The sequence below is a fragment of the Megalops cyprinoides genome, chromosome 3, assembly GCF_013368585.1.
Source record: "Megalops cyprinoides isolate fMegCyp1 chromosome 3, fMegCyp1.pri, whole genome shotgun sequence".
NCBI classification, from domain to species: domain Eukaryota; kingdom Metazoa; phylum Chordata; class Actinopteri; order Elopiformes; family Megalopidae; genus Megalops; species Megalops cyprinoides.
The window spans coordinates 4,856,921-4,978,816 of NC_050585.1; the positions used below are offsets into that span (position 1 = coordinate 4,856,921).

Here is a 121,896-nt window from a genome sequence, read left to right on the forward strand (position 1 = left end):
CGAAGGCGGCAGATAGCTAAACATTGGCATTTGTGTGGTGTCAGAAAATCTCACCAGCTCTGTGAAGTCTCACAGAGCTGGTGCTAATGACTCATCTGCTGGACAGAAAAATGGGAATCATCCTTGGTCCTGTTCTTTTGTTCTTAAGCCCATTTTCTTTGTACTGTTCTCTCAGATGGAGTGGAGGACTATACTTAGCTCACTCCATGTCTTGGTCTCAAGGCTCAATACATAAGAATGACAGCCCAGCCTGGGTGTTAGTGTTCCCCCTGGAACCAATCGAATGCAGGGGTGGGGGTTGGGGGGGGGGGGGGTTTAATCCATGAGGCACCAATAACTAATCCAGGAAGTAATAGTGAATTCATGCTGACAGAAAATAGAGGACCTTTGAGAATTGTGTAGTTTACCTACTCCCTTTTGTTTAAGGTTCTCTGTAGGGTAGAGGAAGCTCTGGTTAGAATGGTGGATATGAAAGTCCTGCATCTATGCTACCAACAGATTACAGCTCTCACTCAATCACACATTGTTAATGGGGTTTTTTGTGGTCTGCTTAATTAATTGATGGTTCTCACCCTTTGAAGTGTCTTCACCATGGGGCCGTTGGACAGCCCACAGTTGTTTTAGGTCTTTTTTTGAGAGCAGTAAACCGCAAGAGTGCAATCTAGTCAATCCCTCCACCTAGTTCTACTGACTTACATACCTTGCTCAATAGTGTAGAAAAGCCAAAGACTGGCCTGCAGAAGTAAATCAATGGAGACTGTTTATAAAGGTGACAGTAGATTCTGTATGCAAAGCAGCTGATCTATTTCCAGATGTGAGTGCTGACTGTCAAACTGGTTTCACTGATATGCATCGTTATTTGAAGAATAAAGAATAAAGGGGCATTCAATCTAACCACTACGGAATGCTGCTATGATTCGCTTTCAATAATGACTTTAATTAAGAATGATTTTTTTTTTTATTCTTGCACAATATCACACACAGTATCTATTTCTTTAACTGGCTACCAAAATTCTTACTCAAACTTAGCGAAAGCACCAAAGTGCTTAGATTGAATCTGGCCCATGGAATGTGTGTGTGACTGTGTGCCTGTGTGTGTGTGTGTGTGTGTGTGTGTGTGTGTGCGTCCATGTGTTTGTGCTGTCCAGGGTGGCGCATGTGTGGCATAGTGTGACATGGTAGTTGGTTGGTAATGACTGGCATTGGGAGCTCCCATGTCTGTATCGGGGCTCGTTATATGAGCTCAGCCTCAGCTGTCAGGCACGATGGTGAGGGGGAACTCAGAAGATCTGGGAGACCATTTTTTAATCCTGGCACTGTGGGGGTCTAATCCCTTGTTCTCCCTAATTGGCAGTGTTGTTGTCAGGGGCAACGTGCCCACTGTGTGATGCACGTGCCGAGGGTCTAATCCCTCTGTGCTAATGTGGCTATTTGTCTCCTCATCAAGGTCAAGTGGGTCCCCTATGCTCTTTACCAGGGCTTTAGTCATGTGACCTGTACCTTGTTGGCTGTCCATTTAGGCCTGCGATTGGTACTGTTTTTATTATGGCTTTTTGAATCCACCTTGGAAATACTTCTTCTAGAGCAGTGTTTCTCAATCCTACACCTGGAGCCCCCCTGTCCTGCATATCTCCTATCTATCCTTGCTCCAAACACACCTGATTGAAATTAGTGATTAAATCAGGTGTGCTCAGCTAGTCAAAAGTGCCACTGGTGAGTTCAGTCAGGTAGGTAGAGCAGGGAAAGATGGAAAATGTGTGGAGCAGGGGGGGCCCAGGAGCAGGATTGAGAATCAGTGTTCTAGAAGTTCCTTGAACATTCCAACATGGTCCACGTGATTAGATTTGAGGACATGTTGCAGTTCTAACGCTGAGTAAATTGTTGTCCTGTTACTGTCCCTCTTCTGTGCAGTCCTGGGGAGAGACGGGCACAAGAATTGAGAGCCACTGTGTGTTTTCAGCACAGTCACCATTGTTCAAATGCTCCATTTTCCAGGACATGGCCACTCCCTATTTATTCACTCAAACCGTGAGGCTGGCCATGCATTATTAATGGCACAGTGGAGACTCCATCCAAAAACAGGATATGTTTATTCATACAGAGATGGGCAAACTGGGAGTGCCAGGAAATGCTGCATCCCCCAGCGCAGAACCTATAGGGAAAACCTGGCCGAGACCTGCCATCGGTCTACCAGCACCTCTCTCTCTCTCTCCCCCTCTCTCTCTCTCTCTCTCTCTCTCTCTCTCCCTGTCTCTAGTAGCACCAGCTAAACCTACAACGCCATCATCATTAAAACTGACCTTTTCCAGTATTCTGTTGCCAGCTTTTGCACTTGGCGAGACTTTGTAGTGCTTTAGAAAGGGAATCGCTGATCAATAGCGGGGCTGCCGTGTCTGGTGCACCCCAATGCAAGCAGCTCTATGTGGAGAGCTCTTTTGTCCTTCCGCCACCTGGTCGTAACTTGTCCCAAAAATGCAGCCGTCCTTCTGAGAAAGGGAACATCGTGTCACGCTGCTCTGCGTCCATCTCTGCTTCCCTCCTCTTCCCTGTTCTCATGCGATGGTGCTGTCTTACACCATGCAGTGTCCCGCGTCTGACCTGTGGAACAGAACTGCGCGGTGGTCAGGTGACCCGCCTTGACCAGAGGGCTGCAGGTTTGAATCCAGGATAGAGCACTGATGTTGTACCCTTAAGAAAGCTGCATAATCCAAATTGATTCAGTAAATGTCCAACTGCATAAGAAGGCATATATGACATGTACAAGAACAAAGCAAATAAATAATGTAATACAATGTTGTTTTTTGTTAATCTGGAACTGATTATCAAGGCCTGCTATTTCTCATCCAAGTACTTAAATTCAAGCGCACTGTCTGTGGGTTTTTGGCTACTCGATTTGTTTTGCCATACTTTAACTGAGTGGTAAAAGTTTACGTCAAAGAAGCCAGGCGTGCGCACAGGACTTTGTTGCGTCAGGGTGCACAAATGAACTGCATCAAATCACAGAAAGTCTGGCTATGTTTTTGCCTATCCTCTCGGCCCTATTCTCTGTCTTCTGTGTCGCTCAGACCCTCTCTCCGTCATGCTTTATCTCATGATTTCTTGGTTAAGTCGATTTCTGCCGGCCAGCGAGCTATGAATAACATTTTGAAAAGATATCTTTCGTGTAGCGGCAAATTACTGTCATTTATATTCCCGGGGGCGAGCCTTCTCCAGTTTAATCATACGGATTGTCTCCTTCCCGCATTCCCAAAGATCCGTCCAGCGCGCACCAACTAATCCCATTTTTTTAATATCCCTCTTTGTGTGATGATATGCAGAATTATGTACATAACAAAATGTGTATGGAAATCAGTATCAATCTGGATCTGCATGTATGACGGCGACTGTCACAAAGGTGAATCTGGGCAGGTGCTGGATCCGGCAATGACACATTAAGTGCATAAGCAGATGCACATTTTTCAATTTCTTCAATTTCTCCGAGGATTTTCCATGATATAAATTCTGGGGGATTTGAGCTAAGGTTATAGTTATTCATCTCAAATTGTGAAATCCGTTCATCACCCGGAGCCGGGGTAATTTTCATTCAATCCACATGGTATCCTAGATCTGAGGAGGAAAGACAGTCAAACGATCACCAGCGGGTTTTTAAAAGAATTTCTTTCGTGTTATTCATCATTTCACTTGGAGGAGGAATAATCTTATTTTATTTTTGTGTCAAACAGGTCTGGAATAAATGTAATGGAGTGCCGCTGTGTCCTTCATGTAACGCTAAATCGGGCACATGGGCGTGCGCTCTGCATGTGCATGAGACTTCTACGGGTGTGACTGTCCATTCCGCATGCGCTCCCGCTGCATGGCACAGAGAGAATAAGCAGATATGTAGGCCTGTCACCGTGTGTCAATTTGATTTTGTGCCTTGTGTGTCTTGACTTCATGCTTTATATCACCGCCTTCCAGTTATTTGTTGACCTGTCAATCACAGTGACATTGCGATGGTGATCAGGGAGGCAGGTGCGGTGATGGAAGTCTCTCCTTTTCGTGTACACATTCTCAACAGGACTCGAATACGCTATACGAACGCATGTGTTCATTAATCATCACGCTGCAGACGAATCTGATCATTCGTCGCGCAAAACAAAATCAAGTTCAGAGATATTAGTTTATTCTGAATCTGACCTCGTTTTTAATTTCGGATGGTCGCTAGTATTCGTCTGTGTGTTCGCTTGTGAATGTCTATCTCCGCGCAGTGGGTTAAATGTGTGTTAAATGAGTGTTGTTAAATGCGACATTAACGTATACAGCTTGGCTCGCGGGAATTGCTTTAATTAGCTTAATTTAAAATTGCTGCACGGTCCAAACTTCCACGCAACTCCTTATTTCCTGGCATCATTTTCGCGGGTCTCACAAGGGACATCTCGAAACGAGCGTGAAGTCAATGAAAGCGAGGGGTTAAGTGTGCTGATGACAGAGGGGTCATAAGGGGGGCGCTGACCCTTGGCCTGCCCCTCATCATGGTGGATGGTGGGGGCTTCATTTGTTTCTTGCTCGCTGACACGCGTCAGTGGACCCTTCGGTCCATCGTGCGAGAATGTGGAGTGCCCTCAGTGTTTTTTTTAAACAACTCTCCTCTTTTGTTCACTGCATCTGCTGCCAGCATTGTTATTTTAATCAGTGTGATTCCCCAACCAGCACTGAGCCTCCTCCCCAGCATGCAAACGCGCGCGCGCGCACTCACACACACACACACACACGAAAACAACATATACTCCTAAATCCTAGCCTTTCATTTTCTACCTCTTTCTCTCCGTCTTTCTCTTAGTGTCTATCATCTTTCAGACTCTTTTTTTTCCTTAAAAAAGTAGGTGTAATAACAGTTTGCCACGGCCACAGTTATATACCAGTCAGGTCATGTATATTCATGCGCACAGTTAAGCATACATGTCGAAAAACTGCTCATGGACCTCGGATTATTTGGATTTTTGTCGGCGCAGTTTAGGAAAATCTAGACAAATCTTAAATAAACGCAGCTCTGTCTAGTTGGGATTTTCCTATTCTTCCATTTTACCTTCTGAAACTCACTTAAGATAGTGTTGTATTAAACACGTTACCATTGTATAAAATTATTTTAATGGTTTGAAAGCTGCACGAAACTCTTGGTCTACTTCCTATGCTAAATTACAACAGCCTACACGGAGGTTTATTGAATTTTTATTGTTAGTATAGCAATGAAATATGAAGTTCTTGAACTGGTGGCTGTGGTGAAATATTGCTGGGACGCGCTAGCTTGATTTATTTAGATTTATTTCGGGAGATATATGATTGCTGCTCCAGCCGTACTGTGACGGTCACGGGGATGCAGCTGCATGAGGGTTATTGATTAATTATCCCGGACTATTAATGGTTTGAGGATGGGTTACGGCGGAGCTGCTGTGAGAACGGGGGCCGGAGGATGGTGCGAACATGATGAATCACTTTCGCCCCGCGTGCAAGTCTGAGCCCGTCGAGGAGAACTACATAGCCAATCAATAAGCTTTTCACAGTTAAACACTAATTAAGTCATTACAGTCCAGCACTGTCAGTCTTCGAAGGAGAGTAAACCCCCCCTCCTAGGGGAGCTGGGCGGTGGCAGGAAATCGCTCCACGAGAGCCAGCAAAGCAGCGCCTCTTTGCAACCCCCCCCCCCCCCCCCCCCCCCTCCATTAATGAGAACGATGCTCCACCATGCAGAGAAACATACGCTGTAATAATAATTTCAATCATAATCACGGTCGTAATTACCGCAGCGCGGAACAGCAACAACCATACACGCAGATCGCGGAACAATTCATTATCAATCCTCCAGCTGTTTATTGGAAGAATGTATTCAAACACCTGATGTTTGGCTACAGATCTTTGTAAAAGTGACCAGCATTTGAATTCAAGAAACAATCATCACATGTTTTTTCTGATTCCTCTCTGTGACAAAACATTACAGATGGCATATAGCCTATAGGATGGGTCTACTGAGGAAATATTCTACTGTCTTTTAATTCTCCCAGAAAAACCTTACAGCAAAGAAACACCTGGAGCCCGACCTCACATTAAATTTCATGTCCATAAATGTTGTTGAACGCCTGGTATGAGAAGTAGAAGATTCCATATATGCTGGTCTTTCAAAACACAATGTTCAAGTCCATGGTGTTTTGTCTCTCAACAGCATCCTAAATGCCATCTGCAAAGGAGCCATTATACTGTACATCCCTCAATTTCAAATATTGTCCCCTGGCAAAAGGCAAGAAGGCCACGATTCTATTTTATTTCAGATTTTCCTGTGACATTATATAAAGCCCTGTTGCACACCGATATCAGCTATCCACAATCATGCAAATATCAGGTCAGTGTTATGGTTTTGGAACAGCAAGGACTTAAATTTATGACCGCCTTTTTTCATGATCTTACCGTACTTAAAGTGTACAGAATCTTATATTATTTATATGCACCATGCCAAAGTGTATTGTGGGTGTAATTAAGATTACTGGTACCATGGACAGAGACCCAGGAGGAGTGTGCTTGGGGTTTAGGAAAAACTACAGTATGGGCCAAGGTGAAGTACACCTACGGCCACCAGGTGGCACTACAGAAAACAAGAAAAGTTATATAAATCATGATTCTGACAGTAATTTTTGAAAGTAGTTCTTACCTGTGCCTCAGTTACCAGGGAACTTATGAGAACACTATATTCACTTGTGAGGAGCAACCATATGAAGTGGCTCTTGATTGTTCATGACCTGTTGGGGCTGCATGCTCATACAGAGTCAGAGCTAGGGACCTCAAAGGTGACCGTGCTCAGGTGAAGAGGGTACCCTTCATGGAGCTGAAGCACCTCCAGCTTTTGCCAAATGTGAGGTCTGTTTAAACTGTTGTTAGAATGGTTTTCCATTGAGTGCCTCTTCATGCTAAGACAGAAAGAGTGAGCCATATGAGAAAGTCATCTTTTCTTCAGCCAATAGCTGTATGCAGTCCTTCACTGAAATATGATATTTACACCAATTCATGTTTTTCTGAAATGCCTATTCATATAAATTGGAAATATTGTATTTTTAAATAGAAAATTTTAAATATTTTAAATAGTATTTTTCCAATGCTCCCACATAGAGAAAACGTTCTGTTCTTTTCATTTAACACGTAATAGCGCATAGTAATATCTACAGAGCTGAAACAATTGAATAATTGTTCACAAATGCCCTAGCAGGTGTAAATGATGACATGGCTGGCATCTTGGGTGTAAATTGTGTCTCACAGAGATTACGTTAGTTATTTGCATTAACCTGCAGTACAGTACCCTACACTGTAGCGGAGCGACTGGGGGCGGGAGGTTGCGGCTGCCCCGGGCCCACGGTTCTTCCAGTTACAAAGGGGCCCATCTTGGGGCCAATCTGCCTGACTGAACATGCATTTTTGTTGTTTAGTTGAATATTTTGAATAAAGTTTGTTTGTGTGTCTTGATTGCGGCAAAAAGTCAGACTGAGGGCGTAAGTTAATGGTTTCGACCGACCCCTAGCTAAGTTTCTCGCCACGATATTTATTTCGAATAAGTAAAGACACAATAGAGTTACAGAAAACTTTATTCGCTGTCCAGTATCCTTGTGTAAGTGTACAAACAGAAAAGTTATGCCCTCAGTAGGAAGTCCCAAAGTAGGAAAAAGGCGATCGCCGGCTGTCTTATTTCCTATCGCCGTCACTGGTGACGGAGCCGCGGTATTTCAGAAAGGTCTCACGCAATGAGGTGGGCTGAAATAGCACACCTCATTGTAATCCGCATTTCTCTCCGTTCCGCCCTTCCGTCTCCGTAAGTTTCCCATTGGATCTGTCTTGCATTTCCATTCATCCTACAATAGGCTGCATCAGGGCCCATACATACTCTCCCCATCTGCATTGAGCCATCGGCTCCGCCCCTGACCCTACCCTATGCAAATTGAACTTATTAGTTTAATTGAATCCAACCCCACTTCTACCAATTCCGTTTTCTCCAGATGCAACTACCATTGACAACTACCATTTTATCGCCATTGTTGTAACATCTTGAATGATTTTGTTTATTTAATTAATTAATTAATTTATTTATTTTTTCCATTGTTATTTTTTACTTTGTATTATCCTATCATTTCCACACAGTTGTTTCATGTAATCTGAATGCAATATTCTTGCGTTATTAATTCGTAGGATACGTCATATTATCTTTCTAAAACTTTATTGTAGGCCTACTGTATTTTCGCTTTTGCTATGATTCACCTTCTTGATTTTGTCTGTTTATACACTTCGTCTGAGTTTTTTTTTTTTTAACTTTTAACTTATTAGTATTACCTGGTTTTTGGTTATTTTACATATTTGCTCATAAATTCATCAGTTTAGCTAAATTATATATAAGCGTATGCGTTTGGTCTTACCGCTATAACCAGACGGTATGTCCTCCTGGGAAAAACGTTGCAAATGACTGTATTCAATAACCATTGGCTTTAATGTGGGAAGTTTTTACGTTAAATCACTTAACCACCATAATACTCTGAAAGATGTGACTCAGGGAGATCTGTGTAATCTCCCTGGAGGAGAAAGCCCGACTCTCACGGTCGGGGGGCGCTCTCGGTGATTCTCTGCCCAATTTGTACGGAGTCAGGAGTCGTCAGGGCAGTAGGTGGTTGTCGAAATCCTAAATTGGAGAGACCAGCGGGTCCTGATTACTGCCTTGGCCGGACAGAGTGGAATTTATTCAGTATTTCAGTTTTCCCCGGAATTCAGACAGCAGAGCCGCCAATTCGGTGTGATTGCGCTGCGCGCACGGTGGGGGGGCGACAGAGCCGGGTGAGTGCTCTCTGTCTCTCTCCCTGATAGAAATTTAATAAGTGTATTAGGATTGGCAGCTACAGTCTCCGGTCGCCGGGGTTATTAGCATAAAGCTATTTATTAGTCTGATTTCCCAGGATGAGAGAGCCGCAGCGCATTCACAGGGGCTATAGCGCGTTGCCATGACAGTGTCGGAGGAAGCGGCGGCGGAGAGTCGGACGTGCTGTGGAATTTCCACTGTCCATTTGCAAGTGCAGGAGTCTCTATGACCGATAGCTATGTGTTGAAAACTGCAATTAAACTAGGAAAAGGACAAAGGCTTGGGGCTTAACCCAGCCAGTTTCCCCTTCCACTTTTGTGTGAGTTCAGGTGTTCTTTGCAGACCTTACTGCCTGGTATTATGCCTGTAATTATGCCAGTAAGACTATATTACTTGCATGAGATCTAAGGTCAGACAAAGTTGCCTGAAATGAATGCCGAACAAGGACGCGCCATGTTTTCCACTCATTTTATGTTGGAAAATGTCAGACATTATATCCATGGGTATTGGGCACAATGCTTTGCACGTCGGTGTCTTGAGTTGGCCTCTTCAATTAATTCGGATTAATTCGGTATTTCTAGACAGAAATCTTTACTTGCGATACATGCTATCTTATAAACATTCACTATCAGGATTTCTTCCGCCCTTAAAACCGATCTCTTTGTAGCATGTGTACAACCAAGCATGGAATGCACTGATATGTGCTCACTTACCACGTAACACGTTTAGTTTGAGCAACATGTTTAGTTCCTTAATTATGAAGTCTAAACTAAGGGGAGATGGTTACTCCAAACGGAACACCAAAGTTGCGTAGTTCTGCCAAGTGACTAACATAAAGATAATATGTTGTGAGAGAAAAATGTATGAACCCAACAGAATTCCTATTTAAGGCTTACAGGCTATGTGTCTTATTACAGTTACTGACAAATGTAATAATATTTTAAAGTACTAATGAAGTAACACATTACCACCAACACTGATTAAGAGCAAAATGGGCACATGTGTGCGTTTTGTTCTGCTGAATTCAGAGAAGTCTGCCATGCCTAGAGAACCTGTAACACTAGCATGCTCTAAGTCTTAAAAACGCTAAAAACGGAAATGATTCAATGATATGCAGAAAAGAAATCCAATTGATGATATCAAGTGCAAGTTGCCTTGATTGACAGGCCCTCCATTTCCTAGTTATTATTCCATTAATTTGAGAGGTCTCTCTCTCTCTCTCTCACACACACACACACACACACACGCACACACACATATACACACACACACCACGGTCTCGGGCAGCTCTTAATTAGTGCTCTGATTCCAGCATGGTGGCCCAGTGGCAGGTCAGGTGATGTGAGGAGTGGCCCTTCGGGGGCAGAGGAAGACTCCTGGGGTGTGTGTGGTAGTTGGCGTCGCCCCATGGTCAGACCCCCCCCTAAAGCGGGCGACCTGTCGGCACACACTGAGCTGTTTAATGGCTGGCACAGGATCAAGGGGAGCAGTGTGAGGGGGGCCTGGCTTATTGGACTCATCTGGAGGGCCAAGGGCAGGGGCGCTCGACAGGGGGATGGTGTTTGCTTCAGCACTATCTGCATTATATGACCTGTACACATCTTGCCCTTGTGCCTGTTTGCTCACTATATGCACTATTGTACATCACTTTGGATAAAAGCATCTGCTGAATGAATAAATGAAAATGTTTGGGGTATATGCACTTTACCCCAGTAGCAGAGGTGTGCGTATGTGTATCTGTATGTGTGTGTGAGTCTGTGGGTGTTTGTGTGCATGTGTATGTGTGTGTGTGTGTGTGTGTGTGTGCGTGCACATGTGTACGTGACTGCACTTGCGTTTGTGTATGTGTGCAATTGTGTGTGTGTTTGTGTGCATATGCACATGCATGTGTATGTGTGTGTGTGTGTGTTTGAGCAGTTTTAATGACCCCCATTCCCCTCTGTGGCTTTCTCTCCAGGGCGATCTGGAAGGTTCTTATACTTTGCAGCGGTAGCGGTCTGGTCACCAGTTGTCCTGCCACTGCATTGTGACTGCAGCACTGTGTAGCATGTTACTTGTCGGTTTGCTCGTGTCGCTATAAAGAAGCTACAGCTTCTGTCAGACACCAGTGCAGGAGAAGATAATAGCTTGTAGAAAGCACATCTCATCTACAGTATCCGGACACACTGGTGCACAGTGAGGTAAGTTCTCCCAGGTGCACCGCTGACGTACAGATAATGGTGTAAGTTCTTGAGTTGCCTGTGAGGAGGTGTCTGCCCTCCCTCCAGTCATTGGCATGCAGCACTCTTCCTCAGTTTACTCCCTCATGACTCTTTACTCCTCTCCGCCTCATAAGTTATTTATGACAATCAATAGCACCTGACCTTTCTCTCAAACGCCTCAGTGAGCAGGGGGAGCCTCTCCGGCAAGAGTTTCAGGGCCGTCTAAGCCCCTGTTAATGCAGACACCATGCGCAGAGCCTGCCTCTTCAGCCTTAGGCCAGACCGAGGTCTTCTGTCTCTCTGACCTCAGACCGGACTGAGCTTTTCTGTCTCTCTGACCTCGTGCTGGACCAAGCATTCCTGCCACTCTTCAGCCACTTTGTTGCCACCTGCAGACATGGTGTCATGGTTGGACATCCTGCTTTTGTGCCTGAAGACTCTAGTGATAAAAACCTGCACAGCAAAGAGCCAAATAGCGATCCATCTGAAAGCCGCGCGGGGCTCTTCCCTTTTAAAAACCATCAGTGGCTTACCTTTGTGATCACCCTTTTAATATGTATAAGTCACTGGGGCATGAAATTAATCTGAGGCTTTAAGCAAGAGGAAGAGTTTGAAAAAGAGCCACAGGTTAAGATAGTTCAGCGTACCTTGAATGCACAAAAAGCCAATGGAGCCTGTGGAGACAGATTTGTAAATGCTTGGCATGGTATGGTCAGCCAGGTGCTTTTTCATGCGTTTTGGTTGCTGGCAGAGTCACCCAACGTGTCTTTCAGCACCCTGAGAGGCCTCTGAGTAACATCTGGGGAAGAGGAATTACGACCACCGACTACATTCCAGTCACCTCCCTTTTAACCCTGTTTACCTTATTATATGGCCATAATGAAGTAATGAAATTTCAGGAAACATCTGGTCACTTAAACAGGCTGTTCTAGTGTAAAACACCCTTTGCTTCCCTGGTGCTTTGTGCTGATTTAGCACAGTGACAGTGGGAGTGTGAAGCAGTTGCAGTGAGAGGGATCCTAGCTGGACCCCAGCCAGCCTCAGTTTATTGAACTGCCCTTTGCGCTGACAGGGGAGAGACAAAATCTTCTCTTGGCAATCACACCAAGAAAGAGAGGATCCCCTTTCCTCAGGCAGCACTGTTTAACGGCCTGTCTCGTCCAACAACTTTGTGTTTACATTCATATCTGATGTGCACCAACATTGTCAAGGTAGAGGGACTTGATTTATCCACGCGGCTTCTTCCTGCAGTGTCATTGTTTGACCACACGGTGGCGACAATCGACCAGTTTTCACATATCCCATGTTTGTCCTCTTCAGTGTGTTTCCCTTGCCTGGTTTTTTCCTCAGTCCTTAAAGGCATATTATATTAAAAACAAATATTTTTCTGTCACATAAACCATATTTTAATTTTGGAAACAAACATTTGCTTTGATATTAATTCTATGATATTTGCAACGCATGATATAAAAGTTGCGATCATGTATCTGTATATCATAATGGAATGTACCTGCTGAAAGGATACTGGTAGTTTTATCTGCTTAAAATACAGTACATACCCAGCATGGATACTGTCATGATAGGCGGCAGCACTACTGACCTGTACTCTGTGTGTCCTAATCAAGATTGTGACACTGATAATTACTTGTAGCTTCTCATTTAATCACAGTGTTTTGAGGAGTACAAGGTGTAGGGAAAGGTTAATTGGGCAATTAGCATTTGGACCTGTTTATCTAGGATGATTTGACAGTTTCACAGCGACAATTAATGGAGCTCCGGCATATGTCTCATGCTGTGCACTGGACGGGGGGAGCTTCATTAAACTGCTGTGTAAATCCGGCCCGTTTGGGCATCTAGAGTGAGCTCACTGGAGGGTTAGTGTATAAAGAGGCAAGAACTCACAGATCTGTGTCTGGCCAGTTAGTGGGTCTCAAAAGAGCAGAGGACCCCGGCCAGATGGTTTGGGAATTGTCAGGAAAAGAACTAGGTGTGCTTTTTGCAGTCAGGTTTAGGAGGGATAAACGCACCTGGAGATTGAAGTCAGTTGGATTGCTGTTTATATTGGGTACAGAGCCCATAATGTGGATACACTTGAGTGGGACTAAGGTGGCACTTTGGTGCTCGGGCCTTCCTTTGAAGGGCAGGTGTGATGCTGGAGAGCAGGCGGCGAGAGACACGGACTCGGCCGCCTTTCTGTGGAGCTGTCCTCATCAGCCCGGCAGCACCCTCCGACAATTAGCTCATGAGGGGGGGAAAAAAAAGGTTTATCCTGCCAATTAGGGCCATGGCGAGAGGCGGAGCGGGGTGCTGGGAGGCCCGGGGGGGGGCGCCCCGCTCCCTTGGCCCCGCGCACCGCAGCTTTGTATTTGAAAGGCCGGCAGCGCGGCCCGCCACTTGAAAGGAAATGTCAGGGTGGAAGGTCGCCTCTGATAGCTGCTCATCAAAGCAGCCCATCGCTGGCTGGCATTTCAGAGATCCCGCTCCCTCCGATTGGACAGACGGTCGTGTGGCGGGGGGGGGGGGGGGGGGGGGGTGAGGATTAACCCCTTGCGGGGCGGCTCTGCAGTTCCCGCATCCCATGGAGGCGTGGGCCCTTGGAGCATGCTAACAGCGCCCCCTAGAGGTTTGTTGCAGGCAGTTAAGGGTGTGAAATCAGAGGTGTTCATTCATAAGTGATTGATATCATAAAAATGAATAGCAGTAAAATACAAAACATGCACACATCCTCTTTTTCCCCAGGCTGGACAAATATGTATCAGAACCAAATGGCTGCATATATGTCATTCCCACAACCAATTTTTTTGGAAGTGCATACAGGTCAACAATTCAGTCCAAGGTGGATCTGTCCTAATGACACAGCCAAAATAAATTTGTCTTGGAGCAAATTATGTGCAGACATTTGGTTCTTAGATACCATCACCAAAAGCATAGTCTAGTCTATAGGTGCCTGTCCTGCTCCCCCCTCTAATTCAATGTCCTTCAAAATGGAAATATGAAAACGTTTCTGTGTCCAAAATGGATCATCATTTTGTGGTTTCTGAACGTACTTCTATTGCTGAAGTATCATTTTGCTCTTTGACATGAGGTGTGAATATTTTTTAACCTATCGCTTCCTTCATAGTAGAGGAAAGATCACTGGTGTACATCGCAAGCAATACAGTTAAGCATTACTGAGTGCCAGAGCTGCATGCCTGACAACTTGCTGTCATTGATGATGCTATGCAAGTAATAACCAAAAAAACAAGGCCAGGACTCCCTCTAGTGGTTCATTTTGACATAATAACTAAAGCTTGTGGAGCACTGTTGAAGTCTTCCTCTCTTCAAGGGGAGTGCTGTGTTTATTGGGGAAGCATGATTATGGTGATGAATTGTACCTTGTTTTATATCTCATTAGAGAGGGGAAAAAAATCAACAGTCATTTTCATTGAATGTTACCAGCTTATGTGCTGTTTTAATTACCAGCTGATTTTCATACCTTTGAATATTGAGCAGTATGGTTTAAAGCACATAGTGATTTCACTTATTTGTATGTATTATTTAGTTTTTTAGCGTATGCCCTTATCCATGGCTACTTAAATAGCTCTTAAGGGAAGATACATCACATTCATCTCACAGAAGAAATAATCCCAAGGACACATGTACGGAACAGCCAGTGATAATAAGTAAAAATAAAAATGAAAAACAGTGCTAATATTGAGATGGAAAGTGTTCCATTTGTAAAGTTATACCCCCTATACAGTAAATAGCGCCAATGACCAAAGAGATCTGACTCTTTAAAAACATTTAGTTTTGTACCATCTGACCTCATTTATATACACAGTACAGAATTGTGACAACTTCATTGGGCCACATAATGAATCACTGAACTTGGACTATTTTGCAAATTTTTTCTTATCCACTTCTATTTCTACTTATTATCTACTCTTTCTACTTATTCCTGGTGCTTTACATCATTACAAATCATCCAGTAACCCTAATTTCAGTTTTTACCATGAATCTCTTCATAGTCAGTCACATTAATTTATTTCAGCCAACTGCAAGTAACAGCATTAACAGCTGGACTCCTTCTATTCCTAAGTGTACAAACATGAAGGATATGATGCTGTTTCAACAACAGAAGCCCTTTAAAAGCGCTAGATGTCAGCCATCTTTGTTACCCCATAAAATAGATAACTACATGAATATTATGTAGTTAACCAGGTATCTGATAGCCAGACTTTACAGATATTACTAATATGGAAATGGTATCTCACCTTCCTCCAAAAAATAAATTATAAGCCATTTTCACCAAATGCTTTGTGTGGTATGTGCAGCAACAGAAGCTCTCAAGCTAACAGCATAGGCCTCATCATCCCCTGTAATGACAGGACACATTCGTATGAATGACCACATTCTCTTCAGATAGTAATGTGGCAAAGGAATTTAGCACCAAAGAGTTAAACAAGAGTTGCATCGCTTTGAGATAGTGTTTGTTGGTTTTTAATGGCAGATGCATGTTTTTAGCGAATTTCTTTTTTTTTTGTACTTTTATACTCAGAGTGACTAGCTGATGATGATCTGAAACTCATTTAAAGTTAAAGCTGCATTAAACTTTTCTGATGATGAAGAATAACATACATGCTTAAATACCATGTCTGGGGCAGCAGTGTGATGTCATAGTAAAAAGCAGATATCATTTATTCACAGGTTGCTGGTTTGATCTTTTTTTCCTCAGGAAATGTCCAGCTGTACAGATCCATTTAAATACAGTTACTGATTAAGCTAAACCAGATTTTCTGTAAAATATACATTCTGTCTCTCTCCCTCATGCTCTCTCTGTCTCCTATAGCAGGTATCCCGAGTATGATGAGTGAAAAGTTAAAAATTAAAGTGTCGTGTATGAACTTGAAACTGTGTCCAGTGACTATATTGTTTCAGGACTTCTCAGGATAATATGTGTATTTAAAACATTCTGAGGCCAAAATGATTTTTTTTTTTTTTTGCTTCTGTGTAGCCGACTTTATTCAACGCCCCAGCAGTCTTTCTGTATATCCAGTGCGACTGTTTGGGTGAAATATATGCAATACTACTATATGGCCACACGAGGACGCCAACACCTTTCTTAAGGTATTACTGTAAATCATACGGGACAATCCGTATGGCACAGGCAATAATGACAACAAGAGTAATCACTATTTATTTATTTATTTATTTAAATTTATTTAAATTTATTTAAACGTACCAACTACAACAGCTGACCAAACTTCAATTTTGTGGAATTCTTGATGTGCTTTATTAATTGACTCCACTACAGAGAATACGCTAGACATACATACACTTTCAATAAATACTTTAATCCGTAACCAACCAACTTTCTTGTCAAATATACAAAATAAACAAATGACAGAATAAGCAAATGAATACAACTAATTGAACATAAGTGGAAATATTATTTTTCTTCCAGCATATTCACCACCCTACAGTAGCCTACTCTACTGCTATGAATTTCTTTGTTTGTAGACTGTTTCATATACCACCATCAAAACTTGACTCCTTGGAGTTTAGCCAATGAAATATTTAGTCTTCTGTGTAAATGATAATATACTAGATTGAAATATAAACATTTGGGTATTTTAAGCATTGCATAAATACAGTGTATGCGTCCATCCAGTGATCCTCACGAGACCTTTCCCTTAAACCCTTTCTCTGTAGTTTCTGTAACACTCTAAAAAGTGTTTCAGTTTTACGTTACATTACTGTCATTTTACAGACGCTCTTATCCAGAGCAATTTACGTAGATTATAGTTCTTAATTTATACAGCTGGATATTTAGTGAAATAAGGGTACAACAGTGCCTCAGCGGGGAATCGAATCAGCAACGTTAAAAAAAAACAGCAAAAGTTACAAGCCCTGCTCCGTACCACTACGCCCGGCGCGGCCCAAGGCTGTTTTAATCGACGTTAATATCATATTCTTATTAACATCGGTTATACGATACACTCATGCGCTCAGTGTAGCAAAGTATAAACTTTCACTTTTATTACCACCGACCCAAGTAAAATACAGTGTCAGCGTAAGCACAGTATGACAAATAAAAGAGGAAGAAGGAGAAGAAAGGCTAAATAGGTAACGTTTGTTCCAACGATATTTGGTGAATTTGCAGCTATGGCATTTATTATACGTTCTGTAAAATAATTTACACGCGTACGATGTGCTCGACATATTTCAACCACTAGAGGGCAACATTCCCACATCCAGGGATTTGAGCGTCACTGATTCATAATAAACATGACATTAATGATTTGCTCAGCAGACCCCCTTACATTACAGAAAACTGTAGATCTTACATTTTAGACATTACACATTTATACAGATGGATATGTACGGAAGTACTCCAAGCTGAGTATGTTGCTGAAAACTATAACAGTGGTGTCCTGTTTGTGATGTGATGATGACAAATCCACTCCCTCAGTCACTACTACACACTATCACCCTGTAATACAGACTTCAAGCAGCTCAAGCTCTCTCATTCAACTCATGCATTACCTGCACCATTGGAATGATTATCAAAATTATTCATTTGTTAAGCCTACTGTTCATGTCTTTATAAGAACCACAATTACCCTGAACTGACTTTCAGTATATTGTGCCCCTTCTCTGTCTGGTCTATGTTATTAGGTAAAAAACCTTTTAAAACTCTGTTTTTTCTTCAGCTGAAGTATTATTCGAAACTTTATTGACGGGATAATGCCTCATACAGCGAGGCACCTCATTTTGGATGGGGTCCTGAAAAGCTTCGCCTGAAGTTCACGGTGACAGTTTAAGTGTGTCCTTAGCTTGCTGTAGTAGGGAACTTACTTTTTTGTTCAAATAGGTGTGAATGACTCAAGTTGCATGAAATTCTAACCAGGGAGCCTTTAATATGTCAGCCATAATTTATATTGGTGAAAGGAATAAGAACAGGAGTGTCTGTTACTGGAGAAGCTTGAGGAGACCGAGGGCTGATTTTGTCAGTGTGTGCTCAGGGTTAATGCTCAGGGTTCTTCACTCTGCAACAAGGGATCTGTGCAATTTTTCAATGTAGATATCTCTGTGTGTTTTTACTTGTGTTCTACCATTTTTACTTTTTATATAGCCTTACTTACTTAAATTATTTTTATAGATTATTTTACTAGCTTTTTTATTGATCTTTTGCACTGTTGAGGATTGCACTCAAATTTCGTTGTACATGTTACAATGACAATAAAGAAATTCTGATTCTGATTCTGATTCTGCTGAGGTTGCACCCGCAGGCGTGTGTGAGATCGTCTCAGTTTGAAAGCACTGCCCCTCCCCAGCTTTGATACTCTCAAAGTCTTCTCTCCTTTGGCACTGAGTGTTAGGAAGGGGAATTATGGGGGGAAACTGATTAGATTTATGATAGTCATGATCAGGGTTTTTGTTGGGGTGGCGTGACAGGTGTTGGGGTGTCTTGGGGCTGCTGCCCCATCTTTGCTGACATACCCTGGTCTGTCCCTGTGGGGCGCCTGGGAAGGCTTCCCTCCACGCCCCCGTGAGCGTGGGACTGAACCCCCGATGCGAATTCTCCTCCTGAAGTTAATGGCAGTCTCCTCGCTCGGACATTAACAAATACCACTTTGGCTTCTGTCTTCGCTAGTTGTGTGTGTGTGTGTATGAGCATATGTATTGTATATATATGTATATGTATGAGCATACATATGAGCATATGTATTACATAAATGTTCATGTGTGCATGTATGCGTGTGTGTGTATGAGCATGTGTATTATATTGCATTAATGTTCAAGTGTGTCTGTGTATTTGTGTGTGTGTATGTGTGTTTGTGAGTTCATTTGTGTCTGTATGAGCATGGGCATTATATGAATGTCCGAGTGTGTGTGTGTATTTGTGTGTGTGTGTTTATGTGTGTGTGTATGAGCGTGGGTATTATATGAATGTTTGAGTGTGTGTGTGTGTGTGTGTGTGTGTGTGTGTGCGTGTGTGTGTATGAGCGTGGGTATTATATGAATGTTTGAGTGTGTGTGTGTGTGTGTGTGTGTGTGCGTGTGTGTGTGTATGAGCGTGGGTATTATATGAATGTTTGAGTGTGTGTGTGTGTGTGTGTGTGCGTGTGTGTGTGTATGAATGTGGCTATTATATGAATGTTTGAGTGTGTGTGTGTGTGTGTGTGTGCGTGTGTGTGTGTATGAGCGTGGGTATTATATGAATGTTTGAGTGTGTGTGTGTGTGTGTGTGCGTGTGTGTGTGTATGAGTGTGGCTATTATATGAATGTTTGAGTGTGTGTGTGTGTGTGTGTATGAGCGTGGATATTATATGAATGTTTGAGTGTGTGTGTGTGTGTGTGTGTGTGTGTGCGTGTGTGTGTGTGAGCGTGGGTATTATATGAATGTTCACATGTGCCTGTGTGTATATGTGTGCGTGCACGCAGTGCAGCCTTGTGCTCCCCGGATGGTTGACCTGCAGGAAAAACACAAGCTGTCTGTGCAGGAGCGTGCAGCCTGGGTGGCCGTATGCGTGGAGGCTGCGCAGTGCAGGAAAAACATGGCCTTCTGGACAGAGGGCCATCGCAGGCAGCTGTGACCAAAAGGGTAACGTGAAACCGTCTGAGTCATGACTCCTCTGAGCTTACATCAGACAGGCTGAGGACGACATAGCGAATCTTCACAGGCCGTTTCAGGACAGCACGCGCATCCGGGTAAAGACGGGTCTGTAGAGCGTCAGCACTCTGTTCTACAGAGCTTCCAGGTGAATGTGTCAGAGCTTTGTGAGGAGTCCTCCTCTTTCCCACGTGTCCTCTCGCTGGAGTGAATCTGACCCAGTGAGCACATCTTCATGTACCTTTTCCCTATCAGCAGCTATTGATTCCTGCCTTTTCAATATGGATGCAATTCTCAAAGCCCCCTCACTGTGGAAGCACTCACCCCTGGCCCCAATGTGCTTCCTCATAATATTCATTCACAATCCACTCCCATACAAGAGTCCTGACAAATTATGCTATCACTCATGAGTAATCTGTACCAGACAAGCTAATTATGTGTGTTTGGGGAAAAATACCCATTGCCCAGTCTGAACAGTTCATTGTTTTCATACGCAATGATTTCTTTGGTCTGTATGGCAGGGCTATTTTCTGGGTTTGCAGGGTGGCTGAGTTGATGTGGGGGTTTCTTTTGAAGCACAGACACCCTGAAGACATCTGATAACTAAAAAAAACACAGAGGGGACCCTCCTTGTGGGATACATTTGGGGCAGGAAAAGAGCTATTATGACCAATAAGCCATTCCCATTTTAGTTTGATTCCTTATCTCTTTCCTGTTGGTCTTCCTGGAGCATTGCTTGTTTTTGGTGTGTGTGTGTTTTTTTAGTATGGCTGTAGTCCTTTGTGCGGTAGTCAGGGTGCATTATGGGAGGGTTTGAACACTGACTGCTGAGGGATTAAATCATTCCAGCCCAGTGGCTGAAAAAGGTGGTGTGGAAAGATGACAAATTGATACTGAAATTGCATGCAATTTTGTGAGACACATTTACCCGTCATCTTTCACAGGGCAAGAAATCTAAACAAAATGTGGCTGTCTTCAGAGTAAATATTTTTGCCAAAACTGTGCGCATCATACTGAGACAGGTCAAGGTAGGACACTAACTTTTTCTTTCTTTTTCTAAAAGCCCTAGCAGCTTGTATTCTTTGTCATCACTGCTGAGGCTTGAATGAGTCACATGTACGTTAGTACGCAAGTCATACACGGCAGGAAATGGTAACCCTTACACCCGAGGATGAGTCGAAACCTGAGCCTACTGGAGGACTGTGTGAAACTTTCAATGCCCCATATTATCAGAGCCCCCAGAACCAGCTTTTCACACTGGTTGATTTCAGCCGAGCCCTTCATCAGATACCTGTCTGAGAACGATTGATTCTCCGGCGATAAGGTCTCATACATGTTATTGCCAATGGTGTGTGTGATTTATTTCTACTGTAGCTGATGTATGGGTGTATTCTGGAAATGCAACAGCTTTTCAAATGAAAGAAGCAACCAGACACCATAACCTGGGATATTGCAAGTCTGATATTCTAGCTCCTGGAATGGTCATGTAAGCTTGAAAATGACATTGATTCTGTTGTATTTCCAGGCCTGGTTTTGATACCTTGGCGGTTCATATGAAGTATTTCAAGCAAACAGCCAGGAGATGTGAATAGTACCGAAGGGTAGAGTTTGGCACTTACTGTTGGATATCTACCTCATTTCTTTAAGAAACCAGTTGTCATATCATTTCCTAACCAAAATGTTTACTCAGGATTTTTGGTACATTTGCTAACTGAAATTTGTATTTTCATAACCCTTGTTCATCTTCCAGGGCAAGTGTTAGGTGCAATTGAATTAGTAACGATTTCTATTGACTATGAGATTGGATTGCTGGTATGGACGGATATTGCTGTGGGAGAGGTCAGTTTAATTGAGAAATAAGTCAATGAAATTAGATTGATTGCTTGTGTAATTAATGCAAATGCAATGTGTTATTCGAAGTTATTTGTGTGTGTATGTGTGAGACCAAAATAGAGGTCCTGACTTTTTTTGCACTACAGACGGTGATTATTGCCACCTGGGGCTAATTCATTTGGCAGGTGTTGTGTGTGGCAGGATGTGAGAAAGACAGTTCAGACATGGGTCAGAAGTGGATTCTAGCAGAAGCCATTGTCAGCACCTGCAGACCAGACCTCCAGCAGGCCTCTCTAAGATCCTGGGCCCCGCTTAGAACCCGCCAGCCTGACTTCATCCCTGATGGGCTGGGGTCAGGCAGGAAACAGCAGCCAGCCCCGTAATTATCCTCCAGACAGTTGAAATGACGGGATGGTGTAGCCGGGCCATACAACACCATATAAGGTGACAGCCACATCACAGGGCAGTATTCAAGGAAGTCTCGCATGACTTCCTTTTCCTGCTTTTATACGTTATGGTTTGTGCATGAACGGGAAGACATGGCAGCACACGTGTTGTTCAAACTTCTCCTCAAGCTGTTTCCTTCCCTAGATACTGCAATCCTTTCAGGAAAGAGATTCCATGATGGATCGAACAGGCGGGGTGATGAAAGTGATTCTCAGTCGTTTCAAAAATGGAATGAGGTTCTTGAAGGGAATTAAATTCCATAAGATATTGTCTCTTGCCACGGAGGTGGGAGTAGGAACCACAAATAAATCAATACAGCAAACAGGAGAATGGGAAAAGTACAGGCAGCTGAAATATTAACCAAGCAGTGTGAAACACAGCCAACACCTACCTGTAAAAGATCCCATCATTACCACACAGTGTTGATTCTTAAGCCTGAAAAATTGAATGGAGCATTCAGTCGATACCTTAGCAAGGACTGTTTGTGGTCAAATGGAGAGGCAGTGGAATAAATAAGGAGTACAGTACAGAGAATGGGAAACTCAAGACTGGTCTAAGCATCGGTGCTCTTTCTTATTAAAAGCACAGTAACAGCTGCCCTCATTGGTTATGACTATGGAGGAATATTCGACCCGAGGAGAACATAGACACGGGCAGATAAATCGCAGCCACGGCGCATTACTGGGAAATATATTCACTGCTGATACAGCTCTGTGTGCATGCTGCTGAAATGAAATGTTAAATCAGTCTAATTCAGAGAGGCAATGTGGAAGTCCTCCCCCTCCCCCGCCTGACCCTGAGTGCAGTGACGCTAATCTCCAGCCTCATTTCCTGCCGCCTGCACGTATCCCAGCAGACACCTGTTGGGACTGATAAAAGATGGGGGCTCGTCTTTGCGACAAGACAGAGCATCTGCTTGCGTTGATCATCAGCACCTGTCCCCATCTACGTGCCTTTATTTCATGTTGGGCCAGAACGGGAGTAATGAGGCGGTCACTTGCGAAAGCACCACTGTCTTTTGGAGTGGAAGGATTGTGATCTGGAGAGGGTGTCAATCTAGCAACACCTTCCCAAAAGAGCATGTCATCTGTGAAATACGGGGTCTCAATGATTAGTCTACCCTGTAGACAAAGGCTTCAGTGCGTGCCACATAAGAGACACCTGCTTTTGTTTTTTGTGGGCATTAACATTAATCAGACTGCGGTACAGAAGTGCTCACCTGGCATAGTGTCTATGGCGTAAATGCTGATCAGAGTACAGTATACAAATTCTGGTCTGGCACAGTATATATGGTAAAAACACTTATTAGAGTACAGTACAGAAATGCTGGTCTGGCTCAATATCTATGGTAAATATACTGATCAGAGTACAGTGCAGAAATGCTGGTCTGGTACAGTATATATGGTAAAAACACTGATTTAGAGTACAGTACAGAAAAGCTTGTTTGACACAGTATCTATCGACACCAATCAGAATAATTCCCATGACATGTTGGACCAGCTTGGTCACTGTTGTAGAAACTCAGGTCAGAGTGATGCGCAGTCACTGTGCTGTGCCACTGTAGCGTCTATGGTGCAGAGACTTAGAACCAGAAAGGAGCATGCTGGACTAGTGGAGCCCCAGACGCTAAAAGGGCCCAGCACAGTTGGCTGCGGATGGCAAGTGCCTGTTTATCTGATAAGGGTGAGAGCGAAGTCAGTCATGCAGAACGAGGGATCTCGCCGTCATCTTCTTCCTTGTGCGGTGACCAGCCCAGCATTGGGTCAGCAGGCCTTGTAACATTGCCCTCTGGCCAGTAGCAACTGGACAAGTCCCAGAGGAGATGACCACAATCTGGAGGCCAAAAGACAACCGTGGCTGCTCAGTACACTGTATGTCCTTATGCTGTGCTTTTGCAGATCAGGGACAAGCTGGGCTTCGTTGCTTACAAAACAATTGTGGAACGTACTGCAGCTTAATCAATCATCTGATTGCTGTGGAAATGTGTAGAGCTGATTGTGAAAACAACGAACAGTCTCAGTACTTGTGTCTTTATTGCATACAGCCAGTGTTTTTAGATAGATTTTTAGTTCTCTCCTTTCTTCTCTCTTTCTTGTTTCCCTCATCTTGAATTAATGATAGTTGATTATGCAATCAGTTGTCATTCATTTATGATCATTTATAGCCATGGTCTAGACAGCATGACATCTGTTGCTGTTTGCTAAGTCATCTGTTATGCAGTATTTGTGTGATACAGGCATTTATCTATACTGAATGTATATGGACTGCACCATTCACAGAGATTTGAATATGTCTTATTATGGCTTATATAGCATGTTTCATGGCTCCTTCCACCACAAGGGAAAAGAGTATGAATGACCCCATACTAAGACTGAAAGAGAGAGGCCACATCAATCCTGCTGTAGCCTCTTTCCTTGTGACATTTTCATAGGTATAGTGAAGGTGCTTCATTTCTTTTGTTAGGATAGACTGTTTTAAGACATCCACGCAGCAAACACCATTTATTAACTCACAATAATCTCCTAAAATGCCGTTGTTGCTTTGTTAATTTATTTTATTTTCGATGGCGTCCATGTCATTTGAATGATAATACTTTAGTGATGTATGGGTCCATCTGTCGTCGGTCCAGCCTGTGCTGGGTCTGTTGAATCCAGCCTGGGCGTAGTCCTCTGGGAATGCCAGAGTCATGTTTGGCCTCATTTGACCCCACCTACATCCCTGAGGGCCTTGTGGGCTAGTCACAGCCTGTATCATCCATCTACAAACCTTATTGGTGATTTCACCCTATTTTACCATTTTTCCTTTACTGAAGCTGGCAGAAGGTTGCTTTAGTGCAAGTCCTGCTTAGAAGCCATGCATCGGGCCTTAGGACACCTTACAACGTTTTACGCCAGCTGTGCTCTAAACTGAGATAATGTATGCACAAAGGCCAAGCAGTGAAAAGCAGCGGGGGATTTGGCCGCTCAATCTGCACAGAGTGGCTTTTCTCATTATACAAAGGACAGGTGGGGTAACAAGCAATTAGGGGAGGCACTGTTGCCATCAGTGGTTTGCGAGTCTGGCTGAAGGAGGCAGGGCCAATGTGCAACTGGTGAGTGAGGCTAGCTGAGACCCAGGTCACAGATAGAAGGTGAAAGGTCTCCAGCAGGGGCCAAGTTTAAAGGTGTGGAGGCTGGAGATAAGGAGAGGCTCGCGGGCTTTGAGCCAGAGAGGTCACATAAGTGATTAGACTGTCAGATAAACACCTTTAGCGACCATTCACTCAGGTCTACCCAAAATGCCTCATCAGATAACAGGCATGTAAGAAATAGCTGGACACAATGCTTCTGCGTAAAAATGAGCCTCTCTATTTGTCAGCCCATACAAGTGGGACCAGATTAAGCAGATTTTCTAATGGCATGTCTGTGAAATTCATGTCCGCTTCCTTTCATCATTTCTTGACTTAGGCTTTTTATTTTCCATGCAACATATGCTCAGCTCATCTTTGCAAACGCTCAGTCTGATTGCTATGAAATTTCATTATAGGATATAATTGCAAGGAGACAGAAGCTTCCTTAATTAGAATCCTCGGTACTTAACTCTTAACTCCACTGGAATTCTCTGATGTTTTTTCCACTCTTCCTGTGGTTGAATTCATTGTAATTGATTATGCAACACCTAATAATGGAGATTGATTTAGGAAGCCACACCGACACTTCTCCGCGTTGATTCCTGGGTCCGCTTTCTTTCTGCATTTGATGCCAGATCAATCAGTCCCCCCCACCACCAGCATCCCATTTCCTGTTGTTTCATTCAGCCTGGCTCCAGTTGAGTTGTGCATTAATTAAGACGACGCAAATGATGCTGGTGTGAAGCCTGCAAGGTCACCCCTACGTTCCATGTGACCCTGCCAGCCTCAGCCATTAGCAAACACCACCATTCCTATCAATGGTACAGAGCACAATTACTTGGAGCAGTCTTACAAGTGCCTGGTGGATGTTGCCAATGATGTACTCTGGCTGTCCTAATGAAGGTGGAACTCTGAACACCTGCGACACCCATAGGCTAAGGACTCTGTGTGTGTGTATGTATGTGTGTGTGTGTGTGTGTGTGATTGCATACATGCGTGCAGCCTCATTCATGTGCATAATTTGCATCATTTTAAATCTAGATCTAGGAAAACAGCACAAGGCTGTTTACAGATTCCAGTTTCACAGTATAAATTTCCCCTCTTGCAAGGCAGATCTGTTTTTTTTCTTTACAAACCAAGTGAAAGAACAGAGTAAAACCAACAGGAGCACAATCAGTTGTCACTTCTCTTATCTGTTGAAGGCATTGAATGAAGATAACCTGTGGTTGAGCCCCATTTTATCCCCGCTGTGTGTGGTTTTAGCAAGGGGCAGTAAAAAAGCAAGATCCTTGAACGTGCCTCACAGCGCTGGGGGGTAACAAAGGAAGCCCTTTGTACCTGTGGCTTAAGGAGGAAGGGGTGAGTGGAGGGGGGTTGCTGCTCCTCCTCCTGGCAGTTAATCAGCAGCTCCAAATGAAGACATCTCCTTGTCTCTGGTGACACATTACTAAATTATCACTGCCTTATCAAGAGGAACAAAAGAACAGGTAACCTTTGTACGCGAGATTGTGAGAGGAGCTCTGAGGCCAGCCCCGTGTCCTTGGGAAGGCGAGGTCATCAGCTTCTGCTTTATGACATCAAAATCGGGAGAAGAGAGCACAATAATTGCTGGCAGGATGAGCAGTGTGGCTCTAGTGGTCACTAGATTTTCTTCACAGAAGGTCTGTCCCATTGATAAGGGATGTAACAAGATATTTCACTTGCTATTAAGCAGTAAATAGACGATAATGTAGAATAGCAGTCCATTGTCTGTTATGGAAATGTCTTTACATCCACAAATAGCTTACACTTTATCACAACATATTCCGCGTATATACACATATGCATGATTACAGCATGTGTGTATGAGGTACGTGTGTGTTTGTATGTTTCTGTATGTGGATGTTGCGCTCAGTGCACTAAATGAAAGATATCTGCACCTTATTTCATCATTGCATTTGACAATCAGAATGGCTATGAACTATATCCTGTGAAGGGATAAGAGCAAAGCTACTCTTGACTGCTGACAGTTTACAACGATAACAGGACACACAATATGATTCTCCAGACATCCGATGAGCAGGCGTACCAGCAAAACGTCAAAATAAAATGCATTCCACATTTTTATTTGCTCCTGCTACTCAGTGAATGAGTCATAAATTAATCTGCGAACAGCAACGGCTCACGTTTGCATATTCTTACTAGTGGTAGCGCTGTCCAGCTCTTCTGAACTTTAAGGGCCACCCAGAAAACTGCCAATAAGGAGGCGGTCTCCTGCTTTAAATACCTGGGGGTGCGCATCTCTGATAACCTCACCTGGAGCACCAATACAACCAGCATAGTGAAGAAGGCGCACCAATGCCTCAACTTCTTGAGGAGGCTGAAATGCGCTGGCCTTGGCACCTCTGTCCTCATCTCATTCTACAGGTGTGTGTTAGAGAGCATCCTCACTTCCTGCATCACCGTGTGGTACAGCAACTGCTCTGCAGCAGACAGACAGGCACTGTAGCGTGTGGTAAAGACTGCACAGAGGGTCATTGGTAGCAGCCTTCCCAGCATCAGTGACATTTACAGCAGCAGGTGCAGGAAAAAGGCCTCCTGCACCATGAGGGACTTTAGCCACCCTTCTAATGGACTGTTTGCCCCCCTCCCTTCAGGCAGGAGGCTACGCAGCATCAAGGCCAGAACCACCAGGCTGAGGAATAGCTTCTTCCCGGACGCTGTGAGACAGACAAATTCTGTATCTCACTGGACAATTGCTGCTATTATTATTATTACCATTACTCCACATCAGGGCATTATTACTCCATACCAGGGCACTGCTGTAATTTGAGACTGATAAATTTTGCACTTTAAGACTGAAATTTCACTGAACAAATGCTTTTCATTGAACAATTTTGCTGCTATGACTACTACTGTCTATTTATCTTTTAGATTTTTTAAAGTCCTATTCCTTTCCTCAAACTCTGTCTTTATACTCTATTTATTTATTTACCTATTTTTATCTTTAATGGTGTGTTATTGTGTGCTTCTTCTTTGATTTTATTATTGCTTCTTCCTGATTTTATTATTATTATTATTGCAATTACCAAACCAGGACCTGAGTACCTCATTTCGTTCCCTGTCATGTACAACATGTCCTGGAATGACATAAAACATCCTTATCCTTATCCGTATCCTTATCCTTAAGAACGGGAAAACAGTCAAACGAGGTTCTTGAAAACATTGACTAACATGTCAGCTGGTGCGGCTCGTGAGGCACTTCTGACAGACGAAGTGAGAGGGCCTGAGAGGAGCTGACCCAAATCGGCAGCACCGGCGAGGAAGGTGTCGCACTGCGCCCGGGGCAGCCTTTGAAGTGAAATGGAGTGCACGCATTACGAAACCAGTTGGAGGTGGCTAATGATGCTTGTGGGGACAATCTCCGCTGACAATATCGCGAATCCCTGGTCTGTCCTAAGCCTTCATTACATTGGGAGCGGTGCCCCTCTCTCCGTGCCACATCTACCTTTGCGGGGGCTCCGCGCTCCGGTCGGGGGTTCTGACTGGGAGGAGGTGAAATCACCCAGAACTAAAGCCCCAAAACTCTCAGCTGGACACCCCCGCTGCCGACGTCTGCTTTTTCTTAGTGCCTTTTAACAGGACATTGACTTTTTGCCCCCGCTGTGGCTCCAGCCCCCATTTTTCTTTTCCCTGATGAAGAGCATTTACAGACATCTATATGGAAATGAAGTGGCAAAGTGTATCTGCGTATGGAGGGACATCCCTCCTGTGGTCTGAACTAGAGAAGGCACCCCCTTCCCGCTGGGCGCAGAAGTGAAAAGAGGTGTAGAGCATTCCCATTACTGGATGGGTGTGTGTATGTATGTATGTATGTATGTGCGTGTGTGTATGTAGGGGAGTAGCTGCGGGGCTGTTGTTTTCAAGCTGTTTGTATTTGCCATCCTGATTTCCATTTCCACCAGCCAGACCTGCAGTTTGTCTGCATTAGCTTTTCAGTTCATTTAGAGTTTTGTATAAAGCTCTCTTGTTACATTCAACCTGTCCACCAATCTATTTATACTTACCTACCTACACATTTAACGTAACAGCATATACTGCTATGTAGAAATCTTTTCCTGTGCACTGTACCTTTAGATACAGGAGGAAACTAAACATTTGCGCATATATATTTTGTTTGATTTTGAGGTTTATTACTGTATAACTGTATTTAAATCCTCATTTGAAGAGTGACCCTTGAGGTGACAAAAGGACAGTGACACCTGCTTCAAAGCTTGTCTTCTTTCCATTACTTCAAGACATTAACTTAAAGTATCACCCATCCTTTCTCTTTCGATGTTTTCTGATTCTGGGTTTGTCAAATAGAGATGATATTTATCTGTGCTGTGTGTGTGGTATAAGTCCCCTCTTCAATGTATTGGGTGAATACTGTTAGCTGTATATAGTAGCTGTGTTAGTTTTAAGCTGTAGTTCATTCATAAAATCAAAACTGACAGCAAAAAAATTAAACAGCGGATAACATAGTTAAGAATAAAACAATACAATGGATTAAAATGGATAATAAGAACAAACAACATAAGAATAAATTTGGGAAATGCAAAGGACTAAAGTAAAAGTAATCTAACAGCAAGATAAAACTAAAAATCATACTAATCTGATTGTAATGATGGAGCGACGTGATGAATTGAATCAAATTATTCTGCAAGATGCTGGGATGTAACTGAACTGCCACACAGCCAGATAATTGATCAGTTTTTTAAAGGACATGCACACCAATTACTCTTTTCATTCTCACTTGTAGAATTTCCAGTCAAAATGCCATTGGATCTCCTCATTAGCTGGTGCGGCCGCTCTATTTTAAGATTTATGAATATTGGTGTAGGAAACATGAATCCAATTAACCCAATGAAATCAAATCAAGTGGTCTGCCAGGATATGGAAATTTATAATCATGCTGTGGGAGGGCAATTTCCCCAAAGGTCACTGTGGCATGACTGTAGCATGTTATACTTTACAGCTGAAAGATTGGCCATGTCATACTGATCCCTAGAGATTTTAGATAATCTTTTCAAGGGCAAGTCATTTCCTCCTGTTTTTACTTTATTTTTTTTACTTTATTTTCTTTCTTACCCAGCTGTAGAAATTGAGCAGCATAACCATAACATTTTACCTCTGAGTGCTTCATATAATTGTTTTAAGTAGGGAAACACAGAGTCTTAACAACACCACTTTGTTCATAGCTGAGGAGGTGTGTAGCTTTTAGGGTATATGTTCCAAGGATGGTTGGATTGTGGGCTTGAAAATAAGGGATGCGGGCTGTGTGTCTGGGAGGGAGGAGGGATGTATTGCAGGTTTTGAAGTTTGTTCCTCCTTAGTCTTTGAGCTGCAGATCTGAGCGGTGCCCTGCTCAGCTATGCAGTCCACAGAGCCATGCAGTCCATGCCTGGTGTTGGAGCAGTTTCCAGGCTTGAGCTCGAACCCGTCTCATCACATACACCTGTCCTTGTAGAGTTCAGCAAAGAAAGAATGTCAGAGCCTTCTTATCAATCTCTGCCCACTATCTTATTCCCTCTCAGAAGGAAAAAAAGCCATGAATACCAAAAAGCGGAAGCCTGTAAGGATGAAATATTAACACTCCCTCATATCAGGGTCCATACAAGGTCAGTGACTGTGGTTTTTATTGTGGAAAATGGGCAGACAGCAATAAAGGCAATTTAGATGAGATTGAAGAGCTAGCCCACCCCCGCTACCCATCCCCTCCGCACCAATGAATGAAAAGTGTAGCACGGTGGTGTTTTGTCACCGGCATCTCAGCGATGTTGTGGAAAGGATGCAAGCATGGGGCGGGTGGGGGGGGGGGGGGTTGAAGAGGCAGCCAGCTTTACCTGTTTAGACTCAGGCACTATCCAAATATTTCTGCCATCTCTGCGGGAGGAACACGCAGTGAGTGAGCCTGAGTATGAGTGTAGCAATGCGTGTCACCCTCCCACCCCCTCCCATACTTCCTCCCATACCCCCTGTGAAGGACAGGCATAATCAATGGAGCTGATTAATGTTGCATGAGTGAAGAGTAATGTGTGGGACACACTAGCAGGGGGGTGGGGGGTCATTTGCACTACTGAACCCCAGTCATTTCACTCTCAAAGCCTCCAGTCAGAGGGCCACATTTGGGGTGGGGCTTTTTACATTTACATTTACATTTATTTATTTAGCAGATGCTTTTATCCAAAGCGACTTACAAAAGTGCATACAGTAAGTATTTTTCTCAAGAACCCCAGGCTATGTTCTTTCACCTGAAGCATCTGTGCATGTGAGTAACAGGAAGTAAACCCCCCCCCCCCCATACCCCAGAGTCATTTGCCAAGAGAGTAGGTCACCCGTGACTTCTTCAAACACTCAACCCTGGGTTCTATACCAATACAAGACAAACTGTGCTACCACCACTACAGAATCTGCCTTCCTCCCCATAGTGAGGCCAAATAGGTGACTTTTTAATTGGCTTGCTGGTTTCCTTGCATCCAAACAGCTGGTTTAAAGGTGTGGAAAAGGTGCAAAAACCACATCCATCTAACTGAGAGAGACAGATGTGCATCCACTCTTGTCAATGTGTTCTTATTTGAACAGAAGCAATTTGTGTGTCTGATAATAGAAAAAATGACATGGTTACCAATTTAGTAGTTACATGTAGGTGTTTGGGGTCCAATGTAATGGCCAAAATGTTCAGTCTTTCAATGGGTGCATTATTCCTGTATATATGAACTGATGAACCTACAGTATTATGCTCGTGCAAAAAATTGGTTTCATATATTATTTTAGTATTAATAATATTAAGTAGAAAATGTAGGAGTTTATGAATACAATGTGCAGTATGCAAGATCAGCAACATGTCCACTGGCACTGCTGTGGACATGTTGACAGGCATCTTAAGCTCTTTTTGCAGCACAAAAAACTCTGGTCTGTTTTGTTTTTTCCTCTCTTAATTAGCAGATTTGAATCCAGTTTAAAACACAGCAGTGTTCCAGGCATACTGCCTGAATAGTTGATAGTGCATGCCGGCATGTCACCCTCTGTGGAGAGCAGGAGGGGGGAGGTTGGCTGTCTCTGATGTTTGCTTCCTGTTTCGGGCACTTATTAGGTTTATTTAGCTGTACTGGATGCTGAAAGTGGGCCGCTGTGCCTGATGAGCTGAGCACTTCAAATTAAAATCAGGAGCGATCGCTGCGATACGGGGGACTGCTGACATACTAACATGCTAACGCGTGTGTCGGGTCGGAGGCCTGCCCAGAACTGCTGACCCCCCACAGGCCGTGACAGCTACACACATGTCTATACAGTCTCACACACACACACGCACACATGCACACTCAGATAAATGACCACATTAAATACACTCCCACAACACAAACAAACACAAAGCTTTCACACACACACACACACACACACACACACAAATGACCTTTTCACACAACTACTTCAGAGACACAAACACACACAAGACCCTGTTACACAAGAACCAGACCACAAAAAAGCACACACACACTCACTCACTCTCAGACACACACACACCTCTCCTACTCCTTCTGAAGAAGGTGACATCTCAGAGACATGCCTAGACATTACTTTCATCAGACTGACCAAATGTGGGAATAGTTGCAGCTGTGGAGATGCAGGAGAGTCATGAACGGTATGCTTTCCAGCTAAACCCAAGAGGAGACATGGCGGACTGACACACATAAACACATGCAGACGGGCATATGGGCATGGCTTGCATTCATTCACAAAATATACAGGTTGAACATTTTTACACTGATCTGAATTACAAAGATTACACTGAAATACCCAAACAAATGTCAAAGGAAGAGTTAGTAAGTCTCTGTAGCGGCGTTGGTTCCATTAAGCAAGCACTGTGTTGAAGTATGTTTGGATCCCTCCCTTCCTCTGGGTTCTAGTTACAACAGTTTACCTCTGTAGCAGAACGGCTACTCAGGGGGAAATTGTGCTGCCTCTTGTTTCTCCATCTTCCTCGACATCACTCCATTTTCTTTCTGCAGGAAGGGGGAGGGAGTGAAACTGTGAATGAGATAATTGCGTGTTTTAATTGAATCCCAGGCGTATTTTTAGCCCAAAGGTGATTGGATTCAGATATCAGACGCCTTTGTTTTTAGATTCTGCGGAAGGCGTTCCACATCAGAAGGCACTGATGGTGAGGGGTGTTTAAGAGTGATTGTTGAGCTTTGGCTCTAGGGTTGTGAGGTGACCTGCTTACCCACCCCCCCCCCCCCCCCCCCAACCCCCATTCCCCTCCCCATATCCTGCTGCTGACAGAGCCCAGCTGGTCTGCGCTCCATCCGGGCCAGGTTGATTACCTCAGCTTCCTCCCGTTCTTCTCTTCCTCTTAGCGACACGCTGGCTCCGGGTTCTGTCCTCTTTCCCTCTCCCTCTCTCTGCCTCCCTTCCCCCAGCTCCTGCGCTCTCCCTTCCCACCCACCATCGTCTCAGTGCTAATTAGGGAGATGCTTACCTGATCAATAGGCTCTCCTCCTCGGGGAGCGAGCACGACAGGCTTTGGGATGGTGAGAGAAGGTAGCGTGTTTGTGCACGCGTGTATGTATGTGTGTTCACAGGGGTAAGGGGGAAGGGGGTTGGTCCTCACAGACAGCGCACCAGGGACAAACTCACTGCGCGACTGTGTACCTACTGTGTAAACACACCCCGCCCCACGGCTCCCACACAGTGCAGCGGGGCACATAAACACAATGAGAATGAACTGAAGTTTACACTTCATTTAACATTTATATGTGATTGTAATTCATCTGACCTTTGTGAGGACAAAAAAAAGTCAATAACGCATTTGACTGAATGATACCCGCTTGCATCTCATAAGGTGTACGCAATCACAGTCACTAATAGGGTCCAACACATTGCACAATCTAATATAGTAAGCCTAGATATGATTTCTGTGTGCACACTGGATATTACCAAAAATCATTGCAAACTTGGAGAAAACATCAGAAGGCATGTAAAAATGGTGGCTAAAACTGGAACTAAAATTATAATGTGCGTATTAAACATTTACGAAGGTGGATTTCTCAATGTCCAATCCAACACTTTTCCTGGCTTTTCTTTTCCAACAGAGCTACCCAAGGTGCCTGATAATATGGCACTCGTTCTTCATTGTTCTGTGGCTCTACCTAGTTTCAATGTCAAGACAAAGCTTCAATGACAGGACAAAGAGGCAACAGCAAGCATTCCGCTGGGTAATGCTAGAGTTATCAGCCAGATGGTTTTACGACTGCTGCAGGGTAGCAGTTAGGTCTTTATGGCCAAGACCCTGTGGGTTCAGGGATTCCGATCCTGGGTGGGCCATTGCCGTCGTGTCCTAGATAAAGGCCATTTACCTTATTTAAACAACACCTTCGACAGCACAGCTGCATCCATAGGTGTGAGTACATGTATGAAAGGTCAAAATGTGGCAATTGCAATGATATATGACAATGATAAAAATATATGCAATTGTTATGGTGATGTTAGGCTTGTTGCTCCTATCCAGCCCTTCAGCTGGTTATTTCTTTTCGGAATTATAATGCAGTGCACAATTTCTGTCATATATAAAAAGATTTCTTACAGATAAGTATTCACCATGACATATCTCTCACATCCTCAGGCATTCCAGGCCAGAAAGATGTGACTGATGGTTGGGCACCATGTAATTTAGCTGTTGGTCTCTCTCCAGCAACACTGAATGTGACACAATCAAGTACTGATCAGAGGGAAATCAGGATTGGGGTGAACCATAATTGTAACCATAACTGTAAGATGTTAAAATTCAACGCTGTGGGACATATGAGGAAAGGCGTAAATCATTGTTTAACAGAAATAATGCAGGCAAAGGCTGCTGTGCCTTATTTTCAATACTTCTCTCACCACAGTGATGAAGGTTTGCCTCCAGAGCATGTGGAGAGTGGCTCTGGTTTCCTCTTGGTTTGAAACTGCTCAAAAAAGGATCAATCACGATTTTTCATCCAAAAACGTTTCCACAGAGCAGCACAGCCTCAGAGTTGAATTCTCGAGAGTATTAGCTGGTGTGCTGGAATTCTGAATAAGGAAGAAGTGCTCTTCCCAGACTTGAACCCGCTCTGATGTCTCATTAAGTTGAGCTGGGTTTTTTCTGTGTCTGTCAGCGCCTCCTGAACTCATCACTTCTGTCACTGTGTTGCTTTTTAATGATGGGCCCTGTATATTGATGTTACCTGAGCACAGCTGTTTTCGTAGTAAATCGCACTGCAAACCCTCAGCCTCAGAAAATGTCCAGTGTCAGAACCTGTTCAGCTTTCTCATCACCGTCTTGAACTGTAGGAAAAATGGAGTCTTTTGTTACCTCTTGTTACGTCTCGCCTGGTGTTTCAGAGGAACACGCCGCCAGGTCTAAAAGCGTCACAATTCCTAACATGTATTTGGCAGTGGCGGAAATGAGGTGTCCGTTTTTTACCTGTCAAAGGGAAAGCCAAACAGAAAAGAACTGTTGCTCAAATCCCCGTGAGACCTGAGGTCTCAACTGTCTTGTTAAACGTTCTGGGATATAGTTTGTTGTGGTCTAAATATAGCTGCAGCTCAATTAGCATTGTGTGCTGGGTAATATCAAGGAGATACACTGTTCTGCAGTCATCAGCCTCTCTACATCTAGTAATTAAAGCTCTGCACACCGGCTTGCAAAAGAGTGTGTACGTGTGATTTGGACAATTCTCACAATCCACTGTGTCATGGTGCATACTGTGTTTACTCTTCTACCTAATGAGAGCAGAGAGAGGGAGTATGCGAACGCTCACACACACACACGCATGAGCTTCTGTTTGTGTGATAGTGTTTTCAGTTGACAATAGACATAGCCATCTCTGGCCTTATTTGCCACACTGGACTGAAGTGAGGTGATTTTCGCATGTGACGCTCACAAGGAGATTTTAATTGGACAGCAGCATGAAGTGCATTCATATTATGCTCCTCTCAGCTATCCTGAAAGCACTTGAGGTGGTGTACCAAAAGCGAGTGGGGCGTTAATGGAGTTTATTATGATTAGTCACCTAAGCCTCGCTAACGAGGACATGTGGGAGGGAAACCCTCGTCCATTGTAGAGTCTTTGTCTGTCCCCTTACGTCTTGTACCAGCTTATTTTATGACCACAGTTCCACTTGTTACCATCTGCATGGTAGTTCACAGAAGACAGCATTCCACAGAACAAGGCCAGCTGGAGGCCTCCCCTTTGACAGGTCCGACTGACTCTGACACAGGGCCACTCCCAGGCCATGCATCCCGCACTGGTGAATGGCTGAAGTCTTCAGGAGGAATTCCTCAGAGTAAAGTGTGGGAGGAGTGTTTGTAACAGGGAGAATGCTCCTCAACTCCTTATTGTAAGTGCGTGTTGGACTAGTCTGGGATCTGAACTGGTGAGGGGTAGTTCAGGAGCTCTAGGTCTGTGAAGTCAAACCAATGCATCCCAATCTTGTTGCCAGCAGCTCCCAACTCAATATCTTAGCTCACAGGTGGAAGGAGATTCACTACAGGTATAGAGAGAAAACACACTCAGTGGTCATAGAGGGTCATAGAGAGATATCTTGTTATTATTGGACAAATTATGACTTGTCCTTTGGGCACATTCTCCACAAGCAGTATAAAATCTATATCCATTATGGAGCTTTTATTACATATCACATAAACTGTGGTTATATATTGTTACGTTGCTTCATCAATAAATTATATGTGCAGGTGTCCTATATATTGCAAGTGTCCTAATGCAAATCACTGACATCTTAGTCTTCATAGCATAGTTAGCATAGTTCAGGGATTGGGACCAGCCGTCATGGCCGGTTTACCTCTTTAACCAAGAAATAAGATGAAATTACACTCTTCCAAGAAACTTCACTGATATCAAATCGATATCAAGTGCAAGCACTTATTTTTAGTGAAGTGTGTTTTGAAAGTGCTGTATTTGGAGGCACTGCAGGGTGCTGCGAACTACATTCATCTGACTTCCCTGAATCAACGACTGCATTGTCAGTTTTGCCCCACTAAAAGCACCTGGTCCAGATCGGAATGTCAAGCTCAAAACTAGCATTTGCAGAACGGTAAGTACTGGCTGACTTTTGCTTTGGACTCATCACCAGACATGAACTGAGCCAAAAGGACAAAAATAAAGTTTTAATTTGCTTTGAACGAGTGCAGTCCCATGGGCACGCCGCATGATCGCTGGGGACCGCCTCTGGAGAGACCTCTTCAGAATGTCTTGCGGAAAGCCTCCCAGCTTGCATTTCCACTGGGTGATGACAGTGTGGTGTCCTCCATTTTTCATCCAGTTTTCTCTCCACTGGTCTTTGCTGCATTTCCCTGCTCTTTTAGTGGCTTAATGATACAACAGGAGTGAATGGCAGAGTAATCCACTCTGACCTGCCAGAGCAACCCTCCCATATTCGGTCATATTATGATTTAGGAAAAGATATCACAGTAATGTGCATTATAAAAGTGAATGGCTACTCACAGAATTAGGATGTTTTTTGATTATATGTAACAAGAGGCTTGGAGGAATAATGTAATGGAGACATTGAATGAGATGAATGAGATGTGTCTAAATGCGTTATAGTAAATGAATCCCCTAATGAAAATACTTAAGCAAAATAAACAATCCTGAAATGAGTATCTACCTGCTATAGCCGGGTAACAAAAGTATTCGTCATTTCCTGCCTACCTCTGCTGGCTATTCCAAATAAATACTCAGTTGGCATTACAACACTGGCACCAGTGCCACAGTTAGCTCCCCCAGCTATGTACCTTGCTTATTTGAAATTCAAAGTGTTTAATTCCAGGTAGAAAAGAAGGACTGGCACACAGAGATAAGGGCACAAAATGCCCCCCCCCCCCCCCCCCAACACAAACAGTCAGTTAATGTCTGGAGCCCAGTCAGTTGTGTAAAGGCCAGGCCAGTAAACTCAATGTTTTGCATGGAACCCAAATCCCTTAGCAGCGAGTGGCTCTGCGAGAATGAGGGAGATAGTGGCAGAGGCTGAGTCCCACCTCATGGGCCGAGCCAAACTAGCACAGCTGTACAAGCATGGTGAAGCCCAGCGGTCAACAGAGAGAGCAGCTCTGTGGCCCCAGTCCCATTGGACAGCCCAGAAACCCCCACAGCGCAGGGGCAAACTGCCAGACTTTGTTTTCCCCTCCGCACCATGGCCAACATTTAGCCCCCACTTCCAAAAGGGAAGCACTGGTGGATGATTGCCTTATTTCACCCTTAAATATTTTCTCTTGAGCAAATGGCCTTGTGAAACCCTACCCAGTCTCTGCTTGATGAATGAGCTTTCTTTCAGTAGCAGAATTCATCTTTTTAGGTGTTGGTGGTGGGGGGCAGGGGGGTCAGCATATGAAACACCCTGGAGCTAACTAACAACAGTAGGCAGGGTTCTGCAATTTGATACAATGTGCCTTTTCTTCCACAGTGTTGTATGGTCATGCATGAACTAGCTTACTGGTGGTTAAAGTCTACAAGGCAGACATCTATTTGCAGAATTCTTTTAGTTGCTAAAATGGTTGTTTCTTGTTAATCTCATGGATGATCTTGAGTGATGTTGGTACATGAACCCTTCACATAGAAAGAAACCCCATTCTCTTTCTCTGTGGAGCATCAGAGACCTGTACTATGGGTTATTAAATAGTGAGTCCACTCCACTTTCTGGGAAATGTACCTGTATGGACAAATCATATTAAGCTGCAGAGTTATGCATTGTGCAGCAAACTGGAAAGCTAAAGGGCTTTGCCTGCACATTGCTCACTGGAGTGCAGAGGCAATGTCTGATTCTGAACACAAATGTCAGGTGATGGCAGAGAAAGAAAAAATGTTTCAATAAGCAGGTCCAGTATAAACAGATAGACTGCAAAAAAAACCCAGAAAAAGATGATTTTGAGGACTTGACATCAATTTATCCCAGGAATAGACATAAGTCCTGTTTTTTCAGGTCGTTACTACCTTTCTCTCAGTGTGAACAGTCAACCACACTTTGTAAAAGGATAGCATTTTGCTTCATTACTTTCCAGTCTACTGCCTCATTTATTGAATGCAGTGTAAAACCTATATCCACTTGTTAAAACTTACATCTGTGATTCAAAGCTCCTTGTTAAGTCCTACCATATAGTACCTCTTGAACCAAATCCATACCTCAAGCCAACCCTTCAGTCAGCTCATGAAGCAGTCTGACACCTCCCCACACATTTGATCCTTGTCCTCACAGAGGGTTATAGGAAGGGGGATTATGGGTAAAAAAAAAAAAAAACAGCAGATGTTGGTCTGAATGTTTCAGAGTAGAAGTAACACCTCCCTGACACGCGATAGGCTGGGCCGGAAACAAACGCATGTCTGCTTACATCACATGACCAGTGTCTGTGATTTCTGGTGTAAACATCCCCTGTATTTCACCAACAAAGGAGACAGCGTGCACCCAGGGGGTGCTGTTCCGGTTAAAGCTGTCACATCAGAGTGGACAGGCAATGTGTGCTAGACACTTTCATGTTCTTTGATTTTCTTTCTTTGTCTTCAAAATGTAATGACATACAGTGTGTGATAAGATGCAGGTAGACATTCTGTTGCCATTAGATGAAAAGGGACTGCGTGCACGTGTATGTGTTCCAATATCTGCTTGTATGTGTTGCAGTATCCGTGTGCACTCGTTGTGTGTTGTAGTAGCTGTGTGTTGCACTGTCTGTGTGCACTTATCATGTGTTGCAGTAGCTGTGTGTTGCAGTATCTATGCGTTGCATTAGCTATGTGTTGCAGTTTCTCTGCGTACCAATATCTGTGTGTCTGCGTGCTGCAGTGTCTATGTGTCTGAGCTGAGAGGACAGTGACACAGTGCAGGCAGCTGTGACCCCAGGTGTCAGGTAGACAGGCAGGGTGCAGTGTGACACTTGGGGTCGGCACCCTGAATGGACAGCTGACCATCTCATCCATTCTCCAGGAGGCGCTGACTGCCCACCTACCGTGCAAGTGCTCACATTGGGTTTCACTGTGGCATTCCAGCATTGACTAATCCACTCGCTCTCCCTCAGTCCCACTCCCTGCCACCTAAGCCTTGACTTTCAGACAATGAGTCCCAAACTTGTTTGCAGGACCTTTTCAGATGTGTTTTTTTACTGCAGTGAATGTCAGATGGAGGGACCATGCTCGCTGTTCCCGTGCATTTGTAAGATAGGTTGAATTTATCACATATTCTGATCTCTATGTCTCTCTCTCCTTATTTTTTCTGAAAGACTCTTGGAATATTTTGAATGCTTTCTTTTTCTATAGAAGGTGGTTTGTGTTTTCAGAGTTTCAGCATTGTAAACTTGTACAAGTGAAACCCACAAAAGAAGCTTTTTTTTCTAACCACATTTTTATATGGGTTCCCACAGTTGACACCAACATCATACCATTGTCAGCCTGTGCCTCCACTGTGACTTTATGTGGAAGCATATTACTTTGCCTACTCACACAACACAACTCCACCTTTAGATTTCATTGAAAAGGTTTCAGTTTAGAAAAAACCAGGACATAAATGACAGTGCATGAATATGACCTCTTACACTTTTTTATTGAATGCCAGATATTACACTGAGCTATTTGAATTGGACAAGTGAGGCAATACAAATTTTACAGCTTCTTCTTCTTTGGTTCTAAATGATTTTTGAGTTCAGTTCAGCCTTTATGTTACTGACCTCTTTTATTATTAAACATGAATATCCTATTCTGAGTTGCAACTGAAGTAGTTTTATCAGTCAGTTCACAAGATAAACCCATACAAAAACTAAAATATGGCTGGCATTCAACCAGAGTGACAAACCAAGCTTAAGGTACATGAATGTTGCTGTTTCATAACAAAAAGGAGACTTCATGTTCATGTACAGGATCATGTACAAGATAATGTACAGTACAATAATAATAATTTTAAAAAACTCTAATTGCTTTTTTTTTTTTACTGAAATCACAACTATGTGATTATTATAGCTCAAAAGGCTGATCCTGAATGAGAAATGTCTACTGAAATCACAAAACAAAAAAAGAACACACACCAATTGAGAATGATTTCATAATGGAATCAGCCAAAGATAATGTATGTTGTAACTGAGATGGCTGACTCTATAATTTACATTGAGAGTTCTGTCCTGGTTTTGTTGAATGCCTACCACTCAAGCTCCTTAGTTCAGCAATTTAGACAGTTGTCCTGCCATGCAATACCAACTGAAATGCCTTGACATTTTTTTCAGCCTCAATGCTTGCTTTTTCCCTGTTTTGTTTTAACTTTCCACATATAGATTATGCAGTTATGTCAGCAACCAGTCCATCGACATAAGCAAAAAGGGAAATATCTTGCATGTGCACTCCTTTGTGACCAATGCATTTTACTGATATGTGGCAAACATGAATATATTTTTGTACTGTTGCATGCTTCTCTTGAACTCTAGTTGTGGTCAAGCTTCAAAGTGTCAGAGGATATTTATAGCATTTGCGCACATGCGCGCGCACACACACACACACACACACACACACACACACACACACACACACACACACGTATTCATACATCCGAAATCTGAAAAATTATTTGTAAATGCCTCATTTCATTTTAATTACCATAGTATGATTGGGACTGGGAGGGTGGAATGTGCCATCATGATAGCCAGTGATTTTAGGCTGTGTTTTTGCATTTCATCAGTATGCATCCACACACAATTTTTTCCACAGCAACAAAAGATGTACGAGAGGCTATTTAATTTTTAAAAAATTTTACCTTTTAGAGCATTTCAACATCCGCTAATTTTTTGGTTGGATTTTCACTCAACTAGGAGATGCTGTCAAGATTAAAAGATCTTGTTAAATTGTTAACAAAACCTTTCACATTGTTTTGCTTCAGTCATAGCCTAACAAAAAACAAACCCCGTAACAAAAACTAAAGCCCATATTCTACAAAAAAATAAAAGGATTTCTTAAGAGTGAAATGTGATGAAGTACAGCAAGACACAAACCACTGAAGGCACACGCTATGCTTCAGTGCAATAGATCACACTCCCTAAACATCTCTCACAGTCAAACTGTAGTGAGATTTTATTCTCCACTGCCAGAGATCTCTGATTGTTGCAGCATGGAGGTCGGACAGTGTCTTTATCGTTGCACATGTAGTCAGCGTGTGACCGAATCGGGAAGGTATATTAAAGAATGCGATAACTCGGAATTACACTCTGAAACTGCACTGAAGAAGGCCCTTAGTTGCTAGTGTGGGCCTTGGTGCAGGGGGCATGGGGGAGTGTAGGATTTAGAATGGAAGTCTTCCAGCTGCCCACATTTTAAACGAGATTATCCCTCCTTCAAGACAAGCAAAATGTAAAACGGGAATTGGGTGTAATGGAATTCAGGCAGCCCCCTTGGATGACTGCATGCAGAAATTAGAATGATTCTGTCTGGCAAAGGAGATTGGGCAAGAGGTGTACTGCAGATAGCCCTGACGTCTTCTATTTATTTATGTATAGATTTATTTATTGTACTATAAGTGACACGGCCTTGATGTTGTGAAGGAGAGAATGACACCGTGTTCGCAAGCAGTAGAGGAAATTGCTACGGTGAGCTCACAGGAAGGACACGCTGTTCGGGCAGCTTGTACGCTGATTGGAAACGCAGGCCCCGGGAGCGACAGAGTGAGCACATTACCACGGAGAACACCGCAGTGCAGCTGTGTTGTCCGCAGCCGATCATGACACGGATGGGCCTTATCCTGTGTGCGCGCTTCCTGTTCCTGTGGGCTGTCAGACCTCTGCCTCACAAGGGGTGTCCTCCTTTGCCTTATCTATCCACTCCTTAGTCTTTGCCGTGCATAACCTTTTACCTTTTTACACCTGCTGCTGTAGTCAGCTAAGGTCAGCACAGTGTCAAAAGAGCACTGTGCTCCAGAGACACTGCTAAAGTGAGTCAATAATGGCAGATACATCATCTTCCAGCGGTTTCCTTTCAGAACTGCAGCTGAGGTAACTGAGGGAGAAACACCTCATGGATGATTTGTAGAGGTCTGAGGCACATGCATATCAGCTGATACAGTGGGTTTGTTGAAGGTGCCAAGCTTAGGGTCATTTTTAAAATGGGAGCAACTGGAGGATTCAGCACTGATACTCTAATTACTGCTCTTTCACCTCTCAAACTAAACAACAACTCCAACTATGCAGAAAGAATCAGAGGTCAAATAATCCGAATTTTGAAAACTGAGTTGTGTGTATTATGTTAAGGCAAGAATTAGGTGAGAGCCAGATCCAAAAATCCCCTAAAATCATGATTAAAAGGACCGTGTATGGGAACCAAAGAAAACATGGTACGTGCTTGAGGAAGGGGACAAAGAGAGACAGAGAGAAAGTGAAGGAATAGAAGACTGAAAGTGAGAGAAAGAAAATGAGAGAGTGAGACAGGCCTCCACACACGCACAGAGGCAGCACTGACCCATGGCAGGGGATGACTTTGCTATGAAAGCACTGCCACGGCAGAGCTTGCTCAGAAAGGAGCGGCCTCAATGCTGGAACCTCAATAACATTTAACAGTAAGATGTCTGAGTCCGCTGAGCACCCTCCTGGCGAGTTAATCAATTTTTAGTTGCTCCCCTTTTGAATCTTTTTTTTCTCCAACAGACAGCTGCAGTGTTTTTGATAAAGACAGATAAAGTACTTTTTGACCATGAGCTGTTTGAAGCTGAAACTATATGTCAGGTAAGAACCATAAAAGATCTTTTGTGTGTCTGCACTCACATCTGTGATGGTGCAGGCTGTAATGCTCTAACCCTGGGGCAGGCTGTACTGGTTGCACATTAATGGCTTGTAGTCTTGCTATAATGCCAAGCCCATTAGCCCTCAGACAATTTATGGGTTTACGCTATAACTCAGCCTATACCCATGCGCCACAGCCTCGCCGCCAGTCTCCCCTCGCACTTGGCCTAAATCTAAAACGGTGCCCCACAGAGTCATGTGTGACTGGGTCCCCTCCTGTTTCTCACTCTTTGTTTACCCAGGCTGTCAGCGCTGGTTTATTTTGTGGGTCCCTGGTCTGTGCAGTACTGTTCTCGGACCCCGGAGCTTTCTTCCCTCTCGCTGGTGTACAAGTGCTAAGTACTTTTGCCCTCTGTTCCTGGAATGATTTCTTCTCTGTGGTAAAGCTGTGGGTCATTTTCAGAGGAGCTGCATTGTTCCCCTTTTTAGGTGCACGCTGCCCAGGGGGATATTTTGGTGGCGCGTTACCTTCCGGAGTGAAAGCTGTGCTCATATTACGGACCTTAGTTTGGCTTTATATATATATATATAGAAAAAATAAACTGTAGCTTTGACCTCTGCAAACGTATTTCAGGTACGAATTTTTCATCTGAGACATTGCAGGTTGAAATGGCTGTAATTTTTATGCTGCGGAATAACAGCAGTGCCACACTATCAAACCATTTACCATTTCATTTGTTGTAAGATTCAGTACATCACAGTCTATTTAAGTATTTTATGTGCACATGCTCAGACTTGCTGTTAATAAAACCCACTGCTGAACCAGCCCAGCACAGGATAATGCTATAAAAGTATGTCTCGGTGGTATTGTGTTTTTACACTGAGGGCCCAATTTTCATAGTCCTAATGCAAATGGATAATGAAATACACAGTAGTGTTGTACAGGCAGATAAAGTGTAAAAATAAAGCTTTCATTATGTGGAGCGCCAGGCAGGAGAAACTACGAATGGCCAATCAGAGTACAACCACAACAACCCAAAGCTCCTCAGAGAGTATAGAAGTACACTTGCCTGCAGAATAGTAGCACGGTAAGAAACTCGTGCATATATTGGAAGCACATGAAACACCACTCCATTGCAAGTAATTTGGCAGAAACTACACTTTCATGTGTGTCTGCTGCATACATGAGGTGTTGTGTGCTCAGCACAAGCACTGATCTCTTGTCATTGACCCGTGTTGACTCACTTTTGTCACCTCCAACAACAATCCCAAAGCCTGTTTCAATGTGCAAGCCAGCCATGGGTCACAGAGACACCAGTTATGTCACCTGTATTTGGCTGCAGTTGTATGTGCCCATGCCATCCTTGCTGTAGCAGACCACAGCTGGATTGGATGTCCATGGCAAACCTTGCAGTCTTCACTCAGTGCAGGACTAAATAACAGGAATTGTTCTATCTTCAAGGAGACAAAATGAAGGGAGTTATAATTTTGCTGGCAGAAGTTTGGCAAAGAGGAGCAAGAGGATCTTATAATTACTGAGGACCTTCCAGGTCTGCAGATAAAATACAGGGCAACCAGGATACCCATCCATGGAAATCTGAGGAGGTCCATTAAGAGAAAATAGTCTTAATGATTTAACCAGCACAATAAACATGTGTTATTATGATATTCACACCCTAACTGCATTTGTACACTTTATTTTTTAATTGTGGCTGTATCATTATATTTCAAAACAAAGACATCACAATTTACCATGGCCTCTAACAGACATGGCACAGCCTGGCAAATCAGGCTCCATAATATAATTAGCATCTGAAACCAAGTCTGTTCAGTGTTGTGAATGCATGAAATCGCTGTTTTAGACCTGGGGTTAATTTCACCCTTTTTTTTTCTTGACCTGCCTTATCGCAACACTTGTGTAGCAAAACTGAGGCAGGAGTCCCAGCCCCTTTTTCATGCATTAATTTCCGAGCCCATTCAGAGGGTGCAGAGGGGAACAGAGGGTCGGCCTCGCTTCACAGCCTCACAGTTAAGCAGGACAAATCAGGGGAAGACACAAAGGCGAGGCACGGAGAGACGGCAAACGCCGGGAGTGAATGGGCGAATGGGAAACCCCTCTCCTCCTCTTCTGCCAAAGACGGACACCGGCAACCCTTGCTGAGAGGCAGATCGATGCCGAGATAGATTGGCGGCGTTTCCAGGAGCGCCTTCCTGATCAATGAATCTATAATGAAATCCACGCACCCTCTTAAAGGGCCAGAACACCCTAGGAAAGGTGAGGGTTTGAGTAGACCCCCGAGGGAGAGTCAGCGCTATGCTTCAGGCAGAGCTCATCTCTCCTAATTAATTAAAGGAAGCAACAGAGGCACAACACTTTAATGAATGTTGTACCCCCTTCTTCTGTTAGCTTCACTCTTCATTTTAGCCTTTCCCCTCACTGGTGCTAATATTTTGTACCAGAATACTTCTGTCTACAAATGCACTGAATAACCTGTTCATTACAATCTCATAATATATGTTGGTATGTGCATCCAAAATATAAGGGTTGTATTTTTAATGTAGGACAAAACACTGTTTTTTTTTTAATCAACTACTGCTTGATTTTTTAATCAACTACTAACTATTGTTAGCATTTTCATGTACAGTTGACTCCTATTAACCTGCTGAATATGATTCTTTAAAATAGAGTTTGTTCTTTTCTGATATTCAGTTGTAGGGAGTCAGCGGTGTATACTGTATGTACTGCATTGTAGTGAGTCCTGTATCTCCCTGCTAAAGTACATTAATACACTTCCATAGTTCAATACATTTTAATGTACTGAATCTATGGAAGTGGCAAAATGGATAGGTTTTGACATGCTGTGTAGAATAGAATCCCTACATTATGTTTATCAGACTATTGCAAACACATAGTCCTTTTGCACATAGTGTAGTGTCTTTATCCAGCTCAGAAAGGACCTCAATAAGAAAAAACAAAGCTGCCCGTGTCTTGTTTTCGCCTTGCCTGAATCAAATAATGGATTGCCATAATAGTAATCAGTCAGTCACGCTGAGTGGAGTTTACAGTGACTGTTTTAATGTTAGTGCATTGTTATTGCTGTGGATCTACAGTTATAATTGCAGCTTAAAGGCTATATTGAACACAGATAATCTGCATATGTCACAGTAGGCTGAGCCAGCATTTTGTCCATTTTAGTGTGTTTGTGAGGAGAAACTGAAACACAGCACCACAGTGTGCTAGGACATGAGGGATTTTGGGGGCAAGGCTGTCCCTTTAAGGCTGAATGGAACCTCTCAGCAGCCGTAATTCAGCAACAGTCACCGCTGTATATTCCCTGTGGGTTCTAGGCTGTTGGTGCTGATTTACTTCTTTATGTTTTGAGACTTAACAGCAATTTCGCCATTTCAACCTGCTTTACCAAGTCTTCATTTGCGTGACATTGTTACCTTGCGTTACCACGTGACTGCTTTTCTACAAGTGTCTCCATGGCAATCATAGATTCATTTTTGAAAGATGCCGCTGGCTTGCTTGTTAGTCATTGAGCCGAAGCAGAAGCAGAGCTTCAAGTGGCTATAAGATCTTGCGATGTTAAAATGGGATAATTTAGTGCCTTTTTAATTCTTCTTTGGAGGACTTAGGAAGTGGGCAGCTCATTGTCTTCAGTTGTTAAAAGAGGACTTTAAAAAGCGCCAGAAAGGAACAGCTAGGTTCATGAGACTGTCTCATGGAAATGTGCAACAGCACTTTGGACTGGATTTTGTCACCCTAACTTTTAGTATCTAATGGATACTATCTATGTTGAAGTATTTCTGAATATGCAATTTAATATTCTACAGTTAGGAAGCATTACTGAGACTCTGCAAAGGCTAAAACAAACAGTTTGTTTCTGTCATCTTAAGTATTTACATTGCCTGAAATATGTGTGTAAAATGAATGAAGCTACCATTACATTAGTTATATTTTTGTCTTGCAGATGTCCGTTGCCCTTTGACCCTGCCTTGCAAAGAATCCTTAATCCTTAAATAGACCCACTCCATTTTTTGTAACAAGCACTTTAAACATTTTGTTCATTTTTCTTTTTAATTTTTAAAGCCTGAATCAGCTGAAAGGAAGGCTGTATCAGTTAATGATGCCTACAAAAAATTACTGACCCAATTTCCAGTTTCAGTGCTCGATGGTAACATCAAGTTTGGCTTTGGGGGTGATCAGTTATGTTCCTCTGGTAGTGACATGCTGAAATACAGCCTGCAGTCAATCAATTGATTAGCCTTACTACCACAAAGGAAAAAAAATATATTTATAAGTTTACCGTCACAACAGATCTATAGATTGCAGTGTGGGGCTGCAGAAAAGCTGAGGAATATTAGAAATTCCAAAAAGAGAACCTGACAAGAGAAGAGAAGAGAAGAGAACCTGCTAACAAGGCTTTCCAGCACACACTGCTTTGCCTGAATTCTAGACACACCCATGAGTTGATCTTACATGCAGTACAGGAGGCTGAGGGCCATTCTTGCATTGGAAGCCCTGACTGAAATGAGTTATTAAGCAGATATAGGGTTAGAGCTACAGGGCAGTGAAACTTGTCATGTGTTAATAGTTACTCAATTCTAACTCAATTGGCTTTCAATAAGAAATCATGTGCCTCCTTGCAAAGCCGGGGCAGACCGTCCAACCTCTTATGCTCAGTACTTGAGGCTTCAATATCTTGTAACCACATTAGCGGCCTCTGTGTTTTAGCTGGTGTCCAGAGAAGCGTGCAAAGAACCCATCACGCAATGCCATCAGTGACATGTGGAGATACAATAAAGTCATTATTTATTTGATGTAAAAAAAAGAAAAAGGGCAACATACTTCCTTGTACAATCTAAATCAATGACTACCTGAAATTTTACTCTAGGCTACAAAATAGCTGCGCTTCAGCAACAATATAATGCTAAGCTAAAATGAAGATAAAGTTTATTATCCAAGCATTTATGACTTGTGAATGGAGCTGAACAGGACTGCAGAGGGATGTTGTTAAATTCTAACATTTCTATGATATCTAATGCAAATTATACTATGAAATACATCAACTTCCGTACACTGCTGACATGCTCAATAAGTGTTTGCAGGAAGTAACAGTAGCTGATTGGAAATTGCAACATCTGGCATCAGTCATAAAAGCTTTGAAGTATATTAAGGGATTGCATTATATGTTATCAAACTGCTAGGCCAAAACAATCAGTAATACAATTGAGAACGTCTGACTTACTGAAATTCAGGTTGTGATCTCCTGGCATGCATGGAGCTCTTCATATTTGTACGCCCTCTACATGTAACAGTACAAAAAAATGCACTTCGTTGACCACGAGAAATAACTATGGGATATATTTTTCCTTCCTTGTTGGTTACCAGAACAGTCTTTGCACCGATATCAGTTGCATGCCACTCTCTAAATTACATGTTAAAAGGAAGTAGATTGAATTTGGAGCACGTTTCATTATGGCAGTGTAATCCATCACACTTCTTTCATCGAGCCACCTTATATCCTATCACTCTCTATTACGCGGTATTGCGACCCTTCAAGTTTTGATGTGGCACGTCTGCTCTTGACGAATTCTCGTATCTTGGAGCACCGCAACCTCACCTTTCACATTTGATCACGTCTTGTTACAGCTTGGTTTCCTCATCCTCTCGTGGCAATGGAGACGTTGTGTCTCCTTTTGTGCTGCCCTTGTGTGCTTTGTGTGACGTTCCTGAATCCTTAGCCCTGACTTATGTATTAAAACCCATTTCACGTTTATTTCATGATATGTCGCTGCTGTTAACATGATTCCCATTAGCATAATTTCTCATAACAACAGCACAGGGCACGCGTTTGAATTCATTTACATTACAATGCAAGCCTCTGTTTATGTTAAATTAAAATTACTTGGACGTTTTGTATATGATTAAATACTTTAATATACAAAAATAAAACTTCGAGAAAAGTGCAAGTTGTGTGTATCAGACTACGTGTATGGAGTAGTAATACAAGATTACTATTTTATATAGCCTACGGCAACGTAGAACATGCAATGCAAGTTTAATGTATAAAGGTAAGGATATAAAGTCAACTTTTTGATTGTGTTCCGACTGTAGAGTGTGTACTTATATATATAGTGTGTTTGTATATATATTTATTTATATATATATATATATATATATATTTTTTTTTTTACAAAGAGTTGACATCAGTAATTACCCATCACAGAAGTTAAATCATTGATTTGTTTTAGGGTATTTATTATTATTATTATTATTATTATTATTAGTTGTTGTTGTTGTAGTAGTAGTGGTATATTTGTAGACGTGCTTATTGTGACCATAAACAATACTCGTTTATAATCTATATAATAACAGCATGCTATAATGGGTAGTGAAAATGTAATTCGGGAGACGGATTCCGTCGCTGTGTCTTTAAAAAAAGCGATCACTGTTTTGGCACGGGAGATGGTTAGGGGGTGGGCTTTAGCCATGATCCAGCGTTGCCGACACTGGGGAGTGGGCTAGCGCTCTAATTCAGTTTCATACATTCAGGCACAGAGGGGTCGCAGGGATGGAAGCCATCACCGAGAATTAAACATTTACTCACTCTTGCACTCTCTGGGTCGCTGCCTAGTCCGAGTGACCGAAACCAGCAGAATTAATCAATGCATGTCTCCGCAGTTGTGAGAAATTATTGTCTAAGACAGTAGGTGTACAAAGGGGTTAACGCTATGAGAAATAGTAAGAGGGGACCAACCGGAAAGTAATTCTCCTGGACGTGTTTCATGTGTGGGGCCGATGTGATGCTACGACTGCTCCTGTGGGGGAAACTGACTGGAGGTTTGGAACGGAGTTTCCAAAGTTCTGCGGTGCGGCTTTTGTCGCCTTGAGATACCAACTGAGCTGTGGCTGTCGCTATAATTGTAACAGTCATTGGTAACTTTGGATTTTTTCACGTTTTCTGGATACTCAAAAGCCATCTGCTGGAATTGACAGTATTTCCAAAACAGCAAGGTTTGCTGAAACAAGGAGGGCAATGGAGTTGCACATCGCCGTGGATGCCCTGCCGCTCGTGTTCGCGCTGATCTGCGTGGCTTTTGGTAAGTTCGGTCATTTAGGAGCGTTTATAGTATTGAACTGTATTTTGCGCCTTTATGTCATTTTCTAAATTCATCACTAGATCTATGCAAATAGAACATCATCTTTTTAAACTAACTGGGCACATTTATACTCGATCATTGTTTAATTTTGCCCCTACCTGGTATTTCAGACTAATCTGAGTAAATTACATTTTATCCTCTTTAGTCGATGTAAGATATCCACCCTCCCCCAAAAAGCGTTAACTCCAACTATGAAAAACCGGTCGTAAATATCTGTTTTTATAGACACATAATCAACCGCTGTTCGGCTGAGGCTGATACGATGCCACATAATCTTTCTAATATATTGAACGTTGCCCTTATCATAATGAAGTACAAAACTTTTGTATTTTCCATTAGGTACGGAGGAATCTGTCGTATATAGGCTAATAAATAAGATATGTGTAACGGTCCAAACTTTACCAAGAATTTCCACTCATTTCCATTTCCACACAGGCTTTCCAACACATTGGTGCCATATGGTTAATTGATACAGTTTGTTGCAGAAGCACACATCGCACTTCTTTAGTTTTCCGATTAAATGTGTTTAATATGTGTGTTCAAATTAAACGTATCTAACTATGTAAACACAATGTCAAAATCTCTATACCCGAGTACGCAAATATGACATGCCTGAAGCAACGTGCAGCACCGAATTTGCTATTAATAATATTGGGTGGTAATTGCTATAAATGAGGTTACCTTCGTGGGCGTGAATGAATTAGTGCAGTTTGCTTGGAGCGCTCTTACCACCATACCTATGTTTGAGAGTCACTCCTTGAAATGCGGACTGTAGGGCGCAACTGTGCCTTTAAATTGAGAAGTAACTTGCTTTAGGTTGAGAATAAATGTTTACGAGGCCTCCCTGACAACGGCCCAGCAATCACAGAAATAACTCACAGCCGTTGTTAAAGGCAGGGACAGCATCTCAAGTGTATGAGTCTGGCTGCAGAGAAGGAAAAGGTATGGGGGAGACCTTGACAATACAGTGTGTTGACCTTTGCTGGTAACGTGCCATGCATTCCATTTTGCCCTGCTTAAGAACAGGTTTGTTTTAGAATCACAGCACTAAAGTAAGCACAGGCTAAAATAAGATTAATATTGTTAATACTGAGAATCTGAAAGGTCAAAGGAAAAGTAGCAGGGCTGGAAGGACGTTTGTGTGTTGTAACCCCTCTTCTTATGACCATATCCAACACAAAAAGAAAAACAGTTTAGAACTCCCCCATCCACATCTTGTGTATGTTTTTCTGTTTGCCTGTTTTGTGGTTCCAAAGAGGTGTGATTGTGCCATCATAGTAAGAACAGCAGAATGGCATCCCATGAAGCTATCTTTAATAATCTGTTATGCTTGTACCAATCATCATCTTCACCTCAGCTGGCTGCTAATTCCGCCCGGATGCAGAGGCCAAATTTATTGGGACTGTTGGTATCTCGCTGTTTCCGTTAGAGTGATCGCTGAGCCTTAGTTGTGTGCCAGTAGGCTGCTTTTATGAGGCTGTAAACATTGTTGAGCCCTGTGTTGCCACATCTGGGGGAATAATCCCTCAATGGCACCAGATGCTCCAGTTGAACATATCCTATCTGTATTCAGTTGCTTGTTTACAGCTCCCTGAATTCAGTGTCATTTTTTTTCATCACAAGAAATATCTCACCTGCCATTAGCTCTCGCGGTGAGGAAAAGGGGCATTTCCACTTTGTTTTCTCAACATGTTTCAGTAGTTTGGAGCTTTGGCACTTGCAGTAAACCTTCATTATGTGCTTATAGACAAATGCTCCCTGTAAAAGCTTTACAATGGTTCATGGGTGGGGGTGGGGGTGGGGGTGGGGGAGTGATCACCACCGTGTAAAAAATGCCTGAGAATGGATATCTGTGGCCAATTCAGTGTGTGGGAAGCCACATTCAGCATAAGTCCCAAGCCATTTTGAGCCTGTGTGGATCTCCTGAACATCTTGCACATTCATTAGTTTAGACGCTGTTGATGGCATCTTCCATAATAATCCTGTTTGCCAAAATCTTCAGTTTGTGTTGAAATATTTTTCATCAAATAGAGGAGTTCCTGATAAGGGTCCTTCTTAGAAGAAAGAAAACAAAACCTCAAACATACCTTCTCGTGGCTGGGAAAAAATCCTTCTAGTCATTGATTTAGCGTCTCATTTTTTTCCCCTTCAGCTTTTCACACCTCATAAGAGCATTTGAAGGTTTGGGAAGTTTTCAGGGTTGGAATTTTGGGTCATGCCTTCAGTTCTGGCAGAGCTCTTAGTCTGCTGTTCCCCCGGATGGTGTGTAATCAGGAGGGGACATGCATTTGTTTAGTTTCTTTTGAAGTCATTTTAGATGGCCTCAAAACAGCTGTCAGTTTTCCCGTGATTGTCCCCAAGCAAGCCTGGGACAAGACCAAGGCCTGGATCAAAACCTCGACTCACAGAGTAATTACACATTTCAAACCAGACCTCAATAGTGGTTGCTTTCATAAACAGGAGGGAAATGCTTCTAAAATAGAAACTATGGCAATTTTCCTTTCTGTTAGTAAGTTAGTAAACAGGTGGGTCAGTATTTTGACCGTCCCCCCAACCTTAGTTTTAATGGCTTTACTTATTGGTTGGCTTTTAATTCAGAGAAGAAAACACTCAAATTGCATGCAGACCTGCGGATGCCCTGGATAAAATGAAAAAAATGTGCAAAAATAAATAAAGCTGAAGTATAATTGGATTTTGAAAATTATTGTTCAAATATTGGAGGCCTCTTCAAATAGTGGTGCATTTCTTTCTCACATCCATCAAGACCTGCACTTCGGCACTCCACCTCTACTGGTGGAACATCAGTCCAAAATTACTGTCATTACTTCAGACGTACGGAGTGAGCGTCTGGTCTCGGGATGCGTCACGGACATGACTCACTGGAGCATTACAATCATGTCACATCCTGTCCTGCCTGTGTAAACAAAGCACCATTTAAGTTGGTAAACAGACCATCTCCAAGGGAGACCTATTTACTCTCCGAATCCTGTCCGACCAGATTTTACATCTCAGCTTTCCAGTGGGAAAGTTGCTGAAGGGACCATTCCTCACACTCACTCTTTCGGTAAAATAAACTTCTCACAATCCTCTCTCCACCCATTTGTTTGTCTGCAGATTTATCAATCCGTCAGTACCCTCACGTGGTCGCAGGACATCAAACAATTTTATGAAACTGTGGTAGTATGGTTGTGTGTTTTTGCACAAATAACTTTGACAGAAGATGTCAGGAACATGCAGCAGTCACTTGGAATGGTTCTGATGTAATTAATGCCACATAAATTATCCCTTGTTTTTTTATTATGGTTATGTATTGTTTTGAAAAAAGCCAGCATTTTTGAATGACAAGAAAGAAAAATTATACAAGCAGGCAATCTTTTTTTGTTTGACCTAGATTTTCGTTTCAGTTGGTTTTATTTCAAGAAGGAAAAATTGCTTACTAAACTCTGTTAAAAAGATGGATAGGCTTTTTAACCAGCCCCCCAAACTTGCAACTTACTGGCATCCTGAAATGAACTATGAAGACTTTAAGGGCCCCTTTGTGAAACTGGTGCTGAAAGGGTAACCTAGTTAACCCCCTAGACCTTGGCTCGCTCCACTCAGCTGTCTAGCATGAATGGGGCAGAGACAAAAGTGCGTCATCAATCTGCTGAGCTTCTGGACGTGTCCCCCGGGCCTGGACAGCTTAATGGCTGCGCGTATTAGTTCCAGCGGTTACAGAGGGCAGCGTGCACCTCGTGACTGAAGCCGCAGACACAGACGCGAGGGTGGGATCTGCACCAAACCCCGCTGCAGTAGGCCTGTTCCGCATGTAGGTGAGGGCACCTTGGGTAATGTCTCAAAGGGATGCTGCTGAGCAACCCTGGGTGTCACAAAAACGTCTCCTCGTCTTGCGGTCAATCCTTTCGTCACTGTTCTCGCTTAGCTGACAGAGGGACTGTAGTGCAGCTTGTCAAGGAATTCAGAGTGTCCTCAAAAAGGGCTGTCAGGAAGTATGCCCTGTAGCATCCGCATCACGATTTGGGTGTGCAGACGTTGCAGGCCAAGCTTTGGGGGTTGGGTGTATGTGGGGGCGTGGCTGAGGGGCAGGGTGGAGTGGTTTCCACGGTGACAGGCCACAGCTTGCCTGGGGAGTGATGGCCCGGATGCCATCGGTGTCCCCAAGGCATGAAGCGGGGTGGCAAGGGGAGCGGGCGGTGTTAACAGCAGGAAGTAACATGGCATGGCCCATCAGATGAACGCAAAAAGGCCAACCTCCACGCCCAGTCCTGTGCTGGCCTCAAAGGGTCCTATTAGCATATGCACGTTTGCTTTAGAGGGAGCTTCAAGTGGTCTCTTGTTCTTAAAACTATCATTTCTGTCAGTAACAAACTGTGGTTTGCTTTAAAGAGGGAGCTGAGCAGATTGCTTTAATGCAAACAGTGGTTTACAGCTTGATTACAACTGCATCCCCCCTCCACAACTCCCCCACCCTTATCTGTGTAGACTGAGGACCCATGTTCTCATAATAGAGAGAATAAGTGAGCTCAGCATTGGTTTGTATTGTACTGAGAAAAAGCTGCTGTTTTGCCATTTCCTTCCTTCACCAAGAGCAACAAAATGTCTAAACAGTCAGTTTTAGCCTGTACTAACTGGTTTATTCGTTGTAGAATTGAATGGAATTTGGTTTCTATAAGATTGAAAGACAAATCTCATTTTAAAGCCATGCTGTGCATTTGATATGCTTAGCGATGTACTAATCCTATATTAAACCAAGCACTATAGAGTCCCCCCATCCCAATTGTTGTGGAAAATGTGCATTTATGTAAAGCCCCTCCATCCCCCCCCCCCCCAGCTTAAATGAATTTAAATGAAAAATACAGAAATGGTACCTACAGTCATGTGAGACTGCGGAACTGCAGCAGTTCGGGGGTTAATGCAATCACAGAAGTGAAGAGCTGCGGTATGGGAAGAGAGCTCTCTGAGAGGCAGATGAAACAGTACACATACGTGCTGTGTGTGTAGGGACAGTGGTAGAGCTCAACCTGCAGTAGGGCTGGATATGCCCTCTGGAGGCCTGAAAAAGCACCCCTGATAGCATATGACACCCATATGGGGTTATTGACCTGAGGCCTTGAGCTGCTCACACTCCTGTCAGACCCTTTGCACGTTACTGTCTATTCATGTGCCACTGTGTGTCTTTAAAGAAACCTCAGCACAGGTGAGCTTTGTGTGTGTGTATGTCTGTGTGTAGGTGTGTAAGTGTGTGAGTCTGTGTGTGTGTGTGTGTGTGTGTGCATGTTTTTGTATGTTTGTGTAAGCATGCATGTGATGTGCATTTGTGTGTGTGTGTGAGTGTGGGATTGTGTGACATGAATGGAGGACTGTCAAACGGGAGTCAGACAGAACGAGGACATCACTTTACCTCCGTCTGTCACTGAGTCATGCAGAGAGACAGAGGATCTCTGAGGCTCTCGAACAGCGGTTCTCTCTGCGTGTGTGTGTGTGTGTGAGTGTGTGTGTGTGTGTGAGTGTGTGTGTGTGTGAAGAGTCTGCGCTCTGCACTGTGCGCAGGGGGATGTATCTCAGCTAATGTGGTCAGAGCCTCTCAGAGCAAACATGGTTGAACTGCCGGAGTTTGGGCCTTGAAGGGCGTGCAAACAGCAGCAACAATGCCGCGTCTGTCCTCCCATTAGGAGCTCAACGTTTAATGAGTCGGCTGCTTCGTTATTGCACTGATTATCTTCATTAACACAGACAACACCACATTACTCACCTCCACTATTTACTTTCCTCTCCAGCTCATCCTGCACCATCTCCTTGGATGCTTTTCTAATTGAGCTCAGAAGCAACAGAAACTCTGGGAAATACATCTTAGTTTTTAGTAGGATCGAACAATAGGCAGCTGCAGTAGTAGTATTAGTAGCAATAGCCATAAAGGCAGTGGTTAATTTATGTTAAAAAAATTAATAAATGTTAATTTATTTGGGAGACACCCTAGCTTACTGGCTGCTTTTGCTAATATTGTATGGTTATAACAAATATAGTCGCTGAAAACAAATCATATTATTTGGTCATTCTATGTAAATGCCTTCAGTAGAAGATAGCCTTGGAGCTTGAAAGGTGTTGGTATAGTGAAAGGTCAATATGAAAGGTGTTGCTATAGAATTCAGAATACGGTTATCTTATCAGACCATTTTTTAGAGAATGTGTATGTAGCATGAGCAGGATTACTTGCAGCAGCAGGCGCGATGGCTGATCTTATCACCCTGGCTATGGTTATCAGACAGCGTCTGTTTATTTATTTAGAGATGGACATGACACATTCCCCGCACAGAGGAGGCATGACAGACGAGCAGCTCATAAACACGCCGCTCATATGCTTGGCCATATTTACTGTCATCAGCTCCGATGCGCGGTTTGTTTGTCTTCTCAGTAGTGGACAAATGACTGAAACATGCCGGTTCTGCTAACTCCTCTGATTGGCTGAAGGACATCTGCTCATAAGACATCTGTCATAAGACGGCTCCTCATTTCCAGGCTTACTGTTGGACATGGCACGATTAATCATAATTTACTCTCCCTGTCGCTCCTCTCTCTCTCTCTCGTCTCTCCCTTCATTCTCGCTTTTTCCCGATGACACGTGTTTGCTTGGAGCGTTGATATTTTGACATAAATTTTGATATAATTTGGGGAGAGATCATTCAGTGATGTGAAGTGTGCAGTTGTAGCTGTGTTTGGTAATGTTGCTTTTCCACGCCGTTCCTGCTCGAGTGAAGTCCACTCGGGATGACACGCAGTTTGTCATTTAGGGCTGCATTTCCTGCTCGTCTGCAGTCTTCCCTCCACCGTCTGACTGTTTCCTGTTACACTCATCATCCTGCTGATAAGGAAACGAGGACACGCCCTGGGGTGGAAGTCGTTCCTGCGAGATTTAGTGAGGGCAGAGGGAGTGCAGTGGTGGAGACAGGATGAGTGTTAATGTGCTCCTGCTGCAGTTTGGGTGAGGGGGGATGTTGTGTGTTACCAAACTTGACCAAAGAGAACTCCCTGGCCTGTATGCCACCTGTAGTCTCTGCCTCCTACAGTGCTGTGATTGCAGACTGTGCTGTTCTCAGGTCTGTACAGAGGCAGATCGCACTGTATCCAGGTCTGTACAGGGGCAGACTATGCTGGACCCAAATCTTTACAGGGTCAGACTGTGCTGTACCCAGATCTGTACAGGGTCAGACTGTGCTGTACCCAGATCTGTACAGGGTCAGTCTGTGCTGTACCCAGGTCTGTACAGTGCCTGCCATGCAGTTACCTTTGGCTGGGGCTCCAGCTCACCTCTGGCCCCCAGTTTAGATATGCTTTCTTGAAAAATAAGCATGTATGTTGCTTGTACATAATGAAAATTACATTGGATATATTTTCCCATTAGACATGTTGAGTGTAGCCCCTGTATGTATGAGCCTGGAGCTGTCCCCATTGTGCACCATGCGCCCCTGCTAGGATGCCTTTTGGTCTTGTACATTTGTTACACCTGAACCTGAAGACAGTGCTCACTTTTCAAACAATGTAAGTGAGTGTGTTTTCTCTGAGGAATCACATCAATGCTTAATGCAGCCTGTAAATGAATGTGGAGGACTGTATAATCAGAAATATTGTGCTCCCGAGTCCTTGCCCCCTTTGATGTTGGCGCGGCACACAGCGAAAGTCTGAGAGCCGGGAGACTGGAGAGATCAACATGGGAGAGCCTTATTCCAATTGAAGAGTTGGATGCCGGCCCCTCGGCACTTCAGCAAATTCGGCAGCAGCAGAAAATAAGGAGCGGAGGCTTGGCCCTGTTTGGTATTCAGCAGCTTCCCTCTGCAGTCTTCCGGGCCCTCCACCCTGTCTGTCTTCCCCCAGATTTCGGACATTGTGTCGCCCCTGCACACTCCTCTTGTCTGACCCATCTGGGACTCGGCCTGCTGGCGTCTGGGCCAGACAGGGTGTGTGCGTGCGTGCGTGTGTGTGTGTGTGTGTGTGTGTGTGTGTGTGTGTGCATGTGCGTGGGGGAGTTCAGCAGATCCAGCTGGGACATGTCCATCAGAGGGCTGATGCTCTCTGCAGTCGGTGATAGGACCAGGACTCTGGTGCCCTCCGCTGCGTCGTGCTCTGTAAGCTCACCCCCCAACTGCACCTATTAGCAGGGCACTCTGGGGCCTGTGTTTCAGAGGCCCTGGCAACATGGGCCCTCTGCTGTCATGTACGAGGATAATATGTTACTCATACCCAGCACACACACATATCCCCCTCACACACCCACCCACCAGTGCTGACAGCACACAGCAGGAAGCAGACACCTCTCGGTGAAACGTAATCTGCTTTCAATTCCTTTTCCAGATGTGTTTATGCAAGGGGCCTTAGTTGAGCCTCATAATGTAAAGGGTTGGAGGGAGGCATGATGAATGAACCCACTCTCTGGGAATAATTTGGAAAAGCAGCTGAAGAGGAGCAAAGATAAGTGCTGAAAAGGCGAGCGGTCTCGCGTAATAACGGGACTTACCTGTGCTTTGCTGTGTGACACATGCACAAAGGGATGAAAACTCAGCGGAACAGAGCTTTCACAGAGTTCCGTTTCAGTCTCCCTCTTTCCACTGCTTTTCTCTGTCATTGACAGACGTGGAGACAGATTACATCTGTGTTTCAGCTGCATGCAGAGCAGCTATACACTCTGATGGACTGGGTTCTCTTTAGTGGCACAGTGTCAGTATTTTTAAGACCTCATTTGAGGCTTAGTTTCGTTTGTCCTTTAAGTGTATTCTCAGAGCAGTTTGGCTGGAGATCAGGGCTCAGGGACCACCAAAGCGAACACGGATTTGGCCGTTTCAAACGCACCAGGCCACTCAAGGCCTTTCTTCGCCTTCTGAAAGCTTCACTTGAGTCCGCAGAGGGAAGAGGATGCTTTACACAGGGCACTTCACGCACTCTGCTGACACTCGTGTGAAGCTTCCGTCTCTGTTTTCTAACAGCGGGGAGTGTTGACACATTTTGTGTGTTTGCGTGGCGCTGTTTGACTGTTGACTTTGTGGAAGGACCCAAGGCCTGTGTCTTGACTTGTTTGCTTGTGTGTTTTTGCAAGTGGAACTCTGACAGTGGAAATCCACTTGCTGAGAAAATATTTGCAGTTGGCCACTGTCTTTTTACACTGTACTACCAAAATAGCCTGAATGAACAGACCTGATTATCAATGAGGCCTGAACACAGAGAGCACAGCAGTTGTAGTTTTAATATGTAAGTCAGTTTTGATAAATTATTCTACCACATTCCATTCAATAAGTCACCACAGAGAATTTTATAAAACGACTATTTTTTTCTCTCTTTTTTGCTGCATTTGTGTTGATCAGTACAGCTAAGTCAACAATGCTTTTGATACTTTACAGACGTTCATTTTCACAGTGCAAATATTTAAATCTCCCAAGCCAGCAGAGTCCCAGTTGATCTATTGCGTTTTTTCTTGTCTTTGAACTGTGTCAAAGCTTAATGGACATGAAGTCCTTGAACCAAGTCAACTTTATTTTAGGGCTGTGCAAATCTCCGCTAACAGCGGTGACACTAATCTGTTTTTCTCCGTTGGGTTGAGAAAGCCTGCCGTCTGTCTGGAGCCGTCCCGTTTCCATGCGCAGATGCAGTCGCAACACACGTAAGCTGCTTTGCAGGCCCCGATGTGTCAATGCTACGTTGAAGTTGTCATGGAATTTTGAGGATCGTGGTGGCGTTAATCCGCCCCTCGCCCCCGGTCACTAAGACCTCCAGCAAAGTAACTTGCAGGGCCACGGTCCTGCCAAGTCATTTCCTTTTCAGATTTGGCCAGCCCATTTTCTCCCCTGCAACAGAAGCCTAATTATGAAGACCACAGCTTTATGGCCTGTAGTTTGTATTCTCATGCAAGTGCCCTTTTGTTGCCTGAAAGCTCATAGAAAAGGGGGTTAGAGGGTTTAGAGGCAACCCCCCCTTTCTCTCCCAATTTAACTTAGGAAAATAAGGGCGCATTTGCAAATCAATTCCCAGGCTCCTACCAGTGAGAGAAGGGAGGAGGGAGCTGTAAAACAACAAACTTACATTTGGGGGGGGGGGGCCCTAAAAAGAATTGCAGATGAGGGTAAAAAGAAAGTTAGTCATTTTCCGTTTCCTTTCTCTTTCTCTCGCTGTCGCGCCATTCTTTCCCCCTGCTCTCCTGCCTCTTCTCTGTGTGTTCGCGAATGGATGCCATATCTATAGCAACTGTACCGGCATTAGAATTTGAAAGGGCCTTTACAGCCGAGGACTGTGGAAGTGTTGCCCTGGGGGGTGGGGCGGAGGCTAGCTGTGACTTTAGATTGCAAACCATTGCTTGGCCTGATCTTTTCTTCCTCAGTGAGTGTCAGGGAGTCGAGGCGTGAGGCAATGGTAGGCCTTGTCTTGATTTTGTATTAAAAGGCTTTGTTCAGAATAGAAAGGTATTTTTTGTTTTGATTGGCCAGGATGACTAAATTCAGGTATCACAGATTGCATTTTTATTCAAGGTTTCTCTTCATACAAACAAACAAAACTGCATGTTTGGCTAGTTTTACAACATATCTCCGATACTCTGGGGGCGCCGGCATGGTTGTGTTTAGTTGCCTTGTCCATGGGGTCATTGGGTTGAAGGGACTGGTCACAGTGCCTTTTAAAAATAACAATCATTATACTGACCCCTGACCTTAGTGGGCCCGGGACCTGTTGTCATGGCAATTTTGAAGTTTGGAGCCCTGACGTCAAGTCCATCTCACAAGAGGTGTAAACATGATTCTAATTCACAATGTGCATATCTTCGTGTCTTGTAAACAACAGGCATCTGTTGGATTGCAAAGATCACTAATATGAGTTATTTAATGTATTTTAATGCTTAGTGTCTTTAAACGATTTAAATGTGTCGTTACAGTGAATTGCTATCTTAGTAATATTACTATCTTCGTTCACTGCAAAGGGGTGGGGGAGTGATTTTTGCCGGTGGGTTGGCCCCTCCTGCCCCATGTCCTTTGCCCAGCAGTCTGTCAGCCAGAGTGTCCTCTGAAGGTTGTGCGAGTTTTGCAATTTAAAAAAAAATCCTTTTTTTTCCAGAAGTACTGATAAATCTTCTTAGCGCTAAAAGCCTTCCCTGGCAGCTCAGAGTTGTGGTGTGTCATCATACAGAGTAGGCTGGCAGGAGTCATGATACACTGGGCTCTGGCATGCTTTCTGTCTGAGGCAACAAGGTCACCTCTCTCTGACTCAATAACTTAAAGAGGTGAGAAAACAGTGCTTCAGCACTTTTGCTCTCTCTTCCTCTCTCTCTCTGTCTCTATCTCAGTTCAGGTTCACCACCGTCCCCTTTACCAGATAAATGATGCTTAGATACTGACACTCTTCCCTGTTACAAAGGACTGAAAGTAGCATTCCCTTTATAGCACAGTTTGGCTGGGTAGCATTCTTCTGAGATGAGGATGCCTTATGCACACTTATATGAATTGAGTAATTGCTCTTTTGAAAGGAATTATGAATTCAACTGGAAGAGTCCACAACCACAAGGATGCTTTTAGCTAAGTTATAGCAATTTTCTTGTGTTTATCCTACCATGAAAACAGAGCTTTTTGAAGGTACAAAGGATTCTGGTCTTCGGTTGTCATTGGTGTGGAAAGTATGGGATTACAGAAAATCCATGTCATGCCATTGTGATGGAAGCAATGCTACCTGGAGAGGTTTGAAGGAAGGTTTCACCCATTACCTGAAGCCCTTAATTTCTCTGTAAGAGTAGTGCTTTATTATTCCCCTCACTGCTCTGTCCTCATGTTGTTCTTTTATTTACTTCCTTATTCTCTTTTTCCCTCTCTGTCCCCATTTTTCCTTCTCTCTATCCCTCTCTCTTGCTTTTCTCCAGCTTCATCTCTCCATGTCCGCTTTCCTCACTCTCTCTCTCCTCCCCCTCCTCCCCCATTCACTCCGTCAGCCAGTCCTCCTCTGGTGGCTCTTACTTACTCCTGATGCACTGAAACAGGCATAACGCCTGAGTAGCTGTAGATCACCTTCAGGTCAGCTTAGGTCAGTTGCACTCAATGTGATGGGCCCTTTGGCACAGGAGCCCCAGAGTCCTGCGTGCCCTGGAGGTGGCTCGCTCTCAGCGCTTCACAGGGCTTAAAAGCACTGAAACCTGTTTATCACCTCTCAGCTTAGCTCGGCCGGATCAGCACAAGCAAAATCCCCAAAACAAACTTGCATTCAGAGACCCGCACTGCGAATACCTCTCTCTTTAATTCGTCCCTCCCCTGGAACGCCACCTTTTTTTCCAGGCTGATGTCCGCGCCTGCACTCCTCGTGGTTTCGCGGGTTTGCGCGATGACCGGAAGTTGTAGCCTGTTTTTTACCCCGCTGTATTGAAAGCAGGTGTTAGTGGGCCTTGCAGGAGAGGAGACGTACAGCTCATCGGCCTCCTAATGCAGACACGGCCATGCAGGCTCTCGCTGGCCGTCTTCTTCCAGCCCTGCCGGCTCCTCTTTGCCCCCTCTTTCCACCTGCAGGGTTCACAGCCAGGTGGGCACAGGCATGCGTAGCTCCTGCTGTCCTTTCCCCTTTAAAAACCTTTCCACTTGGGCAGGCTGGACGAGCTGGCTTGTAATATTTATAAAGCAGCTCTCAGAGTCTTGTCCTGCTGGGCCTCCCCACCACCCCCCGCCAACCAAGGTCTGTTTGGCTGTCTACGCGTATCTCCTAAAAGCTATTAACCGAACACTGGTGGGCTTAACCCCTTTCTCCCGCAGAGGGGAGGCACTCTGTGGAATTGCGGCTTTTGTTTTCTGCGTTGTGTTTGTGTCCGGGCCTACAGGGGCTCGAAGAACCCGTTGGATTTGGCCCTGTGTTTTGCGCTTGGTTGGGGAATGCAGACACACATAGCTGCACCACAGCTCCTACAGCATTCAACAATTGTGATAAGAATGGTGCCATCCTGCCTGTAGTTCATTATATGCTTTTGGCTAGGGGCTTGTGCATAATATTTCCAAGCGTAATAAAGCTATGGGGAATCCAGGATAAATAATTTCCCAATGCTACACATTATACCAACAATTTGATTAGATGTCGTAAATATCACTCTGAAATATTTTAGAATCAATTACGTGAGTTGCAGGAAATCCATGTTTTCATAAAATCAAAAAGGTTGTCATGTGGCTCTCCTGGTGCTAATATTCTAGAGTGCAATTTCCCTTGAGAAGTGGTAAAAAAGAAGATTCTAAAAATGTTTTCACAAAACAATTTGATTGATTTGTGAGAGGGGCCATTGAAATTCTTCACCCCCTCTCCAGTGACAGAATGTGCTTGGTTTTTTGTGCTTAATCCCATAACCCCAGGGACATGACAGCTGAGAAAGGTATTCACCCATTGGATGTGACTGCCCCCTTATCAGAGACATCAGGAGCCGTTTGAATTCTTGTCCTCACACCTGCATTACCGGGGAGTGCCAGAGTGCACCTAATCTCAATGCAGTCGACACAGTGGCTCGCCACCACAAAAAAACCAGCACCGGTCCAAACGGTGGCTGGGGGATGCAAAGCGATAATCTCGACCGCATCAAACGGAAACATTGGGTGCGAGAGGCAGACAGTAATCTCTAATGAGTCGAATAATTATTTCGGTGGAGGTCCCGTGAAACACACCTGTCAAGAAAACACCCTCACCCTGCAGAGTCATTCATAGCTAATTGTCCTGCCAGCACACTGTCACACAAATTGGGGAGGGAGAAAAAAAGCAATTTCTGAACAGCTATCAAAACCTGTCTGAGTATCCAGCCTCATGTTCCCTCCCCTTATTTTTATATAACCTTGAAAACCTCAGCAGCTGAAATTAATTCCTGCGCGTTTTGAAGCAGAGGCAGTAATGATTTTCTTTCTGTTCTGCTTTACCCATGCTGCGAGGACTATATTGTTGTTTTTTTTCCTTTGATAAATGGAGCATTAACATTGTAATTTCAGCCTCTCAAGGCGCATGCTGCAAATAAGTGCTGTGTTTCCATGCGTTACCAGCAGTTTATAGAAATAGATTGCATTTTCCGTCCTTGTTAATATTTATGTGTAGGAAACAAACATGAGGGAATTGGAGGGGATAATTTTGAATGGATGAATATGCTGCACTGTTTGTGCCCTCACTTAGTGCTGGTCTCGCACGTCTGGTACAAGAAGAGGTAGAAGGTGAGCTGTCTAGAATGGTATGGTATTAAACCTCTCTCTTTTTTCTACCGCAGGGTCTCGGCCGAGGCTGGAGGATGCCCCGCCCCGGATCGTGGAGCACCCTTCTGACCTGATTGTGTCCAAGGGAGAGCCAGCAACCCTCAACTGCAAGGCGGAGGGGCGCCCCACGCCCATGGTGGAGTGGTACAAGGACGGGGAGCGGGTGGAGACGGATCGGGAGGATCCCCGATCGCATCGCATGCTGCTGCCGAGTGGGTCCCTCTTCTTCCTGCGCATCGTCCACGGCCGCCGCAGCAAGCCCGACGAGGGCGTCTACGTTTGCGTCGCCCGCAACTACCTGGGGGAGGCTGTCAGCCGCAACGCCTCGCTGGAGGTGGCCAGTATGTACCTTCTCCCAACCACCAACCGCCCCCCCACTCCCGTCCCTTAACAGGAGCACTCGTGCTCAAGTCTTCCCCAGAAAAGTGGGGCCGTTGGCTGATTTTAAGTGGAGTTGAGGAATACAGTTGTCGGTGTTTTGAGGGGTTTGAATTTGATTGTATTTATTAAGGCGGGTCGCTTGATGTTGGCTCATATAACTGCCGAAGGAAGTGAGGTTGCAGAATGCGGCAAAGGTTCCTTCCAGGTAGCAGATGTTGGGCCAGAAATACAGCCTTGTCAGATTGCTTATTGTGGAAGAGTGCCAGGGTTTAGCAGCAGGAAGGGTAATAGCCAGGCCACTCAAAATTAAATGATGAGGGGACGATTTGATTTTGGAATTAGATTAGACAGTGGCCTGCTACATTTAATATTATGAGGTTTCGATTGTGAAGACTTTTTAAAAAAATTTTCAGATCTTTTTTTCAGTCTTTTTTCACGTCTTTCCTCCGTCTGTAATGAGAGGGTGGGAATTTGACTCAAAATCTTCTCAAAAGCCAAAAAAGGAGGTTCTTTCTGATTCTGTGTTAAGTGCCCTGTAGGCTGTGTGTTAAGTGCTCCAGTGCCCTTTACTTATGACAGCCAAAGAGCTTCTTGCAGGCATATTCTGAAGGCAGAATATTTCTTGTGCTAATCGTCCCATTTAGACTCAGAACCTGCTGCAAATGTAGGAGGAGACCCTTTTGTAGAACCTTGAAACTGAAGGAACAAAGTGGTGGCCTTGGGTAAGGACTTGGAAGCAGCCACCGAAAATGTTGAATATAACAGTACTTGCCCAGGTTGTTAGCATGTAGCCGTCATATATTCCTTTCTGACGTGCGTAACGGGGCTGTGACGTAGCTCACAAACTACACTGACGCTAAAGATAAATCAAATATAAATCAAATCAAATTAAATAGAAAACTGATGAGATGCATACTGATGGAAACTATAAAATAAATGCTGTTAAAAGACTGGCAACAAACTGAAAATATGTTGACTGAGAGTGAATGAGTTCACGTTCATAAAATGAATTACAGTATTAAATTTGCAGTACAATAATATAAGGTCAAATGAAAAAGAAAAACTGTTTCACAGCAGTTACTGCACAGCAGCCTTTAGACAAAATTTGTAAACCCTATTTTGAAGGCTCCAGCCATAACCCAATACAGAGGGCTAATTGCCCTTGAATAGCTCAGCAGAAATTCTGTACAAAGTGGCTCTTAATACACATGTTGGTCTCCTTGAAGCACGCCTCAAAGGCTGAACTTTTGAACTATGGAAACTGAATCTCAATTGCAGGTAGTTACATGCTTTTACAGTCCTATCCTTGTTGCTTCAATAGAGTAGATTACAGCTCTGTCTTTTTGTGAAGTGGGTGTGAACTCTGCCTTGTGATTTGTACCAGTTGCAAAGGTGTATCTAGGGTCAGGTGAGCAATGTAGCATGTAGCAGCGGTAAACATGAGCTGCCCCTTTCAAGTATTTCTTAAGGAGCTGGACAGTGAGGAACTTAGAGGGGAGTATCGTAGAAGGGCGCTGAGGAGGGAGCGATTGTTTAAGTTTGTCTGGGGTTAAATGGAGTTCATGGGGACAGCGCTGAAGTCAGCCGGTTTTGTGTTGTCTACATTAGATCAACAAAGCCCTGAGCCGCAGCGGCTTTTGCCACTGTTTATTCAATTTTAAAGCCTTCAAGGTGCTCTTCTGCTGCCCCAATCAGCCCCGTGTATGCACCAACAGCAGATTGCTAATCTCTTGGTACACCTTAATTATGGATGTTGCCACAGAATCTCCTCCTCAGAGTCAGGCACAGTTGGGGTGTGTTCAGGGTGCTACGGACAACCGCAGTTTTGTTTTGTTATTTTGGTCTGTTCGCTGAATGGGCCAGTTCTTTTCTGGTGCTCAGAGGCACTCTGTAATAAAGTTAAAAAACTGAATCTTATTGTTAGATTGCTAATGTGGGGATCCACGGAGTTATTTTTAGGTATAGATCCACAGAACTAACCAATCAAAGATTATTTTGGAGGTAGCCAGATTGTTATGTTTAAGGAAGTCAACTAGCTAATCAAATGATGGTTTAAAAGATTTATTATGATTGGGCGTGTAACTAACAGATATCCAGCTAACTGTTGCTATAATGGATATATTTGGTAAATGGGAGAGTCGCATCATTAACGTCATGTTCAAGTTCCGTGCTCGAGCACGGTTAGTGATCCCACTGATGCGTACCGTGCCCGAGTCCAACTGAACCGTGCCCGAGCCCACCTCTTCAAGTGGGCCCGGGCACGGTATGGAACGATCACATTAGTCAAACGAACTGGACTTTTGGGAGTCAAACGTGCTCGGGCACGGTACGGATTGCCAAGTGTGAGTACACCCTAAAATGTAATGGAAGGGCTTCACAGGAGCATAATGTGGAGGCCTGTGTTGGTTGCTGGTACTGAACGCCGTTAGAGTGAGCATGTGTTCTGTGGAGGGGTGGACTGGCTGCACCGAGTGTCTAAAACAGCAGGATTGTGCTGCTGCTGTGTAGGGCTTTCTGCGGAGCATGCAGCCGGCTGCCAGACTTGGCTGCTGCCCGAACGCTTGCCCTTCCCTTCAGGGAGCTAACATCCTCTGCAGCTGTCATCTTCCGTTCCACCCCTCCAGCCCCCAAACCCCCCCCCCCCCCCCCCCCCCCCCCCAGCCCTGAAAGAGCAATGTGGCCTTTTGTATCAGAAGCATCTAGCTTCTTATACCTGCTTTTCCTTCAAGAGAGTGACCGTACACAGGGCATCTGGGACATTGTCCAGGAGACGGGGGGGTGGAGTGGTGTCCAGAATGGGCCAGAGGAGGGGGGACTGGGGCAGGGCCGGATTGGTCTTGTTGAGAGCAGGGCCATGGTTGTTCCTGGCCAATTCTCGGCGCTGTGCGCTTGCCAGCCTCTCAGTGTGTCGGGGTGTCTGTGACGAGGCCGAGACACACAGGGTCTGCGTCAGAGTGCCAGGGCCGCAGCGTGGCTCCCCTCCGGCAGAGGGGTTGAGCACAGACCTCGTCCGCTTACCAGGCGGGGCAGAGGGGCTGTTTAATGAAAGCCCGGGTCCCTGGCACTTGCCAGCTTGCTGGCATGGGGTAACCTCAAACGCCTCCATCTGTCACCGCCCCGGCACCATGTTCAGTCAGGAGACCTCGGGCTGCATGGATGATGAGTGTTTCTGGAGACCAGCTCAAGGCGACATGGTTTACACACCACCTGGCTCCTCTCCAGCATCAAAGACCCGCACTGCACAGTGTGTGTGTGTGTGTGTGTGTGTGTGTGTGTGAGAGAGAGAGAGAGAGAGAGAGAGAGAGAGAGAGAGAGAGAGAGAGAGATATTTGTGTGTCTGCTTGTATGTGAATCAGAAGTAGGTATATTTAAACATCCTTTCTTTTTGAGTCTTTAATTGTCTGAATCTTTTGTGTGGGAGACACAGACAGACAGAATAAAAGAGTTAAATGGAAGCCTTGTGGCTGAAGTTTATTATATACAGAAACTGTCTGTGAACCATGTGCTCTTGTGTTACCAGGAAGGGCTTTTTACAACTTGCCTATATCCTTCTGGAGACAGCGCTGGGTGGTGGGGAGGGAGAGGAGAAGTAGATGCATTTCAAACAAGGGCGCCTGGGGTAACTCAAGCTGGCGGGACCTCGGGAGCGAAGGTCATTTGGAGGTTAGGTCTGGTTTCCAGGGGAACAGGTGAGGGCAGAGCGGCAGCTGCCGGGGGGAATGCTGGGAATGAACAGGTGAAAGGAAAGATCTGACGTTGTGCTCACTTCTGTTGTCGGGTGCAGGGCTCTGGCCAACTTTCTCACCCTGAGTAATCCTGCAGGCCTGACTGAGAGACAGCTGAACGGCAGCCCCCACAATCATAAAAAAATGGATTTGTAGGTTTGTGGATTAGTAAGAGGGCATAGCAGATTAAGGACCCCAAAGTCCCCCCAAAAATGGCAAAGCTGCAGTTAAGTGCTGGCTTATTGACTGCTGCAGTGCAGACTCTCTCCACTGGGTAGTATTCTGAGCCCAGCACAGACACTGGGGTAACAAAGGCATGTAAAAGAAGTACTCACACATGGCACTGTTGTTCCTAGAAGAGAAGCCATGTTAATGTATTTTCTTCGATTGCTTTTCTCACTTGGTCATGTGCATGAAGGCCTCTTAATAAAATGTTTGCTGAAAACCCCACATCAAAAGTGACACAAGATTATACTGAATGTAGCCTTTTTTGGATTTGTATTAGTTTTTTGTGAGCATACTGTAGTAAAGTAGCTTGCATATGGTAAAACCTCCGGAAATTCTCCCTGATCCCACTGTACTTGCCTCATTATGGAGGACGGTCATGTGGTCCACAGTCAGAGATCAGATTGCGCGCCCCTTTGTTGCGTCCCCCTTTGTCTTTGCCTTTTGTGCAGTTAGTGCAGTTCTCAGCTGGCAAAGCCCTGGTGTGGTGGGGAAGTGCAGGGCTCTCTTAGACTGTTGCCGTTCAATGGAACTGCACTAACGATATTGCTTTGCTGCTGGAGCTGTGGAGCTTTCTCTGCTGGTGAAAGGGGATGGATGGGGGTTGGGTGGGTGGAGAACCAGGGCCCCACCAGACAGACCGGCCCTTCTGTCCAGCGGTCATCGGGCCGGCCCACCCCACCTCTGCTCCCCATGCCCCTGACCCCATCCTGATTAATGAATTAATTAGACATGATCGGGGCTAACGAGATGTCAGTGGCCCGCGCTGGTGCCCAAGGGTGACAGCGGGGTGGGACGAGGAGTTCCGATGACAACAGGTGGCGCGAGGAAGACCCTGTAATCGGGGTCCCTGTGTTAATGAGCCGTGCTGCCTCTGAGAGGCTTCGCGTGGCTCGGATTACCGCCGGAATGATGGGGCGGTGGAGAACAATGGACCCCTAGTTTGACTGCTGTGACCGAACATGTCACAGGCTAAATTATTACCACAGATCATTGCCCCTTGACATGACTTGGGGAATATTCCTCAAGTGTTATCTTTTTTCCTCTTGCTGTAATCTGTGTAATGGGCAGTATTCTCTGTATCTATTACAGAGCTGTATTAAAAAATTAGTGTATTGTGGCACAGAAAACTCAGGTGAAGCTGATGGGTTGGCTTTATCCATTCATTTGCTAATGTTTTTTAGAAAAATTTCTGTTCAAGAAGAAAACCTGCTAGTGTTTGGAGGTAGGATGCTGTTGTTTTTGGGATTAGTAAAATGTAATGCAAAAAATTCATTGATGTTGCCATCCACAGAGATTTGCTTTCTGAAGTGTACTAGAAGAGCATTTTAAAGTTTTTGCTCAAGTCACCTTGGCCCTTTATTATTGACAGTGTTATTAACCTGCTATCGTTGTTGCCTGCTCTGTGATGGGCTTCAACTGCCAGTGCATTTGATAAGCGCCTTTGGCTGTCCAGAACAAGCAAAGCAAAACTTGGCACACAGAGGTTTCATAACACGTCTTGTTGTATGCCAAAAATAACATTCAAAAACAAGCAGAGGAGGAGACTTTGTGCTGAAAGCACGAGCCTGACCTTGTCTTTCTTTTCTGAGCTTTCTCTTTGCTTCTTCGGTGAGTGCAAACATCTTAGCTTCCAAGGCTTTGTCAGCACACCTTCACCTCAGACCCCTGTGTTTTGGGAACAGCTATGCTTGGCTTGGGTGCCATTTATCAGGATGTAAGCAAGTGATTTAAAACGGATTTGTAATTGATGTAGATAAGAACCGTGCAGGCTTTTCAGGGCGTTCAGAGCACCATGGCCTGGGGAATGCGCTCGCCCCCGGGTGGGACGCTGCCGAAGCGCCCTTCGGCAGGGCGGTCCGGTCAGGTCGTTAGTTAAAACTGTCGGGGTGTAAACGCTCGCTGTGCTGCAGGTCTGCCTTTGTCCTTTGCAGCACTCTGGGACCCTGGGTCTGTTGGGGGGGGGGGGTGGCGGGGGGAGCAGGCGGCTTCACCGTTGGGCGGGTGCAGTGGTGATGAGAGAGGTGAAGGGAACGGGGGGTGCAGTCTCAGCCTGTGCCAGGCTAGTGCAGAAGAACACGGGTGGGGAGCCAGGCGGCGGCCTCTGCCTGACGTGTTTAACAGGCCTGAAGGACACGCGGGATCTCGCACATGCGTTGCTGTCCCCCCCCCCCCCCCCCCCCCCCCCCCCCCCGACACCTCCCCCTCCTCCGTCCCTCGTCCAACTTTTAAACTACGGATATCATTGGGTCTGATGCTCTGGGCACTTGTCTGACAGAACGAGCTGCTTTCTTCCCTCCAGCGCACAGAGTCACGGACTGTTCCTGACCGTCCCCAAATGTGATGAACACACCCCTCGCCCCCTGTCGTCCAATCACAGCCTCCAGGTTGTTGACAGGGCTGGGGAGGCAAGCGCAGCCGTGGCTCCGGTTTGGGAACGGCTCGTGTGGCGCAGAAACGGGCAGATGTGAGTTGGCAGGATCCCCAGCGTGGGGGAGCCTTGGGAGGAGGGAGGCGGAGCTATTTGCTGGAGCCGCTCCATCGTATTTGATCGAGCGTCAACACAGATCCCCGCCTTCACCATGACAGTATCGCGCGGGGCAGGGAGTCTGTTTTAATGCACAGTGCATACAGTGCTGTAAAAATCCTGAGGAGCACTGTATCTGCCCATCAAGGGTTTGTCAAACTGTGTGTGAAAGAAGCTAATGTGGCAGGCTGTCTGGGGGAAGGAGCTGCAAAATTTATCAACAATGGATTACACCAAATCGGAACAAATAAATAAAAGAGTGAAACACGCCCATTTTGAGAGAAAGGGGAGGGTGCCTTATGCAACCCTGAACTTCTCTTTCCTTTTCTGACTCAGTGGATATAGTGTGGTAGGTTCAGAATTGTTCGAAAGGAGTGAGTGCTCCCTGGCTCTGTAAGACAATTGCAAAGCCCTGTAATAAGTGGACCTGTGGGATTCGGAGTTTCTGCTCAGTTCTGTCCCCTGCTGTGTGCGGGGAGGGCAGATAAGGTGTTTCTCCGCCAATTTGAGCGGATTTGAAACACTTTCCAGTAAATCCATTTGCATAATGTAGTTTGCATAATTTGTTCAGTTTTTTTCTTTTTACATGAGCCATAAAAACTCCTAATTTTCTAAAATGAATTTGAATGATGTGATTTGACTATCTGTCATCTGCTTCATTTACAAGTTTTTTTTCCTCTTTAGTTGGGTTGGGGTCAGAGGGGGCTGTGTGTGTAGCGGGTTGCTGGGAACAATGAGGAGCGCTTTTAAAAGAAATACTTCAGGCATCACTTTGGAAACCCTTCTAGGTCAGTAAACCTGTGAGACCTGTGGCATGTAGTTATATTATCGGCAATATATCTGCAATGCATTTCATTCTTTAGATGTGAGGAAGATTTACATTTATTTGTTTCTAAACATGTTTTGGTAACTTGAAAAAAATGAAATTGATAGTATTAAATGGTTACTCAGAGTTAAAGTCAGGAGCACGCTGCAGTCTGAGTCCTGCCTGCGTTTGAATACTGGGGCGGGCAGATGAAACGTTGCCCTCTGTATGAATGGCGCATGCTAATGTGAGCGGTTGGGTTTACGGTTTCTCCAGATGGCCGGAGTGCAGCGGTCAGGGAGGAGCGGAAAGGAGGGCGCCCTTCGAACCCACGCTAAGAGAGCGGGCCGTTCCCCTCCTTTCATCCCCACCCCTCTGCTCACCCCTCTAACCGCCACGAATGAGGGCCATCTCTAGATTAAAGTAATCCTCTTTCTCCACAGACAATGTCTCTATTAGCCATTACACTGCGCGGCCACACGCACGGGATTAGACCACCTCCGTGGCAGGCTTGTTGTTGCTCCAATCTGCATACAAAAGAACAATATGGGGCGTTGGGGGTGGGGTTGGGGTGCTGGGAGGTGCTGCTGAGCCTCCTCCCCCCCCCCCCCCTTGCCCCCATCCCTGCCATCAATACGGCTGAGTCCCCCCTGTCTGTCCCCTTTGTTCTCCATTGATTTGTTTGGTACGGGACCTTCTGTCCTGTGCCGTGAGGCTGTCCACAGTTTGCACACACAGGGGGGAGGGGGGCCTGAATAATGATGAGGCGTACAGTGCAGAGATAACTGCCGAGCCCCCTTGTCCCCTCCAAAATAGACCCTCATAATCTCAGTCTCCGTTCTCTCTCCCAAAGGCCCTTCTTTGGGAGCATGTGAGAGACAATTTTGGACAAGGAGAATTGCTGTGTTTTGTAAAATTATTCGGAAGCAAGGGTTAGCAATCAAGTTGTACGTCTGTATGCAGAAAGTAAAGTTTTTAAGGTATCAGACTTCATATCATGGAACGGATTTGCGTTTTATCTTTGCAAGTTTTAACTTCGAAATGCAAAAAGTAATTTCAAGCATTTAACCTATTGTATTGCAGAAGGAGATAATAAAGAACATTCTTATGATAATAACTACCCATTTATGAGAAAAGTGACACATGGAAACCTGTAATTTTAAGCCCTTGATGATGAAGTTTTTGTGCTCTCTGCATCTTCAGCATTTGACTAAGGAGCTAGCAATCACAATGGGAAACTACTGAGAAATAATTATACCACAGCTGGTCAAAAGGATACATTATTCTACAAAGCACACCTTTTGTGCTTGTCATTTGCTCCCTTTCCTTTTATATCAGACTTATCCTTTATATGCTCTTCAGCATTAGATTTAAAAACCATGTCAAAGTCATTTAGTTTAACATTTATGCCTTGGTAATTTATTCGACTGTAGAAGATTCTCAGCCTCTCACATTGAGCAGAAGTGGGCTAACTATTGTGAGTCATTTTGAATTTTTAATGATCATCTGTCTGAAAAATAAAAGCAATTATCTTGCGTCTGAGGAGTCATCATTTCTGGTGAAATGCCCAATAAAGTTGGATGCATTGTGGCACATTGACAGAGTGAACCCAGGATTGCTGTGGTTTGTCAGTGGGTCCCTCCTCTCTTTCCGTCATGGAGAGACAGCCTGTGCTGTTGAACTGCTTTCTGAGAGAGCCGTGGCAGACACAATCTCACGGGTCTTCCAAACCAGATTTCTGCTGGGACAGCCGTGGTTGCTATGTTGTGAGTCCATACAGAATTGCGCGGCAGACATTTCGGGAGTGGTCCAGTTGGTGTGTGAGGAAACCAATGAACTCCTGTCTTGGTAAGGAGGAAATCGGTATGTGACAGGACACATATCACAGGAAGGGGGTGACTGTAAAGAAGGGAAGTCGCGTGGTGAGGCACTGCTGAGGACACCATTGGCATCAATGGAAAACAACCATTTTTCCACGTGCTTTTTTTTCTGAATCCAAAGAAAGTCTCCCCTTGGTGTGCTGGCCATTCCAGTCCTCGGAGCCAGGTTGTTTGGCTGCTCCCTGTGACCTGTTTTAAGTGGGGGTTCCCAATAGGATGGCAGCTCAGCCACGCCATCCGTCAGAGCTCGTGCTGAGGGGCTGACCGACCTGAGCGAGGTTCATGGATGGGGAAACAGAAACAGTGTCTCCACTGGAGGGGATGAACTGAGGCATGCTGGGAAGGTGAGGGGATTAACCCTGGGCCCGTGCTGCTCTTGGAATGGCCTCAATGGGAGTGCAGTTGCTGTCTGATGGATGAACCTGGAGAGCTCTGATGCCGGAGGGGTTGCTTGACACCTGCGAGAGGTAGCATTCCCAGAGGCAGAGCTGCAACCGGTCTCAGGTGGCCTGAATGCTAAGCACTGCTCTGGAGGGAAGCCTGAGATATGGGGGCATTCTGAGGGCTTCTTGGAAATGTGTTTCCAGGGACATCGTGCTGCAGGCTAGGGGGCTGGTTTCAAACACCGGCATGCGCAGGTCAGAAAAGGAACCCCCCTTTATACCCCCAAAGGCGCAGAGAGCTGCAGGCCCCGACTCACTAAATCCCCCCTCCTTCACCACCACCCCATCTTCAGGGCTGGATAATGAGACTCACCCCCCCTGGCTTTGCACATGAGGCCTTTCTGGGTAAAGCAGGGTAATTTATTACATTCAATTTGTCGCCCTGACACGTCCGGGGGTTTTAAAGGTGCAGCGGATGACCAGACCGGGGTGTTTATGAGCGGTTAAAAGCCCCGAAATGGCACACCTCGACACCATGCCCCATCCATCTTGTGCTCTAACCAGGCGCATGATACCGGCGTGGGCTGTGTGGACGTGGAAACTCGTGTCACAGCTTGGGCTGAAATACTGCAGCTTCCCTCCCCCAGCTCTTGCACTGCATCACGTACAGGGCATTTTCATGAGGTTCACCTACTGAATCTGACAATTAATGGGGCTTTGGGGGCAGAGGAGGTCTATTTCTTTGTCCCTGATCAGAACAGACAGGCCGCACCCTCAGCCGTGACTTGAGTGGCGTACCTTTTAAAGTGGAATTTCAGACCGTGTGAGAGCATTCCCTGACCCATGTTACAAGCGTGGGTTTATTAAATGAAGGTCCATGACGTGTCCACATGTGCAAACTCTAGTTGCACTAAAGATGTCAAAGAGAAGTCAGATGGGCCTCCACAGCAGAGGATTGCACCTCCTATCCGTGACATCAGATGGAGGAAACTGTAAAAGTCCACAGTTCAAAATATCCTTGTTTCTTTTCTCATCAGCTTTTCCCCTTCTCAGAGTAGCATTGTGAAAGCACCGCCCCTGCAACACTAGGTCAGAATGTTTTTCTGTCATAAAGGGAAGCATTTTTCACTCCCCGTCACCAAAGCGTCGATCAGCCAGATGCTTTTCATCCATCAGGCTTGAAAAGCGGGTGCTGGCCGCGGTTTGTGGGAGCGAGCAGGAGAGGAGAGGAGAGAAGCCCGCAGCTGTCGTCTCCTAACTGGACTCAGGTGATGCCTAAGCAGCGCAGACAGGATATAAATGAGGCTTTGACAAAGACAAACACGCTCGCGCGCATGCAGACACAAACAAAAGGGAAAATTGAAAAAAAGAAAAAAAAAATTAGGGGGGAGAAAAATTAGGTCGGACCGCAGAGGGGACCGATTTCCCCCCCGTCCCCAAGGCAATATCTGTCCCGCCCGTTGCCCGTCCGCAGAGCGGGACTCATTATCAGGAGTGGCCCCTTTTGATCCTGTTGGGGTTTGGAATTGATGGAGTTGGGGGGGTTGGGGGGGGGTGGTTCAGAGAGGGACAGATGTCCAGGCAGCACGTGCCTCTAAGGCCCCCTCCACACACACTACCACCAACCCCCCTCCACCCTGAGACCGAAGCCGACCCAAACGCAACCCCCCACCCCCCTCCTCTGTGACAGCTGCGTTCTGTAGTGCAGGGACGCTTGTGAACTGTGACAGGCTGGTGTCTGCTTGCACACTAATAATGCCCCATTATGGGGTGGAACTGGGGAGTACTGACCCTACAGGGGTAACTGGACACACTCATCCCACAGGTAGAACACATGAGGAAAAGCACAGCTTCTCATGCAATGAAAGGTGAATATTGTATTTCAGGCCCCAGACAAGAACAATACAGGTGACTCACATATACAAAGCAGTTATGTGAAAACTGTCAGGACTGATAAAGAGATTTTAGACAGCACAGGTGCAGATTTTAGTCACTGAAGATGCTTTTGAATTTGAAAGCATTACAATGAGAATGTGAAACACAGGGAAAGTTTTTCACTGGACAGACTACCCATTTAATCAGCAACCTTATAATGGCCAGTGAGCTGCAGTGGGCTTTGGACATCCATCTAAGCATTTCCCCTGGGGTTCGTTTTCAGTACCCACCTTTTTCAATGATGCTGATCTTCAATGCTGATTCTGATCTTCAATTAAATATAACAGTTAAAGGCTAATTGTAAATTAAAATAATGGCATTTTCAGAGCCCACCTTTGCATTGCCTTTAATGGTTATATTGATTTTGTTCAATTTATGAAATCAACTGCATTGATCCCTAGCAGTGGTGGCCAGCATAGCCCTGGCTGTGCCTCAGTCATCTCAGTTGTGTAAGTCTATCAGTGATGTGGGGGAGCGGGGCCGTTTGTCTGAGTGGGTAGCAGTGCTTGTTTGTTCTGTTGGAATGTCTGAAAATGTTTTGCTGTGGGTGGGTTTGTGCTGGGGGGGGGGGGGGGGGGGGTGTAGCACCGTAAATCCGATGAAAGTGGAGAGTGTTCCATCTGTCCCAGGAACCCCCCTGGCAATCAGGGGTATTGATCACCAATCATGGACCTCCAAGTCACTTCTCCGCCCACCTGTACATCTGTCTGTCTTCATGTCCACTGGGAGAAAGGCATACTGGCAACTCACTTTATGGGGGGCAGACTGAGTTTCTTTTACAGACAGAGGGAGAGATGAATGAACAGCAGGTCCTATAAAAAAGCAGTCCAGCTTCACTATCTATGTATTGACTAACATATCACCAATAGGGTTGAGAGGGTTCTCTGTTCTTTGCTCTTTGTCGTTCATCACTTTTTTCCTCTAAAGTGTCCTTTCTGACATATGGATTTAACTGCATTATATATACTGACATTTGAAGTCTTGTCTTCAGACATTCATTTGTTTCAGTTATAAATATATTCAGCGCATTAACACGGAACACATGCTGTTGTTGATGTCAGGTTTTGGGTAGATTTTACAGTTTGATGTGTAATTTACGATAGTTTGTCCAATGTTTCCTGCTTTCAGTCTCATTTCAGCAAACACCGCTCAAAGCTCGCGACACTGACAGTCGCATGCAGTGCAATATAAGTGCCTGGATGAAATAAGACGAATGCAGCGAAATGATCAAACGTTGAGATTACTGCGTCTGCGTCTGCTGGAGCCCACCTCCAGTTGCAGAGTGTGTGACAGATTGCTTCATATCAGGTTGAGATGCAAGCAGACAGATTGACAGATGACCGCCGCAAATCCCAACAACAGACCTGAAACATAAACCTTTCAGCAGCAGCCAGGGACCATTTGTCATTCTGCGAGAGATTTAGATATTTATTCATGAGCGCAGAAATTATTGAAGCTGAAGATGAGAGGGAGGAAAAAAAAACCCTCCTGAGTTTTAGATGATAGCGATAAAGTGTATTTTAATTAAATATCGGGCCCTCCTTGCTCTGAATATTTATGTTATCCTCAAAACACAAACAATAAACTGTTTGAGAAAAAGGTTGACCTCCCACTCTGAAAAGACAATTGTCTAAAATCAATATTAATATACAGTAGAAGGTAGATACTTTCATTAATTTCCTTAATCCGGATCTCCGGCTGAGGATTTCTATAATATTAAAATTACTATAAAGTTTGAAATAACTCCCTAGTACAGATTCAATTGATAACATTATATGGTGGTCAAAATGCAGAAATGATTATTTTTTTAAATCTCATGATTGAATGGACCCCTCAGACCAAACATCTGCGCAAGATGGGACAAGACAGATTGACGGACAGCCAGATGCATTTTGGTGGCGGTTGTCTAGCTTGCAATATATCCGTCTGAAAAATTAAAGAAGGTATAGGATGAGAAATTGATTTTTATTTTTTCTAAACGCGGAGGGTCTGGGAATCCGCTAGAGAGTGTCCCCTGGATCCCACCAATGGGGTGAAAGAGCACTGTAATTGAAGTGGACTGCAGGCCTTGCAGAGGGATTACACAGGCTTTGTTGTAGTCAGGGTGAGGGTTCCCCCGAGGCAGCAGCCGGGGGGTCGGAGGTCACATGCTTAATCTGCCTATCACCCCCGGGGCTTCATGGGTAATTGCAAGCACCTAATCAAGCTCCGTGCACCTTCTCGATTTCCAGTTTTGGAGCTGAACAGGAGGCAAGGGCGCAGACCTCAGCATGTGGGGCCAGCATTGGGAATGACAGGTCAACACAAGCTTTCCATAACCCCCTGGCACCTCAATTTGGATCTGCCGTTGCTAAATAGATTTCCCCTATGAGTAAACAGGCTCCATACCATTTCTGTCAGCCGTTTTCTTTAGGGTTAATGAATACTGTTTATAGGGTCATGGCTGAACTTGCCAGGACTTTGGACGGAAGGTGGTTAAAGCTGGAGGTTTGGGGTGGCCATGGCTGTCCTAATTGGAGCCCAGGGACCGGCCAGAGGTCCAATCTGAGCTGCGCCCGCAGGTGTGTACACCCCGGGAAGAAAAATGTTTGTATGACAGAGAAGGTCAGCAATGGAAGGGTGTGCTTTAATGGAGCCGGTTCGTCTCAGCAGAATCACAATATATTGAAAAAGGAGAGTGGTTTAGCTGCCTTGATATTTCAGGAGAAGTAAAGATATGGTAAACATTAAATATCCTGACCTTCTGCTTAAGACATAGAATAACCGACATGGTCTGAACATCATCTTTTTAAAGGCTACCAGTAGCTTCTGTTTTGCAGGTATATTACCTGGATTACCATTTAATACGTGTGTGAAATTTGGAGCACAGAATTCTTTTTTAAAATTTCCAAAGAAAGTCAAGATCGTATTTGAAATTATAGGCATTGAGCTGGCCTGCCCAAAAGAGCACTTCGTCATGACTCTTAGAAAAAGCAAACATATAAAATTCTTGGTACGTCCAACCAAACACTCCATAGATTATTTTCTTACAGAACCACCCTTGTTCGTAAAATGAGTTTATTTTGTTGGGAGCCTGCTGGGGATTGAAATAATGTATATCTGACATCCTGCGGAATTGGAGCATCGGGACTGAGGCCACAGCATATACTGTGCTGACATTTGCGGGAATCACATTAAAAACAGCCTTGGTGACAAGCCTCCATTAAAAATGGAAGTGAGTTCTCCCCCCGAGTCGACATGTCCACAGGTTTTGTTGCCTGGCTTCCTCATCATTAGGAGCACATTAATCAGGCTGGACCGTCCCCTCCCCGCTGGGGTGACATTGTGGTGACATTAGCTCTGTAATTCAGCTCTAATGACCATCTCTCCCTCTGGCTTGCACACAGACACACATGCATGCAAAAACACTTTCACACACATCCACCCACACACATGCACCATGCATGCGCACAGGCTCTATGGCTGTCTCTCTCACTCTGTCTCTCACACGCAAACACACACACACACACACACACACACACACACTTCAGGCACAGGAGCATGCACACTCATTCCAAACCCCTCTTCCCATTGTAATTCCACCAGGCCCATTCACAGGGGATAAAGGCTCAACTGCCTCAGTCCCAAATCACTCCTGAACCAACAATGAAACAGTCCTGAATCAGTACTGAATTGATCTCGACACATTCCTGAATCGCACTCCCGTTGCTCCCGGATCACTCCTGAATCACTCCTGCATCAACGCCAAAGCACATTGGCCTCATGTGCATGGCTCCCTGTTTACCTGTGCTTTGGTGGCTTTTTATCCTATGTGTAAGCTTGGGGGAAGGATGTGAGCTGTGCAATTACTGTGTGTGCTCCCATGGGGACCCCCAGCCAGCGCTAGCTCCTTGAAGATTTGAGGATATTTTTGTCTAAATGTGCCTCCGGCAGCTGTATCGCTTCTCATTTATTGTGTTGCTCAAAAACAAATCTTCAGACATTTGGTGAAGATGTGTTCTTTTATGCTGGAAATGTGATTTTGCCTTGCGCTGATTGAGTTGTTGGTGATTGGCACACAATGGAAATGTCATCCTTGCAGTTTCAGAGGGACAGTAATTTTTTTGTTACCCGAACAGTGTGCGCAAGGACTCACTCAGGAGACGTGCCTGCCCTCCGTGTGTGTATGTCACACTTAAAGGCAAGCGTCTTTTTCATGTGGCGTCTGGTGCTTGTGGGTAATTATCGTACTGTTCAGTCACACCCATTCTCAATCCGGGAAACAAGCCCTGAAAAATTAACTAGCTGAGGGATGGCAATGATGGTTTGTGTTACATCATTTTATTGCGTGAAAATGGATCTTAATTTCTTATATTGCATCTTGCAAATCAATCCATAAGGAACATCTGTCCCAATTACAAGGCTTTGCCTCCATAGTCAGGACGTTTTGCAGTGTCCCTCCTGCATTGCTATTGCTTAATTACAGGCAAATCTATTCGAACATCTACAGTATGCTTCCACTTGCCCTGGTAGACTTGTGTGACTCTGCAATATACAATCTGCATGTGTACAGTAAAAGATTTCTTCTGCAAACATGTATAGCATACATACTACAGTCTGTACAAGCAGACATGATACAAGCATGTATCAGTTTACGTTAAGCACGACTGATGAAACTGAATGAACTGAAATCCGCTGAAGTACAAGCATACCGTAGCTAGCATGTATATTTGTTAATTCAGTCTTGTGTGTCATGACAGCTCTGTGAAGCCTGCCCAGAAGAACAAAGCCAGTGAAGCAGGAGTGTACTGATGTTACTAATGGTGCTGTCTTTAATGTATTCAATATTTGCACCATGTAGTTCTCATCTATCAATAAATCATCCCCACACCCTGATGAATGAATACTGAATTCACTCATATCTTCAAAGATACATGCATGAAAAAAAAAATCTGCAGTGTGTGTTCAAATATATAAATATCCTGGAGGAACCTTCACTTGAAAAGTTTCGCTGCTCCCAACTTTAAGGCTGAGCCTACTTTCCCAGAGAGAGAAAGTTTTTAGAACAGCGGCCTGTGTTCTGCGGTCAGAATATCTGAGAGGCTCGGAGGTGCCTCGGGTTAAATGCGATACCTCTTTTAGCTCTGAAATCACACTTGAGCCCCCGCTGTGTCTGAGCTGGGCCTTCGGCTCGTTCTGAAGTGGACAGAGCCCTCTGGAGCTGGGGAGCTGTCCGCCGGGCACTCACCTGGACACACAAAGGCCCCTGTGTCACCTGAGACTTGAAAGTTGGGATTAAAGAAGAAGTGCCTGCAGTCACAGATGGCTGGGGATAACAACAAGCCTTCCATAGATGGAATCCTCTATACATATATATATATATATATATATATATATATATATATATATATATATGTGTGTGTGTGTGTGTGTGTGTGTGTGTATGTGTGTGTGTGTGTGTGTATACAGTGTATATCATTATCATCCTTCATATTGTCGACTTGCTATGTGAAACTGAGGGTGCAATTCCTTCAGCTGCCCTTTTCTGTTGGGGCTGGTCCCCTAGCCTTTGACCTTGACTGGGTCAGGCTGCAAGGCAGCAGCACTATTTGACCCATAGCTGGGGTAGGAATTGGTATAGGGCCAGGGCGTTTCCACACACCAGTGGGCCATGCACCAAATACCTTTTGCAGGGTCCCTCCTCCTCCGGCTATATACAGTGTATATAGTTGAAGTATTTTTCCTGTTTTCATTAAAATGACCTCTAGTACCAGGAATTAGGCACAACAGATGCACTTGACCTTGTGCTGGGTCATCAAAGCCCTCTCCCAGGTTCTGCTCCACGGTTCTCCTTCTGTGCTATCATAGTCCCCATCGTCCCTTTGTGGGTGTGAGATATGGAGGAGGCCATGAGAAGTTATTTTTATCTCATGAATGCTGGTTATTGGAGTTTGGTGTGAGGCACTCTTCCAATGTAATATCGAAGGGCTTCTCTTCATAAGGTTTATCCCAACGTAAACTCTGTGTGATGGTTGCTTTGGGGCACAGACACCAATTGGAAAAAGCAAGGTCTGAAATAACGATTGAGCGAGGTGCAATTTGGGAGATACAGGGCAGGGTAGATTAAAGTAATTGAAAGTGCAAAAGAATCTGTTAAATGGCAATAAAATGGGAATATAGACTGAGTGCCATATAGATGGGATCAGCCCTGGAGGTGTCAGAAGGCAGGGTATGAAGGGGGATGAGAAAGGGCAATCAAACAGATAATAGTAATGTTTGTGTGTGTGTGTCTCCACAGATATGTGTGCTTATGTGTGTATTGTGGCGCTTTTAGTTGTTAGTAGTTTTTGAGTGTGTGATTGTGTGTGTGTGTGACATTGAATTATTCATCTACTTTTTGTTGGATCAGAAGATGTTCATTATTAATGGGTCCTGATGGTTCAGAGAACAGCCAGCACCCAAACACAGAAAAATGGAGCAAATTGAAACCTGGGGGAGAAATTGAGAACTTTGAGTGAAGAAAAAAGAATCCTAATTTTTACTCCTCTAGCCCTTATAAATCTCAGGAAGTACACTCAGATGAGAACGCATATCTCAAATGTCTGTAATACGCAAGGAGTGGTAACAGGATTTAAAGGTCTCCTAGAACCACCAGAATTTTCAGCTGCTGCTTTCTTAGTTCTTGACAAATGTAACACTGTGACATAGAACACTTGTGCAGGAGTCTGTTGTTTTTAGACAAAAAATGAAGTAATCTGTGTGTAAATTATTTGTTTTGGAGTGCCCTCTATCAGGCTTATTAGAAGTTTCTACATTTTTTGGAGGTATGGATGTCTACCTTTTTAATCAATTTAATCGAGTAATTTTTGTTGGCAGCTTGCTTCAAGGGCTTCTCTTATACTTTCAAGAGCTGTAAACAGGACATCTCTTCTTTTGTCCCTTAACCATCGTCGTCTCTTCCCTCTCTGTCTCCAGTTCTGCGTGACGACTTCCGGCAGACTCCAAGTGACGTGGTGGTGGCAGCGGGGGAGCCAGCAGTCATGGAGTGCATCCCCCCGCGAGGTCACCCTGAGCCCACGATCTCCTGGAAGAGGAACAACGTGCGGGTGAATGACAAGGACGAGCGCATCACTGTGAGTATGCCCAATCTTAGCTGCATCCTCCTGGCATGATTTGACAGCCCATAATGTACTGAAGAGTCCAAAAAAAGCACCGTCCTGAAGTTACCACCCAAAGTCCATACTGAATATAGTATCTAAGGAAGATGACAGTAACAATCCAGAGTGCATCTGAAAAAGAATTGTGTTCACTTCTGCAATGGGGTTCTTGCGGAGTTCAGTCCAGCATGCAGTTCAGCCCTCCTGGCAGGCATATGAAAGCCTTTTATTTCTATGAGCTAAACCTGTCAGCAGATGGATAGTCAGTTGTCAATTGTATGGTTAAAAAGGAAAATAAAGGAGGCCACAAGGGGAGGAAAAAAGACACTCTTTTTCAGAAATTCTGAACTGAACAAGCTGGAGGGGTTTTAAATCAAATGGAACATGGCACTGAATCAGAAACAAAATGAGGCTTAAGGAAATTCGACTTGGATAGGCTCTAGGAGAGGCAGTCACCCAAATGAGCAACTTCTTAACTTGAACAACCAAAAGACCAACATCCAGTTCACACCAAACTCTTCACACAAAAAGAGATGGTGCAGAATCCCTCACTTCTTTGACTGAGACACATAGAGGATTGAGGCAGAGGTTGAACCAAGATGCACCTGCTGTAACTTACGTCTCACCAGCAGAAGTGCACTACATCAACAGCATAAATGTTAAATGTAAGTCAGTATACACCAAGGGTCAGCTCATACTGCTTTAGCAAACTTTCAGTTTTCAAACCTGATACTTGGCGTATTGGTTAGCATAGAAAATAGAGGTTATGGCTGGCAAATATGTGAATAACTTTGGAACATGTAACACTATATTCTTATTCAGAGGTTTTCTCATTTCTCTATGTTAAGGAACACAAGACATTTGCTAATGTCTCTTTTCATAAAAAAGATTAATTAGATATGTAATGTCTGGTGGAGGGGTCATTTATTACAAAAAAACGAGAGTTGAGGGTTGATTAAATTCAACAGCTCTCTCAGCAGATCAGTAAGTAAGGAAAGCTGCTTGGGTCTGGAATGATGAAACTTTGGTTTCGTTTTAGATTCGGGGGGGCAAGCTGATGATCTCAAACACCCGGAAGAGTGACGCAGGAATGTACGTGTGTGTGGGCACCAACATGGTGGGGGAGAAGGACAGTGACCCCGCGGAGCTGGTGGTGTTTGGTGAGTGGCGCAGTGTTTCTGTTTCCAGAACGTTCTGCCCTGCCTCTGCAACCGTCCCGCCTCCAATGCGCTGCTATTTCTCATGACAGAGCGGCCGATGTTTGTGAAGAAGCCAGTGAACCAGGTGGTGCTGGCGGAGGACACCGTGGACTTTCTGTGTGAGGTGCATGGAGACCCCACCCCAACGGTGCGCTGGCGAAGAGAGGAAGGAGAACTGCCCCGGGGGAGGTGAGATGGACTGACTGACTAACTGACTCACCTCATGTCTGAGGGAGTGACCGAGTGAGGAATAGACAGAATGACTCACTGTTTCACAGTAAGGCTGTCCTGAATACCATTTTTTGGGCTCTGGCGCTTCAGTAGTAATCAACAGTGAATATTCGAAGCTCAAATTTAAGATTTGAGATTTATATTTATAAGATTTATATATTTTTTTTGTAATTAAAGTTTTTATTGTTTTCAACAACACATTTTTGTATACAGCAACATAAAAGAAACATTCCAGCAAGAAAACAGACAATTATATAATGATAATAAACAATTTACATTAGTTTGTGCCAAAACCAAAAATATACAGACTCTCATACTGTACTTAATTTATCCCCTCCCTAGTTTTTATCTCCTAGTGTCATGTAATGCAACACATGGTCCCAGTTTCCCTTAGCCTTCTACCCTTTGCCCCCAATCCTGGCCAACATGATCTCATAGGATGCCACCTCCACCATTAAATCCATCCACTCCCTTATCCCTAGTACCTTTTGGGATTTCCAATTCCACAGCACCACTCTGGCTGCTGTAATAATACCAACAGTCACAATTGCAAACTCATCATTTGTTGTTCTGGGTATCTCTGCTTTATCTCCAAGGAGGCATAGCCGTGGCGACACCGGCAATGTCTGCCCTAGTGAACCCCCCCAGGAGTCCTAATACTTCACCCCAGAATGGATGTACCAAAGGACATTCCCATGTTAAGTGCAGAAAGGTGCCAACCTCCTTCTGACACTTCCAACATGTATTATTGTTAATCAAATTCATTTTATAAAGTTTTGCGGGTGTCCAATAGCATCTGTGTAGTAATTTATATTGAATAAATTTATCCCTTGCCTCTCTAATATTTCTGCCCAAGTTGCTCAGAATTCTCAGCCAGTTTTCATCATTGATACCACAATTAAGATCCCTCTGCCATATTATTTTCAAATTGTCACATGTATTACTACACAATTGATTAAAGGATCTGTAAAATGCTTTATGCTTTCTGACATTCAGAAGGTAATTTAAGATAATCTAATACAGGGTTGTTATCATCATTAAATTTACAGTTGGTACCTATACAATTTCTAATTTGCAAATATCTCCAGAAATGACCCTTCCCTTGTAAATTATATTTTTCCATTAGTTCGGAGAAGGATCGAAACACCCCATTTTCGAATAAGTCGCCAATGGTGTATATCCCACTGGATTGCCATTGCTTCCAATATATACTTGTTTTCCTTATTCGTATTTCTGGGTTATGCCATATTGAAGCATTATGATGGTATATGATTGTTTAAAATGTGACCTTTTATTTATTTTATGCATTTGATTCCAGACTTCTCTGGAATGAGAGAGGATAGGATTTGATCGACCAAACTGATCCCCCTGATGTTGTGAAAGAATGTTGAGTGGCCAAAGAGGTGCAGCCAAACTCTGCTCTATAGTTATCCAATTAAATCCAGCATCACCTCCACACCAGTGTTTCCCCAATTGTACCATTTCAAAAGATTGGTTATACAGCCTCATATCTGATAAACCAAGGCCACTCGTCTCCCTTGGAGAACACATTTTACTCATTTTAATTCTTGGTTTCTTTCTTTCCCAAAGGAAATCTTTGATACTGCTTAAATAACTGAGATGGTAACATCATACTGAGGGGCAACATCATAGAAATATAGTTAAACTGGGGGGCCACAACCATTTTTACAACATTGATTTTTCCCCATAGAGAGTTTAATTATCAACCATTTATCCAAATTAGTTTTTACGCAATAAAGGCTCATAATTTAATGTTATGATTTTGTCCACATTAGAACCGAGTTTAACTCCCAGATATTTCATCCCTTTTTGCACCCATCTGAAATTAAACTTTGTTACCGTGCTTGAATGGCATACTTTGGAGATTGGCATAGCCTCTGATTTATTCCAATTTATTTTGTACCAAGATAAATTTGAATATGATTGAATAACCTTCATTAATGAAGGTACAGAATTATGAGGGTCACTAACTAGTAATAATATATCGTCTGCGTACAGCATCAATTTATGTTTCCTTCCTCCTCCGTGAACCCCTTTAATTTTTGATTCTGACCCAACAGTCATGACCAAAGGCTCCAAAATAATGGTAAAGAGAAGTGGAGAGAGGGGACAGCCTTGTCGAGTGCCTCCTAGCAAGATTGAAAAATGGTGAAACAATACCATTTGTTATGACTGCAGCTTTATGATTTGCATACAATATCTTTATCCATTTATTAAAACTAGGGCCAAAACCCAACCTTAACAGGGCGGTGAGTAAAAAGCCCCACTCAACCCTGTCAAAGGCCTTCTTGGCATCAAGAGATATTGTGGCAATCGGTACTCCAACCGAGGAATTCAACCACATTAGGTGCAACAATCTTCTCACATTGTCCGCAGAGGATCAATTTCTAATAAAACCCACTTGATCAGTATGTATACTTGGCAATACCTTTTCCAGACGCCATGCCAAAATTTTGCTTAAGATCTCACAATATACATTAATGAGGCTTACAGACCTAAAACTGGAGGGATCCGTTGTATCTCTGTTCTTTTTGGGTATCAGTGTTATCAACGCCTCATCAAATGTGCTAGGTTGGGATCCAGCCTCAAACGCCTCTGAGTACACTTCATGTAGAATTGGGGCAATAATGTCAATGTATTTCTTATAACATTAAACTGGAAACCCATCTACTCCAGGCGATTTCCCAACCTTCATTGACTGTATGGTAGCTGTAATTTTGTCTAATGTTATTTTGGTTTCCAGAGATTCAGCTTGTTCCGAAAAAAGATGAGGTAGATCTATACTAGTGAAGAACTGATTGAGCTCTTCCTAGCTAGAATTAAAGGATGATGTAGATAAGTGTTTGTAATAATTTTGGAAGACTTCATTTATTTCTTTTGATGAAGAACTAGATCACCCTTTTTATTACTGGAATGATACCAGATGAATTTTGTTGTTTTAATTGTCGGGAGAGGAGCCTGCCCATCTTCTCATCCGATTCATAAAAATTTGTTTTTAGTCTAAACAATGCATATTCTGCTTTTCTACTGTATAAATCATGAAGCTGGAGTTTAAGCTTGTGTACATCTTTATACAGGGTATCAGAGTATTGTCTTGCCAATTCCTTTTCCCTTGCACCAATCTCAAGTTCCAATTTCTTAATCTTGCCAATGCTCTCCTTTTTCCTTTTGGATGTTTGTGCAATACTTTCCCCTAGTAAATATGCTTTAGATGCCTCCCATACTGTTGCTACCTTAGCTGTGGTTCCCAAATTAATTTCAAAGAAAAAAGACAGATCCTCTGCTAATGTTTTGCTGAACAATTCATCCTGCAATAACATGATATTCATTCTCCATCTACCTTTCCTCTCTTTATCTGCATTTAAATCCATGCAAAGTTCTACTGAAGCATGATTTGATAGAGCAATCTATCACATTTTCGACCTAAGTCTTTTGTCAATGTGCGAATGGCAGCCCTATCCCTTGGCATTGGTGACTGTTTAAAATTGCTTCTATCTAGAACATCATCCATTGCTTGATTAAAATCCCCTGCCAAGATTATTTGCCCCTCCATGTTGCCTAATATCTTATTTACCTCATGAAAGAAGGCTGGGTCCTCTCTGTTAGGAGCATATATATTACATATTGCTACTTTGACACCGTTAATGAGAGCCTCAACACAGATAATTCTTCCTTGGCCATCCCTATATTCCTTTAGCATTATAAAACTTAATTTCTTATTTATTAAGATAACACCATTCTGTTTGCTAGAAAAAGAACTGTGGAAGACATGTCCCACCCAGTCTCTTTTAAATTTAAAAGCTTCATCCTCTTGCATGTGAGTCTCCTGGATAAATGCAACGTCGGCCTGTAAATTATTTAGGTAGGATAAAATCTTTTTTTCTTAGTTACCGTTCCGCAACCGTTAACGTTCCATGACACTGATCTGACAAGCCTGTTATTATCCATTCTCTTTTGCTGAAAACATACGCTCCTCCGTCAAGCGTTTCATGAAAAAACCAAACGACCATCAAGCTGAATTGCCCCTCCAAAACTCACAGTGTAACCTGCTGCTACATCATTGACAATTTTCAAATTCAACATTACCAACATTTCTAACTTTAGCAAAATACAAACCAAACAAAAACTGTACACACCAAAACTGTTTCGCCAGCCAGGCTTATCTGAACCAATAGCCTCTTAATCGGCGTTTTTTTAAAGAAAGTAAAATTAAGAAAAATAAAGAAAATAATTATTAAACTAACCAACACACCTCAATATGTAGTAAACTAAACCTATTTCGGTCTGTGGCACGCCGGGCGAGCCAGTCCACTGGTCGTGTTCGACTGGCTTGTTGATACCAGCACACTTCACGCCCCGCCCACCATACCTGAAAAACATTTTCCTCCGTTTCTTAAATCTTATCGTCCAATATATTTTAACTTTGTCCCCTCAGTCTTTACCGCCATGATGCTCCCGAATGAACCTCACCGCATCCGCAGCGGCCGTAAAATTATTCTGTCCTTTTGAACCGAAGAGTAGCCGAGTACGCTAATATTATGTGTATCTCACGTTACGTTCCTGCAATAGCTTCCTTGCCTCCATGAACAATCTCCTCTTTTGGGCCAGTTTCTTAAACATATCAGGGTAGAAGGAGAGTCTACACCCTTCCCAAACAATTCCCCCTTTCTCTCTCGCCGCCTTGAGCACCTTCTTCAGTGCTGATGAACGTAAAAAAAACTATCAGTAGCCTACCAGCCTGGGTGGCTGTTTGTCGTTTGACCGGTGCGCCAAAGAGCGGTGTGCCCTCTCGATAAGAAACTCCCCGTCGGGATCAAAATTGAACCCCTCACGTAGAATCCTCCTTATACAAGCATTTATTTTGCCTGCTCCAAGACCCCTCCTTCAGTCCGGTTAGCGTAACGTTGCTACGCCGGCTCCTATCCTCAAGATCTTCCATTCGATTCCACAACATTTCCATCCGTTTGTTATTTCGGTCACCATCATTCACCAAGCCCATAGTAATGTCTTCCATATTGGAAGGGCAACTACGGGTCGCTCTTGAATTGTGTTCACTGCATTTCTCAGTTCGGTCGTAGTTTGCTTTATCGTTGACACATCCGTAGCCATGGTTTGCAAAGTGGCACTCATTTTACAGATATCAGCACACACTCTTCCCAAGCATATACGCCCCACTGGAAGCAGAGAGAAGCATGGAATCGCTGCAGCTAGCATCCTTCCAGGGTGAGAAACTTAGCTAGGGGTCGGTCGAAACAATTAGACTCAGCGTTCGAGTCCCAAAGTACGAGCTCGGCGATCGCCGGAGGGAGAGGGATGCGAGTGAGAGGGATGTCAGGCGCCCAAGCTGAGATGGTAGGCTATATATTTCCACATTTTAACAGTGCAATTAAAAAGTATAAATATTTTACAAGAATGTGCTGGCAGCATGTATGTTGCAGTTCACTTTTAGCAAAAAAAAAAAAAAAAAAAAAAAAACAATATCCGAATCCCAAAATTGAAAACCGAATACCAACCCAACGAACGAATATCCGAATATTCGGGTCCAGCCCTACTTGACAGAGTGAGGAGTAAACTGACTGACTCATTACAATTACATTACATTCATACAGTAGACACTCTTTTCCAGAGTGACCTCCAGCACACAATAACAGAACAAATAAAAAGACAACAGGTAACAGTGTATCCATCCAAGTTGAATGCAACACTCACTGTATGACTGATGGATAGACTAACACCAGTGCAACTGATGTTTTCTAAAAGCAATGTAGTTATATGTTTTTGTAGACCCATTGGACAATATGTGACTGCAGTGCTGTGATTTTTAACATTAGGAGGGACACAGACACATTGTCTAACTTTTTCTACAATATTTGGAAATTAGAAATATTACCAATATCCCAGTTGCTCAGTAAGGTATAAACATTTATTGATTGGTTGATTGACCATGGAACAGACCGATTGCTGACAGATTTAGGATTAGACTGGCTGTTAGTTCCTACCAACTGGCAAACATGCTGAATACTAGGATTACCTTTTTGCTGAATTTATAACAAGGTTATGATATGGAGTATAACATACCTACATATACAAAAGATTATTTATAATCTGCAGCACAGATTGGTCACAAATGTCAGCAGGATTCAAAAAATGGCGGCTGCGTTTATTGCTCAGATCTGACGCTCTCAACGCGGGGTCACCCTTGGCCCACTCAAAACAAACCTTCTAAAAGGGTGTGTATAAGTTAAATGAACTACAGTGCAACACTGAGCAGCCCGTGGAACCCACACTTCTGTCCTGTTTGACAAAAGCGGCTTTCTATCTGCAAGCAGACAGAGACATCATTATGTGCTGTCTGTCCTTGAGGACGAGACAGGGAATTAGTCCATGCGAACTGAAGCAGGGGGGTGGGAGTGGGAGGCAGAGGGGACGGCACAGATAGAATGGGTCTCCTAATCCACAGATATGCCTGGGCACCGCTGTGGGTGCTCTTCCCACTTTCAGGGCCTTTTGCTCTGAACACCAGTCTCATCTAATAATTAGCAAGGCCAAAGGGGACATCTCTTGCAATTACATACGTATTAAGGCCTGGTTTAATGCATCGGAGGATGGAGGGATGATGCAGAGACCCAGGGGCCGGAGGTTTCACTTTGGTTTGTCCTGCCTCTACAGGTACGAGATCCGCAGTGACAACAGCCTGCGCCTGTCCCGGGTCCGCGCAGAGGACGAGGGCACCTACACTTGTGTGTCAGAGAACAGCGTGGGCAAGGCTGAGGCCTCTGGCACCCTGCAAGTCCATGGTAAGACAGGATTTACTGCTTTCCTTATACATGCACACACATGCGCACATTTACATACATTCACACCCACACACACACACACACACATACATACACATATACAAATATGCTGATGTTCACAATGGCGATACAGTCTTGCTTGCCTGTGGGGTCCCACTTTAAGCATTCAACGTGACTAAAATCTAAATAAAGTATACTAAAATATTTTATTTATCAGTCATTATGTTTTCATTTTGACAGTTATAAATTCTGCTGGAATAAATGTATGTCCCTTTGAACCCTTTCCACCTCCTGGTGAAAGCATATTTCATATGACAGCATTCATTAATTTAGAGCTGCCAGACACAATTAAAAATGGTTTTATTCAATTTGAGCCATGTTTTTTTCATAAAGCGAGGCTGTACATTCGGCTCTTTTTATTAAGAATATTCTGTATACCTAATGGGAGCATAAGAGCTTATGGTAAACCTTTTGGATTATTCCATCTGACAGCTGTTGGGGAAATGATTTAGTCTGCAGTTCGCGGCTGCAATATTAATGACACACAGCAGTGCGTGTGCACTGAGCACGATCTAACAGGCAGGCTTGAGGGGCACGTCCAAAGAGCTCCCGTTCCGACACAACACCCTCATTTCGCACATCTCCACACATTCCCCCCTGTCTCCCATACCCCATTGTCCATGCGTTACCAGGCTCGAAAGCCACTTGTCATTACATTGCTGCTCAACTCATTCATTCATTCTTTTTTTTTTTTTTTGATTTGCATAACCAAAGTCCGATCCATCTCACCCGTCTTCCTTTTTTTTCCCCTTTTTTTTGGCATTTACCTCTCCATTCTAGTCGGCCCATTCCGTAAGTAACCATTTCACTTCCTCTCTCTGCATGCTGGGTGTGCTAGGTGGGGGAAGACACTGCTGGTCCAAAAAAGCCCCTCCCACCCCCCCACTACCCTTTTGGGTCAGCGGAACCGGGGTGGGCGCCGCGTTGCATGATTCGCACCCTGTGGAACTCACGCTGCGAACATTAACAGCCGCTTGCCGTTTAAACACCTTACCCTACTGTACTCTGACTAGTCATAGAAGGAGCTTGAAGCAAACATTTCGAGAAAAGGCATGTTTATTAATAAAGTCCTCGTGAGGGGAGGCACACCGCACAGGGAACGAGGCGTACCCCTCACGTGCAGACAGGCGCTGACACGAAACCCATTGACATTTAGATGTATTAAAGCATCATTGGATCGAATGAGGCTGGGATATGATATTGCAGCAGCCTGTGTCCTTGAGTGCTGAAGTGAATTAAAGTGGGATTTGTATCTGTTCCAGAGCAGACATGACCCCAGATGTGCTTTAAGTGACCCTGGGCAGCACTCGTGATGATGTAGAATAGTGGCTGGAGGGGGTGGAGGGGGTGGAGGGGATCGATATGGCCCACAAGTCCGCGAGAAGATGTGACAAGTGACAGCCACGCAGGAGTACAAGGCAGAAGCGAGGTCTGGTCTGCCATCTACTCCACACTGTCGGGCGGAACAGCTCGGCCCCACCGAGTCTGCAACCGCGAAGGTCTGGCCCTGAGCGATTTCACCACAGAATCCACAGTGGTTTCCAATTTAAAAGAGCATCTCAAATAGCTCGAAGAAATGCTGCTTTTGCTCGTCTTCCTTTTTTTAGCACACATTTCCCGTTTTCAGCACTTTACTAGACCCCTGCTTGGCAGACGTCACAAAGCCAACTGGGTTGTTCAAACTGCAATGGCAAAGTAATGGCAATATCCCTGTCTAAAGCCTCTTGAGCAAACGTGTTTAATTAATGTTTCCCTTTCCTCCTGCATTTGCATGTAATTATCATTGATAAACAAGTTTGAAATGCAAATATAATAGCCCACATAATGGCTGTCAAAAATTAATGTTCCACATCAATATACATTTCTCCTCTGAAATGACAAGTGGGGGGGGGGGGGTGCCTGCACATCACATATGTATAAGTTTGCCCTCAAACCAGCGCTGATTTCTTCACCCGTTCACAGGCACAGCCTATTGTTGGGTTTGAGCTCTATTTAGAGAGGCTTGGAAGTAGAACGTCTAATTGAAACTGAGGAAATAGCAATTTTGCGAGGTTTGGGGCAAAGTGGAGCAGAGGTGGTTGTCTGGGCACTGCTGCGGAGCAGCAGGGCTCCTGCAGATGGGTTTGAGGGAGAAACCAATGCAGGGAGCGGAGACAGGGTGAGAGGCTGACAGAGGCTTTGGGAGTGTGCGCTTTTCAGTGCAGGGGGAGTAGATGGGGGGATTGGTGGGGGCTGTGAGGAGGGGCGGGGGGCATAATATTGAAATAATCGCTGATCAGCCTTTCTTAAACTGCGTTCTTTATTAGCATATCCAAGGGCTGTGACAATAGGGCTCACATAAGCCAGTGTAACAGCGATTTACATCAGATTAAGGCTTCGGCGATACACACATCTGCTGTTTTTAAGCTTATTAAGAAAGAGCATGCCTGCTATTTTTTTTGCATTTATTAGCCTGACAATGCTATCAATTGCCCTGCATTTGATGTTCAGTGCAGATTGTCACAGACATCAGCATGTAATTTAAGTTCACTTGTAAGATGACTTAGTAACGTTAGACTGACAACAAGTGGGGAATGGGTTTGTCAGGATACAGCTGCATCGCGAGCAGCGTCGCAATTATTCAGATGGCTCCGCAGTCTTTCCCTCGATGTTTATGTGTTTATGGTGATTTTCTTTTACGATGCTCATCTGTCTGGCTGATCTGGCTGCGTTTCCTCCGAAGCTGGCGTTAATTGCAGATGGAGCTGTTTGTTAATTGCGTGTTCTGTTCGCTGAGGCGTAGGGCCGCCGCGCCGCTGCCTGTCACAGCGCTTTGGGAATGACAACTGCCTGTCACTCTGTTCCCCGGAGGAGCAGTTCCCTTTAAGGGTCGGATGCGCTCCGTCGCCCTCGGTGCGCGGGCCCCCCCACCCCCGCCATCCCCACGCAGGCGCGCACGTCCTCTCTGGAAGAGCGGGAATGCAGACGCGGCGGGCGCGTTTTTGGATCCCATTCGGTGTAAGCGCTTTGTCTGCCGGAGCAGCGGGCCTGTTATGAATAATTTCAAGCGGTAGGAAGCCAGCTCACCGAGGAGTGCAAGAAATTCAGGATCCCTGTCGCAACAATACCCGGCACCGGGACGGGTGGGCTGTGATCCGAAGCAATCCCGCCATTCCTCCGTCTTGGCCTGGTAATCTGGCCTCTCGTGACAGGCACTCTGCCAGCTGCCACACAGCTGTCCTGCTATACTGTCCAACCACCACTATCCCAGCATGCCCCACTTGCTCATCTTCTTGTAAACTCAGGCTGTGAGGGAGGGTTTTTTTAGGGCTAATTTGCATCTGAGCCTCTGCTTCTAATTCACATTTGTTGCTGTCCTTATTTATTCATTTTCCATGGCAGTTTTAGTGCTTCTGCATTGCTAGTGCGGGCATGTCGAATTAAGTTACCAGATTATCCACTGAATTTTAAATACAATGTCTCTGGCATTTCTTTTTTAAGGATTACTGCAAGAACCTCTTATGTCACCTGACCCAACTATTTGCAACAGAACAGACTCTCCAAAATGTCTTGAGGAACTAATTTCTTCCCTTGACAGGTTAAACTGTTTGCCCAATTGAGGCAATATTATGTTTAGTATGAATCCATTGTTACAAGGCTTGCCTTGTCATTTCGTGTTAAAATGCTAATACATTCTCGACTTGCATTACTCGATATGTTCCCCATGACTTACAATTTTTTATCTTAGCCGCAGGCAATGTGTGGTATGCCTATTAAAATAAGCTTGTGAGTTTTGCTATAGATTTTCAATTGGATTGAATGTGTAAATTCTTCAAGTTTGGGCATCCAAAGACTTAAAGGGAATGGTTTTCAAATAAGGTTTGATACAGGGCTGCAGATGGAGCTGCACTGTGTCAAATTCCACCACCTCCACAGTGTGGTGATATGCAGCGAGCACCGGCGGCAGTGACTGTTCCCTGATCAAAACGTCTGTTTAGGTTGCATTTTTAATCGCAGCATCTCTTTGTGAGCCCTCTCGAGGGAACCACATATGATGGGGTATTACATGCAATTTCTTCACTGTTTCAGCAGTTGCATCAGCCCATCCGAGAATAGGGTGGGATCAATAGGGACGTGCCCTGGAGATTGGCGTTGAAAGAGCAGGGGGACCAGGGTCATTGGCTTCCTGGCCTGCTTTTAGCCTCTTTACCCAGAGTGTCAAATTATAGGGATGAGGGGGTGTTTCAGTAGTGACCCTTAGGGCGGAGGTGCGGCAGTCAGTTTGAACTCAGACATCACCTTCACAAACCCCACCAGGGCTTTCTGGGCTGAAATTTATCCCATCTTAGTGTGTGTGCCCTGTCTATGACACTGAGAATGTCTCTGAAAAAAGATACAATTGGGGTGGGGAAGGGGGGTTTGGGGTGGGGGTAGAATGACAAGTCCTCAACAGCCAGTCCTGACACTGGGACAAAAAGCCAGTGTCCTCAGAAACACTTTGTCCTCAGAAAGTAACAGTTTGAGCCGAGACCAGAGGGGAAGCCTTTTTAGGATTGATCTAATGCTATAAAATTTTGGGAGATAACTGTAGCATAAAATACAAATCATTGAACACACAAGAAAAGAAGTCCCACATACATTGCAAATTGTGACAGGACAATTGGAAGACATTGGAGGAGAATAAGAGGAGGGGGGTTGGCGTGGTATTGACACACAGGATGTGTGTGGAGATGAGGGAGACCTCACCTGGCCACATCTTCCTTTTAATTAGAGGGGAGAGAGAGGGAAGAACAGAAGGGAAGACTGTGGGAGATGAGAAATCAATTAGCCCATCAGAGGTTAAAAGGTGACCGCACTGCACACCCAGACCCTTTTGAAAAGGGCTGATTGCTTGGTACTTGATCAATATCAGTGTGAGATTGCAAGGGTTCCTAGGATTTGGGGATGTGATATGGATGCTGAGGTGTGATTATTATTATTATTTTTTTTTTGTTGTTGACATTGAAAGCGCTCTTCTAAGACATCAAACCCCCTTTGTACTGTAGATCAGAGGGGCGACCTCTGACCCCTCACGCGTTCCCCATGCCAGTGGCGCATCGGCCCCGCCTTTCAGGCAGGCGGGAGGCGGTTGAAAGAGCCCTGTGTTCCCCCCTGCATAAAGAGGCCGGAGGGAGAGATAAGCCCGGAAGATTAGCATCCATCAGCCCGCGCCATTGATCATCTTCCCTGGGAGGGTGAGGGGGGCAAGGAGGCACCGGCGAGGCCCGGCTAACAAGGTCTCTTCAAAGCCCCCGCCATCCGGGGGGGGGGCCCGCCGGTCCCTGCATGCCACCCCGTCATCTCCTGACACATCGAGGTGAACACCAGCAAGCCGCTCGGGCCCCAGCACTCTCCAAGCGAAGGGAAACTGTTTTGCCGTTTCTAACGCTCAGGGCTGGCGCTCCAGCCACAGTTCTGGTGTTCGGGGCTCCGCCATCCTCTGGGATGAAGGATTGAGTGTAATTCAGCATGAGCCTCGGTGTAAAAAGTGCCAATTATTCCATTGTGTTGGATAACGTGGCAACAAAAGAACCCGGTCACCGTTAATTGCTTCAGCGGCCGAGCTAACGCCAGTATGTGAAGTGCTCTTATGTAGTCCTACATTTTGTCATTGCTCTTTTTAACATTTTGTCGGTCAAATGCTTATATAACTAACTCTGACAAAGGCTTAGATACAATTCCTCTAATCGGGCTGGGTTTTAATGGCCTGTGAGTGGGGTTTGTAAGTGTGAAACATTGTCAAAATAGCAGAAAAATTCCCAAGTTGCCAAGTAATAAGTAGACTTATTAAAGTTCCATTTATCTTTGAACTTTTAAAGATTCAGGCCTTCCTATGGATGGCTCAGATGGCAAGCTTGTGGTCTGAAAATGTCCTACTCCTAATGTCACCGCTGCTAAGAATCAGCGGGTGTTCGATGACGAGAATGAGTATCTTTCATCTTTAACATAGACTTTGCCCCTCAGCCACTCTTGCCTTTGTAAGTGTTGAGAAATTGCCTATGTTAACTGGTTCAAAGCATGTTGTGTGAAAGCAACGGCCTTGTGCCTACAGAGAGACACTCTACTGTGTGTAGGAAGAAAGGCAAGTGTGTTGTACCCTCTGAGGACACACATGCAGTGTTTGTGCTGGGAGACTGACAGTTTAATTGTAAGCTATACGGGCACACATGCTGTGTTTGTACAGAGAGAGGCAGGTTCACTGTGCAGTCTGCAGACACACTTACTGTAATTGCACAGAGAGATGAGCAGGTTTACTCTATGGTCTTCAGACACATATGCGGTGTTTCTACAGGGAGACAGGGAGGCAGGTTCACTGTGAAGTCTACAGATACTAGTGCATGTTCGTACTAGGAGACAGGCATGCTCTTTATAGTATAGTCTACTGATACATATGCCATAATTGCTCAGAAAAACAGCCAGGTTTACTCTGTGGCCTGCAGACACATCTGCTGTGTTTGCACAGAGAGACGGGCTGTGTACAGAAGAGCTGGCAGCTCTCGGAAATCCCATTCATCTGGCCGCATCTCTCCCAGTTCCCCCGCAGATCGTGATCCGACCCCGGGACCAGATCTCTGCTCAGGGACGCACTGTCACCTTCCTCTGTGGGACCAAGGGCAACCCTCCACCGGCTGTTTTCTGGCAGAAAGAAGGGAGTCAGGTAAGAACGATGTTATCTCAAGCGTTGACCATGATGGCATCATCAGACAACAAAGGTCACAATCCTGTAAGGGTGAAAACGTTGAGGCCTTTTAGGGAACTGAACTGCATGCAGAAGAGCAAGTTTTTTATTTCCCAAAACTGGAAAATTGTGAAAGCTGGTGCACCATTTTTTTTTTGAATTTGCAGCCATCTCCATGTCTAAATCTCAATGTCTGAACCCGTGTTACTTATTGTGAAAGCCCAGGCATCTGTGGCTCTGTGTAATCATTCTGGCAATGGATTTCTAACGTCTGCACTCCAGGCTGTCATTTTCTCGGTTTCTGCGTGACTCACACAGTGGTACAGTGCACCGCACAGCTTGAGACCAAGGCTGGAACATGTGGCTTCCGCCCACCTCGATTGAGAGCCGCTCTTTCAGGCTGGCGTCTGTGGGAGTAGGGTAGGTGATCTTTGGCGTTGGCGCGGGCGCTGAATCTCCAGGATTTCAGTTTTTCAGGCCGGGGCTGATTTCACAGGGGACGTGGGGGTATTCTCTCGAAAGCTAATAAAGGACTGTGCGATTCTTTCATGACGCCAAGATCCAGGCGGGTCGCGAGATAGCGGCGCTGGAGAGGGTCGGTGCTGCGTTGTGTCAGAGAGAGATACGAAGGCCGCAGACGGCAAGAAATATGCCCCTGGTCGGCCTCTAGCCTGGGCGCTGAAAGGCATGATGGGAGAGCGTGGGAGCTGGCCCAAGCGGCCCGCGGAAATGTGCGGAGGGGCAGTGGAGCAGGAGATGTGGGGAGAGAGATGGGGCCTCTGTAGCCCTGTCAGAGCGCTGTAGTGCTGTTAGATAACGTCTCGGTGCGTAACAGCATTCCCCGTCGCCATAAATAGCTTCTGACAGTAGGAGAACAAAACTGTTTCAAAGACGCTGTTTAGCACATGTGTCCCCAGGGAGGGAGATGACCCCCCCACTCCCCCACTCCAATGGCCATGTTGGGGTGTGGGGTGCAGAGAGCACAGCCTTGGTCTTTCAGGTCATGAACTATGCAATGAATTCCATACCATAATTCTCCTTTTGTTGTGCGTGGACGTGTCTGGACCCCCCCCCCCCCTCCCCCGGTTTTATTTTTAGGATTATCCTCTGACCTCCTCATCCTAGCCCTCTGGCCCTCCCCTGGTTTGGTTTAAGCTGCTCAGGGGAAGGAGGTGGAGGCCGTGTAACCCCCTCTGCCCTCCCCGATTCAAGCCCGCGTCCCCTCAGCCCTTGTCCCACCACCGTGCAACAGCTCTCACAATGAAGCAGCTGTCAGAGTATCAATTTCTGTGGCGTGAATGGCCCCTTTGACCCCGTAACCTTTTATCTCTGTATTTGTTCTCCTGCATCCATGAAATCCCTGTAAAGGACCAGCTCATTTTCCTCAATTGGCTCTCCGTCACAAGGCAAATATTTTTCCAGAGATCCGTGCTGCTCATGGTGAAGAGCCTGCTTAAAATCGCTTTCTGCGGCAGCTGTCTGAGAGTGGCTCCCTCTCTTTACTAGATTAACCCGAAACTGTTGGGTTCATTACTGAGTGTGTGAAAGGACCACCTTTCTTGATTTCTAGTGCACCCGCTTGATTGACATTTGCATTTTCACCAGGACTGCAATTCAAACAGAAATGATGGGGCATTTTGTGTGGCAGGTCACAATCTGGAATTAACATCATGTTAGCATAGGTTTGCTGTTTATCAGAATTCTGGGCCTAAGCTACAGTATGTGAATTTTTTCCAGATTTTGCTGTTTCCCAGTCAACCCCCTGCGCAGTCCGGACGTTTCTCTGTGTCCCTGAGCGGGGAGCTGACCATCACTGATGTCCAGATCGAGGATTCTGGGTACTACATATGCCAGGCCATCAGTGTAGCGGGTAGCATCCTAACCAAGGCCCAGCTGGAGGTGGAGAGTGGTGAGTGGGTGTTTTGGGGATGGGGGGTTGTGGGGCAGGTGATGCAAATATCCCTCATTTATTCAAGCTTCAAGGATCATTTGTTCAAGTACGCTTTTCTCCTTCCACTCTAGTAATGGGTTGGGCCCTTATGAAAGTGAGAGAGCGAGCGGATCAGATCTGCAGGAATCTGGCCCCTGGGATTGAGTGATTACTGCTGCTTACCAGATACCCTCACTGCAGTACATACAAGGCATTGTGCCATTGTTTACTTTAATTTGAGAATGTTCTCTGCCCGATAAGCATTGTTCTAAAAGTATCTAAAATAAATCAGAAACTCTTCAAAGCTGCTCAAATGAAAACATGCCCCCTCCTCTCTCCCCTGTATGAGTGAGCGGAGGGAAGCTCCTGAGACATAATCAGAAAGGACAAGTTGGGACGGCACATGCAAATAACCTGGAGAACATATGTCGGCTCCGCCATGCTCTGCAGAGGCGGGATAAACTGTTTATGCAGCCGTGCCGTGCCTCTTCACGTTTTGCTCGCCCTCCCTGGGCGAGTCTTAATGCCGTTTCCTCCTTTATTCCCCCCTACCGAGTGGAAGGATTTCCGAAACAAAGCAGCGGGCTCGCAAAACAGTAATCTTGTTTCTGCGAGATGGGGTGGCAGGGTTTTTCAGGGGAAAGCACGGGCATTAGAGGGCGCCCGCGTTTGGTGGGGGTTTAAGGCCCTTAATGGGGGGATCCTCCGCCCCTCCCTGTGAGTCGTCACCGTGCATCCACGTGTTGTGCACGGGGTCCTGGGTGTGAAGGACACCACAGCCCGTGGGGTAGGCCTCACCGCCTGGGGGTCTCCGCAGGCTGTCAGACAGACGCCCCTCCCGTTTCCATCTGCTCTGACCCCCTAAGCTCTCGCGCAGAGGCCGGAGTCTGACCCACCACTCCTCTGCTCCTCCGCCTCTCGCCCCACGGCACTCCTGCTGTGAGCCGGAGCTCAGCCACGGCTGTAATGGACTGTCTGCTGACGTCTAACTGCTGCTCAGCGTCAAGTCTCTGCACTGTGGTTTTTGCACTTTCTGCAAACCTAACTTGTTTTTTACATATGGGGACTCACACAGCATTATTTTGCAAGGGAACTGTACACAGTGAAGTAATTTACTTTATTTATGCATGTGCTTGTTCCTCACTTACATCAATTTATGAACAGTGTCTCATTCCTAACCAAACAAACCATGAATTATTTACAGCTTTTTCGAAGGTTAACCCAATACCTTTCTTTGATGTTGTTAGAAATACAGGAGTTAATGTATTGTATTGCTGCATTGTGGGACAGTGAACAATCAAAAGAAGTGGCTCATTAAAACAGTGCCAATTAGAAAGAATGGAGCAATGGGTTAAAGTGCTTATTAAAAGTAAGCCTACTTTTGCATTGTTAAGCCCTTCTGGTGCAGCTATTCATCCTGGAGAAATCAATTAATACCCTCTTTAATTGGCTTTTTACCGACTGCTAATCGTCAGTCACTGATTCCACAACTGTGGGCAGTTGAGATATGAGAGAGCTCTCAGTCATCGATTTGGAGACAGGAAAGGGGATTAAGTGCATTCGCTCAGAGCTGCATTAATTTAAACAATGGATGTTTCCCCTGAAATGCTCTTAAACACCTGTGCCAGATGCAAACAAGGAAAAATCTGGAAAAGGGTTGGATAGAACTGTTTGCAAATGCTGTGTGGTCTTTGCATTTTCCAGCGCAGAAGAACAGTTTTTCCAGCTTTGCCGCATCTTATTTTTTTGGGTTAATATTTACTTACCAAATCACTTTCGAAAGATCTCGGGTGGCCGTATTTTGGGTACACTGATATATTATTGATCCACGTTTTGAGTTTTGTTCTCATGGGGTTTTTTTGCTAGCCAAATATGAGGTGGTCGACCTTTGACTCGAGCAGGACACAATGTTCGCTCATACTGAGCATGCTCTGCTATGTTCTCCCCTCCAGCTCCATCAGACCGTATCCCCCCAATCATCCGCCAAGGTCCGGCCAATCAGACGCTGGCTCTGGGAGCCACCGTCCACCTGCAGTGTCACGTGATGGGAAACCCCCCACCCAGCATCCAGTGGGAGAAGGATGGCCAGAGAATTCTGGGAAACGATGCCCGCATTACCCTAATGGAAAATGGCACTCTGCAGATCGTAGGCCTGCAGGTACTTAAGCGGAGAGCACTGAAAGCTTTTATTATGGAAATGATTTTCGCTGTGTGGGGACTTTTGAATGCAAATTCCTCATGACACACTGAAGTGCACTCTGAGTGAACTTCTATAGCTGATGGATACTTCACGCAGTTATAACTGCGGAAACCTCACTATTTCTACGCCACAGTTTAACTCAGTAATGTGGGATTTGTTTAGTCTGCTATGTCCAGCAGTGTGCAGCATTCTTCTCTTGGAATTTACCTGTATATGTCAACACATTAGCTTGTCTGTCTGAACATTGTACAGTATTTTAGGTCAGGTGAGGTGTACAGGGTTCCCTTTGACCGACAGACATGTATTGATATCTGCGCATAGGACAACTCTCTGGTGTAGTCCTTCTGAAGCTGGTCAGTGGGTATGCAGTGAAGCATGCAAGTGGGGCATAATTATGAGTTTAATGAGCAAACGCAGCCGTTAGTGCTAACGCGTGCCAGCGTAATGAAATTCGATTCGCCGTCCCCTCTGTGGGGCGCAAGCCTCACCTGAGGTCACAGTGCGCCGCGGAACGCGCTGGATGTGTTAATTGATTGCGGCCGCTGATGATTAACGATCCCGGAGACTTTAATTAAATCCTGGTTGCAGCGCTGAGAGAGTTGGCAAGCGAGTCCGCGGCGCTCCAGCCAGCAGCACTCTGTGGTAATCTATACTCCGTGCCCAGGGTCCTCAAGCCGTCAATATCGGAGTCCTTTTAGGAAGTGCTCTGCGGCAGCCGTGTGATTAACAGAAAACAATTTGGCCGAAGGGGTTCCGAGCAAGTTCGGGAGCAAAGCACAGTTTGATACCTACTTGTGTCTGAAGGCTGCTGTGATACCACACTTCCAGTCGCATGGACCCCTGTCTGAGCCATTCTGTGCCCTCATGCCCCACCCCTTTAAGTGCTTTTCACCACTTACCTTTGCTGAAACAAAAACTCTAGAGATCTAAAACTCCAGAGCTCTTTGGGAGCGGTGTGAGGTGTGTGTATTCGAGTGTGGGGGAATTGCAGATGACAGAGGTCCTGATATAAGCCGTGTCCCACCCAGGATTGAAAATCTCCTGTCGGAAAGGACGCTATGGCCTTGCATTGGCTCGCAGAGACACATCAGCTCTGTGTCTCAAAGAATAGGGAAGAGAAAGAGGGAAAGACAGAGAAGCAGACTGAGAAGGGCATGTGAGCAGCGAGGAAGGGAAAAATTTAGGCCCCTGCCACATTCCCCTCATTTATTTTTAATAATGTGTTCAGCACGCGTCCCTGCGCCGCCGTGCGTGAGTAACAGAGAGGTGGCCGTCGGTCTGCCCCACAGACCGTGCGCGCTTAGTCACCAATCACCAACCGCCTTTCCAGCCCCGCTGTGGAGCTGGGAGACGGGATTGGCATCCGAGGGCCTGCCAAGATGGCCGCCTCATCCCGAGATGGGAGAGATAGCTGAGGACATGTCTTTGGAACTTCAATCTTCGGAAAGAGAAGGCAGCCATGAAAACAGGCCATCATCATCAGACAATTTAGACACCTCCAACCTGTGCACTGCAGCCCACTGTCTAACCTGCTATGGCCTCCTCGGTTTGTGCACTGTTAATGGGAATATGCAGTGATGATTCTGTCCAGCTTTGTGTGGGTATAAATAGCCCAGACCCTCCCGGGGTTTGGGCTCTGTGAGCACATCCCTACTGCGTGAACAGACCGGACACAACATCCCGTGGATCGGGCTGAAATTAGGTGGGGGGGGGGGGGGGGTCATGACATGCCCGCGCAGGCCGCATTGTGGGACAGCGCCTCCGCTCCCCATCGGCCTTGCTGAGCCGTGAGCTCCCTCCTCGCGAGAGCTGTCAGCCCCATTAGATCCCTGTCACCAGAAATCCCGACATCTTCCACCCTCGTAAGCAATTTCCCAGCCCGTCTCGCTTGCAGCCGTGCGATTTTAAATTTTAATACGCCCTTCTCTACGCCTCCCTCTCTCTCTCCGTCCCGTCCTATGCCGAGTCCCTCCGGTGGCTCCCCATCCACTAGGGGCGGGCGGACGGAGACAGCGAAAACTGCGGCGAGCATGTCCTGAATTGGTAAAAAACAGCTGCCACTGAGCTCCCTCCATTTGACAAAGCATTTCTTTCCATCTGCTCTGAGTCATTGCACCAATACATGAAAGGGGGATAAGTGCAGGGCGCATTAACTGTCAGCCGGAATAAAAACGGTTGCCTTTTTAGCGTGCGGACAAGTGGGAACCGATTGCTTTTTTCTGCACTCTGGTGAAAAAGTCGTTTGTGTGGTTGACAGCTAGTAGTAATGCGTTTCATTCCTGGATGCTGATGGTAACTATTACAGGCTAGCACAGAAAAGTGCAACTTTGTATCCACACCGCTGGAAGATGATCACGATTAAGGCCTTTGTAAATGCACTATTTTAATAGGCATACCAACGTGATATCTGCCTGTGAAATCACGCTGCGGTAAATGGAAAGCATGTTATTTTATTATTTTAGTAATAGTCACAGAGGAGCCCAGTCAGAATGGCATGGTGTGGCGCTTTTATATGCAGAAGTTGATGTGGTGCCTCTTGTTGCTAGGAAACGGACTCTGGGGTGTACACCTGCGTTGCCTCCAGTTCCAGCGGGGAGACGAGCTGGAGCGGAGTTCTCACGGTGAAAGGTATTTATCACACCCCTCTTCTCGTCCGCTGGCCCTGTTCTGGGAGTGCTGACCGCCTCTGTGCTCTGCACCAGGGCATCTCGGTCTGTTTCCTGTCACACTCTTGAAAATTAGCGACAAAAAAGTGACACTCTGTGAAATGGCCTTTAGGTTTAAAAAATCACCCACCATCACCCGCAAAATCACAGTGTCTGAAATAGAAACACTCTGTATAGACAGTGTCACACCTTGCATTGGAGCTCAGAGTAAATCAGCGTAAATCGCCTGAATGTTACTTTTACATTAGTTGCTGAGGTGCGCAGTTATATAACACTGTAGGACTGAGCAGCGGTGTATTGTAGTGGTAAGGACTGTGGCTCGTAACCCAAAGGTTGCTGGTTCAGTTCCCAGATGGGGCACTGCTGCTTGGGCAAGGTACTTAACCTCAATTGCCTCCAGCTGTATAAATGGATATGATATAAAAAGTTATGTAAGTCACTCTGGAAAAGTGTCTGCTGACCAAATGTCATGTAGAGATCAGTGAGCTCTGCTGAGATTCTGATACACTCTAGTGCCATAAATAGTCTATGAAGGCCATCATGCTTGTTACTCATGTACTTCTGTAGCACAAGGACAAGCCTTATCACTAAGAGATTACTTGTATGAGTCTAACTGGCAGTTTATTGGCATTTTACAAATATTAATCCTCCAAAAATATCTTAATTCTTAAAGTGCAGAACCTCGCACAGCATGGTGGACCTGTTTGCTCTGAAGCATAATATAACGTGTGCGGTACACTGTGCAGTGAGAACATGAAAAGCAGTGGAGAAGGTGTATGAGAAGGCATTGCGATTTGCTCCCACTCACGGTGCTTGCGTTTGTGTGGTGTAGAGGGCGGAGCCCCATCTGTCCCTCAGGTCTCTGAACCAATCCAGCTGCCTGGCCCGCCCCAGAAACCTGTGGTGACGGATGTAACCCGAAACAGTGTGACTCTGACGTGGCAGCCCAACCCGCATGAAGGGGGCGCTGCCGTAACCTCTTACATCATCGAGGCCTTCAGGTAAGACCCTGCTCAAAGCCGTACCAGGACTTAAGACACTTATATCATTTCAGGGGTAGCTTTCGCTGCCTGTTTCATTTTTAGGTAATAAATGGTTAAGAGTGATGAGCGGAACTGAAAAAAAGTGGTTCAGTCCTGGTTCCCATCGGATTTTGTCACGATATTGTTGTGTTTGTGCACCGTCTGAAACGTATTCAGAAGATCAGGAGACTCGCATTATAAACATGCATTGCATATAAATGTCCTTCAAGGTGGAGCGTGCGATTACAAACGCACACATGAATGCCTGCACACAGGCAAACGCATGCACACAAGCCCCCAAAACTTAAATCTAAACACCCCTATGTCAGTCTCTGGGCCTCAGCTCCTGTCGTTGTGGATGCAGTCGTGCTTTTTTCGCAGACACCCCTCCCTCTCTGTACCCGGGGGCAGGCCACCACCAGACATTTTTCATCCGTTATTAATTGTGTGTCAGCACCTCAGCACTGGTTTGCCAGGAGTGACAGACAGGAGCTTACACCCCCTATCTGCGCCCAGCCCCTGACCCCATTCACATTCAAATAAAGGTGCCCTAGCCAGGGGCAGCCTTGTAACCTGTGCTTAAAGCACCAGGCAGTGCTGCAGAGGGCATGGCCAAGCTAAGGATCATGAAGTGGTGGCAGATTCTACTCCAGTTTACACAGACAGTGGTCTCGGGCTGTCTTGAGCAGGCAAAACTCAGCTGCATCTCTGTGGAGGGCGCTGCTTGTGCATACCCCAGAGTAGGTTGATAGCAGCCTTTGGATGTTAGAAGCTGGATCGGAATGCAAGCAGGAAGACCCATTGGTACAGACCCATTTCCTCTGGGAATGTCTATTCCCGGTCCAGTTTTCCCCTGGGAAACATTTCAGCTCAGCACGTGTCCCAAAAAATCAGTTCTCCGTATGGAGGCTTGAGGCTTTATAAGATGTTTTTAGTACAATTTTGTGGCCCACAGCCACATGGGACATGAAGGGAGCGGTGGAGTTGGTATCAGAGGGGATGAGGGGGTTGCTCTGTGACACCTTGCTATGAAAGCAGCCAGATTTATCACACTGCCTTCTTGCGCTCCGGCGTAGTGCGTCAGTGCATTCCCCCTCTTTTTTTGCCAGCATCCGCTGAAGGAGAACGCATCTGCAGTCGTCTCTCTCCCTCTCATAGCCCGATCGGCAAAGTGACCTTGGATTTACAGCCGGCTCTCGGGGACCAGGAGGAATATTTACGACAGACGCGGTGTTTATTGCTGTAGCCTAATTGTGCAGGTCGGCCATAAAGTCGCTCTTCCGCCGAGCGAGTTGCTGCTGGGGAGAAATAAAAAAGGGAACGGGAACACGTGATAGTGCCACTGAACGGGGGTGACAGCGATCCGCAGGGAAAGAGTGATAGAGAGGGGGAGGAACGAGTGCGGCGTCGCCCGAAGCCAGAGGGCCTCGTCTCCCCTTTTCTTCTTGCAGGTGTTTGTTTACAGGATTTATTAAACTGGTCCTCAGTAGATAAAACTGCATACATTGAAAATGATCCCCCCTTCACACTTGTTGTAGGAAGCACATTTTTTATTGAATAAATACATTAAAAAAAAAATCAATCAGCCATCATGGGTACAGATGGTGTTATTTACTGGGTACGGCTCTTTCGTCTGATTCATAGCGGGTAAAAACATAGTGAGCTAAAAATAGGTTTGTCATTGCCTGGAACCCTGATATAGTCAGAAACGCAGTGAGCTGGCACAGTGTTGTTAAGCATCATTGAACGCAACATGCAAAGATAATAAGAAAAAGTGCGGCTAAGTAGCCACAGCCGAGCTTCTTCTGCTGAGGAGTTTTTAATTTAACTCTTTCCTTGAACCACATGAACAATTACTACAAATGTATAATAGCACTTGAAATTTAGACTGGGTTCCTGGGTTTTGGTAGGTATGGGTGTTTTTACCCCTCCTCATTGGGGGACATGCTGACAGTGCACTTTGCCCTCTGCGATTTCAGCCTATCAGCGGGCAGCACCTGGCAGACGGTGGCCGACATGGTGAAGCTGGAGAAGCACACAGTCAGTGGCCTCTACCCCAACACCATCTACCTCTTCATCGTCCGAGCGGTCAACGCCTATGGCCTGAGCGACCCGAGCCCCATCTCCGAGCCCGTCCGCACACAAGGTCCATGGCCCCCGAAGCTTCGCTCTAATGTCACCCTCTTTATTATGGTTGCATCTGCATCCGCTGCACCCTGTGCTTTTGTTGTGTGACATTTTGGCTTCCCTCTGTGGAAAGCACTGCCGTGTGGGAGGTGTGACGGCATTTTGCTGTGAGGCGGGAGCGGTCGGGCCACGCGGCTGACGTGTTTTTGCATGTTGCACAGACGTGAGCCCAACGGGACAGGGCGTGGACCACAGGCAGGTGCAGAGGGAGCTGGGAGAGGTGGCCGTGCAGCTGCAGGAGCCCGCGGTTCTGACCGCCTCCAGCATCCAGGTCTCCTGGACGGTGAGTGCAACACAGAACTAACTGCAGGGGATTGCTGTCAATCACATGAATGCAAACACAAAGCATATGAAAGAACGACACACCTGTAACCAGTACCTTTTTTGTACATGGGCCCTTACAGTCATTCGTCAAAATTCAATCAGTACCATGTTGCATTTCAGCTACATTAAAGAGCAGGAAACAGGCCAGGTCCCAGTAGCGGGCTGGTCAGGTGGCCCGGGTTGACCCGTGCCCTCCTCTGTCTCAAAGGTTGACCGTCAGTCCCAGTACATCCAGGGTTACCGGCTGCTGTACCGGCCCAGAGGCGGCACGTGGCTGGTCCAGGATGTGAAGGCGGCCCCAGAGCGTAGCGCCATCATAGCCGACCTGCGCAAAGGCACGGAGTACGAGATCAAGATCCGGCCGTACTTCGACGAGTTCCAGGGCATGGACAGCCAGCTGCTGCTGGTCCGCACGCCTGAGGAGGGTAAGGCTGTTAGCCTCCATCCCCCTGAATGTAGTCTTCTATGTAAATGACCCCGAGTGTCACCCTATCAGACTGTAAAATCCAGGGAAAGTGCATAGCACATGCCATGTTTTGGCAATTAGCCATGCGAGGACATTAAACACCTTTCGTGAGTTAAATCGTTTTTCAGAAAACCTTAAATCAGTGTCAGGTTCTTGAATATATATGATGAGTTGTAAGGTAAATTATTGATAATGTTTCAGAAAATAGCCCAAGGTGTATTTTAAGTAACATGTCAAGATGTGCCATGTGTTGATATATGTTTTGATAGGAATATATAAATATATTTTTGTGTGTATAAGGCCCCTTTCATCCAAATCCACACTTCACCTCATGTTTTGTTATGTTCACATATTTTTAGTTCCAAGTGCCCCACCTCAAGCTGTTACTGTGGAGACAGTCAAGCTGAGCAACAGCTCGAGCATTAGTGTTTCGTGGGAGCCTCCCCCTGCTGAGGCACAGAATGGAATCATCCAGGAGTACAAGGTAAGCTGATTGGTCCTGGGAGTGGCAGCGGGCCATTCATCCGGAGCTGGAGGGGTGAGAACACCGGAGCCCCCCCCCCCGGTCTCACTCCCATCTGCTTCTTACCAGGTCTGGTGCCTCGGCAACGACACACAGACGCGGTACCACATCAACAAGACGGTGGATGGCAACATCCTGTCGACAGTGCTGAAGGGCCTGCTGCCCGGGATCTTGTACCAGGTGGAGGTGGCCGCGGTAACCAGTGCAGGAGTGGGCGCCCGCAGCCAGTCTGTGTCTGTCCTCATCAGTGAGTGCCACTCCTGTCAGGGCTATCACGAGAAACATTTATTTTGTATTCATTTATAATGGATTTCTCTGCCATATATCACTTACTGTTTCTCTTGCTCTGTTTTTCTCATTCTCATGTCTGCTCTTCTCTTTAACCTTATGCACTTGGCTCTTCTGCAAGACTCTTACTTGTGTGGATTACTAAGTACAGCTCTGCTGGGTTACATTGGCTTCCTTGCATCTTTCTGCCCCAGCTAAATGATTATTCTGTCCATCACTGGTCTACTGAAAGATATAAAAGATCGTGCAAGATGAGAAATGACTTATCAAACTGAGTTGGCTCATAACATGCACCTGCATTGCACAGAAATTTCTGCTCAGAAGGGGATGTATTTTTGGATCCGTAGACAGATTGATTCACCTTTGCTGTCAAACGAAAAGTAGAGGGCTGAACTCTGTGTTCCGTACCCCGCCCCCCCACAGAGCTTCCCGCCGAGCAGGCGCCCGTGCCAGCCGAGCCGGACGAGAATGTCAGCCTGGCAGAGCAGATCACGGACGTGGTGAAGCAGCCAGCCTTCATCGCGGGCATCGGAGGCGCCTGCTGGGTCATCCTCATGGGCTTCAGCGTCTGGATCTACTGCCGCCGCAAGAAGAGGAAGGAGCTGAGCCACTACACCGCCTCCTTCGCCTACACCCCCGCAGGTACCCCCAGGGCCCCAGGGGCCGTCCCAGCCGCGCCCGCTCAGAATGCCCTTTGTGATTTGGTGGGAAAGTATTAACGTTTTCATTTCTTCCTTTTAGTCGGCTTTCCTCATGGTGAGGGATCAGGACTCAATGGAAGGTATGCCTCATGGTTCACCCCTAGAGAATGAATATGGTTTGAATGAAGTATATTAAACAGAGTTTATGTTATGTATAGCACAGTGACAATAACTGGCCTGTCATGCGGTCCCCTCTCCAGGCCTGGCATGCTGGGCACCAACATGGGCAACTACCCCTGGCTGGCCGACTCCTGGCCCACCACCAACCTCGTCCACAGTGGGAAGGACTCAGTCAACTGCTGCACCAGCAAGCACGACTCAACGGAAAGATACTACAATGGTGAGAATCACTTACACATCATATCTGTTGGAGCTCACCGCATATTTTCGCATTTTCGCATTTCTCATTTTCTCGTTTATCAATTTCGGCATCAGTCTGGCATCATCCTTTGATCTCTCTGCAGTAAAAAGATGTGTAACTATTTTAATTAGTCAGTGAGTTCTTCAGGATGGCCGGTCATCTCTCAAGTGGCATATAAAATGACACTTGCCTTGATTGGAGCTGTAGTGGTTGCTGTAAGTTAAAAAAAAAAAACCCTACACACTGTGTACTCACAACAAGTCACATTCCCGCTTGTGCGTCCACAGAGGCGGGCATTTCCAACTACCTGAGCCAGAATGAGAAGTACAGCTCCGGCTCCAACGAAGGCCCCATCTACAGCACCATCGAGCCAACCGGCGAGGACCTGCGCAGCTTCAACACGCCTTACTCCCAGCACGCCACGCCCTACGCCAGCACCCCCGTCATGCCCTTCTCCGGCCAGGGGCCCTGCAGCCCCGAGCAAGAGGGCGGCCACTGGATGGCCCAGCCCGGGCCGTCCGGCGCTCAGTACGCCCAACCAGACCGCTCGCGGACGGAGAACGGTAGGAGCACGTCCTTCAGTGCTCCTTTTTTGTTACCATGGCAACATTTCGTTTGTCGACCAAAAAAAAAAAAAAACGAGCCAGACAGTGCCTGCTGACATGACTCCTGTACACATTATGCTCAGCTTGGGGTTTTTTCCTTGATGGAGCAGCCGCCGCAGGCTACTCAGATTTTCCTGCAGCATATAGAAGCAGCTCAGGGCGGATACACACTTTCAGAGCTCCACGAGTGCTTTTACATTACATATGTCATTTATCTTGTGATCTTACATGCAGCTGGATATTTACTGTAGCAATTCTGGGTTAAGTACCTTGCCCAAGAGTACAACAGCAGTGTCCCAGTGGGGAATTGAACCAGAGACCTTTTGATTACAAGTCCTGTGCCTTACCGCTACACCATACTGCGACCCTGCTTTGGTAGAACATTGCAGCAACATTAGGTCAAACGTTGTTCTGTTGCGTGCTCACGCCATGTGTCTCCTGTTGCAGCTGCGAAACAGGCGAAGGGGAAGTCGATGGGGAAGCCGGTAAAGACCCCATCTCTGAACTGGGCTGAGGGACTGCCCCCACCCCCCAGCTCGGGGGAGCTGCAGGAGTGCACGGAGGGGGCCGAGAGGGACGCCGATGACGAAGACTTGGGGTGAGAGACCGCCACTCCCTGCAGGGCGCTGCCTAACAATGGCAGGGGAGGTGGAAGAAGACGAAGCAGGGCGTTTCTTCTTGTGTTTGGAGTAGAATCCAGAGGGTGCCTTTTGGCAAAGGAGCCAAGCAAAATCAAAGCACACTGTTCAGCAGTAAACATGTTTGTTTATGTTGTGTGTCCATTTAGTAAACTAACAATTTAGTTTAATCAAATTTACTCTAATCACCAAGGCCTTTTAAGACCCTTCGTCATTTCTGTACAATTGTTAGAAAAGTGACTGATACAGGGAGACGTGTCACATATTCAGTGCTCATGCAGGAGATGAGTCTGCAAAATTCCACCTTTTTTTCCTTGCTGTAGAGTAGACCTACAACCCCCCGACCTCCCTCCTGCCCCTGTGCCACAGGGTTCTCGGTGGGGTGTGATGAAATTTGGGCGATGTTGCCTCGATGTCTGCCACTCTCTCCCCCAAGTGGGTGGACCTCACTGCCTAGCCCACCAATTCATTCGTGAATGCATCTTTCATCCCCTTTGTGGTCTCACATTACCACCCCTGCTAACAGGAGGCGTATAATGTTACCCGCCACCGACCCGGGCCCCCGTGACGCCATGACTGGGAATGCCAGAGATAGGCACGCGGGGGGTTTGACACAGGGAGATCGGGTTATGGCGCTCCGCCAGTGGGAAACCCACAGAATGGGGCAAATTAACCGCCTCCTTTAACCAGCTCTGACAAGTAGATAGCCTCGCGGAGATAATGGGCGCAGACAGCCATTTCTACAGTGTTTCTCATGTGGTCCCTCCCTCACCCCCCCCATAATGACATTAGCCAATGTCAGGACCGCACTTTCTCAGATTCCTTTCCTAAGAGGAGAACAGTGCCATTATTCACCAGGGCCGCCATGCTTGGCTATGTAACCTGACTTGATTTCCACTGCTAGCCTACAGTGCAGTTCTTGGATTCTCGATGAACTTAAGATAAGCGCTTTGACCTTTCTGTTGGCCCTGAGGCAAACGTTTAGCATTTTTTCCTTTCTTCCCTGACAGCCCATTGCTATCAGCCTGATACTTGTGCGTGTGGGAAGATGGGGGATTTTTGTCGCTTCTCCTGTGTTCATCTTGTTCATGTTTGATTGTGTATGAAATAAGTGTGGAGCCATGCAACTTCACCTGCGGATTTTGTGTATGGTAATGTTGCAGGCGCAGTCTTTGCTGTAGGGGTGTAGTTGGTGGGCTAGCTTTAATGCCTGTCACATCTCACTCATTTTATATTTCCTTGACATATAATGCCTTCTGTAGACCTGAAAGCCACATATATCGATGCCTAGAGGGCTGTCTGTCTAATTAGGCTACAAAACAGCAGAAATCGATATGCCACTGACCAATACCATCGACCCTTGGAGCTAAAGAGACAGTGTCGTCATTAGGGCCAAATTACAATGGATTCACCTGTTGCCCGGTTTGGCTGGATCAGGTTGCAGAGCAGATTGACTGCAGAACAAAAAATGAGTTAAACTGGTCAAAACGCAAAGTCAATGAAACTAAAGTGGACCTCTTTACAACACATTCATTCTCTTTTTTCAACCCTTCATCTGTTTTCAAACAGTGTGTAATTTCCCTTTCCCCTTTTCTGTGAAGTACCTTTTAAATCCGTAAAATTTGTAGGCTTTTTTGCTGGACATAACTCAGGCTTATATCCAAGCACTGAACAACAGAAATGTAGCCCCATGTTGCCAACACAAAACCCCAAGCAACAGATTATACTGGAGTGACCGTTTAATTGTCGGTTTGCTACAGAAACAAAGCTGTGGATGCTTGCTTCCAGGGGTTATATTCAGTACAGAAGCTCAAAAAAGAGGGAGATATGGCACTGAGAGGGGGCTGTCAGCGTGCCTCATTTTCTCTATATTTCTCTCCGTAAGCTTTTCTCTTTGTAGTGTAGAGGTGGAAAACTCAAGTGTTCTCTGGTGGAGAGGAGCTTTAATGGGAAAGAGCAGCTGGTGCTGAAATACTGATGAAGCTCTCAAACAGCAGAACACATTATTTCATGTGAAGAGCTCGTGTGGGAGAGCAAAACTCGTGGGGCCCCGTATGCTAGGCGCTGTGCTACGTGCCTCGGTTCCTGACCACTCTCCCCTCCGTCTTCCTCGCAGCTCCGATGAAGAGGACTGGTGCCCGCCCCTGCCGGAGAGGACGTACCTGATGGACGAGCTCCCGGAGGACAGCCCTGCCCCCCCACCGCGGGGCGAGGCCTCATCCCCTGCCACCTCATACAGCCACCAGTCCACAGCCACCCTCACCCCCTCCCCCCGCGAAGAGGGGCGGCCCAGCGAGGACATCCCGCGCCTGCACCACTTCGATGTGCCCCAGCTGGCACGGTACGGCTCGACTCGGTGCTGCCCTGGGTCACAGAGGTCCAGAGCTAAAGAAAAGCCAACAGAGCCTTGTTTTCCCTCTGTCTCCCTTCTCCTTCATCTTCCATTCTCAGAGAGCCTGTGAAAACATACCACACAAAGGCAAAACAGCTTCTATGTCATTCATAAAACCTCAAGAAAAAATAAAACACATTGCTTTCCATAACATACACACCGCAAGTACTACTTACTTTTGCAGTTTAAAAAAAAACTGCTCTGTGGTATGAGTTGAGAGTTTTTTCCGTCTTAACAAGAAGTTTGAAAAACACGCCACCTGGGGCTAATTGGGTGAGTTCACTCAGCTGCGTATGTGTAGGGTCGCTTACAAAAACCTCCAGGCTACATTCAATATCCGTTTGCAAAGAGCTGTGGTATCTGGGACTAAGCCTCCCACAGCTTTGCACCAAAGATTATCTCATCTTTTTTGAATAGAAAGAGCTCCATCTCAGCATTGACAGAAGGATATCAAACCTCTTCACAAAACCTGTGGCTGCAAAACACAGATAGAATAGTGATGACAAAAAGCTCTTGAAGTACAGTGTGAACAAAGTGTACACATGAAGTAGAAGCTTTGTTGAGCTTCAGCATACAGTACGTTAGTATTTACGCAATATGGTTACCCACTGGTAAGCTAGGAAGTGAACAGAAACGAAGCGTTCCAAGGGGATAAAGCTGTGTTTGGAAGAGGGGTGATGCTCACGGGGTCTGGTAACTGACCGCACGTTCTTCCGCCTGTTTCACAGCAGGGTGCCGTGTGGGCCGGTCCCAGTCCCACGGGCCCCCAGCCCACCCCTCACCCAGTCCAACCCCAACCTCTCAGCCAATCACGAGGGCCTGGAGGGCGGCACGCCGCAGCGCTCCGCCCACCGACGGGACCTCAGCCAGGGGGCAGCCCTGAGCACGGAAAACGTCAGCGCAGGTCTGTTCATCACCCCTGTACCTGCATTTCACCCTCACGAGCCTTCAAACAATCAATACCTCTGCAGCTTGCAATCAATCAGTGCCTCCACAACCTGTAATCAACAGTTACAAGTACCTCAATGCATGCAGCGCATACAGAAAAAAGCTCCACGGTTCCGAGGGCTCTTTTTTGAAAAATAACATACTGCACAAACTCATTTATTTATGTTCACTATAACTTATATCTTAATGGACCTTCATATGGGATAGACACTTTACAAGAAAGCGCAAAGCAAATAAATGGTCCTTGCACGGCTGAAAAATATTATGTCCAACTAAATGTTTCCCTGGGTGGTCATTTGTTTTAAAACAGTAGGTTTTAAAACCCTCTGTTTTGAACTGGGGAAAGTACAGGAGGTATTTGAAATGTATGTAGCAGTATATCAGTCCTTTGTAGTTGACTCAGTACAAACTGCGCCATGACGGCCAACCATCTTTGCGGACCCTCAGTGGCGCTGAAGCCATGATATTTGCCTCCCCCCCAGGCCGAGCTCGCCTCTCCCCTGCAGAGAACTCGAACACGCCCCCAGGACAGAAATCCAGAGCCAAAAAGAAATCGTCCAAAAGCGCGCAGTACAGGAGAGAGCTGAACCAAGGAGGTGAGGCATGGGGTGTGGCTGCTGCGGTCAATGCTGCTGGAGCACTGGTGTTGTAAAGCAGCAGGTTAGTAACAGCGGAGCTCTGTCCCCACAGACCTCCCCCCTCCCCCAGAGCCCCCCCCTGCAGACGAGGCCCCACGACCCCTGGCGGGAGCCCTGGACTGTGGCCAGACCTCGCTGGACCGAGAAGGAAACGCAGTCTCATTGATGGAGAGGAGAGAGCACAGCGCCCCCCACAGGAAGGGAGCGGCACAGTGGCGCAAAGAAGGTGAGGATGCCTACGCAGCATACGGCTATAGCCTCGGGTGGACTATGCTGTCATACACATGCACTCACCCATGCTGTCCACATAGCGCTGACCCATGCTGGCAACACAGCATTCGCACATGCTAGCAACATAGTGCTCACACAAGTAACACCGTCTTAAACATGCACACATACGCTCACACATGTCCGCATAGACATACATAAGAAGAAACATCTACAGTGTATATGTCTACATGCTCACAAAAGACTACATCTTCATACATGTTGACCATGTTGTGTCCTTCAAGGAGCGCAGAGATGAAGAATGATGTGGTTTCATATACCAGATGGATTCTGATGGCTCTGGTTTACTGTATTAGGGGGTTATTTGACATTAATATTCTGAATGCTGTATTCAACAGATGAGGACATAATCCCTTACAACAAACCCAGCTTCCTCGCCAGGGGCCAGATGTCGAGCAGTTGTTCTACGACAGGAAGCTCGTCATCACGAGGGTCCACGGGGTCACGGGGACCTGGGACGGGCAGGAAGCGGAATGAGGTGGGCAGAGTTACAGCACCGCGGGGACTTACAGAGACATGTGTGCCTGCTCTGCACTTCCTTAATGCACTGGGTTACTTTAGACGATGGTGTCCATTCCTGGTGCAGGAGATCCACTGTCCTTAGGGTTTTAGAGATTACTGACGACAGTCAGTTCATTAACACTGGAGGAGCAATTGGTGCCAGTCCCTCGCCAGGTAGCCACTGAAGTCTCTGTCCTGTCTACCTCAGATTCACTCCTGAATCTGAGGTAGACAGCTGTGGCATCCCATTGGACACCATGGCCACTCCAATGGTTTAAACCAAAAAATAGAATCTAGAGGGCACCTTGTGTTTACTGCTCTAAAGTGAATATGCTATTTGACGGTAACATTATCCTCATTAGGTGTGCTTAGGTGAAATCTATGTAAAGATGCCTGCATCCCACATTGCGGGTTAGAAACATGTAATCCTTAAAATATTCGTCACGGTGTTCGTTTATCTGGGATGACATATCATATTGCATGTCTCATGCGTTTCCTTGCCCTCGTGTCAGGAATGAATCTCGTGTTGCACACGCTAGCTTCATACCAGTGGAATTTTACCTGCCAGCACACATAGAAAGGCTCACATGAAAGGCAGCTGAAGCCAATGACAAAGCCATGCCCGAGGGTGACAGGAGCAGGTATGCCCCTGACATGGCACCTGGGGAGCGGGACCAGCCAGTCACTCACTCAGTGTAAAGCGGCCTTTTGCTCTTTTTTCAGTCTCCTATCTTTCTCTCTTTTCTCTTTCTCGCTATTCCTTCTCATTCTCTCTTTTCTCTTGCTTACTCTTACTCTTTACTCTTTCTTCTTTTTCTTTTTTACTTCCTCTTTTTTGTGTCATTCTTTCCTTTTCTCCCTTTCCTGGGCAGGCCATTTTATGATTAGCATAGGCACATACACATACTCACACACACAAACACACATACACACACACACACTCACACACACACACATACTCATGAATCACAAAGGTTAGAGGGTGATTATTTGATTACAGTACACCTTCAGATTTTGTAGCCACAAGCCCTGAGCCCACTCTATAGTTCACCGCTAACTCACAGCAGAAACATTTTTAAGTGCACTTTTTAAGTCTCTCCAAGACCCGAGGGGAGATATCTTTTGAGCAGCAACAAGCCAGCACAATGAAGAATTCCTTCTGGGTCTGAAAAACAATGAAGACAACAGTTTTGCATCTATCAACTCATTTTTTAGCATCGTCTATAACTTACACCTAGAGATTGGTTGTCCATTTTTTTTTTATTCATCTTTCTGGATGACATTTGCTCAAAGCAACTGGATTTCATTTTGATTTGATTTTCGAAAGTAAATCCTCGGTTAGGAGGTGGATTCCAGAAATAAAATTGCACATGCAATGAGGTGAAAAGTTCATTCTTGGATAGCTGGATCAGCTGAAATAAAGAACCGCACACAAGGGCTTGTTTAAACAACATATTCAGTGTGTAGAACAAGGGGACATAAATGGAAACTAGTGAAGAGAAAAACTACATAAGGATGTACTGTTTTACACAAAGAGTTATCAATACATGGAATAGGTTGCCAGGCCATGTAGTTGACGCAGAGACCCTTGCTGTGTTCAAGTCCAGACCTGATGCAGTTATGAATTCTCTTTAATTGTAATGGCCAGCTTAGTTGGGCCGAATGGCCTGTTCTCGTCATAATATGTTCTTATGTTCTTATGCTCACCCCCTTGCTGGGAGAGGGGGGTTTGTAATGTGGGACTGTGGTTGACTTTCGCATGGTTAAACAGTGCGCCATCACAGGCATCGCCCTCTGGCCCAGAGGTCAAGCACACACACCCCTCCCCCACCCCCAAACTCCCAGGTTCACAGGGAACATGAAAGCAGGCCCACACAAAAGGGGGCAGTGTTTTCCACAGGGAGGCAGTTTCGAGTTACCCCCGTGTGTCAATCGCAAGGGGTTAAGGGGGTTATCTCTTCTACTTGGACAGAGGCCCACAAATGGAGGCTTGATAAAAAGGAGCGGGTTTCCCGGCGGAGATGTGTTTTGTTTTATTGGTTTAAGCTCCACTTGATGTATAATCCCTTTGATGAACAGCCGCTCCAGAATCGCACCCAGCCGTCCATAAAGGGCACGCTGGATCCCCCACTCTGTCCAGGGGGAGCAGCACAGGCTTTTGTTTGTAGTTAGATCCATGTCAAACTGTTCAGCCATTACAAATCACATTTCTTACCTTTTAAAATAGAACTCTGGCATTAAGTAAGTGGCACACATACACTGTGACAGGATGTGAGCAGTGTGAAGAAGTTTGTGTTCCTTAGTTTGGTAATGTCTTTTATTTTTGTCCTCATTTAAGACATGAGCAAAAAAGTATGTTTTGTTTCAGGCACATTCAGTCAGTCATTTATTTCACAGACAGTTGATCTTATAATGTATTGTAAGGAAAGCATTAAAGTAAAATTTGCTAATTCTCCTTTGCATTTAGAATAAAGTGCATTGCAGTCAGTTTGAATAGTGACCTATGTGTGGATTTATGGCAGCACTGAGTTTTGGTAATCCAAGATGTGCAAGAGCAATGTTTCTATTATAAAAAAAAAAAAAAAATTGTGGGAATTTTACAGTTGGTAAAGCATGCCAGAATTCAGAATGCCTCCTGTGAACCCTGCTGATTCCGTTTTGTATTTGTTTCATTTCAGGAAATGAGATAAGTGGAACCAGATGACCTGTCATAAAGTTCTTCACTCTGCGTTCCTGTGTTGCCTCCATTTTTTAAAAACACTCACCTCTTTCTATGGAAGAAAACAGCAAGAAGACGAGAAGAAGAGTGTACAGGATTACTGTCTGCCTTGTCAAATTTGAATGACTGTCTTTAAGATTTTTTTTTCTAAATATTATTTATGATTCCTGGGTTGTGTGCATCTGACCATCCAACTTCATGTGTATATAGACATTTCTGTAAGTTTTTTTTTTTTTTTAATATTGGTCCTAGATGCAGGAAAAGAGAATATATTGTATTTATAAGAAAGAAAACATGTAAAAAAGGTCCAATATTATAAAGTCAATGTCTGAATGTGCCAACCTCTTTTGTAGAAATGTATACCTTTTAAAAAAGCATAAATTCTATTGCACTCTTTGTTGTGATGAATAACAACAAAAAAACATGAAGCACAATCTGTGTTAAGCAGCCTGTCGGCCAGCCGAACCCCCAAACGCCGCTGTGGGCGCCTTGGCCTGGTGTCTCTGTGTTTGAATCCCTGTTGTCGTGGTCTGATGAGAATGTGGTTCCCCCTCTTGTTTTTTTTTCCTTTTTTATAGAAAGCTTGTGACTTGATGGCCAATCGGAAGAGACCGCGTGCATCCCTTCCAATACGGTTATGTTTTTTTTTTTTTTAACCTGAGCTAGTGAAGAAAGTGTATGCCGTTCGAACACCAAATGATCTGTTGCTGTCAACTGACTTTTTTTGTAGTCTTGTTGTTTTGTAAAAATACAATAAAGTACATTTGCTAAGCTATGAAACTGCTTTTCCCTGCGAGAATGCGTCAGCTAGCTGCACTAGCTTTACCATCTCTGGCACTTTCAAATGAGTCGGTGAATGAGTGAATGAGAACTGCAGGCCTTAACAGAACTGAATCAGTGATGACAGTGAATACCACACAGAATAAACACACCGAAAATTAATTTAAAAAATAAATCGACGCTGAGGAGCTCGGGAGCACTCAGATTCCCTGACTGTTTAGGCATTAGACGTTGGAGGAGAGGAGGGTGAACGCTGGTCTGATTCAGCTGCCTTGGACGGTTCACAGCAGCAGATTACACCTGGCTGAGCCAGGAGTGAAAGGCATGAAATTGCCTCTTGAGTGTGAGGCAGGGGGCAGTGAGAGGGAACAGATCTGTTGTGCTTTTATGAGCGCGCCTGAGACCGGCTGCCCTTGGTGCACGTCACCCACGGCCGAGACTCGCATTCACTGCACAGGTGCTGCCTCTCGGTGGCCTGCCTGAAACACTTCCAGATTAATTCCATAGCCCAGAATGCACTGCTGTTCAGGGTAGCATTTTTTACACT

The 121,896-nt window shown here is 45.3% G+C and overlaps 1 protein-coding gene across 1 annotated transcript; it reads left to right on the forward strand.

Moving 5' to 3' along the window:
- The first annotated feature begins 50,737 nt into the window (after window positions 1-50,737).
- On the forward strand, window positions 50,738-120,735 carry robo3 (roundabout, axon guidance receptor, homolog 3 (Drosophila)). The gene is made up of 27 exons (XM_036524097.1): window positions 50,738-50,891; window positions 65,185-65,511; window positions 83,986-84,143; window positions 85,207-85,327; window positions 85,417-85,555; window positions 92,288-92,415; window positions 99,027-99,151; window positions 100,910-101,081; window positions 103,055-103,260; window positions 105,849-105,930; window positions 106,801-106,969; window positions 108,970-109,136; window positions 109,339-109,460; window positions 109,710-109,926; window positions 110,327-110,451; window positions 110,560-110,737; window positions 111,202-111,420; window positions 111,520-111,559; window positions 111,680-111,819; window positions 112,128-112,403; window positions 112,893-113,043; window positions 115,200-115,424; window positions 116,204-116,379; window positions 116,906-117,019; window positions 117,114-117,287; window positions 117,688-117,827; window positions 120,529-120,735. The coding sequence occupies exons 1-27, from the start codon at window positions 50,828-50,830 to the stop codon at window positions 120,538-120,540; spliced, it is 4,167 nt and encodes a 1,388-aa protein (XP_036379990.1). The 5' UTR covers window positions 50,738-50,827; the 3' UTR covers window positions 120,541-120,735.
- The last annotated feature ends 1,161 nt before the right edge of the window (window positions 120,736-121,896 follow it).

Excerpts from the sequence above, each read along its gene's own strand:
- robo3 (XM_036524097.1), top strand. The coding sequence starts at position 50,828 with ATGGAGTTGCACATCGCCGTGGATGCCCTGCCGCTCGTGTTCGCGCTG. Across the intron at positions 106,970-108,969 it reads TACATCATCGAGGCCTTCAG|CCTATCAGCGGGCAGCACCT; the intron begins GTAAGACCCTGC and ends CTGCGATTTCAG. Across the intron at positions 112,404-112,892 it reads CCGCTCGCGGACGGAGAACG|CTGCGAAACAGGCGAAGGGG; the intron begins GTAGGAGCACGT and ends CTCCTGTTGCAG.